The sequence below is a fragment of the Salvia splendens genome, chromosome 2, assembly GCF_004379255.2.
Source record: "Salvia splendens isolate huo1 chromosome 2, SspV2, whole genome shotgun sequence".
In the NCBI taxonomy this organism is placed as follows: domain Eukaryota; kingdom Viridiplantae; phylum Streptophyta; class Magnoliopsida; order Lamiales; family Lamiaceae; genus Salvia; species Salvia splendens.
Window position 1 is genome coordinate 5,957,503 of NC_056033.1, and position 137,365 is coordinate 6,094,867.

The window sequence follows — 137,365 nt, forward strand, 5'->3', positions numbered from 1 at the left end:
AGATCCACAAAATCTACCAATTCTCCATGTATCTTTGTGCGAGAATTGAAGAGTGCGAACAGTGTGTGAGAGAGTTAAGGTGAAAATTAGTCATGCGAGAATTGAAGAGTGCGAACAGTGTGTGAGAGAGTTAAGGTGAAAATTAGTCATGCATGGAGAAAGCTGAAGTGGCTGTGAGATAGGAATTAAATGTGTTTGTGTGATCAGTAAGCAGGCTGCAGTTGTTGGTTTAATGGATTTGTATTCAATGAATTCGTATCCGCCGGCAAATTGATTTTCCGGCGAATGTGTGTAGAGAGAGAATCGGTGAACTGGAGAGTTGATGTGTGTGTTTGTTTCCCACAATACGTGATTTTCCGGCGAGTGTGTTTCCCACACATCATTTCGCCGCCAATCAACGCTCTTGTTAACAACATAGTGATGTGTTTTGTAAACAAGAGTGAAGTAAAATCATGCTAAAAGTGATGTGTTTTGTAAACAAGAGTGAAGTACAATCATGTTAAGAGTGATGTGTTTTGTAGACAACAGTGAAGTAAAATCAGGCTAAGAGTGATGCGTTTTGTAAACAAGAGTGAAGTAAAATCATAATAAGAGTGATGTGTTTTGTAAACAAGAGTGAAGTAAAATCATGCTAAGAGTATGTGTTTTGTAAATAAGAGTGAAGTAAAATCAGAATAAGAGTGATGTGTTTTGTAAACAAGAGTGAAGTAAAATCAGAATAAGAGTGATGTGTTTTGTAAACAAGAGTGAAGTAAAATCATGCTAAGAATGATGTGTTCTGTAACAAGAGTGAAGTAAAATCATGCTAAGAGTGATGTGTTCTGTAAACAAGAGTGAAGTAAAATCATGCTAAGAGTGATGTGTTTTGTAAACAAGAGTGAAGTAAAATCAGAATAAGAGTGATGTGTTTTGTAAACAAGAGTGAAGTAAAATCAGAATAAGAGTGATGTGTTTTGTAAACAAGAGTGAAGTAAAAGTTTTTTAGTTGTTGAAATAAATCATCAGTTACATGGATAAAAATATTGCAGATAAAAAATATGAGCAAGTTTATCAACATTAATTAAATATCCAGGAATAACTATGACAAATAAAAGAGAAAGAAAAAGTGACAGTTCTTCAATTTCCTTCCAAATTTCTTCTAAGCTTATGTTACTCTTCTCGACAGTCCACAACTCCACCTTTCTTTTACAATCTTCCAACAAACACTTGAACAACTTTCATCTCTCATTCAATATCAATGAATGAGTGCGGCGTTGATATGGTGGAGGCGGATGATGAGCTCGGCGGCGGAGCCTACATCGTCGCCGCCTTCATCGGTGAAGAACAGCGAGTCGCCGGAGGTGAAGGCCGAGAAAGGTGGCGTTGTGGTTTCGAGCTATTGGGGAATTTCGAGACCTAAGATTACGAGGGAGATTTGGAAGGAGATTTGAAAATCTGGAAGGAAATCTGGAAGGAAATGAAACGTGATTTTGAATTTCATAATGTATTTTCCAAAAATACCCTTGGCCTATTTTAGATTATTAAAATAAATAATATTTGTTCCATTAAGATGTGTGGCTGAGATTTGTTCTCTAGTTATACACTTAAGATTAGTTATATCTTGATCACTAACCTATATATATATATATATATATATAGAGGTGTGATCAAATACAAACTCTCATTTATCATGCAAACTACAAACTCTAATCACACACCATCATTATAACTAATCTACGGCTGTTAGGAGGTTACAAATTCGATGTCACCGGGCAGTACAATTTATGTCAGCGGGGGGTGTATATGGAAATATTTTTTGCCGGCAGTTACATACATCCTCATTTCACTTCAATTCTGCTTTGATTTTGTTGTTGATCCTCCTGTTATTTTTGTTGTTGACATTGCTGAAGGTGTGTTGCTGACATTATTAATTTGATGTTGACATTTGGTGTTAACATTATTGGAAATGTACATTTTTAGAGTTGGTGTTGTCATTGTTCCCAAACGAATGATTTTAGAGTTGTTGTTTACATTGTTGTTGACATCGTTGATGGTGTGTTGATCACATTCTGCTTTGATTTTGTTGTTGCTCCTCCGGTTATTTTTGTTGTTGACATTGCTGAAGGTGTGTTGCTGACATTATTAGTTTGCTGTTGACATTTGGTGTTAACATTATTGGAAATGTATGATTTTCCATTGTTGTTGACATTGTTGATGAAAATTGGGGTTTTCAATGGAAACCTCACCTCCGGCTGACGCTCCAGCCGCTTGACCCGCTCGCCTCGCAGAACTCATGTCAACGCGATCCTTGAAGAACGGCGATTGCGTGGAGTACAGATTCGAAACGGTGGAATGGAGGAAATTGGAGAGGCTAGACATGTTTAATGGGTGGAGCATTGAACATGCTTAATTGATGGAATGGAAGAGAGAGGGGAAGACGTGATAAATGAGAGGTGCGATGAATACCCGATATTATTGGGATTCCTTAATCTAAACGGATTTTGTGATTTTAGCTTATAATTTTTGTCCCAAAAATAACCCTTGGTGACATCTTTTATAAGCTATGTTGACATGTTGAGAGCCCATAAATTAGAACCGTCGATTAAATATACTTAATGGATGAGATTATAGTTTGCATAGTTTGTATTTTAGGGAGTTTGTATATTATCACGACCCTATATATATATATATATATATATATATATATATATATATAGGGTTGTGATCAATTGAGATTTTTTAGCCTAATTGAGAATTGAGATGCATTATAAGCCACTCATTTTTATTAAATGAGTGGTCCAGAATTTGCCACATGGAAAATATTTTTACATTAATTAATTATGAAAGGGCAGATTTGTAATTTCATCATACATTTTATTTAATAAATATTTTTTTATTTTTTTTAAAAAAATTAATTTTTTTTTCGATTTTTTATTTTTTTTTATTTTTTTATTTTTTTTATTTTTTTTTATTTTTTTTATTTTTTCATTTTTTTATTTTTATTTTTTTTGTCAACTACATATACAATTCATGTCAACTACACACATATAATGTCAACTACATATACAATTCATGTCAACTACACATATATAATGTCAACTACATATACAATTCATGTCAACTACACATATATAATGTCAACTATAAGCTGTTGACATTTGATGTGCAGGCTATTGACATTTGATGTGCAGGGCTATTGACATTTGATGTGCAGGCTACACATCGTAGTTGACATAATGTCTCACTAGTTGACATCGCGCGAAAATTAAAAATAATTAAAAAAATAATTAAAAAAATTTAAAAAAATTTAAAAATTTTATAAAAAAATTTAAAAAATAAAAAAAATTACATTTTTTTTAGTTGTTGACATTTTAATACGAGTTGTTGACATTTGATATTTTGGCTATTGAAATGAAATGACGATAATACCCCTTAGTTGACATAATCTACTTGCAGTTGACATTTCAAAATGAGTGGCTGAATGCATCTCAATTCTCAATTAAGCTAAAAAATCTCAACCTAACAGGACCCTATATATATATATATATATATATATATATATATATATATATATATATATATATATATATATATATATATATATATATCACGTTTTTCTTGTCTCCTGCTCTTTAGGTGGAAGCAAAAGCCACCCAAGTCAATATAGATTTGGAGGTACATATTCGAATAATTACATTATAACGGATAATGGGAAATGCTATTTTTAATTCTTTTAAAAATAATAAACTATGTCTAGCTAAATGAAGTACTAAACAAAGTGAAATATACTTTTACTTTTTCAAATAAAAATAGAGATGGACTCGCAAATTTTAATACTCCGTATTTGACATGATTCGCTTACTAGTTTCTAATGTTAGTACGGTTGTCTTAGTTGGATCATCATGGTTGTGTTCGACAAGGCTATCTTACAACGTTCCGGTGACTGTGACTGTGACGATATTGTGACAACATTTTCTTGGATATAATTATCTTCAATGTGGTAAATTGTTTCTCAAATAAGCAAATTATAAATGTAAATGCAAGTACGTTTCGTATAACATAAAATCAATCCATTTTTGTAATACCCACCAATGCTGCAACGTTAGAGGAGAGAAGATCTCAGATATCTCATTCTTATTATTTTGGTTATACAAACATGGAGTAATATAGTAAATTTTATAATATATCATGAGGTATATAGATATGTATTCCCTATCCTACAAAAAAAATCCTTTGCACAAACATTCTTTACTAATTTAAGCAGGCTTTTTCAAGCCCAGCCCGCAAATTTCAGCATCGCTCGGCCCAACCCAATGGGCCGCTCGCTTCTTGAATTTCTCAAATCCATCAACACACTTATCCATATTCAAAGCCCATATTCTCTTCCTAGCCAAAGCAAGCTTTTTTCCAGCTGAATTATCAAAAACAGTCTCCCACCCTTCTTCCCACTCACCATGTGCATCACATAGCTCAAGTGTGTTATTAGCCCACTCAGTCCAGCTCCATGATCTATAAAGCCCGCTCATCATCGGCCCGACGCAAGTCCCGCTGCACACGGGCTTGCAGGGCCTGCATTTCGCACCGCTAAGTGGGCCTCGGCTTGACAAGGCCGCCACAGGCACTCCGTTGCGGCCAACAGGATAGGGGTACTGGCGATCCGATACCACACAAAACGGGAGGCGTTTAGTGGTGTATCGGACATTCTGGGTTGAGAGTTGGGCCTTGAAGGCAGTCTCCGAGTTGAGTTGGGTCAGACCAGCTGAGTCGAGCTGAGATATCAAGGAGAGTCGTGAAAGTGCTACAACCGAACTGTTGTAGTCACCTACGCCAAAACGGTCATTGAGGCCACCGTAGGATGAACCGGGGGGTACAACATACTTGCCTGGGATGAAGTTCTCCGGCCCTAACGGGTCAGACCAGTACCCATCTACCCGGGTTCGGATAATCCAATCGTAGGTGAAGTTGTTCTTTTCTTGATGAGCTTTGATCATAGGTAAACACCCTTCTACCAGATGGAAATATTGCAACAAGCCCTGCAAGAAGAATATAAGGGGTGGTGAGATCAAATGACCATTTTACCATGATTTACATCACACTATATCATTGTATTTTATAATTAAATATGAAACGTATGGCATATATATTGATTATATTTCAATTAATAATCCACAATTTAGGACATTATTTTAACAATCCAAATATATGCCTTGTTTGGCAGATTATACTTGATGGGGAAAATATTTCTAGAATCATGCAGATTATAGAATATTAGCAACAATTAAGATAAAGGAGTTCACATCACACACCTAAAAACATGAACTTAACAAGCCAACAACCTATCTCACCTACTTTCATTATTCACATTTTCACTCTATAGATAAAGTAGGCAAATTATAGAGTTGTCCCAGCTGCAACCAAATTTGCATCTAATTGAGTTTTATACTTAATGTGGAAGAACAATCACTATCCAAAATTAATTAGAGCCCACTTATTCTAGACTATAGTCTATATTTGGTAGCAAGGGACTACTCCATTAATTGGTGATAACCAGTGATATTAAAGACTTATTCTAACCTAAAATAAGACCAAAACTCGTTGCAACGGCTTACTAGTAGAGTGGGGTGATTTCGGCTAAGCGCTCGGGCCTCAACAGTGAATGTATTATAACAACTCAAACCCAACACATGTCAGTTCCTAAGTTTCTCTAGCCACCCAAAAAATCAGGTTGTAATTCAAATAGAAATAAATAAACACAAGTATTGAAAGTCCAAAGATGGTTTTCAGTTTATCCCAAGACCAGTAATGTATTAGTCAAGAAACAAATATAACCATATGAGGCATAATTTCTTCACTAGCACAAAGCAAAAGATTTTGACTTGAAGTCAGACGACATCCAAATTCACAAGCTTTGCTACACGAAACATCTGCCTGCAACCTGATTAATAAAACAAACCTCATTCATCTTGATGTCGTGTTTCTAGTTCAAGACTATAGAAGCTGACTGTAGGTGAGTCATATAAAAACTGCTTAAAGGTCTGTACTTCAACTGTTCAACATGTGTCACATCCTCATGTTCTGCAATCCCATTTTCTTTCCAACAGAATTTGGGTGCCGGAAGCATGTTTTGTTAGTAGTTAGCTCACAACTTTCATACTTCAAACTCAATAGAGAAACTAAAGCTCATTATATGCCGAGAATATGCACAGCTTCAATATACACAACGACCTAAGACACCAGGTTAACACTCTGCAATTACATTCCAAAATCAAACACCGCAGCCGACTTCCCACCACAAACATCATCTATAATCAGGTGGAATACCAAGTAGACAACGATGAATGCCTTCAAAGAGTGTGTGGTTCCAATTATTTAGGGGAAGACCAGCAAACTAGTCAATTAAAAGACATGATTATTCAGATTTATACTAGTCAAGTTTCAAGAATGAAGTCAAACAAATTTCCATCAAGTAATTGATTCATTCACAATTTCAAATATTGCTGCAGAAATTGAACCAGCAAAGAATTTTCAAGAATGGCACCACAAACATGACCAAATTATCAAGGCCTACTACTTTTCTTAGAGCTAAAAACTGCAAATGGATGAAGACAAAAAAGAGCCAAAATCAAACAAAATATAGACACGAGGAAGTAAAATCATAGCCAACATCATAAGCTTTTCTGCCCTTACTCCCAAATTTCGGCGACAGATACAACAAATAAACCAATCAATTCAAACACCCGTTCTCCCCCAACCAATAACACAATTGAAAGCGCAACCAGAAACTGTGAATCGAGATCGATTATCGAAATTAAACATAAAATCACTTTTTAAGAAACAATTAATAACAGATTAGTCGTGCATCGCAAATTACGCTGTGCGTTAATCAAGCGAGTTAGCATTTTTATACCTGTATACCGTTGGGCGAGTTGCTAGGCGTGAGCACTCGGAGCTGCGATTCGGTCTCGGGAACCGGCTGGGGCTTGAATATCCTCACGCTGGCAATTCTAGGCGCGTCGCTGAGCAACTGCAGCTTGTAGGCGTTCGAATCGAGCGGGCAGTGGAGGAAGAGATCCGAATTCTCGTAAACGCGAAGGATCCTCTCGACGATGGAGGGGCCGGTGAGCTCGAAGCGCCGCGCCCCGCCCACCAAACAAACCGCAATTCTGGAGCCGTTGAGCTGCCGGGTCGGGTTAGGGCGGTGATTGGGGGGGTGGAGTATGGATTTGAAAGAGGCGGCTTTAGGGAGGGAGATGGGGATGGCGGCGGCGGAGGAGGAGGAGATGGAAATGTAGGTGAAAAAGGTGACGGATGAGATGAGGAGGAGCACGAGGCGCCAGTCGAGATCCAAGGCCCGCTTCGGGAGCTGCGTGAGGCTCTTTGCCGGACTTTTCATTTGAACGGAAAAGGAGTGCTTTATCTCTCAACTTTTGTCGCTTTGTTTGTTCTTCCCATGAGAGAGAGAAAGAGAGCTTTGGATGGAGAAACTGCAACTCCGGCAAATAGAGTTAGAAACAAGTTTGAATTTTGGAAGGATTTGGATGTGAAGAGTGCGAGAGGAATTGGTTGGTTGGGAGATTTGAATTGATGATGTTTATTAAGCTTTCAGGTTTGGAATACGGGTTTTATAATGATGAAGAGAGAAACGTGATGGGTCCGGAAAAGCAGAGGGATTGCGTGATTTTATGTAAATCGAGGTTTATTCTTCAATAAATTTCAACTACTATTAAATTATTTATTAAATTATTTATTTATATATGATCAGCAAATTTAATTATTTCAAATGTTTTCAACCTGTTGACTCAATTTTAATCAATTCGAAAAATAATCGATATACTATATTTTAGCATATCATAATTGATTGTTGCTCAGAAAATATATGTATTTCAGGAAATTAAGATTTATAGCTACTTGCTTTATTTCTTTTTTTGGCAAAATACATTGATATTTTATTATAGAATGGCAAACATTTATAATTGTTTACCTAATTGGGGCAAAATAGTGTGAATAAACTCTGTCAAGTCGAACTGCATGGAATAAAGAATTATTATATGCATAATATATTTCATTTTGATGAGAAAATAATAGAGTAATTATTCTGGGAATTAATGGAGAAGAATTTATGTCTTGTGAGTTGTTAAATGAGAAGCACGTGGATCTGATATTAATTTAATTTGATAATTGGCAGATTTGTCTTTGTTATATGTATAATTATTCACTAGGCATTGCAGGCTGTTACAGAACTTTGTTTAATTGCATTTTTTAATTTTCCGACTTTCCTTATCATTGTAAAAGAAATCCTTCACTTCAGCCTGAATCAACTCAGCCTGGCATGACCCAGCTCTCTCTCACCTTTTCGAAATGAAATAGTTTCTCAAATTCAACATCACTATTATTAATAACTAGTATCACGCCCGTGCCTTGCACGGGTCATTTTAATTTCTTCATATTTATTTCGTTATGCGAAATAAAATTTGTGAAATGATAAACAAAAGAATATTCGACATCATCTTCCTTTGGATTATACTGTTTCAATTACATTAACCTCACATGGCCACAAGAGTGCGTTTAAATGCTAACTTTTCTTAAAAATATCAACACGATCACATTAAAATTTCAACACATATTTATGTTGACATTTTAATAAACTGTCTTGACATTTAAATATCAGACTTAAAATTAAAAAGCATTTTAATTCTGTGAAAATATGAATTAACCGTTGAGTTATAACTGAATGAGCAAGTTTACGTTGCAATAATTTACGATTGCACTGGTGAGACACTTCCTAGTCGAGCTTCATTTCATTGCAATATAGTGACCCTATACACTAAAAACTCAAACCTTGAAACCTAAATCATAAACCCTTAACTTTAAAATATACTCATCATGACCAACAAATGAGTCAAATATCAATAAAATTCTCCCTCCGCCCCAGTTCAATTTTACTTTGTTGACCACTTATTCAAAATATACTCATCATGACCAACAAATGAGCCAAATATCAATACAATTCTCCCTCTGTTCCAATTCAATTGTACTTTGTTAATCACTTATTCTATTTGGGGGGGTTTTAGATCTGTATTTGATATCTTACATTGGGTCGGCCTACTTGATAATCCTTACTGATAGTGGAGGTTTTTTACCTGAATCTTGTCTGTAAATCTGCTTATATGATCATATCAAGAAAGTGCTTTACAATAGGGCTATGTGAACGGTAAACAAAAAAAAACTTGCTTGCATTCATCCAAGCATTAAAATGAAAAGGTTTTTAGTGATAGTAAATTTATTTAAAAGATTTCTTCAGTTACATAACTTGTGTAATTATTTATTTTGGAAATTATGAAAGAGAACGGTTGGAATTGAGAAGGTCGAGATGCCGTTAAAATGTAAAAAAAAATCTGTGTGAATTATGTGTACATTTCATATGCTACTAAATTGGGGATTTTCAGCTTTTGGCTTGTCATTTTAATCAAATACTAATAATATTGTAACTGAAGAAATCTTTTAAATAAATTTACTATCACTTCTAAAGAAAATGTATAAGAATTTTAAAAAAACATAAAACTCAATCAATTTGACATTTAAATAATGCAAATACATACACCGATATATTTTGACTATAATACTGTTTGATCTCTATACAACTTTAAACAATTATACTAATATACGCATGTCCTTTGAATTTCCTCATTAAATGTATGTCATTCATGTTTTAGAAAATAATAGTAACTCTCTATTTTGGAAACTGCCGCATTGAATAAAAATAAAAATCGCAACTGCTAAATTTTATTTTACAACTTTCCACCAATTGTACTACAAATAATTACTCTTTTCATTTTTCAGTATTTATGATATGATTAAAACTATAAATTAAATTAAATTACAACATATTATAATACTTTTTGAATCAATTTTAATTAATTAGTTAAAATTAAACAAAATATTTAAAAATTTATTTAATTATTGTGAATCAAGTAATGACAAAAATAAAAAGCATTTTCACATAACATACTCATTAATTTTATTAAGCAATCCATATTATTAATCTCAATTCAATTTTATTACGTACCATACAATCCTATAACTGATCATGTTATTAATTATTTTTGGTAATATTGAAAATTCAAAATAGTTTTCCATAAGTGATTCTATTATTGATTATTATTAATAATGTTGAAAATTAAAAATACAACTCATGAATTACACTTTAATGCCCAACGAAAAAAGGCAATCTCACTTTTCATCAATAATTCGTGATTATAAGTTAGAAAAGTCAATCCCACTTTAATACATTATGCTGATTGAAAAAAAACAATTCGCATAATATATATTTTATTATTCATCCAATATTTGAATAAGGAATGATCTAAATCTTTCAATCAGGACGTAAATTTACCCATTGACATCAATATTATTGAAAGTGGTAATTAATAGTACTATATTAGTATGTGGTTGTAGATTAGACTTTCTAAGCTAAATCCAATTACTACCATTTAAGAATTTCATTAATTGAAAATCAATTAACAATAAAGTACTATTAATAAACTCTTTTAATCAAGAAATTATAGATTAGAAAGAAAATGAAAATTTCAATAAATTCAATTAGGTTAAAATCTGTTTTCCACATATATAATATGAACCACCATAAGTTATAAACCTACTAAAAACATACAATAATTAAATCAATACATTAATATGATACAATACAAATAAACTAAATCAACCATCCATTCTTGCCCCAAAAAAACCCTAAAGAAGAATCCAACGCCTCCGTCATAATTGCCAGAAAATTCACCGACGGCTATGAGAAACACAAACACAAACTCACACCACCAACACTACTCATCTTCCCTTTCAATTTTACATTTGATCTATCTCCAGGTTTGGTCATTTCAAAAACACAAACGCCTCGAAATTTGATGATTGATGAAGTTATGCTAGACCGTACGTAGATCATTGAGGAGGATGAATTTTTCTTCTTCTAGGAAGATCACAATATTAGTAACATAACAATCACACAAAAAATTTGTGTAAAATAGATGAATATAAATATACTACTATTGGGCATTAGTGAAGAGCAAAAACCTATTGAAAACAAATTTTTTTCCTTCAAAGAATTCAATGATCCAACGGAAGAAAGTAATAGAGAAATGAATAATAAGCTAGCAACAAACATATTTATAGACAAAATATGTAATGAAGCTATAGCATGGTGCAGCCAGAAATTGATATTGAATTATTATTAATACTACAATTCATAATAATATAGCAGTTACAAATCTTCTAATTTATTAATTTTATTAGACAACGCATGTCATTATTGTTAAGAAATTTATATTAAATTGTCAAAATTTTAAATGGATGCTAAAAGGAAGGAATCCATTTTCCATTGTCAAAGGAATTGAAACGATTCTTTCTATATATAAATTTTTATGCACCCATCAACATAAATATTATGATTTCCACATTAATATGGTTAAACCGCTTAAACGTATGAGGATGCTATTGCTTGCAACAGTCAAACTTTTAATTGAATTATCATTAATACAATTATGAGTAATTGGCATGTACAATATTAAGAAAATACTTAAATTAGTCCAAAACTTATTAATATTTAAATTCACATCCAAAAGTTCATAAATATTCTAAACCAAGGCCAAAACTCAACTTTTATATATGTATAGATTGATTGCAACAGTCAAACTTTTAATTGAATTATCATTAATACAATTATGAGTAATTGGCAGGTACAATATTAAGAAAATACTCAAATTAGTCCAAAACTTATTAATATTTAAATTCACATCCAAAAGTTCATAAATATTCTATTCTAAACCAAGACCAAAACTCAATCCAAGCCTTCTAGCTCAACTGGTTGGGAAGGGAGGCAAGGATATGGCGCCATCCAGGAGGTCCTGAGTTCGAATCCTGGATGGCCCAACTTGGGATTAATTTCTCTGTGGGCCCAAGGCTTGTTGCCTTGAGACTTTGCAAGCATACGGGCCTGGACCAGCCTGAGGGTGGTCTACTTTCAGGCCTGGACCCGCCTGAGGGTGGTCCGCTTACTCTCACGAGACCCCGTCTGAGGGTGGTGCAGCAGCTAGTTCGTGGGACCACGAGGGAAAGGGAGAGGCCGGTGCTTGGCCTGGACCCGTCTGAGGGTGGTGCAGCAGCTAGTTCGTGGGACCACGAGGGACAGGACGAGGCTAGTTCGAGGGACCACGAGGAGAAGGGAGAGGCTAGTTCGTGGGACCACGAGGGGCTGGAAAAGGCTGGTTCGCTTGCCAATATATCTCGAACTCCGATGTGTGTGTGTGTTGGTGTGTGTGTGTCCGATGTGTGTGTGTGTGTTAAAAAAAAAAAAAAAAAAAAAAAAAAAAAAAAAACCAAGACCAAAACTCAACTTTTATATATGTATAGATAATATCGTCAATGCATATATTATCCCTTATTCAATAAGTCACTATCAGTTGCATGAAATAACACAATTTAAGGTCATATTATCATGATTATATTTTTAATATGGTAATGCTAATGCATATATAATCATCCCATCAATAAGTCACTCTGAATTGCATGCGATAGCTATCTTATAGTTTACTTATTTTCAGTTAATGTTAATTTATTAGTATTATGTTCACCTTGCGTAACAAAGTTGACATGATTCATATCGTCTAGAGTAGACATGCACTTGTCAACACAACATTTATTTTGAGAGGATGCACTTTTCAGCACAATTAGGTAATGAAAGAAAATATAATCCATTTCCATCTTTCCCCTAAAAATAGAGTTTGAAAACATAAATTTTGAATAAAGAATTAATTAAGAACGAGGGTGGAGAAAAATACTAGTAAGTTGAATAAAATAGTTTTAGTAGATAGTAAGACCCGTATTTAGCCCGCAACAACCATAAGACTAGTTCAACTGCAATAAAATCCACCTTCACATAGTATTTGAAAATGTCCAACCAGATGGCTAAATTGTTGTGCTTACATTGAATGCTAAAAGAATGAATGAAATGAAGAATAAATGGAGCAGCTGCTTCCTCTTTTACTCGACCTCTCTGGCAAGTACAGATGAATCATACCATCATTCTGGATCACTGGAGGTGTCGCCATTCTCTGCGGGAGGTGGCAGGGATGAGCCAAAGTCGAGAGTTGGAAAGACTCCAGGAGGCCGTTCTCGAGGCTGTATGGATAGTAGCTGATTGGAATCACCAACAACGTCAGCCCATCCGTAATGTGGGTCGGCCCTTCAATTTCAGACGAGCAATGCAGATGTTTGAGGTCGATTTACAAACACGAACACTGAGCTCAATACATCAAATAAATATAGCTTACTCATAGTATGTTTCTTCATCTACAACAATATCCCAGCTCTCCCCAGTCGTACTCTTGCCGTACTTGTGCACCTTCCTGCCATACAATATAAAACATATCAACCTTCGATAGAGAAAAAAACGTTTTCTAGTGATATTAAGCCATTAATAGTGAAGTCTAGATTTGCAAAACCAGAATGCACAAGTGAAGCATATCAGATCAACGAGAGGTGGTGAGCTATAAAATGTGAAATGTGTGTCACGTACCCATTTCCAAAGTGCTCTTCTCCCCATGTTCTTGACCATCCTATTGTTTGATGAGAAAGAAATTCCAAGTTAACAGAAAAACTGTGCAAGCTAAAAATGTCAAATAAACACAAATTGGATAATATCTACTCATAAATGGAAATTAATTTTCACTGTTTCAATCAACCAAAATGCAGTTGATTCAGACTCAGAACCATGAGTAACTGATTTATTCGATTGATATATCCAATATTTCTAAGTAGAACATAAATATGTTATATAAAGACTTAGGATTTAATGGATTATTGTTTGTTATACAAGTAGACTTATTAACCATAATTCATATAAATGAGGGTAACCATATGTGAGAAAGTGTGACTATTACTTGGCAATGGTTATGAGGAACTCATCATATTGCACAAAAACATATTAACAACTTACTATCACTAGTGGGAGATACATGCCAAGTCTCGCCTAGACGCGATCCAATACCAGCAAAAAACTTTTCTTCCCACTTATCTCCCCATTTTGTTCCAATTTCTGTCTCAGCCCACTTATCAGTCCTAGAAAGAGATGTTTATAAGATAATAAGGATCGAGAATTCGTGAGTGCAATAAATTATTTTAGTATTGATGTTTAGTTTCTGACCTTTTTTATAAAATTTAAACCATACCAACTAATAGTATTGGTGTCAAATGAAAAACTAGAATGAAATTTCTTTCTGTCGAAACAAACTTCAACATGTATAGAGCAAGAAAACCAATACATAGTAATCAGCATCAAGATTGTGATGAACCAATGGAAAATACTAAATCAAGAAGAGAAGAAAGACGAATACCATTTCAAAATTGAACCTCTTCCGTCATAATGTTCTCCCCACTTCTCCCACCAAGATTGTTCATTCAGTCTACCATATTTATGTGCCCCTTTCTCAGTCCACCCTTTGGCATCATATTTTTCCCACCTGCATAACAGTTAATTTATTTATATACCTAAAATTCTAGGTAGTTGTCAAATGTTTCGACAAGTCATACCAATTTTCGTACCACCCGGCCTTTTCTGTACCCGACTTTGCTTGTTTTTGTGCACTTCTTTCTATCCTAGCTAGATTACTGCAATTTAAAGTAAATTTGAGGTCGGGAACAACTACTCCACAGTTTTTAAGCAACATAAGAGTTTGCAAGATAATGATAATGCTAAACATAAACCGATACCTCCATTCATCTTGGTGTAGAACTTCTCTCCATGTTTCCCACCATGAGTCCCCTTCTGCATTCCTTCCAGACTTCTCAACGCCTAACATTCAAAGAAAGCTTACAACTGAGCAATTGGGGAATTAACACCATCATGAAAATTAATGCTAATAAGTATCTATAAGAGGAATGAGATCACATGTTGAAAAGCACAATTGAGCCAGAGTACCTAGTTCTTTGTATCCAGTCCAATCACTTTTCTCCCACCACTGTCAAGGAGATAAACAAATCCAATTAAATGCATCCACCTGGGATGATACTTATTTAAGATTATGAAACATAGTAATTACAACTACTACGCATACAAACCTTAACGATTTAGTTAAAAACTCTCAAGTCTTTAGCTGTGTCGTGTCTATCACCCTATCCAAAGCTTGTATGCAATATAACATTTCTCTAGGAGTCTAGATAGAGGCAACAGTTTGTAATCCCCTTCCCCATCGCATAAAAAGTAACCAGTCAAAGAAGCACCTCACCTCAAACAAGAATGAATAATCTTAAAATAAAAATAAATACAAGAACTAACATTCAAAACCCTAAACACCCATATACTCCCTCCGTCCCACAAAGATTGTCTCATTTTTCCATTTCCGTACGTCCCACAAAATTTGACCCATTTCACTTTTTACCATATTTGGTAGTGGACCCCATATTCCACTAACTCATTCCTACTCACATTTTATTATAAACTAATATATAAAAGTAGGACCCACATTTTTTTCAACTCACTTTTCATTACATTTCTTAAAACCTGTGCCCTGTCAAAGTGAGACAATCTTTGTGGGACGGAGGGAGTACTATACACCCATATCTCATAGCAACACAATTTAAATGCTATTCAGTCAAAAAACGCATCTTGAGATGGTAATGCATATATCTTTATGGCTGATTAATAGAGAATTACACCCTGTAAGGACAGTCTCAGTTTCCGATAGTTGATTCGATCACTTGAAGGACAGTCTCAATTTAAATGCTATTCAGTCAAAAAACGTGTCTTGAGATTGTAATGCATATATCTTTATGGCTGATTAATAGAGAATTACACCCTGTAAGGACAGTCTCAGTTTCCGATAGTTGATTCGATCACTTGAAGGACAGTCTCAATTTAAATGCTATTCAGTCAAAAAACGTGTCTTGAGATTGTAATGCATATATCTTTATGGCTGATTAATAGAGAATTACACCCTGTAAGGACAGTCTCAGTTTCCAATAGTTGATTCGATCACTTGAAGGTTCACATCAAGAAAATTTAAATGAACACTTCCTTCAAATATGATGTCAGACCACTACTAATTTTGTTGTCCAAACATCAATTACACAACTGACTATAATTTTGACCTTCAAATTCTCGAAGGGCTTAGTATGTAAGCATCTTCCAGCTGACCAAAATATTAAAAACACACTAAAATGCCCAAACTTTCCATCCACAAACAAATTATGCTATACCTAATTTGAAATACATACACATCCTTATTAACAAGCATAGTACTCTTAGTGTGGGATTTGAATACAAGAACCATCCCTAGTTTGAAAAATGGAAAAAGAGAACACAAAACAAAATAAAACAAACATCACTCTCACAAATCAATATACAATCTTTTCTCCATGTCATCAGATGAATGGTAAAAGAAAATCCTAGCATAAAGCAACGGTGGACACTTGTTCTTTTGTGGGTTAAATCAAATAGAACTTCTCTACCATCAGATGGTTGTCATAATACAATATGACAAAAAAGGAAGGAAAACGAACATATGTGCATACCGTTTCTTTCCATTCAGAAGTGGTGTCAGCACTCTGTCCACCCATTCTACTCCATCTACATCTGTAACCATTATCTCCAAGATCTTCCCCACTTTCACGGTACCAGGTACTGCCATCTTCATTAGTGCCAGTTTCGTTGGCACTATCATTTAGCAAATTGATGCCCCAATCTTTCTCGTTGGCAATACCAGTATCTAAAGAGAAAAGGGGTTTCAAATTTTTAAGAAATGCCTAAGAACTTGAGCGTTTATATATAATAGCTACAGACTAGCACTTTTTTATAAGCCTGTTCACCTATTGATGAATTTGGACTAAAGAAAAAAAAATAAGACAACAACCTAATCAAAAAGTTCAAGAATGTGATACTATTATCTAAACAATGAGATTAGCTAGAACTGAAACTAATTATGCATCACCTCTTTTAGGTGGAGAATCTCGAAACTGAGGACCTGAATTTCTTGGGGTGCAGCGGGAGAAGAACTTATATTGTTTGGAAACAAATTTGAATCTGCAATAGCAAAGTAGATTCCAATTCGCAGAATAAATTGATACAAATTATATATAATCTAGTGATATGAGTTTCCTCTTTCCTTGTTCGAGAAAGTAGTTGCATTTCAGAAAACCTCAATCCTGCAGAAACTCAGTTGCAACAAGAATACAGGCCTAATGTGATTCAATTTCTCACTCTCCCTAAACAGCCTGCCACATCAGCTAATTGCTGTCATTTTTTTGTATGTAATATATAAACTACTCATACGATCATATCAAGGTGTTACTGTCACACATTCGTTTTCTCCATTTTTACAGCATGATGCAAAACCTTTTTAAAACTCAGCCAGAGTATTCCGGGGCTCATCGCCCCAAGAAAGAAAAGCTTGCAATCTCCATTTACAAAACAAGCTTAAAATTCAAAGATTTTCTAATTAGCTATCACTTTTGTTTGTTGGCTGGACCAGATGAAACAGATTAATCTATTGGCTTCCGATCAAAGTTTCAAACTTCTTTAATCTGATTAATTATAATTTAAAAATACCCAAAAACCACTTGCACATTAACAAGAACTAATATTGGTCTCAAACAGAACAGGGACATCAAATAGTAACTCAAAAAGGCTATCTAGTAAAATATCCTTCCTAGCTTTCTGCCGAAATGAAAGGTACTCACTCGAACCAAAAATCGCCTCACTATTTGAACTGAAAATCAAAGACGTAGCAGCTGCAATCAATTGATTACAAGAAAAGAGAAGAAGAAAAAGGAGACTTACTTAGAAGATGTAAAGGGCATAGCAGGCGCCCGGGCTCGATAATGCGGTCTCGTATTGGGGTCGAGACACTTGTCATTATTCCGACCGGAGCAGCAGCACTTGATGGAGAACAGCCGCCGCTTCTTCCGGCGAACATCCAAAGTCAGTCCATTTTTCCAGCTCAGAGCCTCAACATCGGCTCTCCGCATCACACCGAACGGCGGCGTGGTAAACCCTCTCGCTGCCGCCATTTCCTACTCAATCGTCTCACATCAATGCCATCATTATGAGAGGAAATGCTGGCAGTCGATCGAGTGTAATGAGATTTAAAAACCCTAACCAAAAAAAAACCTCTGGTTTTACTAGTACTTAGCAATTAACAATAATTAACAATAATTTCGAGTGTGAAGGAGTTTAGGAGAGAGAAAAACAGAGGATATTGATTATTGAGTGATCACATTGTATGCATACAGTTTTATAGGTTAGGGGTAAAAAATCGGTGGCGATGATAATTGGTGGTGCTGCAAATCCCGGTGGTGGTGGGGAGGCTTTAAAGTTTAAACCCTCAGAAGAAGAGATGGCCCCATGGTGTGTGAGCGGGCCCCACCCCTTCCTCATTCTCAATCCATATGCCATTTTCATTCTGCCACGTGTACTATTTACAGTCGTTATCTTTTGTAGGATGAATGATGATGCTACCTGGAATTCACACTCCCTCCCCACAACACTTCTCTTTTTGTAAAATTTTATGACATACTACTTGCCCAAAATAAATACTATTATCTCATAAAATACAACATTTTAGGATGACATGGATATACCACACAATTAATAAAGTGAGATAAGAAAAACTAAAAAATAAAGTGAAGTGAGATAAGAAGAAGTGACTGAAAATTTGAAATATTTTACATAAAAAATAGTGTTATGTTGTTAGTAAGAAAACAACTTACCAAAAATAAAAGAGTCTCTGGGAGGAATTAAAATAGTAAAAATAATTTATATTTATGGGACAAGTTGAGTATGAGTTTTGATGTTTCGGAACTTTAAAAATTGGCACTAATAAATAATAACGAATTTTTCATATTTTTTTCAATATTCTCATTAAGTCTAATTTCGGTAAAGTGTACTCCCCCAGTCCTTCAATAAATGTCTCATTTTGTCATTTTCGTATGTCCATAAATAAATGTCTTATTTGTTTTTTTTACTACTTTTGGTGGACATCACATTCCATTAACTTTATTTCATTCGCATTTCATTATAATACACTAGTATATAAAAGTATGATTCACTTTCCACTAACATTTTAATCCAATTTCTACTACATTTTTTAAAAGTCTTGTCCTGTCAAACATGGACTTGTGTTTGTGGACGGAAGGTTTATCGATTGTGGCCTCCAAAAAGATATACGAGGATAGCATTGTTTGTGAATTTTATTTTTTTTCTCATTACAATTAGCAATATGACTCAATTTTGTCATCAATTTGCTCCCTGATCCGTTTCACAAGCACTATACGAATTTCAAGTAATTCAAAGAACATTTTTCGATTCTAATGTTTTATCATAAATAAAAATCTATAAAAATAATATAATAAAATGAATCAATATTATAAAACATTGTAATCAGTATATAGTACAAACTCAATTAATAAAATGATGATTTTGCCCCTTAAACGACATTCGATGGCTAAATTTTATTGTGCAAATTTCAAGTTATTCTTAAATCATTTTCTGATTTCGGCATTTTGGACGTATGTTTTATACAAATTCGATACGTACAGATTGAGCATGTTGACTATACAGATTCTTTATAATAGTTATACTCAATTTCGTTGGTAAGCAATATATAGAAATCTAATGCAAGAAAACACAGACATTAGTTATACTCCATATAGAGAAGTTGCATTTATATCCCTTGGGTATTTCCATCACATTCGCAAATAAGCAACCAGTAAAAGACTCAGTATGCCTTGTATAAGAATTTTCTTTTTTTAAATTATGTTTCACCACCATCCTAATAATTGTGCTATACTTTGTGGGTCAGATGAAACATTAGAATAAGATTTTGCTATGTGGATAGATGATAGATCTCTTGATTTAGGAAGATCCTGAATATAAGCAATAGATATTGCGATCCACGTGTCAGTAGCAGGAAAGGTGAGGAGTCAGCAAAATATACTTGGATAAGGGGAGAGAATCTGTGTGACGAGGCGTTCTTGGCTAAAAAGAGTTCCAGGTGGACCTTCACTACCACAAGATTTTTGTGCCGTTGAACTAGGAAACCAAATAACTGACTGTATACAAGGATAAGCTTAATGTCACTTTACTTACAAATCATAACTTATCCATTTAGAATCTAGTACCAACTATTTTTCATAGATTCTGCCTCTCTCTTTCCATGACCATCAGATTCCAAATAAGCCACAAAAGCACTGAATTTCATGAGCCATCAAAAAACTTTTCTCACATCAAACAAAAACAAATACGTTTAGACCATAAATTGAATGCATAGAACATGAGGTTTAATAACAGCCAATCCAACTTGCATAAGAAAGCAAATAGCCCGTTACTGCACAACATATATGCTGATTAATGATGAATCGGACAAGAAGTGATTTGTGGAATGGAAATCCATCTTACAAGCTGGACGGATATGGTCAAAGTTGTTGAATGGGAGGATCGTAAATTTACCACAGACGAAAATGATCAATTCTAAAATATGCAATATAGTCTTGAACTGAACTGCAGCACAGCTTCATGAAACGCCACATCAGCAACTAAGATCAAGAGAGAAAAATATAACATGTGTATATATGAATAACCATAATAAAGGGCAATAGCAAGGAGAAACGGTAGGGTTTATGATTACCACTTACTACATCGATCAGTTATTCATCTAGTTAGGTGATGTTTTATTGATTCCACAACCACCTGCACAAAGAGAATGAAGTATTAAACCTCAAGCAAAAAAACAAGATCCTGAAGAATGTAAAGGCAATTGACACCTGGTGAATCTAGCTTGTATTTCAATCCTTGATAACATATCAAGCATAATTATTTGGATGAATTTATAATACTAACATATTAATAACCCCTTCAAAAACACAGTTAGCAAAACTTTTGGTATGGTCTTCAATACCATTGTTGGGTTTAAAAGTGTTAAGTCATCAGAAATAGTTGGCTCCGAAGTACCTATGTAAATTCAAAGCTCAAATGCAAGCTTATGATTACAAATTTTTATGTGTCACAACTCACAAGGTTCAAGTCATATCAAGATAGTTCTAGCAACCAGCAACACCCGAATCCAGAATTTCTAATTTAGAGTGGTCAATTAACATGATGGAGAGTGTAAAACCCATGGACTAGCCTTGACATAGAAGATGAGCACTTACCCTTCCATCGTACGATAATGAAGCAAATATCCATGGTTCCCGAGAACTCCAAGCAAGACCTGAATGGTGTAAAGCAGTTATATTAATTTCAGAATCTATCTGAAATAGTGCTGAAGAGCATCAGAGGCCGCATCTATTACCATAAACACTGTCCTCATAGTCGTTGTACGAATTCAGTAACGGCTCAGTCCGATTTTGTGATGTTAATGAACTAGAAAAAGGAGGAACTAATATAATCAATATGCAACACTAATTGCAATCAAAGAATTATAAATAGCAACTACAGTGGACTGCAGACCTATCTTGTACTGAGTCATCATGGATTGAAGGAGAGGCTAGCCATAAATTGACAGCTGAGTCAGTTCCAGCACTCTACAAAAGCTTGTGCATGATCAGAAAAACTTCTATGACTACAAACATTCTGACTTGTACCGAACATTATGCATTGAAAAGCATCATGCAAGACAAATTGAGATGTACTAATAGTAATTTGTCAAGTTTCTTTCCAGTTGTTACTCCAGCCATTCGTTTTTTTTTCTTCTTTTTTTGAGTTAGAATTCTGTTTTTAGGATAAAACAAGTTAAGAGCACAGAGGTCAAGCACAAGGAGAGGAGATGCAGGTAGCGAGAAAAGTACCAGAATCAGGTCCTCATATGTGGGATTACATTTCACAGTCCATGTCCTATCAACATAAACAAACATACTTTCATCAGATAATTAAAACCCAAAATATTAAGATAACCTAACAACTATACTGAAATGCAAGACAAAAGGAACTGCTGGCAAATCGAAAACAAAATAGAGGCAGACAAACAGAATGCACAATAACAGATTTGGTACACATTCAGACAAGGATTAGCCTCAAGTATGCTGTTAGAAGCGTTACCAGTGTGAATGCCCAGGAAGATCAGCAACCGGAGATTTCAGCTTTCTAAGGTCCCATATATGAATTCCTGAGTCATCTTCAGCAGTTACCTGAGAAGTGTCAGCGAGCAATCATAAGCCCATATTATTAAAAGGGTAGGTATATTCGTAGTAGATTAGGTTCCTAAGAGCCACTCCAAACACACATAATAGTATACACTATCCAGGGTTGCAGGAAACTTTTCTGCGTTTGTCACTGCAACTGCTGTTATTGGAAAATTCCACATCAAGTGTAAAATGTGATCTTTAAAATGATGTTTAAAATCCCTATTGGACATCAATGGACTTATGTTCTTAGAGGTTGGTAATAATTCAGTTTGTTATACAACTGACAATGCTACATCAAAGCCTTATTGGATATCCATGGGCTTATGTTCTTGTACCAAGGAACTGGAGCAAAAGAATTATTGAACAACTATATGACATTGACTTTCACCCAACCCAAAATAGAGTACCTAGGTCACTATATTTTTTTACACAGATTTTAATTGCATGGCTTGTCCTGAATCTAGATTAGCACATTCCAACAGACCTCTCTAACCAACTTCTACAAGTAGGCAGTAAGTCCCTGTTGTTTATTGATCATTGATCATATCATCATACCTGTATCTCAAAAGTTTCACAAACCACTATAAGTCTATAAAAATAAGAAGATATAAAAGTCTGTAAGCAGTTCATTTCAAGACATTTTAACTGCTGAATTACGCTCTCACTCTCTACATACACAACTTCATTGCCAGGTGCATGCTTATATTTGTGAGCGTGACAAAAAGTACGCCTGGTTCAGCAGTTGTATACTGGGCAATTCAAACAAAATCATTTGATGGAAGCATCATCGTTCATCAAAGACTAACACTTTGAACCCAATTAAAAGAAGAAAGGACTGGTATAATGTAGAGGATTAAATTTTTAGATAAGAAAATTTGAAAAATCACATTAACAGACAAATAGTGGAACATCAAGAAAGTAAAACAATAAGAAAGTCTGCAGCATACTTACAAGCATGTACCTCTTTTTCATGTCATAGTCAACATTACGTACATGTGCACGGTCAATTGAATCAGTTTTCCTGCAAGCATAGAAAATATTTTCTGTTTGTCATGTCTAGCAATATGCATTCATTTAAAAGACCTGAAGCATCACACCAACATTTGGGTATATTGAAGGGAAAGAACATTTATTAAACTGCGAATATATTAAATATATCAGACCAAATTTTGAAGGATGTGGTAGCCTAAGTCCAACACAAAAATTTAAAAGAATCGATGCTAAGCATTAAGATAAAGCAGATTTTATGTAGTTTTTTTAATTTACAGTACGTAAACACTTGATTTAAACTTACTTCATTGTCCTTAAATCCCAAAGTTGGACAGATGAATCACATGTTAAAGAAACCATCCGAAAGTCATGAGGATCCCATGTTCCGCCTGTTAAGTAGTGACGCATGCCTGCTGATTCTTGTGATTGTACCTAGATTACAAACAAGATCTGAATAAGAATTAGCTAAAGAACTAATTCACGTAACAATAAAAAGAATGGAAAAGACAATGGATATGCTAAAGAAGTTGGAAGCTGTGAAGCCATTACGTGGGTCAAAATCCTTTATTCATAAACTAAATTTCTGCAAATGTTGAACATAAGATACAAAGTGGAATGTAAATTAGTAGAAAGCCAGACAACCTGTTATATAATGCCATTTGAACTCTATATTAACAGTGGAAAAAGAATAACAAAAACTAGATCATGCCATCATGGAGCTCCAATCTAGTGATACATGTTTGGAATAGTATAAAAGACGAGAGAACATTATTTAACACAATAAAACAGAAAAACGTACTGAAAATTAAAACAAGTTGATGAGACAACTATTCTGTAGCATCCAATACTCAATTAGTTTCACATGGAATCTGCACGTGAACCATACCTGAGCAGTCTTCTTTGAGGTATCCAAGCTCCAAAGAAAGAGATTATGCTCATCAATACTGACAAGCTTGTCATGTCTTCCTGTAGGCCACCACAGTACACTACATATGCAGTATAATTAGCATATAAGCATATTACTATTGCTTACAAATCTTTATATAGTTGCACTTTACTTGCATGGTGAAAATTAATTTCATTCGTGCTTAACTCAAACCCATAATTTATAACAAGCTCACCATCTAAGCTTGGAAGTGTGCCCATCCAGAGAAGCAATACTCTCCAGTTGAGGAGAGCTCAGTTGACCATACAACTCAGGAATTTGCCATACTGCTGCCCCATATGTTTCCCCTTAAGAACAACATAACAAAGGACAATATATAACACTTCAGTAGCATAAAACCAAAAATGTTGCATTATATAACCGCAAAAAAAATGTCTCAGACTGAAAAAGAAAATTTTTAAAAACAGATATTCTATAATCCATTTACAACTACTAAAACATAATGACAAAGTCTACTGGAGTATTTGAGTATTAGCCAATAGCTCAAATAAAATGGCTAAAACTTTGTGCGTATCATTTTAGTCAAACTAAAGAACGAGGGCTGCTAGTCGGATAGGATTCTATTCAATCATCAATATGTATTCTTACTTCTTAGATAGCTTATAAAATGAAAGAGATTATTCAACTGAATCGGCACAAATGCACTTAGTGATGTACTACAAGTTGTATCATAAGTCATATCCCATCTTATCAAGCCAAGCTCGAGCAACTTCCAGGACTTAGTGAGTGACAAACGGAGTTCTAAGATTCATATTTCGCCACAAACTAAGTCGGTTTATCTCAAACTATTCTTCTCAGTATAATTCATTTCTCATATAGCAAATTTACCAGAACAGAAGACAGTGGAGAAAATCCGCTGATCGAAAGGACAGGAAGCGAGATCCCAAATTTCATGCGGATGCGAGAACAAACCCTCGCAGATCAGTTCAGTACCGCCGTCGGACAGCCTCAGCAAATGCACCTGAAAAATCAGGATCGCATTAAGATCAAGCGACGACAATAGCAACTACAACAAGAGATCACTACTCCGCTGGAAACGAAAACGACCTCATTTTCTTCTTTGAGGCTGAGCGTGCCGGTGAGGAAGCTGGTATGATCTGTATCCGCTTTCACATCTGAAATGCATCTCGCCTGGTGCAATCAAATTCCATTCAGATTCGATTTTCATCATCACAGAGTTTACGAGTTTGAGAAAATATCAAACAAAATTGACCTGGTATTTGAGACCGTAGCCGATTCCGGTTGATCCACCTTGCATTTTCCGCGATTGATTCGAAATTTACTTCCCAAATAATATCTCAGCTTTTTAATCGGTTCTAAGTGTTCGATTGTAATGAAATTCGACCACGTCATAATGGGCCGAACACCAGGCCCACTATTAGTATAACTGTCATGGGCTCTAATAGGCCGAATATCAGGCCTTCCACATTTTTATTTTCCAAGGTAAACTTCTGGTATAATCATTATTATTCATTAAGTTTGATCAAATTCCAGTTTATTCCACAATTTTAAAACTTAACCAAAAAAATTCATAAAGTTCAAATTTATTTTTACTTATCTCATGGAAAAATACTTTTATGAAATTGTATTTGATATAACAGCAAAGAATTTATAGTTTGATTGAAAATATGAACAATAGTATATTGCACGATTCAACATGGGATAAGTGAGAATTATCTAAAATTCATGAATTTTGGAGCTGATTTTCTAATTTGTATGATCCAGCTTCATGTTTCTTTGACAAGTAAACAGCCCAAACCAATTGTTTACTAACCCAGAAATTGTGTCTAATTAATGGGCAAAAGAAAATAAATTATCATTAACACTTTAACAGAGTGAAGTTTCCAACTTTTTTGAATAGGTTCTTTAGTTTGCCTCCTTTTCTATTTCCTCTGTCAATCCATTTTGATAATAAATTCTAGTATTTCTTTTTAGGAGTTACTCAATTGATCCTTTTTCATATATTTCATCAACACATCAAGTTGAAAACAACAATCAAATTTAAATTGCCCACTAAAGTCTAAAACTTGTATGCAAACTCAAATTGTCACATTTGCCAAATGAAAGTACATATGTAGAGAACCAACTCAGGCATTTCTATATGCAGTCACCAATATTTCATAATAAAAAAAATCATACAAATTTACAATGTCTATCAGGTACATTCATTTCAATCCAAATTTGAGGAACTAGTTTCTCTTGCTAACATACAATCCTTGAGGGTTCCGGAACGGCTTCAGCAAGAGAGAACAGGATTTTTAACTTCCACAAGGCAGGCGCAAATCTATTTAAACATCTCGGTAAATCATAAAAAGGGAAGTAAGCACAGGCCTCGGAACGATGGTGAACTCACTATTTGTCCAAAAATGGTTGTTTCTCGAGTTGTCCTAACTATGTTCTCCACTATCATTCTAGATCTAATATGCCAAACCATGCAACAAGATACTGCACGATTTTCTTCAAATGATAACATTTCTTACAATTCTTGAAGCTGTAGACTATGAAAAGTAGCAGTTACCTGAAGAATTAGTTTTGCAGCGGCATGAACAAAGATCAGATCTTGCCGCCTGAGCTCAGCCATGTGCTCTTTGGCAGTTCATTGCATGAACATGAGTGGTTATAGCAACCATTAAATTCTAACTTCAAAAGCAATTGTATTCAATCTGAAAGCAAATAATCCAACTCAGGCTCCTCGGATAACAAACTGTCATCCTCCAGGCTTGTCTCATTATACACATTGTGTCCCTGCTGACTTTTAATATCCTCTTCGTCTTCAGGTTCAGACACATTGTGTCCCTGCTGCCTTTTAATATCCTCTTCGTCTTCAGGTTCAGACCATTCTAGATCATCGCCCGCATTAGAATAATCGTTTAGTAAACTCACATCTCTTTTGCCTGGAGAAGAAACCTTACCCGGCCTTTTAACTGAAACAACATTTGTTGTATCAGGATTTTCACAGATGCAAGAAGCAGGGTTTTCATGGAATACTCCCCTGCCTGCTCTAATCTCCTTAGGCGCTCCCATAAAACCCCTCTGAAATGTACGAACACGTGTGGAAAATTCTTCCCAAGTCATATTATTTCGCCCGTCAAACAGCCTGTACAATTTTTTAGAATTGGGACGGATAGTAGGCTTGTGCCCAAAATATCTCCTGTGGTCAAGAACAAAGGTTTCATCAGAAAAATCAATGATAACTGGAACAGCAAGTGAACTGGAAACAGAAAATGGCATACCTTCGCCCTGCCAGTATTTTTGCCATGTTCCCGTTGTTATTTGTGACAAATACATTACTCTCATCACAAACTATAAAATCTAGAGCAGCCATTCGAGAAGAAAACCCAGAAAAGGGTTCCAATTCTTCCTTGTTTGCCAGGATATCTTTTGAATAGAAATTTGGGAAAAGAGCCTTTAAGGGGGCCAATGTTGTTTCCCCTCCATATACTTCTCCCGAAGCTACAAAAATATGCGTCTCTCTGTCGTATCCAAGTGCTCTTAGAAGAAGACCGACTTCCTCAGGAGTAAGAGGGCACCTTCCCTGCCTTCTCTCTCTCTCTGGATTAGGACTCTGCAAATTTAAGCAGTAAAAGATCTTAGTCATTCTTCATAATCCCTATTAGAGAGAGATTATTATTAATTTCTTATAATATCTGGCCTCCGCATGACTAAAATAAAAATTTCCTATAATATGCTACCACTATGACAGCTCAATATACAGATAAAACATAGAAAGAAGTGAACTCATACATCTTGACTACCCTTTTATTTATGAACCAAACTAAACATGCATCCACAAATTTCTCAAAAGCAAGAGCATAGCAGTATGGTACAAAACTAAAGTGACACACCATGCATCACCCATCAACATACAATATTAAAATAAGTAAAAAAAAGATTAATGAAAATAGGGAAATTCTATAGTACATGACTACATGTGCATGTAGTGCTCACATGATAATAGTTTGTTTGATACTAATAAAATATTATCATGCGAGTGGCGATTGTACTAAATTAACTCCCCCCCTCCTAGAATTTCCCTGAAAAAGGTATGATCCTTTTTCAAATGTTGTGTGTCTGTCTGTGTGTCTGTCTGCACAATTATTACATCCCTCATTCAGATGTTGAAATATTACGCCTCTCAAAGTAGCTGTGAAACTTACATGCAAAGTTTTCCACCTCCGCCTGATTTTTGCCAAATCCTTCCTCTCTTTGTCTCCTCCACCGTAATAACATCCTGAGAATGCAAGCATGTCAGGTTCAAACCTGTAGAAAACAAACACAGGCACGTCAATAATAATCCTTCATCAGGTATTAAAAAACATATTAACTGCAGCAGAAAAATAGTTCTAGATACTAGTTATGCCAACCAACTTAGATGCAAGTCTTTAAATACCCAAAAGAGGGACAAAAAGATAATTCAACAGCGAAACCACGACTTTACAACATTGAAGAGCTAAAATATTTTCAAAACTGCAGACATTTCAACAGAGATATGCTGGCATTAAAGATGAAACAAGAGGGGATAGAACCATGAGTAGAAACCTTAAATGGAGGGCAATGTAATGCTTGCTCTTCATCCTCATTCTTCGCACCAGTTCTGCGCCCATTTCAAGGATCGGCTTGGTGAACCTCAGGGCATGATAGTTAACTCTGCATCTAAGCCTTTGCAGATCTAGGTCCAGTTTATTAGAAAGTCTATAGTCAAATTTGGTCAACTGAACAGCCTGCAACAAGAATGGTTCCACATTAGTTGAATATTTTAGAAATAATAGGCAAGATAGATTTCAATCTTTGTAGCTGCAAATTTAACTAACAATAATTGGTAGTATGTCCAAGTGTAGCAGAACATCATACGAAGAAATAAAGGGTGAGTATTAATCCACAGTTAAAGTGAAGTTTTTGGCCAATTTTTTTTGGGACAAAAACAATCAGTTAAACATGGACAACAGCAGAGAATCAAAGGAAGAATTTAGTGTTCATGGCCCTTGCAACAAAGATTAAGCTTTGATTCTATAGGGGCAATGAAACAACAGTTAATACTTTTAAAAGTCCAGTAATGTTTAAATGGCGGACAAGTTCAGCATTCTCTCTCTGGCAGGAAAGTAATGGTTAACATAAATCTGAAACTACATCATGCAGAATAAAGGCATAATTGCTTTTGATTCTATAACTCATCATATCATGGTCATGCTATTCCAAATATATGAAATAGACATATAACACTGAAGTGAGTCATAACACAGATTGCATAACATAGGGAAGCCTTTGCCTAATCTGTTAAAAGTTCACATGCAGAACCTCCATATATATGAAGATGTATATCAGAAAACAAAACAGTGCAAAAAGTATATGTTTAGAAACTAATTAACTTACACGCTTCTTTGTCAGTACAGGTAATAACCGACTTATATAGCAATGTTCATTGCATTTTCTGGGAACACGCATCGTATAAGGATTCCACGGCTGACCTCTTCTTTGTGGGAGTTCCTTAATGACTTTTACATCTTTTTCGAGATATGATATAAACCAAGCGACATCGAAGATCTCTGAAAAGTTGCTGTATCAGAGAGCAACATTCAGCCCGCAGAAAGAAGTAATTTTAATAAGAATTTCACAATGGGCCAATATTTCACCTAACATCCTTCCAGAAAGACTTCTGGTCCAACTTTGGGACAACAAGGGTGGCATTCAAGATCCGCGCAGCAACAACTGCATCTGTGATCTGAACACAATAAGCAAAAGCAAATAACATAAGCAGTAAGTACCTGATTTAGCTCAAAATGCATACATAATCTAGGTGCACTTTTTTTTATGAAATTATCATGTAAATGCCCAAAAGCAATTTAAGCAAAATAGAAATGCCAAATAGAAATGACATTAAACAGACATATCATACTGTCCATTAAAGAGATAGCATACAGTCCACAGACATTCAGTATGGCTGAGTTTTAAAAAAAAGTCCAAGTCTCTAGTTGAAGACAATATATGTTAACCTTTGTGGAGTACAAGATATAATTATGGTTATGATACTAAAATTGAGCATTTACAACTACCTTGTGTGCAAAGGAAAAGTACACTAGTACATCAAACTAATATCAAATACAAATGGGGCTATATGACATGCAAGAGAGAGATGCTACAGCCCCATATATTGGGACATTAATCAGACGAATAGTATCTAGAATTACAACTACCCAAGCATATTGGGGAATTATCTAATTCCCACCTATGATGGTTCCAAATGTTTAAAGATAATAAAATAATCCTCAAAAGAGAATTCAAATAAAGCAAATCCCAAAAAGTTCTAACAAAGTTGTACTTCTAACATGACAAATTTACCCCAGATTGATCAACAACTAATGAATCCAAAGGAACAGTTCACAGCTCAAATGTTCAGAATGATTCAGCAGCCACTTGCAAGGGAATGCAGCATCATATTCTTATCAGTAAGTTAGCAGATTATGGCAGAATTTTTTTCTTTCCAACATAACTGCAAGGGGAAGATTAGTACCCCGGTTCTTTGCTGGTTTAGACCTCCACTGGTTGCAATAGCCAAGTAACGATTAGACCGTATTACAGCAGCAGCTTCTGTTATGCCAAATGAAACACAGATGTTCAGCCGAAAGGACTTACATATAGATTGCTGAGAATACAAAATGTTCAAAACATCAAACAAACCAGATTGAACAAACGAACATAGGTGAAGCTTAACAAGCCGTCGACAAGTTTACATACTTGCAAATTTTGCAGTGGCATTGCTGCAGCCGTAGAAAAACTCCGCATTCTTTGTACTCCAAAGATCAACATCATGCGCTCCTCCACTGTCCTAGATCTCATCAACCAATAAATATCTCATTTAGCACAAATCACGGATCCAATCATTCAGCATTTTCAAATAACAGGATTCAAACAGATAAGACAAACACAAAAACCTAACCGGAATGTGAAATGTCTGCGCAGCTCCATTCCCTTCAACGTGGCTAACATCCTACCAAAAGAAGAAAATTAAGATGCTTTTAAACCAATTCAATATCATTTAAACATATTAGCAAGGTAAGATCGTCCCCAGAAAAAACACGAACCTTGTATTGAAGAGGATTAGATATCCTTGTGTGGCGGATGTGATCGTTCTCGACGGGCGAAGGCGCAAGGAAAGAGATGTAAACAAAGAGGAGAAATATGGCGGCGGAAATGGCGGAGACAACAGGGAATAGCCGATTGAGGTGGTGATTACGCCGCCGGGGATAGGCCATGAATCAACGCCGGCGGGCTGCAGAAGGAAATTGTATGGTGAAATTCCTCAATGAAAGGGGGGAAAACTTGAGTCGATGCAAGAGGGGGACATGAGTGAGGTGGGAACAATCATTTTCTTGGTTTTGAGTTGGAGTTTCACGTTTGGAGCATTCTGCTATAAACGACAAGGGATTCGGATGCCCGGAATCAATCGGGAAAAGGGTCAAAAATGGGATTTAAAATATTGGGAATTTTACTGAAGGACAATTGGGCAAGAAGAAGAAATACTGCCACTGTAAATCAGAAGAGGGGTTTTACGACAAGTGGGTGTTGGGAATTGTGAGGGAGAAGATTCCTGCTTTTTCTGGGCAAGCTTTTGATTTGGATTTGGGGATCAAGAAACCATTTTCGTGCTGCTTCTATTCTTCAAATTGCCAAAATGAAGAAAAATTAAATTAATTCGGAATCTTGCAACATAGTAAAATATATTTTGTGCTTTTTGACATTTTAAAAGTAGGGTATGTTTTTCATTCCAAAAAAATTAAGTAATTCGTTTTTATCATTTTAATCCATCCATCCAAATTAATTTACTTCTAATTTAGTAAAAAGTTCACCACATATTACGATTATAAATATGGTTTTCATTATTTACTACTCTTAATTACTAAGTATTTTATTTATTTTAGCTATTTCTCTCTAATTTTACAATTCTGCGTTTAAACATGTGTTGTCTTCAAATCTATATGAATCTTATTCAGATTTCAGCAAATGAAAATTCTGATATTAATTATAACTAATCAATTTTGTAAAGTACTATGTGTTACATTCAAATGTGTATAGGAAATAAGATCCAAATCAAGTACATACTCAATCATCAACTAAAATAGTCTCTTAGTTATATGCTAAGCGGCCATCAAATACATTTTAAAATTATTTCTTAGTTTTAATGAAAAAGTTGTGTGTTTGTTTCCAGAATTATCTTGTCACGCTTCTATAGTAACTAGTGATTTTATTCACACATGTATTTAATTATAGTGATTTTATTCACACAGTAAAAAGTATCCACCGTGATTTTTGTGTCTCCCTATACATAGTATTTTGTTTCAAGTATTTTCAACATATTCCTTATACTAGCTCTTTGTGTCTCCCTATATATTTATTTCAAGTATTTTTAACATATTCCTTATAGCTTTAATTAAATTTACAGTGTGGGCTCCATTAAATACATAAAATATCATCAGCCGACATATTTTCATCATTCTCTTTTGTTTTCACAATAGGCAGAAAAGCAATAGGAATGATTGATTCTAAAATATCTTTATTGTATATTTTAGTAGGGCGTTCACTTGACAAGATTAAATCTCATGATTAAATATGTATCATGTTTGGTTTATAAAATTGAACCATTCAATTTAAGTATAAATGGATAGTCTCATGATAATTAGTCATAGTCTCCCCTCTCCAACTAAAATAATCCTACAACTTAATCCTAGATGGATAGTCTCATGATATTAGTCATGGCAACCGAACGCTACCGTACAATACTAATATCTTCGTAATTTCCCTTCGCTTCTTGTATTTTAAAAACCTTACATATAATAGTTTTGTTAGCATTATTACCAGACTACAATTATTTTGGAATCAACTCCGTGCTTAGATTTTCATAATAAATTAACAGATGGATTCAATTTCCTCGTAATCCCATAGTTGATCTTTAATGATGTGACATTGTATCAAGATACGGAAGCGGTTATTTTAGGGATATTGACACCTAATATTGTGGAACTTTCAAAAGGTTGGATTTTTCCTACGAACTTTGAAATTGACAAATAATATCACGAGCTTTACTCCGAGTTTATTATTTCTCACCAATAAAAAAATTCCGGAAAATAATATCATGATACAAATTTTTTTTCGTAATTTCTCAACAACAACTTCGATAGCTTCAAGTTTTTCAATCTTTAAGAATAATTTTTCTTGAAGCACACCCTTCAAATTTGTTCTTCAATCCATTAATATAGCCATAATTTTTTCATTTGTGGGAAATAACAAACTCAAGGTAAAATTCGTGATATTACTTGTCAATTTTAAAGTTGGTGGGAAAAATCTAACTTTTTAAAAGTTCCATGATATTAGATGTCAATATCCATTTATTTTACTACAAATTTCATATTAAACAATTCACCAATAATAGCTACAAAGTACACAATTCAAGCTAAATTTAAAAATCTGAAGAAATAAGAAAAGTCGAATATTGATTGTCATATATCCAAGCCAAAATCAGAATAAAAGATTGTGCTATGAGATTTTATGTTCCTCATATCTGCCCTCACCTTTTGATGACTAATTGGCTTGTTTACAAAGTTAAGAACATAATCAAGTAAGAAAGTGCCTTATTTAGTTACTACTATGGATGTAATGTGTGACACAGCATACAAGAATATTTGGAGTAACATATTTTTGTGTTAATACTATTACAAGTCATAAAATCTACATTTTTTCAAAAGAATTTTGTGGGCTTTGTTTGCCCGACATTTTGGGCCACTGTTTTTTTAGCTAATCCAATTTAAAATCGAATGGCCCGAGCTAGCCAAATTGGCTGGGAGTAAAAGGCCCAAAGTGGTTCGACAATTCATAGTGTGATTGTGAGTATTTTTTTATAAGCGGAGATCAGTCTTAATTTATAATCTCAAATTGCTACCGCTTCCTTCAACCCATAAAAATAGACATTTTTTTTCACGTGTTTCATAAGAATAGCATATTCTAATTTATGGAAAGCTCTCTTTAATTATTATCCATATACATAAAATTTAATTACTCAATTCGTCCCTTATTAATCGTTCACTATTGTCATTTTTGTCAATCCTCCATTAATTGTCCACTTTCATTTTTTTTACCATAAATGATAAGTAGATCTCATATTCCACTAACTCATTTCACTCATATTTTATTATAAACCTAATAGTATATAAAAGTGGGACACATACTTCACTACATTTTGCAACTCACTTTCTTTTAAATTTCTTAAAACTCGAACCGGAACTAAAGTGGACAATTATTGAGGGACGGAGATAGTACAATTTATACCACTAGGGTCCATCATTAAACATGACTAATAATAATGTGAGTCCTGCTATATATCCACTAACACTATTTTTACTAAATTTTCCTGCCCTTTCTTATTTTACCAATTATGGGACGAATGGAGTATCACGTTAGCAAAACATAAATAAGCATAGCTACACTCTAGTTTTTAAATTCGTCATTCTATTAGTAATCTCAAGTGTCATGTACTAGTATTTATTTAAATTGCAATATATCAGAATTAAAGCAATGTTTATTAAAAAAAAGTTAGATTATATAATTAAAATTTCAAAAATTACACAACTGTTCTCTCTAATTTGCATGTTGCAATAATAAGGTAAACAAATGCTAAGAAATTTTGTGTGGTGTATCTGGTTTTGATAATTTTTCGTTTCTCCCTCGTATATATATAGTCAGTTTTTTTTTCACTTGATAGTACGGAAGATCTCAATTTGTGGGACCTCTATTTGGCTTCTTCATGTTCTTGTTTAGATCCTAGTCACTTTTGGGCTAAGATCATGTTGTTAGAACATTTTATCTTGATATTATTTACGGGTTGGAGGTCTGCCTAAACCTCCCACCCACAAAAGGCATTTTTTATTAAAAAAAACTTAATAATTTACAATAACGTAGCTATTCAATAAGTAATACACACATTTACAGATGTGATTTAATTTATCACTGCATTTTCATATAAATAACTTAATAATTAACATTAAACTAGTTATTCATTAAGTAATATACACATTTATAGATGTGATTTAATTCATCATTAATCGATAAAAAAAATTTATTCATATTTTCTAGGACAGTGAACAGAGTAGCGAAGCTAGAATAGCAATAACCGCTAATGGGAAGGTTCTCTCTATAGCAAAGCAACAGTTACTTCTTCTGCGGTTTCAATCAACTTCTCACCACTCTGAAATGTCGTCTTTCACGTTGAAGCTTTCTTCGTTTCTCTTGTCTTCGTCGGCACAATCTCCTTCTTCTTCTGCTACGACTTCTTATCTGCCGCCGCCCCCTCCCTTCCGATTCCCGAGAACACAATTCAATTCTAGAGGAAGAATTACAGTCACCGGAGCCACCGGAAATGACAAAAACAATTCTCCTATTTCTGGCGATTCCAAACCCCCCAATGGAACACTGGTAATTCCGAGTTTTTTTTGTTTTGAATTTAATTGAATGATTCATAAATTAATACTGTTAATTTTGCAGCCTAAGACTAGGAAGGAGATTCTCCTGGAGTATGTGCAGAATGTGCAGCCTGAATTCATGGAGTTATTCGTCAAGAGAGCCCCACAGCAGGTTTTTCAAACTGAAATTTGTTTCTTTTTTCTCTCCATATTTTGCAAAGGTGTTTGTGAAAATGCCTGAGCGAGTTTGGCTTTCTAGCTAAAATGTAAATTGATGGGTGTCAGATTTTCCATTCATTGCTAAGTTGTTAGTTCGATTTATGCAGTCAATGTCTTTATGCTGTGATGATTCTGCTATAGGTAGTTGAAGCGATGCGTCAGACAGTGACAAATATGATTGGAACTCTACCTCCACAATTTTTTTCCGTTACAGTCACCACAGTAAGTGATTTATCAATCTTAAAAATCCAATTCGGTGGCATTCTGTTAAGTTGAAACAAACAAGGTAGACAATGTTCTTTGTCGCGTGCGAGTGATGTTGGTAACAATCTGCTCTGTTTCAGGTTGCTGAAAACTTGGCACAGCTGATGTACAGTGTCTTGATGACTGGATATATGTTTAGGAATGCTCAATACCGGCTGGAATTGCAACAGAGCTTGGAACAAGTTGCTCTTCCTGAACCACAAGAGAAAAATGTGAGTTATTTCTATTTGCTTTCTCTACAATTGGCATTTCCTTTGTCTTTGTTAGAATGTATGTTTTCAATCGAACTGAAATTCTGGAGAAAAGAGTTCTGCTTACTGTTGATTGAGTTCATGAGAAAGAGCACTGCTTATTGTCTCAGATACCTAATATCCTAATATGGTGAAGAGGAATCCTATTGCTGCACCGTGGTGCAAATCATGCATATTGTAATTCAATAAAGGAGACTTAAAGTTAAAGCTATCTGGATAAAATACATGTTATACATTACTCCATTCCTTATCTGGAAGCAGTTGTATTGTTATAAAGGACTTGACCTGGAAACTATTACGGTTATGTTTGTTTTAAATTATTTCAAGATATAGTAAATATCTAGCTCGGGTTCCATTCTACCATATTTTTTGTTTGTTGCTTAACCCTTATTCGAGAAGAGCCTTTTTTGACCAAGTTATTGTCTCACTTACGGTATGATGATGCAGGATGCTTCAGATTATGCACCAGGAACGCAGAAAAAGGTATCAGGTGAAGTCATAAGATGGAACAATGTCTCAGGTCCCGAAACAATTGATGCAGTGAAATACATAGAGCTTCTTGAAGCAGAAATTGAGGAGCTTAACCGTCAAGTAGGAAGAAAATCTTTAAATGGACAGAATGAACTATTGGAATTTTTAAAAACTCTGGAGCCCCAAAATATCAAGGTAAGAATCAATTTCACTTAAGTTCACTGGAGCAACTAATGCATTCTTGAACTGCATATGACACATAGTGACCATAAGAAATAGTACTATGCTAATATTGAAAATAAGAATTTCAAAGGTCCGGAGGTAATTTATAACCTTGTTTCATGCCAGTTAGTTCTTTAGTACTGAAGCATTGAATGATTTTGTTATGGACTGAGTAGAGTTTCCAGTTACCTCCTATATCAGACTATTCCTAACTGTACAGCTCCCGCTTAAATTTTCTACCACAAAACAGTATTATGTGACATTTAATATTTCCTGGAATGAATTCTTGCAGGAGCTAACAAGTACTGCTGGAGAGGATGTTGTGCTGGCAATGAACACATTCATAAAACGTTTGTTGGCGGTTTCTGATCCTAACCAAATGAAGGTGAGCCTTGTTGTTGCTGAAATTTAAGTCTTTTATTTCTTTTATCTATAATATAGTAGCATCGTGCGACACGTTGACACCTATCATATATTCATAATTTCATGTGGTTCACCTTCTTATTGTTTTGTGGGTCGAGCAAGATGTTTTGTAGACACACATGTCTTTTTCAACAAGGCTAAAGCACATGCAATGAGTTTTCTGATTGTAGTGCTTGACTTTTGCAGACTAGCTTAACAGAAACAAGTGCTCCTGAACTTGCAAAGCTACTATATTGGCTTATGGTAGTTGGTTATAGTGTCCGTAACATTGAAGTTCGTTTTGACATGGATCGGGTACTTGGTACTTCTCCAAAACCTGCAGAGCTTCCCCCAGGTGAAAACATTTAGATGAATTGAAGCTTCAAACCATGCTAGAATCTGCAATCTGGGGTAACAAAATTTTACCAGTCTTTTCATTAAGGTAGTATTCAAACTGTCATTGTTCTCGTTTACATATATAGAACAAACAGCTATCTCTTTGGCCTTAAATATTGACTATTTTATTTACCTTGAAGAAACACAGATGCATTTTGTTAAGGTTTTGTAGCATTATGTGAAACTTTCAATGAAGTTAAGCTTATTAATCAAAGTAGTTTTGATTGGTGAGGCGCTGAACATATTGAATACCTTTAACCTTTTATTAAAATTCTAGTACACCAATGGTTTGCAAGTGTGGCATCTGCTCGTAGTTTAAGGGACTTACAGCTAAATAAGGTCTGCTTATTAATCGTCTGATGAAGTGATGATCAAACTTTTCTTGTATAATATATATGCTCGTATCTCATTTGGGTTTTGATTTTTGAAGTTGTTGCAAAATAAGTACAATGATTCAAAGGTGAAATATGTGTGAATTATACTATTTGTTTTTTTTTCCTAATTGAGCTGTTTCTTGAAGCGGAGTAATTTGGATTGGTGGTCTTCTCTAGTGCTAAAGTTGTATTGGTTCAGCCTTTCCTTTTTTTTATGAATATATAAACAGAAATTTTTAAACGCTGCTTCATGATGGATGCGAACCTAGACCTTATTACACAAGTGGTGGTTATCTGACGCTGAATTCAATTTGAAAACCCAAATAAAAGAGCTTTTAAACAAATGAGATGGACTAATGTTACTCATGCCCTGTAGAGTAGTTATTATTGGCAAAACTATATGAGCACTTTGTAGGAGTTAATTGCTTAGCTGCAATAACTAATACCAAGTTAGTGATGGAATAGGATCATCCCAGCTGTGAAGACTCAGGGACCGTTCGATTGGGAGATTAGTGAAGATTAAATCCTAGCCGTAGGATTTAAAAGTTAGTTAGTTAGATTAGTTTTCAATCAGCACTTTATAAGAAAAGAATGTGAGCTGATTTGAATAGTTTTTCCCCAATCTCGTTTGTAATTTCTCTCCAAGAATTGAATACAATCTCTCAATTTTCTCATTCATCTTCTACAATCAATCGATCAACAGCACCTGCGATTAATCTTCAGCACACTTAATGCATGGTGCATTTGCCTTGACTCAAAGTGGAGTATTGTTTAGATTGGAGTTTATTTACTTTGAATTAGAATTCAATTAGGGTTGAAGCATTGCCTTTGCCTCTTTTTTATAATTATCACTATTTCTGGTTTTATATCTTAGTTTAACTACCCCACCATCAACAACAAGAGAATGATATATAAAGGGTCGGTCCCTTTTATTAGTTGAGACTGTTCGATATCATGATTTCCACAAGAATTAAATAATGCATGAGATTTAAAGTTGTTAATTGTTCATCGAACATAATATTAATGCGTATCACCCACACAAAAAACATATAGATGTCTTCATATGCAGAACAAATAACAATGATTACAACGCATAATCAATTCGTATTCATTTAGAAACAAATTATCGTACTTCATATAATGTAAAGAAACATTACCATCAATAAACAGTTTTGTAGGAGTATAATAGATAAAGGGGTTTGATTTACAAGATTGTGTCATGGGATTAAATATGTAGTGTGTTTATTCATGAGATTCAATTCCACAACTCAATCATAAATGGATAATTATGTGATAATTAGTCATAGCTAACCTTTTATGACTAAAATAATCTCATAACTCAATCATAAATTATAACTTGGTATTATTTTATTTAGGAAACCGAACACCACCATAGATGCATTATAAATTTATAATCCATACACAAGTAAATCTTAATTGGTCATCTATTTTAAAAATAATCAAGAGTTCAAATTAATTATACGAGCAAAAGTATTTACCTAATCTCATCCTTGGATATTCTTCCCTTAAGCAACTAGTAATTATTTGACTTTTTTTATTACTACTAATAAAAGTGGGCATGAAGTGAGAATATTTGTCAATGGAAAATACCTTTAATCATTCAAGGTTTTATAGTGCGGTTTGCCATTAACACTTTTATGCTTACTTATCTATAATGATGTAGTATATGCAAATATTAAATCATTTATCGGTTCCCTTCTCACCAACCCTCTCCATCTATTTTATGGGTACATAATTCGACAGCCATATCAGACATTTTTTCACCATTTTTTTTCTTTGAAATAATTACGAACAAATTGAATCTTCATGATTTTTCTGATTAATTTTTAAAATTGCAATACTAATTAAAATTTGACCAAATTTCATGAATTATTCGATTATTTTTCCTTTGGTCTAATTATATAACAACCTTTAATTAAAATACTAAAACGCACGAAATCCCAATAAAAATGTTGTTGCGTTTTTTATCCATTTTTTATTATTTAACTTGGACTTATTTAGCACTAAGAGGAGACTGTGTCAATACCTTTGTTAATTATATAGTGGGATCAGTAGACACTATCAGTAATGCCACCAACCGCAGAGGATTTATTTTCTTGATTTGTCGCCTTTTTTGTATCAAAGTTCCAATTTTCTACTTGATTTTTAGAATTTCAAAGTCCGCAAAATTTAATATCTCCGTTTCTGGCTAAGCTAAAACTAAAAAATGAGGACGATCATGAATAATTTTAAACTAATATTAGTTCGAGTAAGATTGAAAATTTGGATTATTTTATAGGATAACTTAGTTACTTTGAAGTATAGTTGGTTTATTTTCGGTTGCAATAAAGTTGGATGCTAAACTCTTTATTTTTTTGAAACTTATCTTATTTTGCGTGAATGGTGATATCGTTACTCAGACTAGTGTTAGTTAATGAGTGACGACAACATGAAATCTATTTCGAAATAAGTATTACAAAAATTAATACTAACCAAATCCTTCACTATTTTAAATTTAATTAAGTGTATAATGGGTAAATCAAAATTTATAATAAAATACACGCATTTTATTATAATTGTAACATATATATAAATAAAGAATAAAAAATAATACTTTCTACATCCACAAGCCATTTTATCTTTATGCTTAGATTCCTTAATTAAAATATACGCATTTTATTATAATTAAAAATAATGTCACTACTTAATTTTAATAGTATCTAATAGGAGTACTACATTTCCCATCTCCTTTCTCCAATCCATCCATCAAACCTTGCAACAAAATGAAAATGGAGGCCGAAACAATCTCCAAAGAATCCATCACGCCTTCTTCACCACCTCCCAACGACAAAAACACAACGAAAATAGAGGCTGAAATAATCTCGAAAGAATTCATCAAACCTTCTTCGCCAACACCCATACACAAAAAAACCTACACCCTTTCCTAACTCGACCAAATCGTTCCTCCCATCTATGTTCCTCTCGTTTTATACTTTCCCAACCCTCAAAATCTCTCCCAAATCACACCCCAATTGCAGCAATCTCTCTCCACAACTCTCTCTCTCTTCTATCCCTTAGCAGGGACACTCAAGGACTCCCTCTCCATCGACTGCAACGACGAGGGCATCGCCTTCGTCGTTGACAAATTCGCCTACAGCCTCTCTGATTTCCTCCGAAACCCCGACGCCACCGCCTCCCGCTGCCACATCCCTACCCCACTCATATGGGCCGAGCCGGGCCCTGGCTCGCCTGTTGCCATGGCCCAGCTCAGCCACTTCGCATGTGGCGGCGTCGCCATCGGCGTACTCATCCTTCACAAGGTCGCCGACGGCGTCGCCATCGGCTCATTTATAAAATCATGGGCCAGGGCAACTACAGTTATTGCTGCCCAGGCTCCTGTCCCTATGCCGTCCAGTTGGGTGGCACAGGCACATAGCATGAGGCGGGAGGAGCAAATTGTGCCGCCAGACTACGCGGTGCAATTGCTCTTCCCGCCCAGCGAGAGCATGCAGCGGGAAGAGCATCTCTTCTCCGCCATGAAGCGGTACTTCGGCTTCGGAAAAATCGCGATGCGCCGCTATGTTTTCGGCGCGGAGTCGATATCGCGGCTCCGCGCGCGTCTTTCCGAGCCGGGGATGCCGCGGCCGACGCGCGTCAACACGGTCACAGCGTTCCTGTGGAAATGCTTCATGACCGCCTCCGCCGCCTGTGCAGGCAGCGGAGGCGTGTCACTGGTGACGCATGGTGTCAACATGCGGCGGAAGTCGGAGCCGCCGCTCTCGGAGAACAGCTTCGGCAACCACGTGTGGCTCGTGCCGGCGTCGAGCGAGAACGGGGAAGCCGATAGGGATTTGAAAGCTCTTTTTTCCAAAGTGAGGGAAGCCATAGGTAAAGTGGATGTTGAGTTTGTGCAGAGAATGAAGGGCGATGTGGGGTTTGCAGGCTATTGCACGAATCTCGAGGATTCCTTGAGCGACTTTCCCGAGAAGGCCGATTATCTGGCGATCTCGAGTTGGTGCAATTTTGGGATTTACGACGTGGATTTTGGGTGGGGTCGGCCGGTTTGGATTACGAAGTGCGACGGCGGGAGTGATGTGGAGTGGCCTTTTATCAATGTGCTTTGGTTGATCGATACAAGGGAAGGGGATGGAATAGAAGCGTGGTTGACTCTTGAACAAAGTTGTTTTGAAGAGTTTGATAAAATTAAGGAGGTTGCTGATTTTGCTTTGATTGATCCTAGTCCATCGGAGAAGTTTGATAATATTAAGGAGGTTGGTGATCTTGCTTTAATTGATCCTAGTCCCTTGGAGAAGTTTTGATAAAATTAAGGAGGTTGGTGATCATGCTTTGATTGATCCTAGTCCATTGGAGATCATCCAAACATCGGTTCTAACTAATGGGATGGTGAAATCTTGATACATTTCAATCAATTTCAAATTCCAACAGCTCTACTCTAATGGTGTGGCCAACCTCTCTTTTGTGGGAATGAAACTTCTTAAAATAAAAACTTACTGGAGAATGTGCTGATTGATATTTTATGTACATTAGTTAATTTTAATCTGATTTGTTTACTTTATAATTATACCAATAATACTACTATATCAAACTTGGAGTATAGTATTAACTTATTCACAATTCAATCTCATAAAAATTTGAGGGAAACCAGTTGAAGAACACATTATGAAACTTTATTAAATGAAAACTTATAGACGAACAATATTTCAATAAATATTCTTCTAAGAGTTGATTAATTGAAGTAAATGAAAATAACAATAAAAGACAGGGTGTAACATATATGGAAATATCTTCAATATTATAAATTGTATTCGTCCTTGTAGCACAAAAAAACAGCTCGTCAAAACAACAAACTATAGTCAATTTAGGATACATAAGCGAGTGGTGTTAGGTGGATTTGATGATAATAGAAAACATGAAAAAGCAAGAATATAAATAGGGGGCTCATTCTCACAAACAAATATACAATCCAAAATTGTTGTTTCAGTCGATGGAGACATACTTGAACTCAGCCAAAGCTTATTCTGATCCAGAGTTTAATGGAAACCATTGTTGAGGCCACTTGGGATAACTGCGCTTGAACAAGCTCATGCAAACCGTGTCGTGCTGCTGAATAACACCATTAAGGATGCACTTCATTGCCCCTGAATCAAACAAGAAGACAGGTGATTGTCTGCTAAACTGAACCATCTAGCCAGAGACATAGTTCGGTGGACTTACCATGTGTTCCTACTGGTTCTCTAATGCGACCACGACGGCCACATTTTGACCAAACTTCAACAGGCTGCAATGAATAACAAACACGAGAAATTAATATGTTGAGACCGACATTTCTGTGAATAGAGTCCCAAAAGTTGAACATACAGATATTGATCACATTACCTTGAACCATCTTACATCCTCCGGGTTGTGGAACATGTATCTCACTGTTGCTTTTGATTTAGATACACGTTGTGGATAACTGCACAAGATTCATTCTAATATGTTAGGTGCCATGTTCAAGTTTCTTTTGTTGTACAAGTTGCAATGAACAGAATACAGTTCACATAAACAGAGCAAATTTCAAGAGCATGATTCAGAGGCATGTGTACTTACCCCGTTAAAATGATTTTCTTGAGTATGATCCGATCAGGGTCAACACTTCTCAATGAACCAACAGCAGCTACTGCAGGATAGGTGTCTTCTCCTTGGCTCTTTAAGGCGACTAGAGGAAGAGAATGAAAACATATCGGAGCATATATCGAAGCTACTGAAAATGTTCCTGGATGAAGAAACCTCTCCATTTTGTGTTTACTAGCATTGATACTATCTGAAGAGAATATTGGCCTGTATTGTCAAGGCAGAAGGCAAAAGTGGTTACAAGAGCAATGATCAGTTAGCAAATATTTCTCATTTGTTGCCGACTCCTGAGGCAAATATAGGAAAGAAAAATACCTAGATGTAAACTGGCGGAAGCCCACATGAAATAGGAGTTCTTCTTTTGCTTTGATAGGAGCCTCATATGAATCATGCTTCTTAATACTAGAGACGGGACAAGTTGAATATTGTCAAATAATATAAATATCATTAATGCATATTATAAATATGAAAGAGAACTCAATAAGAGGAAGGTAACCTGAAATGTAGAACAGAGATTTTGGACTCATGCTGTAAGAGACCAGAAGCTACTATTGGCAATCTTTTAGACAGTGTGCATAACTTGGATGCAATACCAGCACTAACATCCTTGATATAAAGCCTTGCATACGAGCCAACAGGAATACACTCCTCAGCCTCTTGCAACATATCAAGAGCTTTTGCCAGAACATGCTTTTGTGTTCTCGTGAAATTATCAAATGCAAAAATCCTAGAATACTCAGGAGGCAAAGATTCCTGCCAAAACATGAATTTGGTCAACATTACGACCGGAGACAAAAATTCAAATCAGTTCACTCAATCGAAAGCAAACACATACTTTAGGATCCCATGTTGAAGTTCTGAATGATTTTACACCTCTGTATTTAGCAAATCTTTTCCGGGCTGGAACATCTATGGGTGTATCTACTTCATCAGGAAATTCTGGAAGCAACAGATGCAAATTGCTTACAAAGTTAGTCTTATAATTTCTTCATTATTGCTGCTACATCTTTTAGAAACTGGACATGCTTAATCACAAAGATAAATTACAAGAAGCCAACATAATAAACATTAAATACTTAGGAATATACCCTCATCTTCTGCATGCTCTTCTTTGATTTTTCGAATCTGCTCAGCAATCTGCTCATTAGTTAAGTTGTCACCATCCTGTATAGGACAAAGAAGATGAATAAATAGAGGCCGAGTATAATAAGTGAACTCTTTGTACCCTGTGCAGAAAATTGGCTCCACGAAAGATTTGGGAAATTACACTAATTCTAATGAGAAGGTAACGTATATGAATCAGTTTTTAGTTATTTTTTTATTTTATAGTATAAGAAGATTTCAGCATACAAAAGTAGATGCTACTGAAATAATCTACCAGTTACTAAATATACCTACCATCATCATTACAGACTCTGTTTCGGATTCGTCATCAGAATCTCGCAGATTTAGTGAAGCCTTATCGTCGTCAAACTCAAAATCGTTCTGAAGCTTCTGGCCAGGAAACCCATTTTCAGCATCATCCACTACCATACCATCATCGTCACCTTCACTATCAGAATAATCAGCATCCGAATCATCCACAATCCATGCGGCCTGAAAAATGTTCCCAATCAATATACATTGCACTAATTTATCTAATTGAATGACTTAACAAATAACTAGATACTACAAACTAAGCGAAATTGACTTTAGATAATGGAGACAATGTTGCAACCTGGTATTCAGAGATGCCCTTAGGAAGCCTCTTCTTTTTCATCTTCTTTTCCTTGTAATTTCTTTCTGCTTCAGCCATTTCTGCCTCTGTAGGCCATGTCTGAATTGAAACAACCAAAAACCTTAAAACAAACTGTAAGAAGATACCATTTTCATGCTAAAGAAGATTCAGAAAATGGAAGAAGCAGGAACAGGAATAACAAAGAGTAGACAATTTCCATGTATCACATAATCATTAACTAGAATAGAGGTGAGAAAACCAGAAAAACTATCCAGAAGCTGAAAATTTATATAGCACCAATAACAGTGTATACCTGTTCTCCTGCCAATATATCAGGAGCATTTTCAACAACTAAAGGCTCTTGTTTCATTGGATCAGCGGTAAGGCATGACACCACCTGCACATTGAAAACAACATATAGTAGAATGAATACAAGAGGCTTCAATATTTAGCCCTATAAAGTTATGGTGTGTGTATTATGAAAAACATGCATCTCCCACCTATAGACATTAAGTAACGGTATTACATAGGCATCCTTCAGACAATCAAAATATCCAAAATACAAATACGAAATTGGACAGTTTAATATAAGAGCGAATCCAAACCATCACTTGCAGAAAAGAATATCTACTTTACTGAAATGGTAACAAACCTGGATATCATTCTCAGAATCCATAAGGTCTGCTCCTTTCCTTAGATTCAAGGGACATGGATCCCTAAGAAGTTCAATCTTAGACAATGGGAAATCCCCTGCTCCAGCAATGTGAACCTGATCATAAAAAATTCAGACATAGAGCAATGCGTTCATGATTTCATGCAAAATAATGAAAGAGACAGAATATATCACCAGTTGATTAACTGAGAGGCTGTGTGCACGTATATAACCAGTAAGGACAAGTGTGCATTTTCCAGAACTACTGGTATCATCAGTTTCCGTTTCAACCTGTTGCATGTTGATAGTTGATGTGTCAGAGAGTCAGTAGCATGATCCCGAAAATTCAAGCCAATTCACTATAATAATGCGGCCTACAGTTGAACATGCAGTATGTGACTCTTAGTTTATAGATGACTACTGGACACATCAGTTAAGTTTTATGTCACCTCTCCAAATAGGGGGAACATTATAAAAGAGGCCTCAAGTAGGTAGTGGGGCCCTTTCATCTTTGTATTTTATCTTCATATTCTTTAAGAGAGAGACTGTAAGGGGATCATATCAGGATTATTTGAATTGCAATATCATATTTCAAAGAAAATCCACACTGGATAAGCAGCAAACTAGATAAGTTCAGAAAAGCTATTTACCAAGATCCAGTTACAAAAATGATGATATAAAGGGCCTTTTCTGTCTTAGTGATAGTAAAAGGATCTTTTCTCTTCGGATTATTCAACAAAAAAGATTATAAGAGGAACGTATTGGGATAAATTTAGTGACTGGACTCTGAAGGTAGATGAAAGTAAATGCTAGTAATATATTTCAGACAATGAAAGTACATTCAGGACAGCAAATTAGATAAGTCCACCATGATTAAGTTACTGCAATGAAGATATGAGTAGCTTTGTGCTGTCTGAATAATAAAAATTATACAATAGCTTCAATAATTGTGATAAAATCTGGCTCACTAAGTAACCTAAAAATTGAACTGTGCAGAATGCTAACAGAAGACATAATATTGATTTTGTTATACCTTCTGAGCCATAAGGTAAGAACGTTGGTTTCGCCAATGAGGTGCTGTGAGCCTTTGCTCCTTGAAAAGCCACATAAACTATAACAAAGAAAGAAAATTGAACTCATAAAAATTGTGGAAGTCAACTAAAAAAAATGGACCAACAGGAAATCATAAACTAATTTCTGATTAATTTTAATTACAGGTTTCGCACCTTATGCAGTTCATCCTTTTTATCAGCGGGGTAAAACTTACAATCTTCTGGAAATTCAGGAGCAAGCACTGACATGCACATCTTCTTTAGTTCATGTCTTCTTTTCAAGTCCTCAGGTAGATCCTGAAGTGAAAATCAGAGGATGCGCTCAAGTTTTTGAAAGTAAAGGTGAGGGAGAAATGAATGCATACAGAAAAAGTATGGGAAATATTACATACACGAATCAGCACTGTGGTGCTTGGTAGACCAAGTGTTCTGAACACAGAAAGACACTGAGAGCCAAATGAATCGATGAAACTAACAGCATCATCCGCTTCATGTAAGGAGTTTTGAGATGCCACAAAAGCAAGCAAATCAGCAACCTGCAAGATAAATATTCCCATGCACATGAGAAGGGAATATGTTAATAGCAAGACACATATTCAACTCAAGAAAAGCCAAAGTATTTGATTATGGAAGAACAAATATAGTACCTTTGCCATTTCCATGCACGCAACAAGATCACCATGAGGAGCTTTTAAAACCTATCATTCGAAACATAAGTTAAATACCATTTTTTTTCAAAGAGACTCAACAGACCCATATACAAAGCACTTCTAGCCACAACAACACAACAGAATAATGAGATAAAATTTAAAACAAAAGAAACGGGAAAAAGATGCATATCAAGAATTAAGTGCCATTACTATAAGCATAGTAACATCCTAATTTTGTTGAGGCAACCACATCACTCCAGAAGCCATGCATAGATTGGACATACAGGCAACAGATGTTATTATGAACGTACTGTGGTTCTTAGTTTGTACTCTGATGATGTAGCAGCTGGGAAAGTAGTGGTACGTCCCTCTTCAGATAGCAGTGATAGAATATCTTCTTCAACGGCATTCAAGTTTACACAAGCCGAAAGCCCAAAGAGCACCTAAAATATTCAAAAATCAGAAAAATTAAAAAAAAACACACACAATAGTAGCTATCTCCAGCTTAACAACAACAGCAATCACACTTACAATAACACGAGGGGGGCTTGAAGGCCCCGATAATGCCCTCTTCTCCTTCAAAACTGTGGCTCTCTTCTGCTCTCTCATCTGCAGTGCACAATAGTTCAAATTAAAAATCAAAAGCTTCAACTATGATTGCACTAGATATAATTTATCACTGGATTCACCAACAAAAAACACGTAAACAAAAAAGAAGATAAAACAGATGTACCATTTTGTTACGTTGCAGCCGTGCGGCCTTTGCTCCTTTAGCAATACCTCCGACAGATTTTGACACCTTGAGCTTATCTGATAAGAAAATAACCAAAGTTCAAATTGCAACACATTTAATCAAATTCATACAATATGCATCAAAATAAAATACAACCTTGAGAAGAAATTTTATGAACATTGCGGGATGATTTCGAAGCAAATCGAGTTTTGTGTGACTTATTCATCTGGTGTCTAGACCCTCCCATATTGACAACGTTGTTCTGAGCTTGCTCGCTTGCGCGATTAGGGGTTCGCAATTGGTAGCGGATTTTGGGTTGAGTTTATGATATAGGTTGTAGGGGCCGCGGTTGATTTGGCGGCTCGACTGACTGAACAGGCTACAGCGGTGGTGCTCCGGTTGTCGGAGTTGGCGGGTGTGGAGTGTGGAGCTGAGAAACGGCGGCTGTGTTGTGGTTTTTTAGCTGTGGCTGATTTGAGGTTTTAGGTTCGCTGAATTATAAAAGGATCGAATTTCTGCAAATTTATCTTCCTATCGCAAATAATTCTCCCCAAATACCTAAATAAGGCGCAGGCCCAAATCTAACAAATTTTTATGGAATGATTTTTTAAAAGCCCACTTCAAAAAATATAAGTACTGTAATAATAATTTCATGCAAAATAAGTATCTAAAAACTAAATAAATTACATAATCGTATGACTGTACTATACAGAAATTCTTAAAAGAGTTTTTTTTTTATAGAGAAAGCGCGGGTATACCCAATTACAATAAAGTCTAACGAATGTAAGAAAAACATAATCTATCATGAAGTAGCCAAAGATTAAGTCCAACTAGGGGCTCCTCTAACACATGAACTCCCCTTTGAAATGTGGAAGCAATGTATGATAGAAAATTCGCTGCAAAATTACTTTCTCTATGCACGTGTTGAATCACCACTGAATCAAAATCAGATAACAAGCCTTGTAATCGTTGAATAATAGAACGAAAATTAATAGATATTGCAGATAGGCCTGCTTATTCGACCGGTTCCGGTTCTAACCGGACTGGTTGACCGGTTAACCGGTTTTAATATTTCATAAATCCTAGAACCGAAACCGGTCGGTTCCAGTTTAGAACCGGTCGGTTAAGAACCGATCGATTCCGGTTCTGACCCGGAACCGATGTGTAATTTTAATCAAAACTAGTATTCACACCCATGCTATGCACGAGACATAAGAGTTTCAAATAATAAATACAAAATAAAATAAACATATAAAATATAAGAATTTTAAAGCAAATTGGATATTTAAAAAATAGAAATATACTTATCTTGTCTCACTCTAAATGAAGAATTTACTACTACTTAAGTGGAATAAAAATAATAAAATCAATGACATGTTACAACACTATCAATATATATTGATAAAAATAAGAAACATTATCATTATGAAGACTTTTAAGAAATTGTGTTAAATGAATTAAATGAAAATAAAATAGATATGATAGATGAATAAATTATGAGAGATAAAAAGAGTAAAGCAAGTGCTAAAATAAAGTAAGGGTATTATCTAAAATTAATTGACTTTGAATATGTAAAGAATAAACTTTTTACTATGAGAATGTGCCGATAAAATTAGACACCCAAACTGCATCTTTTTAAATCCAGTAAAAGGCTTTTACAATATTCTATAGTTTGTCGTAAATTGTCTAGCATGCATCTGTTTATTAACAGTCATTAAAAGGCACAATTTTCGTAACTTTTCCCGTTAAAAATGGTATTTGTGGTATTACACCTAACTGCCACTTTATGTTATTATGTATGCGATAATTTACACTACGACTTATATCATACACCCTCCGTCCTGTAGAAATAGGCCATTTAGGGTTGGCACCGGTTTTAATGTGTAATTTGGTAAAGTAGGAGAGAAGGTGAAAAAGTAGTTGAAATTGTGTAGTGGATGGTGGGACTATAAATGATATAGTAAAAGAGAAGGAGAAAAGTGTTACCATAAATGAATATAGACTATTTGTATGAGACGGACGAAAAGGAAATATGGTTTATTTCTATGGGACATAGGGAGTAAGAAGTTATACAAACTTTATAAGTTAGATTTAACTTTAAATATTTATACTTTCATCTAATTCCAAAATTTATTTTAATAAACTTAGTATTAGTATTTAAGTAATTGGAAGCTAATTAAAATATACTCATTATGTCCCGACCTAAGCGAGACGTTTCTATTTTGACACAAGAATTTAGGTAGTGGTGTTGAGTGAATTAAATTATTAATAGTAAAGTAAGAGAGTGTGGGGGAAAGTAAGAAAGAGAAAGAGAGAAAAAAAGTAAGAGAAATGATAAAGTAAGAAAGAGAAAGAGAGAATAAAGTAAAGAGAATATAAAGTAGGACAGAAAATAGGATAAAGTAGGAGAGAGGAATGAATTGATTGTTGCAAAAAAAAAAAGAAACGTCTCACTTAGATTGGGACGTACCAAAAAGGAATGCGTCTCACTTAGGACGAGACGGATGGAGTATTAAAATAGAGACTAATAAAGATATATTAAATTTTTAATCAAGTAAATAAAGGATAAAAATTATAAAGATTACATCTCTGAGTTGTTGATTAGGTTGTGAATTAATTCTGAGAAAAAGTATTACAATAAATAGTTAAATTTCAATTTTAACCTAAATAGAATGCAAACTAAATTCTCTATCACAATTGCAATTTTAATCCAAATAAAAGGTAAATTAATATATAAATTTAATAGCTTAATTATAAAACTAATTTGAAAAATATATATGGAATATTAAACATTGCAATATTTACTTTCCATCCAACTGGCCCTTTTTGCATTGCAATAATGAATTCTATTTTAATTTTAATTAAAATAGAAGTCAAATTAAACTCTCTAGCACAATTCCAATTCTAACATAAATTGAAGGAAAGTTAATATATAAATTTAATTACTTAATTAGAAAAGAATCTATTTTAAAAATTACATACTACTATTAAATCCCATAAATAATAGTCAAATTAAATCCTAATTTTTAAGACATAATTTTTTAATCCTTTCACCCAATTTAGAACTCTTCTCAAAATATAATAAATTCTTTCCAACTATAGAATCCAACAAATTAAAGGTCCAAATTATATACTCCTACATAGGAAAATAAGTAGTACTACTACTGTAGTGTAAATACTACTTTCAAATTACAGAATCCAATAAATTAAAGGCCCAAATAATATACACATACAATATTCTTAAACTAATATAGTAATACTCCTAAACACCCTACGTGACAAAAAGTCGCCTCCCTCTCCCTCTCCCTCACTCTGCGCCTCACCCTCTCTCTCAATCGGCGGAATTAGCCTTTCCACGCCACTATCGCACGCCCACCACCCTGCCTCGTCGCCGCTACTTCCGCCTTGCTCCGTCGCTCCTCCTTCCTCACCGCTCCACCGCCCTTCCTCGCCGGATTTTCTTACCGTCTACCTGATTTTCATCTCCGGCATCTCTCTCGTTGTTGCCGTCCAACCGCCGTCTCACCCGCTTCCCTTCCTCACCCGTTGTTGTCGTCCAGTCGCCACGCCGGCGTCGCTGGAAAGTTTCTGGAGTGGTGGTCGCCGCATTTCAGGCAGATTCGCCTCCATGAGATAAGCACTGCAATCATAAAATTAGTGTACATTAGTTCAAATGAAATCATAAACATAGGCTCAATTAATTATACACTTATTTATAAGTATTTTAAAGCTTCTTTGAGAAGTCTTGCAGCAATCCATTTGATTTTAAAGCTTATTTGAGAAGTCTTGCAGCAATCCATTTGATTTTAAAGCTTATTTGAGAAGCCACTATTGCTCCATAGGAGGTGCCTTTTTCTATCCAATAGTTGTCATTTCTCAAAATGACCAAAAGGGCAAACAAAATTGCTTCACAATTTCCCGCCAAAAAGGGCAATGTTGACTTTCCATCAAACTGACACTTTATATTAGTATAGATTTATTTATAATTTTAAATAGTTTAATACTGTAAAAATAATAATTCAACATCTAGAAATATAACAAATAATACCTGAAATTCAATAAATACAGAAAAAATACAATTTTCCAGTACCGGTACCGAAACCGAAACCGATTTTTCAGTTCCCGGTTTCGGTTAACCCAGAACCGAAGAACCGTTTAAGCACCCCTAACTGCAAACGCCCCTCTTTAATGTTATACCCAATTTTATCATTGACTATAGCAACATTGGGTCACTCCTGAAAAGTCCCAAACTAATTGAGGTTGAACAACATTTATATATTACTTTTAACTTCCTCCATTATTCGATGTGGGATGGGTTTGCAACCCAACAAACCTCTCCTAAAACCGAGACTACATTGGGATTTTAGTCCATGGAGTCATTCCATGCCCGACTCGAACTTGAGTAATCTCGGGCCCAACTCGAACATGGGTCATTACGACCCTAACCCAGGTCATCATGGGTCTGACTTTAACCCAAGTCCTTCGTTCTCTGCATCACTATTTCTTCAATATCATTTGTTGCGTAACGTCAATGATGTACACCTTCATCATGTTGCTAAGGTTAGGGACAACAAGGATGCTTGAGATGGTTTATTATTTTTATTTGCTAGTATGAATTGTTTTTTTTGCTTTCATTTCTTAGATTTTGGTTGTAACTTGATGTTTCGTTTTAGCGGAAGGTTTTTCCTGTCGTTAAAAAAAAAACTCCTCACAGACCAAGATCACTCCAAGAAATTCTGATGTAGTACAGTCGAGTTCTTGTCATGACGAATTCAACTCGAACCTAAGTCAACTTAGGCCTGACCCGAACCTGGGTTTTTCTAAGTCCGATCCATGATTATCATGGGATCGTTATCTGCACATTAGTTTGATCTTATCCATTTTGGCCCTAGTACACACATTTGTTTTTGAGTCATTTTCAAAATTTCTAAACTAATTAGACTTAAGAAACACGTACATATTGATTCCAACTTTTTCTGATTTTCCATCTCCCTCTGCTACAACGAACGGACTAAATGGCAGACCATTAATAGTGAGTGAACGGCTAGACAAAACCTCTCGTTTGGAGGGTCGAAATGTAGTTGAAAGCTAAAATGAAATGATAGAAGGAGTGAAAAAAATTACCGAAAGTAAAGCCCTTTTATCCATCAGGGATTGCAAACTCGACTCTTCGTACTAAACACACAATGTTAAAGTATGATGTTTTGCACTCAACAAACATCCCATAAAATCAAGATCAAACAATAAACTTCTAATGCAAGTTGACTTTGGGTAATTCCATGCCCAACCTTTGGTCTTGCGGGACCCGGCTCATTCTGAGCCAATCTTTATTTGGGTCATTTCGGGTTGTCTAAACATGAATTCTGATATTACTTGTTGGGATCATCGCCTTCACACAAGTATTCAATCAAAAGGCCAAATGACTAATTCAATTCATTGAAGCCCAACTTATTTTTTTTGTTATCATTGTGAATGGTTGGAGTTCCGATTCCTCAAAGAATGTTCATTTATATCACGCTCAAACCTACATTTCTTAATTTTATTGTTCAGCATATAATCATATTAAAAAACTAACATAATTCACACTTTTAACTCTATAGTATAATTATAGAAAAATTAACAGAGCTCAATCAAACCTCACCGAGGAAAAGTACTAAGTCCAAAATAAAAACATATTGTACTTATTTCCTAATACTAAAAAAAATTCGGATTTTAAATTTCCGTTTATTAGATATATTAGTGCAATTTCATTTCGGGTCTAATTAATTTTCTTAATTTCAATTTCAACTTTTGGAATAATGCGATTTGTCTGGAAACCAAATGAGTTCACCGTTTTTATGTGACATCTCATGAATATAAATGCATTGCACTTTGCATGTAAACTCGGTAATTTCAAAAATATTGTGCAGTTTCTTAAATCAAGTTTTGTAAACCATTATTTGGCGGCATCCGACATTGATGACGTTTATCCCATGTCTGAAAATATCTGTTGTGGAAGATTATTTTTTGGAGAAAAATAATATGGTGAAGAGAAGAAACCGATAAACTGTAACCTCAACAAGATAACCCAATGAACACTCTCCTCCTCCCTCCCCCGCCCTTCCACCTCCGCCTCCCTCCCCTCCACTTCCTCCCCCCTCCCCCCCTCCTCCGCCACCGCCACCCCTTCCACGCCGTCTCCCAGCACCTCACCCCGATCTCCCCCGACGACCACGACCTCTACGACGCCGCTCTCCTCCCAAACCCTCACTACGACTTCGCCCCTCTCCTCACCTTCCTCTCCAACCACCCCGACCCCCCCACCCCCCTCCACCTCGTCGAGTCCTACGCCGCCGTCCCCGCCCCTCTCTGGCACTCCCTCATCAAAAACCTCTCATCCTCCCCCTCCAATTTCCCCACCGCTTACGCTCTGGTGAGCTGGCTCCAGCGCCACAATCTCTGCTTCAGCTACGAGCTTCTGTATTCCATCTTAATCAACGCGCTCGGCCGGAGCGAGAAGCTCTACGAGGCCTTCCTCCTCTCCCAGCGCCGGAGCTTGACGCCCTTGACCTACAACGCCCTGATCGGCGCGTGCGCGAGGAACGGTGACCTCGAGAAAGCCCTAAATTTGATGGAGAAGATGCGGCGGGACGGCTACCAATCTGATTATGTTAATTACAGCCTGGTTATTCAATCTCTGATGAGGAATAACATTGTGGATGTCTCGATTTTGGAGAAGTTGTATGGTGAAATGGATGCTGATAGAATTGAATTGGATGGCCAGTTGTTGAATGATGTAGCTACGGCTTTTGCCAAGGCTGGGGATGTGGATAGGGCGTTGTATTTTTTGGGGGTGATGCAGGGGAGCGGGCTGAGCCCCAAGACGAGCACGGTGGTGGCCGTGGTGAGTGAGTTAGGGGGTTTGGGGCGGGTGGAGGAGGCGGAGGCGGTTTTTGAGGAGTTGAAGGAGGGTGGATTGAGGCCGAGGACGAGGGCTTATAATGCTCTCTTGAGAGGCTATGTGAAGGTGGGGGCTTTGAGGGACGCGGAGTGTGTGGTGTCGGAGATGGAGAGGTGTCAGGTTTCGCCCGATGAGCACACGTATAGCTTGCTCATCGATGCTTATGGGAATGCGGGGAGGTGGGAGAGTGCTAGGATCGTGTTGAAGGAGATGGAGGCGAATGGTGTGATGCCGAATTCTTATGTGTTTAGTAGGATCTTGGCTAGTTATAGGGACCGGGGGGAGTGGCAGAGGTCGTTTCAGGTTCTCAAGGAGATGAGCAATTGTGGGGTGAGTCCGGATAGACAGTTCTATAACGTGATGATCGATACGTTTGGGAAGTATAACTGTCTTGAGCATATGATGGCAGCTTTTGGCAAGATGAAGGAGGAGGGTATTGAGCCGGATACAGTGACGTGGAATACGCTTATAGATTGCCATTGTAAGCAAGGGCATCATGGTAAAGCGGAGGAGCTGTTTGAGGAGATGCAGGAAACTGGGTGTTCGCCTTGTACAACTACGTATAATATCATGATTAATTCGTTTGGGGCGCAAGAGAGGTGGGGTGATGTGAATGGCTTGTTGGGAAGGATGCGGGGTCTAGGACTGTTGCCTAATGCTATCACCTATACCACCCTTGTTGATATATATGGACAATCGGGGCGATTTGATGATGCTATTGAGTGTTTGGAGGCGATGAAATCGGCAGGATTGAAACCTTCCTCCACAATGTACAATGCTCTCATCAATGCCTATGCACAGAAGGTATATCATATCCTAAAGTTCCAAACCTATGTTATCATTGAGTAGAAATTATATGTCAACTTAATGTTTGTATGAGATTAGACATCATATATCATTGAGTAGATATTACTATATGTCAAGGCTAAGAACCATGTGTACTTGCTTTTAGGGATTATCGGAGCAAGCTGTGAATGCATTTAGGGTCATGAGAAGCGACGGTTTGAAACCTAGCATCTTGGCTCTAAACTCGTTGATTAATGCGTTTGGGGAGGACAGGAGAGATGCCGAAGCATTTTCTGTGTTGCAGTACATGAAAGATAATGTGAGTGGAAATTGTATTAGTACTTGATGCAGTGGGCTTCATATTTCTAAGCTAAGTCGCTTGCATTATTTGTGTGTGCAGAACTTGAAACCCGACGTTGTTACTTACACCACACTCATGAAAGCATTAGTTCGTGTGGATAAGTATGAAAAGGTACCTCGCTGTTACTATTTCAATAATTTTAACTGTCACTACACAGCAAATGTTTGATGCATAATCATAATCTATCACAACAAACACGTTTGCAAAGATATAGTACTCCATCTCTTTATCTGCATAAATTTTGGAGAAGAAGATTGATTAATTCTATATTTGACATATGAGCTGGATACTACACAAGTTGTATAATGTTGACTAATGTAATCATTCTCAAAAAAGGAAAATAGAAAGAAGATCGAAGAAGATCATAGATTGTATACCTTACCTATCAAAGTTGTGGTTTCAGGTTCCTGCAGTTTTTGAGGAAATGCTTCTCTCTGGATGCACTCCTGACCGAAAAGCTAGAGCAATGTTAAGATCAGCTCTAAGATACATGAAGTCAGCTCTTAAAGTATAGTCTATTTGTTCGTCACAAACAGAAGTAAGCCTTGGAGTCTATATTCATTCGTCATTTCACCAAATAATTTGAGGTAACTGTCCAGCTTCCATTACAACGTCTGTGAGTTCTCAACTCCCGACAGTTATTCAAGTTGTGAATGGTACGTACGTGCTCGATAGGTTCGCTCCTATTTTGTGCAGGTCGGTTCACTTTTACAACACGGATCCTGTTTTTGTCAAGTCAAAATTGGTTGATGCTTTAGAGTAAATGACTCGCTGTGCTGTGAAGCTGCCATTTGCCTGTTCGTTGTACGATTTTTGGTGGTGAATGTAGATAATTGAAATTTACTTTATGCATAATGCATTTAATTGTGGCACAGTGTAGGAAATGTATATGCTATATCTTTACTCAATATATACGGCTGATGCTTTTCACTGTGACAAGAACTTTAAATGTGGACAAAAAATCACTGCTCCATCCACAGCAAGATTACATATCACTAGGCAATTATAATATACATGTGGACAAAAAATCACTGCTCCATCCACAGCAAAAAATTGGGGAAAATAATAAGGATTTTGAAACTAATTTAATTAGAGTGAGATGGCAGAAACGAGCGGGCGAGTGCTCTTGGAAATTCTAGAGCAGAACATGAAGAGCAGGAGGACAGAAGATAGCAAAAACAATCTGAAATACGTCCTCATCTCCCGCAGTCCTAGCTCAAGAACCTCCATCTTCTTCCCATATCTGCTTTTCCTGTGCATCAGATATCCGTTAAGATAGTCGTCTATCGATACCCAATGGTCGAAACTGGACGCTACTGCCTTAGATTGTAGTCCATCCATCTGCTGCACACCCATGGTGAACATTTGGAAGAATGCAGCTGACCAATCGTTGAGAACTCTCTGTCATTCAAAAGAAACACCCATTGAGTTATGTAAATCGATTCATTTGTGAGCATGGTTTTATGTAAAGAAGATTAGTGAAAACTGTCATCATCTATGGGAGATTTCATTCAGTGGACTAATCTTTGACATACGTTGAAGGAGATGATGTCTATAGGATTGAACATTTTGAAGCAGTCTTTTTGGGAGGCTTTGAGATCTCCAAATATCTGCATATTATGCATGTGAGGATTTTAGGTTCCAAACAAAGCATAAGATCAGCTCCTCTTAATAACAAGGTATGGACGAACCTCAAAAGTAAAAGCCATGGGCACCCTTGCAACATCATACATGTAGTCAGTAGCTGTGCCATGGGCAAGATACCTATGAATAGATTCACATTAAGCATAAGAGTTCTAAATGCTATAAGAGGCCCCAGCTTCAACAACTGACAGCTTATGACTGCAAGAATAAGGAGTAACTATAGAGAAGTTGATACCAGCGAAGAGACGTACAAAACAAAAATGTTTATGACAGAAGGTGACCGGGGAAAATAAGTAGCTTGCTTCCGATTGCTGACATCTTACTTGACATATACATCATTCAGATTCGTAATAGCCATATGAGTTTGATGGTTTGAAGCTTCTATATATAGAGCAAAACTCCCCCCACCCCCCAAAAAAATAAAAATTAAATAAATAAAAAACATCCATCAATCTATTGAAAGAATAGAAGATCAAATAAAGTTGCTCTGTAAAGACATGATTCATCTAAGATAATAAATAACGAAGCTTCAGAACATGTCACGTTGAAATAGAAAAATTGTATTAGTAACTAACCCAACAGATGCTCCACCAGAGCCTATTAAGCAACTATCTTTGAGGTGAATGTGGTTCAACGCTTCAAGCATTGATTTCATTATCTGTGAAGGTACCCCATCTGGCGTCGTATTTTTGTGATCATATGGCATAAACAAAGCCTAAAGTGAAAGCAACAGAAAATACCCATCAAGAAAGATATGGAGTTATCTTTAAAGTTGGAAACATTCATATCAATGCATAAAGATATTAAAACTGCTAAGCAGATAACGGCTTTAATGGAACCTTTTGACAGAAATATACACAAGTCACATACTACATGTAATATTTAGCCAAACATAATCTCACTGACAGTTTTAAAATGCGCTCAGTTGCACATATTCTGAAGCTAGAAATTTAGTGAGTTCATTAAAAGTGGCAGTAGAAGATCAATGCATCAAATTTACCTCCATCCCAGAGTGCACATTTACCCAAATGTGTGGTTCGAATGAAACGGACAATTTTCGCATAAGTTGTGTCTCAGGCTCACTAAAAGGAGCTGTCCCAGGATTCTCTTCATATGGATCATAGTCCTGAGACAAATAGCAAGATGCCTTAGCACATAATGCCACGCACTGCACAATACCTAACCATCACTACAGCAGCATATTATGTACTAGTGTACTTTGGTAAAAACTACTCCATTTCTTTAAACAAATCTATGAAAGAGAGAATGGAAAACATATTTGGACAGTAGGATAAGCATCACAGAGTTGAGCGCCATACTAATCATAATTATCTCATGATAGAGTGCATGAATACCTTCTCCTTTTTACCCCAATCTACACCCCAATTACGGTTAAGATCAACTCCTCTTCCTGCAATCATAACCCAATGCTCAGCATTTTTCACTTAATTAGAACCAATCTTGAAACTTATGAAACCTAGCAACAGATAAAGCGTCACCATTTCTTCTTTCACAAAGCTCTCCATCTTCAACAAGTTTGCGGCCATTCAAATTTTCCATTGGAACAGCCTATCAGAAAGAAACCCAATAGATGTTAGCTCTCTTAAGTTAAAACAACTATCTTGCAAACTGAGCATTTCATATCACTATTATATCATCATACATTTAAACCATTAAGGTATCTATTGAATTGACAGTACATGGTCTTGGGCATGAAAAACATAGTGTCTTACATCCACATTTACTGTATAAACATGCAAAAACACAAAATAACTAAGCATGCCCCAATGCTGAAGGCAATTAAGCATGCCACAATCTGCAAAGAAATTACCTTTATGACAAGCCTACTAAGTATCCTGTTAAAAGTAGAACGGTTGATGTTGGGTAAAAACTCCTCTTCGCTCAGGATGGAGAGAAACCGCAATGCTAGCTCAGTCGTAATAAGCTCCCTACCATGCTGTCCAAAAGTCTGGAAGACAAGGAATCATCTGTCAAAACAGCAGCAATAACAAACCTGAGAACTTTGGTACGCTATCCAAATTGCTAGAATGTCGAAGTACATCATAACCTGACAGGGTTTGGAACCTTCCTCTTGCTCCACAGAACCAAAATAAATAAAGAATAGAAAAACATTGGGAAGGAAGATGATTGATATAAAGGGAAGAATGCTTACAAGCAGAATCCTGAGCTTTGCTTTGTCATCATTGTCTTTCCTATCACGGTCATACGTAACAACAGTGATCTCTGCCTTATATCCCTTATTCTTCCCAGACAGTGTCTCAATCTGTTTCAATAGCAAATTAACAGAAAAACACATACTTTTAGGTCCAGACTACTCATCACAATCGAAATATAGTACTATAAAATAAGGCCCATGATACCCACCGAGAGTTTATCTGGGTGGCGATGAACCAATGATTTGACTTCCTCCAGTAGAGCTCCACTGCAAATGATGAAAAGTGTACCCCTTATCACGATGCACGATTTGTATGGTAATTGATAGAGTTGAACACTACAAAATAGTACTACAACAGTAGATTGGTACGCTCTCGGCCTCTCTATTTATAACTTTGAGTCTCGATATCTATGGAATTCAAGGCAATTCATATTCCCATTAATACACCATAACATCACAGTATAATCATGAACTGGTACAAAAATGAGTAGTAGTTGCAAAAAGTCCAAACAAGGCAAACCGAATCCAGGCCAATCAACGTTCGTTCAACTAAAACATTAATTCCTTTCTATGATTAATCCTAACTCACGCATTGCCGCACAAATCACAATAGTAAGCTAAGAAAAACGCATTACAGCTATAGATCCAATTACACAACTAAATTCCTTTGAAAAATAAACCGCAACAAAATACCTAGTATGGTAAAGATCGTGATTGATGGGGGTGATATCAGCATCATTTGTGGCACTGCCGCTAGATTTTCCATGAGCGGAGGGAAATCGATCGGTCAACACCACCACTAAACACGCCAAAATCAGGATATTGAGGAGGGGATTCAGGCTACGGCGAATTCCCATTTATAACCGGCGATCTAAAACGACAAGAATGCAGAATCCTGCTTAGATTTCATATCATCATTCCGGTAAAAAAAATGTGTACGCAGCCGTGAGTCGTCGCCGGATTAGAGGAGGACGGGTAGCCGTCGATTGGATTTTTAACGGCGGTGATTCAGCGATTGCGCTTTGAGAAATTCCTTTTTAACTTTTGATAGAGTTTAACGGTTTGGGGAATTTGTTCGAATCGGTCGGTTGTAAGTTTGCAGAAGAAAGTGATGATTGGCTCTGGTCGGACTAGCGTACGCGGCTTCAATTTTCTCATTTAATTATTCTTCTGATTAAAAGATTTCTTATAAATTAAAATGACAATTGCACTATAAATTAGGATATTTATCATAGCTCAAATTGTGTGATCCAAGTTATATAAAAAATTGTGATGAATGAAAATATCGTTTGTAAATTATTAACTTCCCATCATCCCATGTCCCGTCATAGATGATAAATTTAAAAATTTGGGATACGAGTGTAAACACCGCAAATATTGGATTGTTTTGCTGTATTAAACCTTATAATTAGCAATGGATGTGTTTTATTAGCTAATATAAAGATTTTAAGAATATCTCGATTTGGAGTATACTGAATTTGGACACTGGATAATGATGTACTTTATGGATTATTTGTTTGTAAATGAATAAAATTTTAGCATTTTCTACTTAATACATATTAATTTTTAATCTAGATTTTGATATTTGAACTTTTCTGATATCCTCCTAACAAATAATTTATAAACTTTAAATTTTCTAAATGGAAAAGATAAACGTGCATAAATTCTACATACATAATGTCGTTACAAATTTAATTAGACTAAACTAGTTTTAAATAAAACCGATTTATTGTTAATTATATTACATACTTACTAAAATATCCCTCATCCATTTTCAATATCCCTTACTAAAATATCCCTCATATATACGTATCTCAAGATTTGATCTGTCGCCTCTCGTGGCATTGACTTCACGATTTTTTATTTATATATATAATTTCAAAGTTGCTTTAAAATTTCATTTTATTTTTTAATATATTAGAATTAAACTAAATATATAAATCAAACAAATAATGTTAAATTTGTCTCGAACGAGAATGTTGCTCACATGAGTTATTGAAATTTGTAGAATTTTCTTTGAACTCTTGAAATTTTATAATTTTTACTTTCGGGGATATATTCTTTCAAATATCATGCTAGAATATCCAAATTCAAAATTTGAAGAGAGTAATATTTTTTAAATAATAATCCATAAATAAGATTTGGCTGCAAATACTTAGTTGGCACCTATAAAACTGGATGCCAGATTTTCAAAAATTATTACATAATCATTTAAACACTAAAATTAAGCATTTTTTAATTAGTAATCAGATACAATTTGAAAGAAAAAAATCATAAATATCTCAATTTACAATATCTCATAAAATTTATTTTTCAAGTGACATGGTTTAATGTAATTCAATTAAAATTTATTGTCTAAAAAAACCAAACAATAAAATTTAGAAAATGAGCTAAACCATCGTAATTCACAAAGTAAATTTAATTTAAATATAATTATTCATCAAGGGAATAATCGGAAAATCTCAAAATTAGTGTACTTAGATTCAATACTTTGTCTTTAATGAAAAGTTTTGGTTTCACTTCATACTTTAGATTTAATTTTTTTTGTTTTTTTTTGTTATTGATTATTGAACGTATTTCATTGGATTTACTATGATTTTTAATTTAATAATTTATGATAGTATTTATTTACAATATAAAATTATTTATTATAAAGTGTGTATCATAATTTGGATAAAAATATATGAGTGTAATTGAAATTTTGGAATAATAGTTTTATATATTGTATTTGATGATGTGAGCCAAGATTTCGATATTGGTCATAAATCAATTTTAACAACTGTAGATTATTTTCTGTCTCTGACACAGTGTCTCTACAAACAATTATGGTATGGGGAGAAGAGATTGTTAGTGATAGAAATGGGTAACGAGAAATAATACTCCGGTCTTTTTAAAATATAAAATTTTGAAATTGTATTAGTTTCAACGCACGATTGATAAAGTAAAATAGAGATAAAAAGAAAAATCGATTCAACTATTGTTAATGGAGAATGAGTTTCACCATATTAAAGAAAAAAATTCATAAAATATAAACTTTATAATTTTGAGAGACATACCAAAATGGAAACAATTCTATATATATGGGGGATATATGATAGAAACTAAACACAAATGCGATGATTGTTATTAGTAACACTAGTGTTGATACGTCATAATGAAAATCGATGTAGAAGATAATGAAATAAATCCAATATGCTATTTAAAAAACATAGAATATAATTTTAAAATTAAATTTACTTCTATTTTATAACTTTTTAACACAATTAACTTTAATAAAGTTCACGCATATTTATTCAATTCATTATCAAGATAATAAAAAATTTAAAATAATTAGTAATAATTAAAATTAAAAATAAATTAATCAATGATGTATGAGTATAACAACTAATTTTTCTGAATATAAAAATAACCATTAATATACTATGTATATAAAACATAAATTTATGTGTAAAGAATTATAAAAATTATTAATAATAATTTCTAAAATACCAAAAAGGTTTTTATAGTACTCCATCCGTCCCCAAAGAATATACACTTTGTATTCGACACGAGTTTTAATGCAAAATTGGAAAAGTAAGAGAGGGGTCGAGAGAAAAAATAATTAAAATATTGTTAGTGGAGAATGAGTCTCACCTTATTAGAATAAAAAGACTTTCTAAAATTGGAAATTGTATATTCTTGTAGGCCGGACTAAAAAGGAAAGAGTGCATATTCTTGTGGGACGGAGGGAGTACTACGTACCACTCATATATATTTGTATATTTTAAAATAATATTCAAAATTTTAGTTATGATTTTGTAATTATATATTTTTGAATGAATAACAAAAATCTAGCTCATTAAATAATACCATCAATATCGTATCTTTAAAAAAGTTAGTACAATGTTAAAAAATTTTAAAATTTGCAGCTAAAAGAGAAGGGGAAGGAAGAAGAATTGGAAAAAAGAATGCGGAGTTATATCTTATAAAATCTTTATACAAATCTATAAACCTTTTTTAATTTTTGAAAGCTCTAATCTTTTTCCAAGTTATTTTACTGCTGCTTTATTGCTTCCACATGGAAAGAGTATTTCTCTCATACTCCTTATCAAGATTTAAGTACTACTACAAATTAAGAAACTACAGAACAATTATTCGCTTAATTTTATGTTTTGAAACAAAGAGAAATAGAGATGAGCAGAAAATAATTTCCCCAAAAATTGCATAATGTGAAACAGAGTGGTGGAGAAATGAGATATAGGTAGCGAGATTGTGGGAGAGAGATGAGATGCAAAACGTCAGAATTTTATTCTCAAAGGATATATGTGTAATATACTAATTTATTTTAAAGTAACTAAAATTTATAAACTGATTTAAATATGAAATACCTAAAATAGATGCTTTTTTATTCTTTCTAAATTACACGTAGAATTTATGTACGTTTATCACTACTCTTTCTAAATTACACATAGTATAATATTCCCTCATTTTTTTCAGTTAATAGATGCTTTTCTTTTTAATACGAATATTGTGAAATAAATGCTTAATATGTCAATTGATAAAATAAAGTAAAAAAAAACAATAAAGTAAAATAAATGAAGAGATTAAAACTATCTTTTTGCCAACAATATAAGTGACTTTATTATGTTGAAACGCCCCAACGAAATATATGACTTTACTAACATGGAACATAAAGAGTACTCTACCATTTACATGGCAAGACTATTAGGTGTATCCTGAAATTATAAAAAACAGTGTGTTAGTGTTCAAAATTAAGTAGACATGCGTAGCTTGCATCTTCAAACGCATATGAAGACGTCTTTGCAGAATCATTACCAGTACTCGAACATTTGGACTTGCAGATCTTTGGACTCGTAGACCTCGCCTAGACTTATGGATCTTCATACCCATAGACTTCACCCCGAACCAAGGATATGCGAATCTTTGAACTTACTAACTTGTGCATGGACATGCGGACCAACACCGTGACCTAAACTCAAACACTGATGCACTTTTGCAAGCATATGCACTCATGATTTTTTGCACCTCTATTACATTATGCTATCAAAGACTTTATTGATCTAAAAAAAATTGTAAATTGTACTATGCCACACACTTTGACCCAAATATGAAATTAAATTAACAATATTCTAATAATATTATAATATATTTAAAACTATAAAATATTTCATGTGTAGTAGTTTCATCATCTATGTAAGGGCATCAATGGCATAAAAGCAATGGTCGCAAATTGGGCATAGGCCGCAGTCCAACGGGATGCTCTAGCTACAACATTGAATAGTTTTTTCAATGATCATGCTTTGAATATGTATAGAGTTATTATTATTATTATTATTATTATTATTATTATAATTATCTCCAAATACATATCAATACCAAAATTTAAAGTTTTATAGTAATATTTACAATTACTACAATTTTAATTGCGTGTTAAGAAGCGTATTTTATTTTTATTTTTATTTTTATTTTTATTTTTATTTTTATTTTTAATCTAGTAATTTTGAAATCATGTAACATTTGATTGGTTTTATTTATAATCTTGCAAATTTTCCAGTTTACATAGTACTATCATGTAAAACTTAAATAATGGAGTAGCAATAAAAACAATGAAATACTTAAAATTGAGTTGTGATTCAGTATAAATTTTTGGGGTAAAAGGCCTAGTCAAAGACGGCCCGTTTCCGCTTATCTCAGACGCCTACTTTGCCAGTTGTATAACATTGACGCGTTCTTACCATCCACGTTGCACAATCCAACCCACACACGGAATTTAATAATATATAATTAAAGTATTTAATTGTTTTCTCTAAACCGACTTTGTTTGATCGGATCAATCTGGACCGTCCATCGACCCAACGTTCCCCTATAAATATCAAACCTACTCTCATTCCCAAAACCATCTCTGGTCTGATTCAATCCTTGTTATGCCGTTCTCCCTCTTCCGTTTTCATGTTTGCTCGAGTTAATTGGTTTGTCGTCTAATTTCCGTTGATGATTGCAACTTTGGTGATCTGGTTGTGTTTTCCATCGGATTTCTGCTAACTTTCCTAACGTGCTCGAGCAATAATAGACGATCTAGCGGATGGTTCATTATACTTTTGATGTTTGTGATTTCTGTAGATTGTTCAGCTAATTTTGAAATATTCGGTTGTTTGCAACGGTTGAAGATCAAAAGCGGTTATCGTTTCAAGTTTTGATCGTCTATTTAGGTTATGACATATTCATCCGTGATAATTCCTGGGCTTACTTTCGTTTGCATCTGTAGGGGGCAATCCTTTGGGTATTAGCTCGAGCTCGTGATCGTGATCTATCGGTTCTGATGGTCATTGGCAGTTTTTGGAAGCGCTTATGGTTTGATGTGTTTACTTATACTCTACTATAGAAAAACGTTTTTAGCTGGTCAGATGTCCATCTTGGGGACTTGTTCATGAATTTTGTCGCCATTTTACTTTTTCGTGATTTTCGCTGTCTATCTTATGCCATAGGTGCTGTTTCCTTGACTTGGTGTCTCCATAACCTTAAATTGCAGATTGAGGGTTGCAGATATTTTCTGTTGAAGTGACTAGATTAGTGACTGGGGACGGCTTAAGCGTGCGATTTCTTTCTGTTTAACTTGAGCGGTATCTCTCCCGTTTTTGTGTGCTGTCCTCATGCCCATTAACTCACGGTGTCTTAGTTTTACGACCAAATATATTCGAACATTTACTATGGTGCCATAGTTCTATGACATTTCTCTTTCTTATTGAGGTCTTTAGGTATGATCTATGATGCACTTTTCTCTCTCTCTGCCTCTTCATTTTTCAGTGTCCTTTGGAATATATTTTCTCACCAATTTGTCATATTTCGTTCATTTTGGTTTGATTCTATAGGTTGACCATCCCTGATTCATCTAGCATTTATATCTATAGGCTTTTTAGAAGCTTCAAACCAGATAAGTATCATCCAATTGGTTAAGTGTTGGCTTACTAATTCCCTTTTTCATTTGGGTTCATTGCTATTTAGCAACTTCACATCTGTCTTATGTAGTGCTGATGTTGGGGTTAAGTATTTTTCTCATGTATTTTTTCCTTGTTTCCCCTCCTGCTTATATTTGTCCCTCTATTTTCAGAGGTTCGACTTTTAGGTGGTTCTAGGTCTTGACAACTGAGAGATCCGGTTTGACAAGCTTATCCCTGTTTACTTGCCCTCATAAATTTCATATCAAATCATTTTTTTGGCATAGCTAACGTTGGGAAATTAACAATTATGTGATTTTTCATTCATCAAATCTAGCTTGCAGAGTCTTATGTGGATCCTAATCATGCTGTTAAATCAGGTATATATTCGTAATAGTTAGTGTTAGTGCTAATATATCCTGTTGTGCTTTGTTGGGCATTTTCCAGTGCTAGTGCATTTGACTCATGACTGATTTTGAGGAGTGAAAACATCTACATGAAGGTTTGACAAGAAATATGGTTGTTTTTCAGTTTTATAATTCCATCATTACTATTGGTTTCATTTCATTTTTCAGTTGATGTCCTGTTATTTGATTAGCAGCTTTGATCGAGTCATATGGTACTTTTTTGGGGTTGTTTATGTAGATATGGAGATTGTTTTCTCGCACCTTGTGTCCGGGAATATTAGGAATAATCAATGGTTCCATCCCAGTTGATGGGTCTTATGGTGCAGCTATGTTGATCCTGTTATTGGAAAAAGAATGAACTCTTAGATGCCGGCATTGATATAGTGTTTATGGAGTAGTAGAGGGAGTATAGTGTTTTGTCTACCTCATTTACCTTATACCTAGATTATCCTCTTGCTTATCCTTGTCCTTGCCAATTTCCAGAGATCGGTGGTTCTTGATCAGTTTCCATCAGAAGGCGGTTCTGGTTTGATGCCTGGCTCCCTTTGCTCCGTTTCATCAACTTCAATTTCTATGTAGATATGGATGTTGTTTTTTTCGACTCACACTGTGACAGGAGAAACTAATAGTAATTTATGATTGTATCCAAGTTTGATGTTGATGCTGTGGATCAGATGTCTTCGTCCTGGCATTGATATATCATGCTTATGGAGGGTAGTAGAGGGAGTAGTATATTACTTTACACCATTTCTCTTCCACGTAGATCTTCAGCTTACCTACTGTTATGCTCTTTTATATCCAGAGATCTTTGGTGGCTCTGTATCAGTTTCCATAAGAAGGCAGTTATGGTCTCATGCTTGGTTCCCTTTGGTCTGTTTCTTCCACTTTACTTATGTGCATACGTCAATGTGGTTGTAGATATGGTTGCTTCTTTTTTCATCCTGTGACAGGTGATGTTGAGTTATGGTGCAATCCAAGTAGGATCTTAAGATATCTGATGCTGGCATCTCTAAAATATTTTGGAGGCTGACAGAGGTGGCATAGAATTTTATCTATTCCATTTATTCTTCTATCTAGACTTTCTTGTTACTAATAGCAGCTTTTCTTCATTCATAAGCATAGTTTTGATTTGCAGCTCTGAGTGAGTGGCATCAATCGCCCCCCTTTGAGGAGTGTGTGGTGAGATTGGTCTCTCTTCATTGCCTTGTCCTGTTTGCTTTAAAAGCTAACGTGATGGTTTTCCTCACCTTGTGATCCCTATGCGGGCAATCTGTGTGAGATCAGTGTGCTACTAGTGAAAGATTGATTGTGTCTGCTAGTGAAATATTTGTTGTGTTCACTTTATTAGGTTTGTCTTTGTTGTTCATTTGGAGGTCATCAGGAATCTTTCATACATCTGTTCAAGGTTATCGTTTCATTATTTCTGTACATTTCCATGGAACGTCCTTACATTTGTTGTTGTTTGCTCTGGCTCCCACCATATCTAACAGTACTTGGCGGTCTTTGTTTGGTGTCTGCAATGAATGCTCAACTGGACTCTGTGACAGAGGGAGTAAAGTAGCTGTTATGCTCCATTTTGTCTTCTACCTTGTGTTATGCTTATCTATGGTTATGCCCCTTATTTTCCAGAGGTTTGGTCGTTGGGCGGATCTCTATCAGGTTCTGGACTTTTTGTGGCTAATAGAAAGTTGTGGCTAGTACATGGACTGCATCATATTTAGGTATTTCTGTGTCCTGGGTACCCAACTTAAATTTTCTCCTATGGGTTCTTCAGTTTTGTCTGCAGTGATCTTTTCTCTTGAGTATGTTGTTATTATTACGTTGGCTGCCGTGGTTTCTCTGGTCCTGCTTTTGCACATACACCAAGTAAAACTTTTGGCTCATGAATCAGACTTGATGCTATGATAGAGAGGCCGGAGTGGTGTAGGACATTGTTTGATCAGAAGCTTCTGGTTCTTTTTGCTGCTCAAATTGATTTGATTAAGAAGGATTTTGTTGGTCCATCAAGCATGACAGGTCGTCATTTTATTTCTTGTCTATTATCCTTGTTTCTGTGGACCTGCTATTCTGGTTTGGAGGTTCTCAACTCAGAATCATGCTTTTAGGCTGACTTCTAGTAGGCCTTACAACATTGTAACACATCTTTTGCTTGCTAACTGCTATTTTGAAGCACTATGTATAGTGGAAATAATGACTTCTAGTAGGTCTTGCAACATTGTAATGCATCTTTTGCTAGCTAATTGCTATCTTGAATCACTATAGTGGGAATAAATTGTTGTTAGTTTTGATAGTTACTGTATATATCTTCAGTTCATTTCTTAACAGTTCCATTGCATGCTTGTTCATGTTACTCGAGTGCAAGCATCTCTTGTATGGATTATATCTAGAAATATGTGACAGAACTTTAAGAAGACTATTAAGGAGTATATTTTTATGGATGATAACATAAAATGTACATATATTCCTTTCCATTTTGTGTCATGTTCTAAATTTACCTTTAAGGTTGATTAGTTGATATTGTTGTGATCCATCTGCATGTTGTAATCTATGAGTAATGAAGAGCGGCGCTGTACCTTGCAATCTTTCTTTCCTTTCTTTTTCTTGATTAGGTGTTTGCTTCTTTTGGCTGGTTGTATGTGCAGCTTGCATGTCTTGACAACTTGTTTCAGATTTTTTACTTTTACTTTTACTTTTTGCTTATTAATAATTGTTCTTAGTGCATGTTTTCCCAAGCCTTTACAAGCCTTAATTTTCATATGTTGGGTAGGCGTTGACTTAATCTTTTCATTATCCTAGTATATTATACATTTGTGGAAATTGGGTTGTTGCTTCTGCATCTGCTTGGAAATTACCTTGTTTTTGAAACCAAGTCCCACTCAGGGTAGATTGATACTGGCTAATCCTTTCAAAAGAATTAAGCTTGTTTGACTTTACAATTTCAAGCTTGTTAGGTTGTGTCATCCTTAAATAAAATCCTAAAATCATTAAATCATCTCTAGTTCCTAATGTTGTACAATTTATTATTGGTCGCATTAAACTGCCAAACTGTAGCATTTGTCAAGTTATTTCTTCAATAAAGTTCCCTTTCTTATGCTAGTTTATATTTGAAGCTCGACTGTTTGTTCTTTGCTCCAGTTGAAATGTTAAGTCTTCTGTTTTTGTGATTTTTTTGATGATTTGTGTACTCTTTTCTGATATTTGTTTTAGGTGTCTGTCAAACTTCAGATGTTAAGCAAGTTTTCTTACATGTAAAAATGATACATGCTTGTTCAAAGTGGCCCAATCTTTGGCTTGCTTGCTTGTCTGGTAGGTAGAGTCGTGTAACTCTGCCTGTGATGGGGTTTACCCCCTGCGCAGCCGGTCCCAAGCCCGGAAAAAAGAGGAGGGGCGGCATGGAAGAGTTTTCCAGTATCTAGTAAATCATTTTTGGCATATGTTCTTTTGGAAAACACTGTCGTACACTTTATCAAGCTTAACAGAACTTGACAGTCAGAGGTGGATGTAGGGGTTGGAGGGGTAGGCCGATCCCTTGGACCACCAGGAGGCCTCTATGCAATCTGCCGGAAAATCCTTAGCCTTATGATCCTGTGGAAAATCCATGGTCGTCCTCCAGACCAGACCTGTAGATTTAGGAGACGTAAAAGATGAAGAAGCTGAAAATAGAAAAGGCATTATTTATAAGTAACAGAATGACGCTCAATATATCGGGTTTTGTTTAGAGAAAAACAGAACGGCCGTCATTGGCTGCTACTAGAGGTATCTACAAAATAATTTTGTTTTTTACGTGGTTTTCGTATTTGTTTGAAATGAATACTCTTTAGATGATTTATCTATTTCACACAATTGTTTATGCGAAAAAAGAATCTATTTCACACAATTCCAAGATCTAACGGTATACTTTCTCCGCCTGTGAAATGTCGTCTACTTTTGCTATTTTGGTCGGTTCGTGAAATGTTGTCGCTTAGTTTTTTTTTTCCTTCATTTTTGATAGATGAAGTTACTTTCTACTAATTTATTACATTCATATAAATGTGGAATCAGTTTCATTAATTTTTCTTTATATTTCTTAAAATTCGTGTTGAGTTAAATATGAATAATATTTCACGGAGGAATGAAGTACCCTTAAATGTGAAATAATAATAATAATTGAGTTCTAAAATTATTACTAGTTCAATGCATGTGTAATAATTTAAATGTATATTTAATTTTTTTACAAATAAATGCGAAGATTCAAGCGTTTCTAATATGGTTTGTTAGATGAGAACTGAAAATATAAAGTTTGGAGAGCATAGAGAGGCGTAGAGAAAAATGTGTTTTGGTAGAGTGAGAGCATAACTATAAGACCCTGGAAAGTTTTCAGGGGTAGACTATATAAGGAAGCGTCAATGTAGAGTCAGAGCAGACTTTGGAACCTTTTCAACGGGCGGCGGACTAAATAAGGAAGACACGACATTTATCATATTAATTCTAAAGCTATTTTCCTCCATTTTCATTTTTGTTCCATCTTGTCTCTATTTGTAGCTATTGATCTGTAACTACTAACTATGTGTGTACATGTATAGTCATAGTGGTAAAGTGGTTAATGAATTAATCTAAAAAATTCATGTTCGAACACTGCTCTTAAAAAAATCTATTTGTTCATCCTTAAGTAAAAAAGACTTAATCAGGAGCAAAATTTTGTCTAAAATTTTGATGGCAAGCATAATCATTAGCAGCATCTTGTTCACTTTATTGAGATAGGAGTCAAATAATTCTTTCTTTCATTCAAAGATACTCCCATTGCCCCGCAAATTAATATATATATTTTTTCTTTGATACATTTGTAAATAAGAGTCGTATACTATTTTTTCATTTATTTTTTCTAACATTTCTTAAAATTCATGCAAGAAAGAAACAAGCTTCTTACTTGCGGACGGTGAAAGTATATTTTATTGGAAGTCAATTTGAAGACAAATTCAATCTATAGCTGAGGATAAAAATAAAACAAGAACTCTTTAATTATTTATAGTTATACGTGTACTAATGAAAAAAAAATCAAATTCTAAAACAAAAAAAAAAAACAAAATCCTAGTACTATTAAGAAGAGAACTGTTTTGCCGTTGCACAACTTGTGTGAGCGTCTATGAGCGCCTTCTGATCCATGTAGGATAGATTCCTAATTTTTAGTTGATTCTGTTTTAATTTCTAATCTCCAGCCTAATTTAATTAATCGTTTTATTTTATATGGTAGGCGTAGATTTATTATCCTTATTTTTTCTGCAGTCCTTTACATGTTTTCTCCATAGATTACAGAAATTTTGAAGTATGTTTTCTCTCTCTCTGGATCTTCTCTTACGTTCTCTGACCTATATATACTTGAGCGAGTTTCATCAGATTTGATGAGGTAACATTTTTAGTCTATTTATTCATGAGAGTATAAGAAATTTCATTCAAGTATCAATGGTATGAACTACTCATATCACCTAATAGTTAAGTAGATTTGGAAGAAAGCATAAAATCAAAACATCAAACACAAAAGCATGAGCAAATGACGTATACCAACTCCCAAATCTTATTCTAATAATCTAATCAACCAAACTATTAGGCCTAAAATCATTGCGGACGAATCACGATAATTGTGCCTAAAATCCAAATTAATTATTTAAAAGTTCAAAAGAGTATCGCAATATTCAAGAGTCACAAAATATTTGAAAGTGCCATGCTCTTTTTTTGCTACACTGGTACAACAAATTTTGGATGGCATTTTGTTGTATAAGTTAGAGAAATTATTTATGATTCACTACATCTTTCTCTTCTAGTATAATCTTCAAGATTATGGAGTAGTCTTGAAGAATTACACAAATACAAGATCCATTCCACTACACATCCCTTTTTGCCTTTTCATTAAATTGTGGAATTTGACCATTTGATGGTGTCGTAGTGCCGTTGAACTCCCCCACCGTCAAGACAAAGAGGAAGTAACGATATTCAAAATTCTGAAATATAAGGAGAGAGAGAGAAAACGAATAGAAAGGGAAATAAAAAAGGATAATTCTATGCCTACCTATAAAATAAAAGGATATATATAATTAAATAGATTAGAAATCAAAACAGAGCAACTAAAAATATGGAATCAATCCTACGTGGATCACAGCCCCTCATAGTCCCTCACACAAGTTGTGCTTGTGCAGCAGAACAGTTCTCCTATTAAGAATACTAATAATTTTGAATTATCTGTCCCTTACCAAAAAAATGGCATAAATTTTTTATTGAAAGTTCTAAGGATATAATCGTTTCACAAAAGGAAAAATATCATGTATTTTCAACGTTACCTTTTCGGCTTTTCCTGCCAATAATTGGAATTTTACTTGTACAGACTATAGTTAACCGACTTATTTTGATCCAATTAATCCCAGCCGTCCATCTGCCTCCAACCCCAACTATATATTGTCATACCTTTGGTAATTCCCCAAACCATCGATCCATACTTCTTCAGTTCTTCTGATTCTATGTTTGTTTATACTCATTTTTGTGGTTTTGTGCTGCGATTTAGATTGGAGATTAGGATTTGTGTAATCGATTGGATTCCTTTCTCCGTGTAGTGCGATTTCTGTTAACCTCTCCCAATCTCGTATGGCGGCGAGGATAGATGTGTTTCTGATCAATCTACTGTCGAAGTTTCTGATTTGTATACCTCGTTTGCTGTGATTCTTCTTCGATTTCATTATTTGGTTATTTCAACGATTGCAGGTCTAAGACTGTAATGTTTCAAGTTTTGACGGTCTTTTTCTATCATGATTGGTTCTCGGGGCTCACTTTCGTTTGTTTATGTAGTGCAATCGATTTGTTAGTTCGTGATCTTTCGAGTTAGAAGGTTAATTTTGTATCTCTGTGATGGGGTACGTACTAAACAAGCCCAATAGCAGTGACGGCCCATCAGCCCAAAGCCCAAGGAAGAGTATCAGTTCGGCATTACCAAAGAGTTCGGCCCCAGCCTACAGCTCGGTAAAAGCCGACCAATCAAGCTCTACTCTCAGATTGGCAAAAGCTGCTCGGCAATAGCTCAGCAGTTCGGTCCCCAAGGAAGAGTATCAGTTCGGCATTACCAAAGAGTTCGGCCCCAGCCTACAGCTCGGTAAAAGCCGACCAATCAAGCTCTACTCTCAGATTGGCAAAAGCTGCTCGGCAATAGTTCAGCAGTTCGGTCTCATTATTCGACCGAACTGGGAGATAGTGGTGTCAACTCATACAGGATCTCATGCAGGATAGCGGACCAAACAAAGAGATAGTGGACCCATGCAGGATCTCACGACATCCACGACCTAATTACTGATGATGTAAGCCACGACCTAGTTAGTGGTGATGTAAGCCACGACCTAGTTAGTGGTGATGTAAGCCACGACCTAGTTAGTGGTGATGTAAGCCACGACCTAGTTAGTGGTGATGCAAGCCACGATCTTAGTTCAATGTATAAATAGAACTTAGATCAGATAGACTAAGGGAGAGCTCTCTAGACATCAAATATCATATAGCAAGTCTGTATTTGTAAGCTGGAAAACCAGATCAAGCAATACAATCTTGCCCTCCTTTCTTCCCGTGGACGTAGATTTACCTCAGTAAATCGAACCACGTAATTCCTTGTGTCGTGATCTATATTCATTACCTGCATTTACTACCATCAAAAATTCGCCCAACCATCACTGGCGCCGTCTGTGGGAAACAGAGAACCAAATTTGTGATAAAGCGAATTTTTGACCCTTTTTCCACCCAAAAAAAAAAAAAATGCATACCAGATCACATAACACCCATAATACCGTTCGTGATAACCCTGAGGAAGCTAGTCCAGCCCGCAGGTCTGGAAAACAGCCTCGGGAGAAATCTACTTCCAGTTCTCACGGAGAAGGAACAAGCCGCTCAAAGACTCATCGCCCCGAGTCTTCCCAGCAGCCCGATTTGAACGAGGCTGTCAAGTTGTTTTTGGCCGAGAAGCAGGAAGAGTTCTTAATTTTCCTGCAAAAGGGCCAAAAGCCGGAGACGAAAACGGTGGATTCTCCCTCCTCATCCAGACATGAAAGTCACTACCGCAGTAGTGCCGTGTCTTCCAGGAAGAAGAATCCTCAACCCCGACATGTTCCTGTTCCTCCTCGGTACCGGAATCACAGGAGAACTCCATCTCCTCCATACCGAAGAGATGTCGGGTTCGCCATGTACGGAGCATTGAAGACTCCGTTCTCGGACGATATCACCCGAACTCCCTTGCCACAGAACTACCGAACTCCGTCGATGACTTATGACGGGTTAGTGAATCCTCATGACTTCCTGGGACGCTATCAGTATAACATGGCGAACCAAGGTCTCAATGAGGTCCATATGTGCAAGCTGTTTCCCGAGCTGCTTATCGGGAACGCAAGAAGGTGGTTCGATAGCCTCCCCCAAGGCAGCATTAGATCTTACCGAGATCTAATGGATGCTTTCCACAGGAGGTTCTTTCAGAAAGCGGAAGCCCGAATCACTTCGGCTCAGCTGCTTTCTATACGTCAAAGTCGCGACGAAAAGATCAGCGACTTTATGACGAGATTCCACAAGGAATGCCTACAAGTAGATGATCTCAATGATCTAGTTGTCATTTCGGCATTCCAAAATGGAATCCTGCCCGGAGCTCTCTACAGAAAGCTCGTGGAATGCAGTCCGCAAACAGCTCAAGAGATGTGGGACATTGCGGACCAGTTCTCCCGTGCCGATGAGGCAGACCGTCGCAAACGGTCTTTAGACAGCTCATCCCGAGGAGACAGGAGGAAGCCCGATCATAGCGATCAGGGACATCCTCGCCGAACTCCTTTTGGCGATCAGGGACATCCTCGCCGAACTCCTTTTGAAAGGATTCAAAGGACTCCGGTGCAAGACCGATTGGGGCCACGTCTCAATCCCGAGAAGCCGCCCGCCCAGTTCGTACCATTGAACAAGTCGAGAGCGGAAATTTTCGAACTGCATTCCGATATGTTCGAAAAACCAAAGCGGATGACGAAATCGGCCGCGCGTCGACCTCAGGATCAATATTGCTCCTTCCATCAAGACCACGGTCACGATACCGAGGAGTGCCGACATTTGGCTGCAGGTATTGACGCTCTTGTGAAAGCAGGAACGTTAAAAAAATACCAAAGCAAGCAGCCGAAAAAGAACAAAAAGCAGAGAGGTGCAAACTGCGCTTCTCAGGATCTGAAAAAGCAACAGGACCCCGAAGACGATGACGAGCTGCAATATGATGGAGTAATCCTGACTATTGATGCTCTCCCTGCCGGGAAGACTAAATCGTCCCTGAAGTCAGAGCGCAGAGGCTTCAATCGAGAGGAGCCAACGCATAAAAGGCTGAAGCAGGACGAAGTGATTACATTTTCAGATGCAGATCCCGTCCCGGCCATCTCTCCTCATCAAGACGCTATTGTCATCCAAGCCGGAGTGGCAAACAAACTGATCCACAGAGTGTTTGTGGATACCGGAGCGTCAGTCAGCATTCTTTTTAAAGAATGTTTCGATAAACTAGAAGTGGATCCAGCTCGGCTCAGTCCGGCTCCACTTCCTCTGAAAAGTTTCGCCCAGGAGGACACCCGCCCTGAAGGTATTATCAGCCTTCCGATCACGGTGGGAAAAGCGCCTACAAGCTCCAGTACGATGATCGAGTTCTTTGTGGTAAAAGCTCGGTCCCCGTACAACATCATCTTGGGAAGAGACTGGCTCAACGCAGTTCGGGCCGTTTGCTCTACTTATCACCTCACCCTCAAGATTCCCACTAAAGGTGGGATAGCGGTCATCCGAGGTGATCAAAAGAGAGCAAAAGAGTGTCTGCAGATTGCGCTTAAAAGTGCCGAGCAATCAGATCGGCATCATCAAGCATAGCAATCACAGCAGCCGGAGTCAGAGGCAAGCGAAATGACCGAAGTCACACCAGAGTCGAACTCAATGACCGTTCAGTTATACGAAGATGATCCATCCAGAACGGTCAAGATCGGTTTCGCGGGAACGCCTCTACTCCGGGAAAAGACCATCCAGCTCCTCAAGGAGTACAAAGATGTCTTTGCATGGTCTCCGTTGGACATGACCGGAGTGCCCCCTGAGGTAATCACTCATCGGTTAAATATTGATCCTTCAGTCCGGCCTATAAAACAGAAGCAAAGACTCTTTGCGGCAGAAAGAAATCAAGTCATCCATGACGAAGTCCGCCAATTATTGAAAGCGGATGTATTATTCGAGGTGAAATATCCTTCTTGGGTGGCCAATCCTGTGATGATCAAGAAAAAAGAAGGATGGCGGATGTGCATAGATTTTACCGATCTAAACAAGCACTGTCCTAAAGATTGCTATCCCCTTCCGAACATAGATAAAAAAGTAGAAGCTTTGATCGGCTTCGAAATTTTCTGTTTTCTTGATTTATACAAAGGCTACCACCAAGTTTTAATGGATGAGAATGATGCTTCAAAAACGGCTTTCATTACTGACTTCGGCATCTTTGCTTATAAAAAGATGCCATTCGGTTTAAAGAATGCCGGAGCCACATATCAAAGGATGGTAGATAAGCTTTTTCGGCATTTGGTAGGAAAAGAGGTTGAAGTGTATGTTGACGACATAGTCGTCAAAAGCAGAAGCACTTCGGAGTACGAAGACAACCTCAAATCCACCCTCGACGTGCTCAAAAAAGCCAACCTCAAACTCAATCCCCAAAAATGTACCTTTTTGGTAGATTCGGGAAAGTTTCTGGGTTGTTGGGTTTCAAAGGACGGACTCAAGGCAAATCCCTCAAAAGTTCAGGTTGTTCAGAACATGGCGATGCCGAAGTCCATACATGATGTGCAAAGGCTGACTGGATGTCTAGCCGCACTGAATAGATTCCTTTCCCAAGCAGCCGAAAAGCAACTGCCGTTCTTCAAAGTGTTGAAAAAGGCACCAAAGTTTGAGTGGGGAGCCGAGCAGAAAAAGGCTTTTGACGAGCTCAAAAGTTATTTAGCCAAGCTTCCAATTCTCTCTGCTACAACCGATGCCGAAGTGATATTCTTATACTTAGCGGCATCAGATCAAACCATTAGCGCGGTGCTTGTACGAGAAGAAGGCCTAAAGCAGCTTCCCATCTACTTTACAAGCCGAGCATTAAGAGGTCCAGAAACAAGGTATCAACCTCTGGAAAAAATTGCTCTGGCGTTAGTAAATGCAGCAAGGAGACTGCGGCCATACTTCTATGCTCACAAGGTATGCGTCTTAACCGATCTGCCACTTCGGCAAGTTTTGACCAAGCCAGAAGCATCAGGCAGAATCGCCAAATGGGCCATAGAGTTGGGAGAACACTCAATCGAATACCTACCTCGGAAAGCCATCAAGGGACAAGCCTTGGCAGATTTTCTTACAGAGGCAAAGTTCGATCAAGTAATCCCTGTCATGGCCGAACAGAAAAATTCTGCCAATACCGAACTAGCACAGCCCCTGGAATCCGAAGTAGAGCCGCCGGATTGCTGGAGCGGATTCGTAGATGGAGCTTCGAATAAAACGGGAAGTGGAGCTGGTATTCTACTTATCGCTCCCGACGGACACGAGGTAACTTATTCACTTCGGTTCTTATTCCCAACTACTAATAACGAAGCCGAATACGAAGCCCTCCTTGCCGGACTTCACTTAGCGCAAAGTCTATTTGTCAAATCTCTCAAAATCCATTGTGATTCACAAGTCATAGTGAATCACATGCTGGGTACAAGTGAAGCCCGAGATGAGAGGATGAAAAAATACTTGGACAAAGCGCAAAGCATTAGCCGAAGTTTCTCTTATTTTCGGATAATCCGCATTCCCAGAGCGGAAAACAGCCGAGCAGATACTTTAAGTAAGTTGGCCTCATATCCGAGCTCAAAGGTGGAGGAATTACTACACCGAAGCATTGATGAAGCTGAGGTACATTCAGTAACCAGCTCGCCGAACTGGATGACGCCGATCTTACAGTATCTAGATCAAGGACAACTGCCCGAGGATAAGAGAGAAGCTCGGAAAATCACATGCCGAGCACTTCGGTATGAACTTCATGAAGGAGTCCTATACAGAAAGTCCTACCTTCAACCGTTATTGCGATGTGTAGGACCAGAAGAGACGGACTACATCCTTAGAGAAGTTCATGAAGGATCTTGCGGTAGCCACATCGGAGCTAGAGCTTTAGCTAAAAAAGTTCTGAGATGGGGATATTATTGGCCAACTTTGGTACAAGAAGCAGTGCAGCTCGTCAAGACATGTACGAAGTGCCAAATCCATGCAAATATCCCAAGGATGCCGCAGACCGATCTATGTGCTATGCAAAGCCCTTGGCCTTTTATGCAATGGGGCATAGACATAGTAGGACCACTACCACAAGCTCCTCGGCAAATGAAATTCCTTATCGTTGCCGTGGATTACTTCACGAAGTGGGTGGAGGCTGAACCATTAGCTACGATAACGAGCTCGAAGGCATTGGATTTCGTCTGGAAGAACATAGTGTGCCGATTTGGCATACCCCACATCCTCATTTCGGATAATGGGACTCAGTTCACCGACAAGACATTCAAGAATTGGTGCCAAGAGCTGAATATTCAACAGCGGTTCACTTCGGTCTCCCACCCACAAGCAAACGGACAAACGGAGGTAACAAACCGTATCTTGGTGAAAGGGTTAAAAGCTCGGTTAGAACAAGCCAAAGGACAATGGGTAGAAAATCTCCCTCAAGTCCTATGGTCCTACCGAACTACACCCAAAAAATCCAACGGTGAAACTCCGTACAGTCTGGTGTACGGCACTGAAGCCGTGATTCCGGTTGAGATCGGCGTACCCAGTCCCCGAACTCTAAATTTCTCCTCAGAAATGAATGATGACGGACTGAGAGCCGAACTAGATCTGGCCGAAGAAAGAAGAGAATTGACCTGCATAAAAGCAGCCAAGTACAAGGAGCAAGTAGCCCGGTATTATAACCAAAGGGTGAAAAAGCTGCAATTTCAAGTGGGAGATCTCGTCTTGAGAAACAACGAAGTAAGCCGAGCAGAAAAGCTGGGCAAACTCGAACCCACATGGGAAGGTCCATATCGGGTGTCAGAAGTCCTCGGCAAAGGGTCTTACAAATTGACTCACGTGTCAGGAGAACAAGTACCCCGAACATGGCACATTTCCAACCTTAAGAAGTTCCATTTGTAAGAGACAGTCCGGTCAGTCAGTCTTGTGTCTAGTTCGGTCCTAGAGGTATGTGCTTTCTTTGTTTTTTACTTGTTCGTTGTGCTTGTTTTATAAAAGTTTAAAATCTTGTTCGTCCTTTTTATTTGTCTATGTGCGTTTTGTCTGTCTATGTGCGTGTCGTCTCTTACAAATGTTACTGAGGTATCTTGTTCTTCGAAGGCTGATCCCCTTTTTAGAACATATATAAGCCAACGATTGTGAGTCCAAGCTTCTAAGGAGGATACAAGACCACAATTCAGCTTAAGAAACAAGCAGTCCGTCTGAAACGAACTGCAACAAAGGGAAAGTCCGATCCACGCGATAAAACTCGCCGAATTAGGACAAGGGAAAGTCCGATCCACGCGATAAAACTCGCCGAATTAGGACAAGGGAAAGTCCGATCCCCAAATTAGGACAAGGGAAAGTCCGATCCGAGCGATAAAACTCGCCAAATTAGGACACAAGCTTAGTCCGGTCAAAGAAATTTACTTCATAAGGCCAAAGACGAGTCCGGTCAAAGAAGTTTATTTCATAAGACCGAGGACCAAGTCCGGTCAAAGAAGTTTACTTCATAAGACCAAAGACGAGTCCGGTCAAAGAAGCTTACTTCATAAGACCGAGGACGAGTCCGGTCAAAGAAGTTTACTTCATAAGACCGAGGACGAGCACGATGAAATTTTTTCGCTGAGCTGTAAATACGCAGTGATAGAAGCGAAATGAAAATTTCATTTATTAAATCTTGTTCGGCATATAATTCTGCTGCCCTACAAGAAGGCGTTACGCCATTACAAAGGACTATTCTACTGTCCCTGGTTGCTAAAGTTGAGCCATCTATTCACAAAATCCTCGTGAAGCCGAGTTCGGTCATTCCGGGCAGCTGAAGAATAAGCAGGTCGACGAGATGCTCTAATCGACCTACCGCCTCTTCCCTGAGCCCGGGAAGCTCTAACACCTCGGCGGCGAAGAGTCTCTTCACGAATCATTTGTTGATCTTGCTCACTCATAATCACAGCTCCTCTACGAACTTCAGTCCGTCCTCGTCTTGACGTTTCCGGTTGCTCCTGAGTCCGTTCTCGTCTTGACGTTTCCGGTTGCTCCTGAGTTCGTTGCTGACTTGGAGTAGGGTTTTGAGCAAGTGAATCAGAGGTTTGAGCTGGAGTGCGAGCATCTGTTGGCGGGAAATGCCTAAGGAATCTCTCGATTGAGGGACGCCGGGAAAGAATGATGTCGTACCGAGAAGCCCAGCGCCGCAATGATTTCACGACTTGTTGGCAAGCCGAGCTCTCCAGCGCATTGTTCCTCCGGAGTACATGATATTCCTCCCACAGTTCGTCAACTCGTTCCTGAACTTCAGAGATGGTCATTCCCCCGCGCCTGCAGATGAAATCCTCATACGCAGTCCTCTCAGCGACGGCAGTATTCAGTTCGGCCTCCAGATCTTTCTTTTCGGACTCTAAGTCCTTATTGTCGGCCTCCAGCTTCACTAAACAAGCCAAGAGTTCGTCATTCTTCATCTGGTCAGCTATGGCTTTTTTCTCAGCTTCGTCTAAAGCGGAAGAGTACAGCTGCTTCCAGTGAAGTACCTCCAGCTCCTTAAGAGTTAAGAATACAAAGCAGCCTATGTCAGTTCGGCATTTCAGTTTACTGAGCAGGTAGTAAACCACAACAGGAGTAAAAGAGAGTACGAAAAGCTATACGAAGACACAAGTGCAGAAAGAAGAATTTTTTCATTCATAAGAAAAAAAATTTTTTACACAAGGAGGGCTTCAAGGCCATTTTACAAGAAGGAAGAAACTAAACTAAGAGAAGGGAAACGAAATCATACTCCGCCAGCTTCGTCTCCGGCTCCTCGGTGAGGTTCAGCTTCCTTCTCCTTGTCTGCCTCAGCTTCAGCCTCGGCCTCCCTGCTCCCCCCAGCCTGCTCGGTGCCCCCATCACCGATCAGCAGCACCTCTTGCTCGGCCTGCCTGTCTCCGGTCTGCTGATCAAGCTGCTCGGTCTCACCCTCTCCGTGGAAAATTGGAGCGGGTGAAACTGGCCCTAAGGAGGCAAAGATAGCCTCCATATTCTCGTCCCGGTCAGCTCGGCAACTACGAACTCGGTCAGCAGAAAGCAGGACCGAGGACGAAGCAAGCTCCTCAAGGAGCGGCAGACTCTGGAGACGAGCTGCTATCTCTCGGCCGTACAGCGGCAGGACGACTTCGGGCCCCTGCTCGGCTTTATCGGTCATCAGTTTCAGCAGATCACCGACAAAGGCCGAAAATTGATTGCTCAGAAAGAGTTTCTCCGCGAAAGCACGGAGAACCTCCCCTTGGGCAACCACGGCGGCAGCATCCCTCCGTTTCGTCTGCTCTCGCTGGATGACGAGCTGGTTTTTGGCAAACTGGGCTTCATCCTGGGCCGAGATCCTAGCAGCTCTGGCCTTCTCAAAGTCTGCCTTAGCCTGTTCGGCCTGGTGACGAGCAGCCGCCAACTTCCTCTGCATCTCAGCATAATCGTTGGACGCTTTGGAGAGTTCAACGGCGACGAGCTTGGAGAGCATATCGTTCCTCTGAAAATGGAAAAAGGAAAAAGTCAACCGAGGGGGTCACAAAAAATACAGGAAAAAAGCAAGGCCAGAAAATCAAGAAGAGAATTCACCTCGGCAAAGTCCGTTGGCCATGCAAAAGGCTCACAGACATGCTCCGAAGGGGGCGCCAAGACGATGTCTCTCTCCGGCGCTCTTGGGGGCTTCTGGGTCTTCCCCTTCCTCTTTGCCGAAGTGGACTCCGGCTCTTTTGGATCCGAAGAAGAGGTCTTCTGCCTCTTCGGATTCTTCTCGGCATCAGGCGCCGAGCTGGTAGCCTTCTGTTTCTCCGGCTCCTTAAGCTCGGAAGATTTGCGGCTAATCTTATTTAGCATGTTCACTGCCAAAAAGCAAGAAAGCAAGGTTAGTTTTCGCCACAAAAGCAGTAAGGCACAAAAAAGAATTCCTCACCCTCGGTCTCTTCGTCCGAAGACGAGGAGTCGAACACGAAGTCGCCCTTGACGAGCTCAGACTCCAGGTACTGCTTCCTAATCATAGGAATCTTATTGAGCTCGCCCTCGAGCTCGTCCAACGGTTCTAACCGAGGATGAGGAATCACGGACTTCGGCCCTCTCCAGGGAAAGCCCGGAGCCGCTGTCCTATTATAAAAAAAGAAGCGATGTTGCCACTTTGGCCACTTGGTTTTGCAGAAGGCCCTAAAAGGCTGTAAAGGGATCAAGTAAAACCAAGATCCTTTTCTCTTAAACTGGAAGAAATTAAGGATTGCCCTCAGAGACAGATCCTTATCTAACCTACGCAGTTCGGCAGCAAAGGCCGATAAGTGCCTCCAAGAGTTCGGAGTCACCTGACCTAAAGGGAGTTGAAAAAAATCAAGCAGCTCTACAAAGGCAGGGGGAAGAGGGAAACGAAGCCCGCATTCCAAGCCGGCTTCATAAACGGTGGCGTAACCCTCCGGCGGCGAGTCAGCCCTATGAAGGTCGTCGGGAATCGCAACCTTCCCCCCAGGAAAAAAATATTTTTCGTGTAGGGATATCACAGTATCCTTACTCAAGATGCTGTGAAAATACTCTACGGTCTTCTCCCCGGATTCTTTCCGGCTAGAAGACCCCTTATCCCCTTTCCTACCGCTACCTGACTCAGAAGAAGAAGAAGAAGACATAGTTCTTACTCTTTGAAAGTCTGAAGAAATTCTGAAGAAATTCTTGAAAGCGGAAGGAAATTTTTACGCGGAAGAGAGAGAATGCAGAAGAAGCAATAGCAAAAGTGTTCAAATGATGAAGAAAGGACGCATTTATCAGATTCGGAGAAGATTTCAAAATCATCGCACCGTTTCGAATCCCACCTTTTCAGGATTCAACGGCCGGATTTTACTGTCGCATTTAATGCAGTCACGCGCAAGGCACGTCCCCTGACGTCAGCCTTCCCCGTACCTTTATCCAGAATGCCGAAGTGACTCGCTTCGCCGAAGTGATTCACTTCGCTTTTCGGGGGGGGTAGTGATGGGGTACGTACTAAACAAGCCCAATAGCAGTGACGGCCCATCAGCCCAAAGCCCAAGGAAGAGTATCAGTTCGGCATTACCAAAGAGTTCGGCCCCAGCCTACAGCTCGGTAAAAGCCGACCAATCAAGCTCTACTCTCAGATTGGCAAAAGCTGCTCGGCAATAGCTCAGCAGTTCGGTCCCCAAGGAAGAGTATCAGTTCGGCATTACCAAAGAGTTCGGCCCCAGCCTACAGCTCGGTAAAAGCCGACCAATCAAGCTCTACTCTCAGATTGGCAAAAGCTGCTCGGCAATAGTTCAGCAGTTCGGTCTCATTATTCGACCGAACTGGGAGATAGTGGTGTCAACTCATACAGGATCTCATGCAGGATAGCGGACCAAACAAAGAGATAGTGGACCCATGCAGGATCTCACGACCTCCACGACATCCACGACCTAATTACTGATGATGTAAGCCACGACCTACTTAGTGGTGATGTAAGCCACGACCTAGTTAGTGGTGATGTAAGCCACGACCTAGTTAGTGGTGATGTAAGCCACGACCTAGTTAGTGGTGATGTAAGCCACGACCTAGTTAGTGGTGATGCAAGCCACGATCTTAGTTCAATGTATAAATAGAACTTAGATCAGATAGACTAAGGGAGAGCTCTCTAGACATCAAATATCATATAGCAAGTCTGTATTTGTAAGCTGGAAAACCAGATCAAGCAATACAATCTTGCCCTCCTTTCTTCCCGTGGACGTAGATTTACCTCAGTAAATCGAACCACGTAATTCCTTGTGTCGTGATCTATATTCATTACCTGCATTTACTACCATTAAAAATTCGCCCAACCATCTCTCTGTCTTTGTGAAATGCTTTCCATTTATTCTCCGAGTTTGATACTTATCGGCAATTATTGGAAGATTGATTTACTCATTGTTCCTCTTCCCTGGCCATGGATGTATATGTGGATGTTCAGGATTCTTGCGCTACGCTGCTGAGCAGCCTCAAGATCACACTTGAATGAATTTATATGCAACTGAGTTTTTTCGTGATTTCCGTCCATCAGCCTTATGCCAAAAGTAGCCGACTCCCTGACTTGGTGTGGGGCGTTTTTTCCCCAGTGTCTCCATAAATAATTTGGAATAGATTGTTTAGTATGTGGAGTCATCTCTGGCTATGCTAGTGTATATGGAGGGTGGCGGAGGGAGTATATTATGGTATATTTTTGGATTTATTTTCTACATAGGCATTCCCGGTGCTTATCGTTATACTCTTCAATTTCCAGTGTCTTACCAGTGGCTGTTTCTTAATCAACCTTCAGCGGAAGCCACTCCTTGTTTGGTGCTTGGTTATTTTTACTCCGTTTCATCAGTTCCTTTTTGTGCTGAGCCTCAACATGTGGCGAGATGCAAAATAAATTGTGGTTCTGTTGATGGTGGAGCTTAAGGTGGGCTATCTTGGTCTGGCTGTTGGACATGGACCAATATTTGGTGCTGGTGTTGATCGAGTTTATGAAGGGTGGCAGAGTAACAATAGTATTTTCGACTGTCGTTTATCTTCTTGCTGGACATCTCCGTTGGTTATTGTTATGCTCTTTAATTTCCTGATTTCAGAAAGCAGTTCTGGGCTTTGACAGTTCGACAGAGGGAGTATAGTATAGTATTGTTTTCACTACCTGTTACCTTCCACCTAGACTTTTCCAGCCTTATTGTTATCCTCTTTGATATCCAGTCTCTGACTTTTGGGTGGGTTCTTCATCAGGCTTCACTGGAAGACAGCTATTGTTTGATGCTTGGTTAACTGTTCTTTTGTAAACTGTTTTTGTTTAATGTTTAGTCAATTTTTCTGGTTTGATGCTTGGTTAACTTTTTTATGTTAAATGGTTGTTTATTTACCTACGTGTGAATGTTGTTTTCAGCCTTTGTTGCGGGTCGTTGACGTGGACCAAACTCTGATACTTGCATTTATGGTGTTTATGAATGCTGGCCTTTCTCCTGCCATTTATCTTCTAGCTGTGCTTTCCCTTATCTTGCTATATGCTCTTTCCTCCTGATCTTTGGATTGCTCTACCTGTTTTCAGGAGAAGGACGTTCTTTGTTTTTACGAGGGAGTATAGTTAGTTTTCTTTTCTAATAACTTTTATCTTCTACCTAGACCTCCCCCTGCCTGAACTTACCTGTGTTTATCGTTATACCCTTCAGTGTCCAGTATCTGAGGGTTGGGTAGCTCTTAATCAACCTTCACCCAAAGGCAGTTTTCATGGGAAGGCAGTTCTTGATGATGCTCTGTTTTGTAAGTTTCTTTTTTTACATAGATGTGTGTAATGTTTCTGGCCTCACAAGACAAACTTTTTTATTCCATGCTGGCAAAGATGGTGCTGGCATTGGGAGTAGTAATTTTCTAGGACGTTTTATCTTCTAGCTTACTTCTCTTCAATTTCCAGATGTATGTTATGTGTATGGTTCTATCAGTAATAAAGGGAAGGTGATTCTCACGTTTTATTATGTGGCAGTGAAGGGAAGTATATTATCTTACTTCTTCTGGTACATTTTATCCTAGATGCACCTGTGCTTATTGTTGTTCTCTTCAGTTTTAGTGTCTATTCGGGTGGTTCTTAATCGACCTTCACTGGAAGGTGGTTCATACTTGGTTATCTTTGCGCTGTTTCAATAGTTCTTTTTTTTATGTAGGTTGTGGATATTTCTTCCTCCTTTGATTGAAGATGCAAAATAAGTTTTGATTCTGTTAGACTTGGAGCTTAAGGTTAGGCTATTGGGCCTGGTTGTTGGACAAGTGCAAAAACTGTTGATGCCATGATGGCGTTGTAGTGTTTTTGAGGCTTTGCAGAGGGAGTATCGTATTTTTTATCGTCATTTATCTTCTAGCTGGACTTTCCCATTGCTTACTGGTATGCTCCTCAATTTCCAGATGTCTGCTCTTTGGGCTGTTCGGTCAGTTTTCAAGAGATGCCATTCTGTGTTTTTATAATGTAGGGAGTATGCTACAGTGTTTTTGTTTACTGTGTTTTATCTTCTACGTAGACCTTTCCAATGCTTACCGCCTGTACTCTTCAATTTCCAGTTTCTGGTCATTGGCAAGTTCTTAATCAACCTTCACAAAGAGAGTTCTGGTTTGATACTGGATTATCTTTTCTGTGTTTCATCATTTTGTGTGTTACACAGATTATATTTTATCTTCTGCGTAGACATTCCCGGTGCTTACCGTTATAATCTTCAACTTCCAGTGTGCTATCATTGGCTGGTTCTCAATCTACCTTCCGTGGTAGCCAGTTCTGGTTTGGTGCATGGTTACTTTTACTCCGTTTCATCCGTTACATTTTGTTACATGGATATAAGGTTTGGCCTCAACATGTGACAGGAGATACATAATAAATTTAGTACTGTCGAAGGTGGAGCCTAAGGAGGGCTATCTTGGTCTGGCTGTTGGACATGGACCAATATTTGATGCTGGCGTTGACCGAGCTTATGAAGGGTGGCAGAAGGATTATATCGTATTTTATACTTTCGTTTATCTTCTCGCTGGACATTTCCTTTGTTTATTGTTATGCTCTTCAGTTTTGATGTTAGATATTTGGGTATTTCAGTTTCCAAGAGAAGGCAGTTTTGGGATTTTACTTTGTGACGGAGTGTAGTATAGTGTTATTTCACTACCTCTTATCTTCTACCTAGACCTTCCCGCCCTTATTGTTGTTCTCTTGATATACAGTGTCCGACCATCGAGTGGCTCCTTCATCCGGCTTTCACTGGAAGGCAGTCTAGTTTGAAATTTGATGCTTGGTTAATTTTCCCTTTAATCTGTTCTAGTTTGAACTTTGATGCTTGGTTAACTGTTCACTTTAATCTGTTTGTTTATTTATCTATGTGTATATCGATTTCAGCCTTCGTCGCGGGTCGTTGATGTGGACCAATCTCTGATGCTGCATTTATGGTGTTTATGAGGGGTGACATTTATCCTGTCATTTATCTTATAGCTGAGCTTTCGCTTTACTTACTATTATGCTCTTCAATTTCCAGATATCTGATCTTTGGGTTGTTCTATCAGTTTCTAGGGGAAGGCCATTCTTTGTTTATACTGTTTGGCAGAGGGGGTATAGTATTATTTTCTACTATTTTTTTTTCTATATGGACTTTCCTCACGTTCATGTTTACTCTTCAATTTCCACTATCTGAGTGTTGGTGGTTCTTAATCAACCTTCAACAGTTAAGTTGGAAGGCAATTCTGGATTGGTAATTGAGTATCTTTACTCTATTTTATAAGTTTTTTGTTTGCTACGTAGATGTGTATAGTATTGTTTTTGTCTTCAGTGACATTTGACCGGGAAAATAATTGCTTCTGTCAAAGTAGGAGCTTAAGTGTGACCGTCATTGTATGGTTGTTGGACACTGGACACTGTTACATCTCTGATGCTGGCAAGGATAGTGCTTATGGAGGGTAGCAGAGAGAGTACAGTATTTTTCTGCTGTCTTTTATCTTGTAGCTGGTCTTTTCCTTTACTTGTGAATCTATCAGAGTAGGAGTTGATTGAAGGGCTATCTTCGTCTGGTTGTTTGACATGGGCCAATATTCAATGTTGGTATTTGAAGTGTTCTCGGAGGGTGGTAGAGGGAGTATAGTAACTTTTGTATTTCATTCATCTTGAGCTGGATTTTCCCGTGACTTATTGCTATGCTGTTCATATCTCCAGATGCCTTATTCTTACTTCATTCAATATGTTCTCAAGGAAAGGCTGATTGGTGTCCTACAATGTGATAGAGGGAGTGCATTATAATATTTTTCTTTGTTCATTGTTTTACATTCGTTTCTAATTTTCTACTGTCATTTATCTTCTAACTGGACTTATTTTGCTTGTTATTATGCTCTTTAATTCCAGAGGTCTCTGCATGGTTCTACAGGAAATTCGGTTCTGGGTTTGATAGAGAGTACAGTATGGTATCTTTAAGATGTGATCTTTTATGTAGACATTCCTGTGCTTATCATTATACTCTTTAATTTCCAGTGTCATATTGTTGGCTGGTTCTTCAACCTTCAGTAGAAGCCATTTCTGGTTTGATGCTTGGTTATTTGTACTCTATTTCATCAATTTCTTTTTTTTGTTAAATTGGATATTGTGGTTGGCCTCAACCTGTGACAGATTTTACAAATAAATTTTGGTTCTGTTAAAGGTGGAGCTTAAGATGGGCTATCTTGGTTTGGCTGTTGCCTATTGGACACGAATCAATATTCAATGCTGGAGTTGTCAGTATTTATGGGGGCAGGGAGAGGGAGTATAGTATTTTTCTAAGTTGTTATCTTCTTGCTGGACATTCCCTTTGCTTATTGTTGTTCACTTCAATTTCCAGATGTCAAATATTTCGAGAAAGTAGTTCTGGGCTTTTACAATGGCAAAGGGAGTATGGTTTGTTATCGTTTAGATTTTATCTTCTTGGTAGACATTCCCAGTTCTCATTGTCATACTTCTCAATTTCTCGTGGCTGAGCAATGGCTGGTTCTGAATCGACCTTCAGTGGAAGCCAATTCCAGATTGATGCTAGGTTATCTCTGATCTGTTTCATCAGTTCCTTCTTGTTACATGGATATTGTGTTTGACCTCACCCTACAAGAGAAGATATGATCACATATAAAATAAATTTGATTCTGCTAAATGCGGAGATTGAGATGGGCTTATCTTTCTCTTGTTGGACATGATTAGGAACCAATAATTGATACTGGCCTTGACTGATTTCACTTGGAGCTTGAGGTGAGCTATTTCACTTATTTATCTCAACTGTTCACCTTCCTTGTTGTACGTGATCATTTTTCTTCGGCTTATGTATTCAAAGCTGAAAGAAACCCATGATTTCACCGTCTAATGTCGTCCAACTAAGTGTTCAATTTTCCTTTTATAGCTAATGAACAAATTGTATGATTCGCCATGTGAACAAATTTTTTTTGAGCTTCAGTTTCCCCTTTTGTATCTTATTAACCAAAGAGATACAATTTTGCACTAGTATTTCTGCAACTATTTCATATAAGAAAATATAGTCTTGCATGAAGGAGGTAGATAGGGGGCTGGGTTGGTCTATGATTCTTGGTTATAGAAGAAATGAACAATTAGTTGGCTCTCTACTTGAATATATATGAACTTTTTAGTACAGTGAATCCATATGTGTGTTTTTACGTATACTTGTGGATAGGTAGAGTCATGTAACTCTGCCTGTGTGCTGGGGTTCCCTGCCACAGCCGGTCCCAAGCCCGGGAAAAGAGGAGGGGCGACCAAATAATGTAGTAAGGTTGCCTTTATGAGTTATTTTACTGATTATGATTTTCTCTTCCAGACATTCACTAAATTCTAGTAATTCTTTATGTTGTATTTTATTATTGCATTACTGAAGCTATTTTGTTTTTCCTTATGGTATTTCTGCCTGCTTGATCCATACATGTGGTTATGTTTAGTAGTTACCATTACATTTTTCATGTATCACCTCCGTTTCAAATTATTTGAGTTGTATTCCATTTTAAGTCGTTCCAAGTTACTCGAGTCTTTTATTTAGCTAAGTTTTGTAGTCAGTATCTTCTACCTTGATTTTCCCCATGCTTATCGTTATTCTCTGCAATTTTCAGTGTGTACTTGGGCGGTTCTTAAATGGTTTGATACTTGGTTACTTTCCTCCGTGTCTATAATTTTTCTGTTATGTGGATTTTTTTTCTTCTACGCCCTTTGATAGGAGAGACGAAATAAGTTTTGATTCTGTTACACAGAGCTTTAGGTGGGGCTATTTTGGTTTGGTTGTTGGACATTGTAGTATTTATGGGGGCTGAAAAAGGGAGTAATGTATTTTGTATCGTCATTTATTTATTGCTGGACTTCCCCTTGCTTACTATTATGCTCTTCATTTTCAAGATGTCTGCTCTTTGGCTCGTTCGATCAATTTTAAAGGGAACACCACCATTCTGTATTTTTACAATGTGGAGGGAGTATAGTGCAGTGTTTTTTCCTACTGCATTATATCTTCTACACTTTCCCCATGCTTACTGGTATACTCTTCAATTTACAGCGTCTTTCCCCATGCTTATTATATACTCTTCAATGTATAGTCTCTCGGCCCTTACCAAGATGAAGATGAGGGGAGTTGTCACCACTGTATTCAACACTAGCATTGAGGTTTGAGAGATCGTTTGAGATGTGATTAGTAGCTCTCGATCAGGATATCAAGAGCCAGTAAGACCTTTGTAGCTGCATTCAAAGGGATATGTACTGGTGATTAGGAGAGATACCTCTTTGCTGCAGCAGGTTAGCAGAAGGTGTGTTGTAGAAAGACGGTTGTTGTGGCTGCGAGGACTGTCCCCGTCTGTGTGGACTCGACTGCGGTTCATACTATTAGAATTGGAAAATAAAATAGTAATTAGGATTTAGATTAGCTTTTATTCTCAGCCTATATATAAGGCAATGTATTGTATTTTTTAATCAATACTTTTCACAATAAAGATATTTTCCTTCTTTTTTCCCCTCTTTTAATCGACAGTTTCCTCTCTTTAGTCAGTGGCAGTTTCTTCTTCTCCTTCAATGGAGGTTTCTCCATCATTTTGATTTTCCAAATCTTCACACATGCCTATGCCAGAGAATCTTTTCCCAGAAAACCTGCCCAAAATGCTGAGGATTTTCCCCTTCGAAAATGCTGTGATAAATGTGAGCATCCCTCGGCTGTGCGCCATCAGTATTGACACCAATCGCCTTGGCTGACTCAAGCCTCAGTTCAAAATACAAAAGCAAGGCCCTAACATCCTGAATATTCCAAGGCTCAAACCTTGAGACGATGGACACCATGACTGAATCGTACTCCGCTCCCAAACCAGTGCAAGATTTGATCTTCTTCTGGAACTCTGCTTCCGGCTGACCCAAGGTAGTCACTGCACGTTTTCATTTAATCGTAGATGTTCATTTTTCCTTATCCAATAGTACTATTACGTTTTAATATTATCTTTATCTAAACTACCAAACCATCATCTTACATCATACAATGGTCTAATATTTTTGACACTCACCCCATAGAGAAGTAAGCTATTCCAATATAATGTTCTAAGAATCCACAGCTAAAGATGAGATTGTCTTATATAGAACAGGGAACTCATAGAAAAAATTAAAAGAAGATGAGAAGATTGTCTCATATGGATTAAATACTGGAAGAAGATTGTGAAACACTAGGAAGTGGAGAAATCCGAGCATTGATCTACTATTATATAATAAACCGTCCATAACAAGGATAATATGAAATATGAAAATTGAAGAAATATAAATAAGATTAATTTTTTTGGACCAAAGAAGTATAAAACAAACTCGTGTCTCAATTTTTAGGAGTGATTGGTATATATGGTGTGGTGGAATAATTTATTAGGAGTGTTGAATGAAATAAGTGATTTTAGCACGTTTGTACAACTATATAGATCTAATTCGAAACAATATAAATATTAAATTTTAATACTTACATGCTGTGATATAGACTATAGATTAATGTATAAAGGATTTACTAATTTATGCTCTTATATTCATGCGTGCTCAATATACTACTCCTATTTCACTTGGAGGCAAAAGCAATAAGAAATCAATATATAATGTTTAAGATAAAAACCTCATATTCTATGCCACGATTTTTAAGAAAGTTCTGTTTATTCATCTATTAAAAAAGAAAATTACATAAGATATACTTCCTCCATTTTATTTTAAAAATAGTGCAACCGGTAGTCAAAGATAAATGAAATAAGAATTTCTAAATTATTTATTGTTTATACTGAGTTCTAATGAAAAGAAAATTTGAATACTAAAACAATGAGAAAAAATAATACTGTCAGGATACTCAATTACCGGTAAGAATCTCCTCATCCACTTTTTTTTCCACCACTCCTGTTCCACCTCTCACACCATCACTTATTAAATTTGGTCGTGGAGCAGAAGTGCAGGAGGAAAAGTGAATGAGGAGATACTTACCGATCAATTACTAACAGAGTTAGATTAATATTGATAGATTGGTAATCTTGAATGATCTCACTTACCAAAAGAGCCTTAGTTATAAAAAGAAAAAAAAAACGCATATGGAAAATCTGTAAACCTATATAATAAAGATGCAATTTAATTCTTTTTTCCACAAAAGGAAAATATAACAGAGTAGATTAATATTGATAGATTGGTAATCTTGAATGATCTCACTTAGCAAAAGAGCCTTAGTTATAAAAAGAAAAAAAATGCATACGGAAAATCTGTAAACCTATATAATAAAGATGCAATTTAATTCTTTTTTCCACAAAAGGAAAATATAACAGAGTAGATTAATATTGATAGATTGGTAATCTTGAATGATCTCACTTACCAAAAGAGCCTTAGTTATAAAAAGAAAAAAAAAGTATATGGAAAATCTGTAAACCTATATAATAAAGATGCAATTTAATTCTTTTTTCCACAAAAGGAAAATATAACAGAGTAGATTAATATTGATAGATTGGTAATCTTGAATGATCTCACTTAGCAAAAGAGCCTTAGTTATAAAAAGAAAAAAAACGCATACGGAAAATCTGTAAACCTATATAATAAAGATGCAATTTAATTCTTTTTTCCACAAAAGGAAAATATAACAGAGTAGATTAATATTGATAGATTGGTAATCTTGAATGATCTCACTTACCAAAAGAGCCTTAGTTATAAAAAGAAAAAAAAAGTATATGGAAAATCTGTAAACCTATATAATAAAGATGCAATTTAATTCTTTTTTCCACAAAAGGAAAATATAACAGAGTAGATTAATATTGATAGATTGGTAATCTTGAATGATCTCACTTAGCAAAAGAGCCTTAGTTATAAAAAGAAAAAAAAACGCATACGGAAAATCTGTAAACCTATATAATAAAGATGCAATTTAATTCTTTTTTCCACAAAAGGAAAATATAACAGAGTAGATTAATATTGATAGATTGATAATCTTGAATGATCTCACTTACCAAAAGAGCCTTAGTTATAAAAAGAAAAAAAAAAGTATATGGAAAATCTGTAAACCTATATAATAAAGATGCAATTTAATTATGTTTTCCCCAAAAGGAAAATATAATCTATTTTTTGGTGTGTTACCTAATCCTACCAACAATTAGATGACAATACTATTATTTTTATCCACCGACTTATTTCGATCCAATTAATCCACGGACTTATTTCAATCCAATTAATCTCAGCCGTCCATCTGCCGCCAACCACACCTATATATATGACACCTTTTGTAAATAACCCTAACCATTACTCTTTTCTTCTTCGGATTCCATGTTTGTTTGTAATTTATTGTGGTTTTGTGCTGCGATTTAGATTGGCGATTAGGTTTTGCGTTCCCTCTTAACCTACATTTTGTGTTTACGATCGGATTACTATCTCTGTGTGGTGCGATTTCGCTTAACCTTCCCAATTAAGTATGGCGGCGAGGATTGATGATCCAGCGGAGGGTTTCCGTTTCAACCTACTCTTGAAGTTTCTGATTTGTGTCTATCGTTTGTGGTGATTCTTCTACGATTTGGATTATTTAGTTATTTTCAATTTGAAGATCTAAGGCTGTTATGGTTACTTGACGGTCTGTTTATATTATGACCCCTTCTCGGGGCTCACTTTCGTTTGTTAATGTAGTGCAATCGATCTGGTAGCTCGTGATCATTCGGGCGAGAATGTTAATTTTGCCTCTTTGTCTATGTGAAATTCTTTCAAGTTCATTCTCCAAGTTTGATAGTTATCGACAGTTGATGGAAGTGCTCATGGTTTGATTAATTTCCTCATTGTTTTTCTCTTCTCTGATGTTCGCTGGTGAGCAGCCTCAAGATCACACATTAATGACGATGAATTTCTTATGCACAAATCTCTGACTTGGTGTAGGACGTTTTTTCCCAGTGTCTCCATAAATAAATCGGAATAGATTGTTTGGTATATGGACACGGAATCATCTCTGGCAATGACAGTGTCTATGGAGGGTTACCGATATACTCTCCAACTCCATTGTTTTAGCATTGGCTGGCTCTTAATCAACCTTCCATGGAAGCCAGTTCTGGTTTGGTGCTTGATTATTTTTTCTCCGTGTCACGACTCATCAGTTTCTTTTTTTACATGGGATGATGGGATACTGTGTTTGGCCTCGATATATTACAGGAGATGCAAAATAATTTTTGTTCTGCGCTAAAGGTGGGCTATCTTGGTCTGGCTGTTGGACATGGACCAATATTTGGTGCTGGTGTTGATCGAGTTTATGAAGGGTGGCAGATGGATTATAATATTTTTCTATGTACCGTCGTTTATCTTCTACCTTGATGATTCCTTTGCTTATTGCTATGCTCTTCAATTTCCTGATGTCACATATTTAGGTTATTCAGTTTTCAAGAGAAGGCAGCTCTGGGCTTTCACAGTGTGACAAAGGGAGTATAGTATTTTTTTTACTACCTCATATCTTCTACCTAGACTTTCCCGTCCTTATTGTATTCTCTTTGATTATCAGTCTCTGACAATTGGGTGGGTTCTTCTGGCTTCACTGGAAGGCAGTTCTATTTGATGTTTGGTTAACTGTTCTCTTTTAGCTGTTTATTGTTTGATGCTTGGTCAATTTTTCTGGTTTGATGCTTGGTTAACTTTTTTATGTTTGATATGTTTGTTTATTTCCCTATATGTGAATATTGATTTCAGCCTTTGTTTCTGGTTGTTGGACGTGGACCAATCTCTGGCTGTGATCTCCCTTATCTTACTATTATGCTCTTCAGTTTCCAGATGCCTCATATTTGGGTTGCTCTACCAGTTTCCAGAGGAAGGCAGTTTTTTGTTTTTACTGAGGGAGTACAGATAGTATTCCTTTCTAATAAATTTTATCTTCTACCTCGACTTCCTGCTGCCTAGACTTACCCCGTGTTTATCGTTGTACTATTCACTTTCCAGTGTCCAAGTGTTCGGTAGTCTTAATCAACCTTCATCAAAACGCAGTTTTCAACAGAAGGCAGTTCTTGCTGGTGCTTGAGTATCTTTAGTTTTTTCTCTGCTTTCTATGTTTTTTTGTTTTTCACATAGATGTGTATAGTGTTCTTGGCCTCACCCATTGACATGTGTCAGGAAAAAAAATGATTCCACACACATCACTGATGCTGGCATTAGGAGCAACATTATTTTTCTATGATGTTTATCTTCTAGCTGACTTCTCCACTGCGAACCGTTATGCTCTTCAATTTCCAGATGCATGTTACTTGTGTGGTTCTATCAGTAATCAGGGGATGTTGATTCTCAGGTTTCGTTGTGTGGCAGTGGAAATAGGTATAGTATTGTACTTCTACTGCATTTTATCCTCTTCCTACATATACCTGTGCTTATGGTTGTTCTCTTCAGTTTTCGTAAGTATGATATCGTACTTCTTCTGCTGCATTTTATCCTCTTCCCACATATACCTGTGCTTATGGTTGTTCTCTTCAGTTTTCATTGTCTATTTGGGTGGGTGGTTCTTTATCAAACCTTCAGTGGAAGCTGGTCTGTATTTGGTTATCTTCGCTCTACTTCAATTGTTCTTCTGTTATGTGAATTGTGGATATTTTCCTCTTTGATAGGAGATACGGAATAAGTTTTGATTCTGTTAGACTTGGAGCTTAAGGTGGGGCTACCCACTATCTTGGCCTGCTATGGACCAAAATGAGATGATGGCATTGTAGTATTTATGGGGCTTGGCGGAGGGAGTATCTTATATTTTTTGGGTTGTTCGGTCGGTTTTCAAGGGATGACGTACTGTGTTTTTACAATGAAGGGAGTATGTCTGCTACATTTATCTTCTACATAGACCTTTCCAATGCTTATTGTTATAATATTGACTTTGCAGTTTCTGTTTGTTGGCTAGTTCTTAATCAACGTTCACCGAGCGAGTTCCGGTTTGATGCTGGATAATCTTTTCTCTGTTTCATCAGTATTTTGTTTGTTACATGGATATTGATTTTAACTTCTATGTAGACATTCCTGGTGCTTACCATTGTACTCTTCCATTCCTAGTGTCTTACCATTGGCTGGTTCTCAATCAACATTCTTTGGAAGCCAGTTCTGGTTTGGTGCTTGGTTACTTTTACTCCTCTTCATCAGTTTTATATTGTTACATGGATATTGGGTTTGGCCTCAACATGTGACAGGAGATGCAGAATAAATTTTGGTTTTGTTGGAGGTGAAGCTGAAGGTGGGCTATCTTGGTCTGGCTGATGGACATGAGCAATATTATATGCTGGCATTTACCGATCTTATGAAGGATGGTAGGAGTATATAGTATTTTTATGCTGTCGTTTATCTTCGTACTGGGTATTTCCTTTGCTTCGTGTTATGCTCTTCAGTTTCCTGATGTCAGATATTTGGGTTGTTCAGTTTCCAAGAGAAGGCAGTCTTGGCTTTTACATTGTGACAGGGAGTATAGTATAGTATTTTTTCACTACCTGTTATCTTCCACCTAGACCTTCCTGTTCTTATTGTTGTTCTCTTTGGTATCCAGTCTCTGACCATTAGGTGGTGGATTCTTCATCAGGCTTCACTGGAAGACAGTTCTAGTTTGAACTTTGATGCTTGGTCAACTGTTCTCCTTAATCTGTTATTTTGTTTGGTGCTTTGTCAGTTTTTCTGGTTTGACGCATGGTTAACTTTTCTGTGTTTAACCGGTTTGTTTACTTTATGTGTATATCGATTTCAGCCTTTGTCGTGATTCGTTTACGTGGACCTATCTCTGATGTTTGCATTTATGGTGTTTATGAGGGTGGCATGTATCCTGTCATTTATCTTCTTGCTGAGCCTTCTCATTTCTTACTTATGCTCTTCAATTTCCAGATGTCTCATCTTTGGGTTGTTCTATCAGTTTTCAGGGGAAGGCCATTCTTTGTTCAAACTGTGTGGCAGAGGGAGTATAGTATAGGGAGTATTATTTTCTACTACTTTTGTTTCGTCTATATAGACTTTCCTCATGTTTATTGTTACTCTTTAATTTCCAATATCTGAGTGTTGGGTGGTTTGTTATTATCCATCAACAGAAGGCAGTTTTTGTCAGAAGGCAGTTCTTGCTTGATGCTTTACTCTGTTTTGTAAGTTTTTTGTTTGCTACATAGATTTGTATAATAAATTAATAATGTTTTTGTCCTCACCCAGTGACGTGATAGGACCAAATAATTGCTTCCATCATAGTAGGAGCTTAATCGGGACTGTATTTTTCTGCTGGCTAGGATAGTGCTTATGGAGAGGGTAGCAGAGAGAGTACAGTATTTTTCTGTCATTTATCTTCTAGCTGGAATTTTCCTTTACCTACTGTAATGCTCTTTAAGGGAAGGCAGCTCAGGGCTTTTACAGTGCGACAGAGGGAGTTTAATGCACCATTTGCTTATTACTACATTTTATCTTCTACCTAGACGTTCCGATGCTTATTGTTACACACTTCAATTTTCAGTGTCTTGTGAGGGCGATTTCCAACCAGACTTCCACGGAAGGATGTTCTGCTTGGAACTCTTCCGTTAGTTTTTGTTTCTTATTGATCTGGATATTGTTTTTGCCCTCACCCATGTGACAGGAGTTCTATCTAAGTTGGAGCGTAAGATGAGGCTACTTGGGCTGGTTGTTGGACTTGGACCAATCTCTGATGGAGTATAGTATTTTACACCAATCTCTGATGGAGTATAGTATTTTACACCAATCTCTGATTAAGTATAGTATTTTTCTATGGTCAATTATCTTCTAGCAGGACTTACCCCTTGCTTATTGCAATTCTCTTCAGTATGCAGTTCTATGATCTATTGGTGGTTCTTTCAGTTTAGGGTTTCACAACGTGGTTTTATTATGTTAGAATTTCATTTATCTTAAACTTTTCTCAGTGCTTATCATTATAACCTTCAATTCCCAGTGTCTGATCTCCATTGTGTGGTTCATTATCAACCTTCACTGAAAGGCTGTTCTTGTTTAATGCTCAGTTATGTTTGTTATGATTATTTTTTTAATTTTGTGTGTGGATGGGGGATATTGTTTTCAGCTTGGAGATGCAAGATAAGCTTTGATTCTTTTCAAGTATTGTATAGGTTTGTTCTCTACTATATTTCATCTCCTATGTAGACTTTCCCCATGCTTACCGTTATACTCTTCAATTCCCAGTCTCTGGTCATCGGGTAATTTTTAATCAGCCTTCACCAAAAGTCAGTTTGGTCAGTATTGTGCTCTGTTTCATCAGAATTTTGTTTGTGACAGATGTGGATGTTGTTTTCAGCCTCACCCTGTGACAGGAGATACCAAATAAGTTATGTATCTATCAGAGTAGGAGCTGAATGAAGGGCTATCTTCGTCTGCTTGTTGGGCACGGGCCAATATTCAGTTCACGGAGGGTGGTAGAGGGAGTATAGTGCTTTTGTATTATCATTCATCTTCTAGCTCGATTTTCCCCTTTCTAATTGCTGTGCTGTTCATATCTCCAGATGCCTTATTCTTACTTCGTTCAATATGTTCTCAAGGAAAGGCGGATTGGTGTTCTACAATGTGATAGAGGGAGTGCATTACAATATTTTTCTGTGCTTATGGTTTTACAGTCATTTCTACAGTCATTTATCTTCTACCTGGACTCATCTTTTGCTTGTTAATATGTTGTTTGATTTCCAGATGTCTGATCTCCGCATGGTTCTATAGGAAAGTCGGTTCTGGTTTGTTCTGTTTGATAGAGAGAGTATGGTATCTTTTACGTAGATGTTCATGTGCTTATCATTATACTCTTCAAATTCGAGTGTCTTATTGTTCGCTGGTTCTTGATCATCCTTCAGTGGAAGCCAGTTCTGGTTTGATGCTTGGTTATTTATACTCAATTTCATCAGTTGTTTTTTAGGTTTAATTGGATATTGTGTTAGGCCTCAACCTGTGACAGGATTTACAAAACAAATTTTGGTTCTGTTAAAGGTGAGAGCTTAAGATGGGGCTCTCTTGGTCTGGCTGTTGGGCACGAATCAATCTTTGATGCTGGAGTTGACAGTGTGGGGGCAGAGGGAGTATAGTACTTTTCTACGTTGTCATCTTCTTACTTGACATTCTCTTTGCTTTGTTTTGCACTTCCAATTTCCAGATGCCAAATATTTGGGTTCTTCAGTTTTCACGAGAAGGTAGTTCTGGGCTTTTACCGTGGCAGGAGTATAGTATTATATCTTACATTCCATGTGCTTATCATTAAACTCTTCAATTTTTGGGTCTGAGCAATGGCTGGTTCTTAATCAACCTTCAGTAGGTAGCCAATTCTGGTCTGATATTGGTTATCTTTATTCTGTTTCATCAGTTCCTTTTGTTACATGGATATGTTTGCCCCAGCCCTACAACAGTAGATACGATCACACAAAATAAATTTGATTATGTTAAACATGGAGAGATTGAGGCGGTTCCATCTTTGTCTGGTTGTTGGACAGGGACCAATCTTTGAGACCGGCTCACTTATTTCACTTGGGAGCTTGGGGTGAGATATCTCACTTATTTACATCAACAATTCAAGCTTCCTTGTTGTAACATGATCCTTTTTCTTTGGCTTATGTGTTCAAAGCTCTCACAAGAAACTATTTCACTAACTAGCATGGTCACATTAATTGTTAATTTTCCTTATATAGGCCAAGGGACATATTGTATTCGAACAAATTTTCGTTTCCTATTTGATATGGTAGATGACTGCAGTTATTTCATATAAGAAAAGTGCAGTCTTGCATGAAGGATGTAGATATGGAGTTGGAATTGTATATGAATCATGGTTATAGATGAAATGCACTAGTTGGTCTTCTGAGTCTATATGAACTTCTTAGTCCATTAAATCTATACGTGTAATGATCTATACGTGTGCATTACGTAATATTTATGGATAGGTAGCGTCGTGTAACTCTGCCTGTGTTCTGGGTTCCCTGCCACAGCCGGTCCCAAGCCCGGGAAAAGAGGAGGGTCGACAAAATAATGTAGTGAGGTGGTCTTTATGAGTTCTTTTTACTGATTATGATTTTCTCTTCCGGAAGCTATTTTGTGTAGTATTATTGCATCATGGAAGCTATTTTCTTTATTTCTTATGTGTGTGCGGTGTATTTCTGTCTTCTTGATCTCTACATTTGGTTATGTTTTGTAGTTAACATTACATTCTTCAATGTACTACCTCCGTTTCAAGTTATGTTGAGGTAGTATATTATTTATCTTTGTTATTTGTTTCCTTGCTTGAGGATATTACGGTTATTAAGTTAAATTTTAAGAGGATAATTTAGACTGTTATATTTAGTTTTTTACTTTCTATTGTACAAATATTTACATAGAATAGCTCACAATTGTCATCAGCTATCAAACACAAAATTAAGATAATTAATTAGTTGAAATTATGATAGCTATTAGTAGTTTTATCATATCTAATTGAAACATAATATAGACACCAAACCATGTCTTAATCTTAGAGTTCTTAGCACTCCTCGAATATCTAGTCTTGTATTTCTATATTCTTAGAATTCTAATTTTTTGTATTGTTGTTCAGGTTCATTCACATTCTGTCTATTTTAAGTAGGAGTTGCTCCTTATATGTGCCTATGTATCAATATTCACTTCATTATTATGTCATTACATTCATCATTATATTTTTGTATGTCTAAAATTATTTATATACTGTAATTTATGTTTACGGAATATTCATAATATGGCATGCATATCTAGAGTGTAGTCTAGGTAATTGGTATACTAATTGACATATTTGGAGAAGTACCAATTTACTATGTTGAGGTGATTAAAGTACCAATACACTATGCTGTGTTGCTTAAATTCACTAATTTAGTAAATTTAGTTGTACTGTAGTCATTAATAGTAGAGTGTAGGCATATGTAATTATAATAGACATTTTTGGAAAAGCACCAATTTACTATGTTGAGGAACCAAATTCACTAATTTAGTAAATTAAATTGTAGTAATTGGTTGCTCTAACTAAACAAAGTATGGCAGATACGAATAATGTGAATGATAATTTCTAGGGATTGATCACCGAAAGCAAAGCTGTAATCAACCATTGCATGGCTAAGATAAATTTACTTTAGTTGTACTATAGTGTGGTTATACTTTTCTGTACTATTCAAATTCACAAAGTAATCATGTCTCTCGATGATTTGTTTTTTTTTTCTATTGAATTTAAGTGATGACTTAGTGTCATATTTATCTATTTTATTTTCATACTAATTACAACTCCTTATTAATTAAGACATTCATAGAAAGACGATCGCCGTAATTTTCGTGTGTAAAAAATCAAAACTCTATTATCATAGGCCAAAAAACACATTGGCCCAAGTTGTTAGGGTTAGATACTTCTTTCTCCGCCGAAAACGGCCTCCTCCCTTCTTTCTTTGTATCTCTAATAATCCTCTGAAATTTTAATTTCTATTTATAATCCGTGTGTATCTTACATTTGTACAGTACACATGTGGACCGCCAGCTGATGATTCTGATTCTATTTCTGCAACAATGGTAGGCCAATCGCTTTCTCATTTTGATTTTTTAAGAGTGATAGAGACTTTTATTGCATGTTTTGTCTTTAAATTTTAATATTCTTATTTTTCAATTATAATTATAATTATTATATACTGATCACATTTTTAATTTTAATTTTAATTTTAAATTTTTTATTCATATTATAATAAAAAGCAGTACATGATTTTAAAAAAAGCAAATAAAAAAGACTACTACATAATTTAAAAAATCAAAAAGACTTCGCAGCAGCTCTTCTCTTCATGTGATCCTTTTATTTTTTTCCCTAAATGAATCAAAATTATTTTTTTTGTAAAATATGTTAAAATTTAAATTCAGAATCAAATTTATTAAATCAAATAAAACCTCTTGTTTTTGTTTTTTTGTCTCTGGGTCAGACTCCTCATCTGACTCCTCTTCCTGGTCAAGCTAAATGAATTAAATTAAGGAATTAATTTTAAATGAACTAAAGAATAAGTTTAAAATTAAAAATTTAGAATTAGATTAAAAAAATAATACCTCCTCTTGCTGTCGCCTGGCTATAGCATCCTCCATCTCCTTCAACTCTTTATCCCGCTCTTCCTTCCTTAACATGGCCATAGCCCTTTCAGCTCCTTTATCTTTCGCTAATTTTTTTTTCAATGCATCCTCCACTGCATCATCGTCATAATCCATGCCGCGCTTGAGAAGATAATTCCTAATGCGATATCTCATTTTATCAAGATAAGATAAATCTCCCAACATAAAATCATCATCCTCTGTCAAGTCAACATCGAAGTTCTTCTCTCCTTCGGAATCATTATCCGACATATTGAGTATACTTTTTGTTTTTTATCAGTATTTTTTTTCAAAATACATTATGTTTATATATCATGCCGATTAGAATGTTTATAAATTTTCTAATATTTTTTTCTCCAAATCTTCTACTAATATTTTTGTCTAGTTCTATAAAATTGTAGTCTTATTATATTTTTCTAGTACATTTTCATAATTAGTTATCTAGAAATTGGTTCTAGTATTATTCCATTGTCATAATTATTATTATTAATAAATCCCATATTAATAGTATTATTTATATTTATTTATGCTAACTGTCCTTACTCCTTAACGTAATTGTTTACTGATGATATATATGACAACATTTTCCATAAGTAGGTCTTCCTTTTTTTCAACAGCTACAAAATCTGTGTATATATAGATGCAGATTTAGCCATTTATGGCCCGTTTGGTAGCTATGTCATGTTTCGACTAGGCATGATACAATTCATGATACTTATCATAGTTTCAATTAGTTAAGAAATATATATTGAGTGTTTGATAGATTAAGATAATTGTGAGTTATCTTATTTAAGTGTTTGGTTCAACAAGTCACAAATAAGGATTAAAATTGTAATTGTCAAAATTATCCTCATTAATTTATGTAATTACTTAATAATCCTTATGTTGCCCTAATAATTCCTATAAGTATGGGTTATGTTACCCTAATTTTTAGTTTTGATTGATTCTAATATATCGTTATTAAATTAATATTTTATAGAAGATGTGAGACAGTGAGAGGATCTGTTCAATAAAGAACTTTAATTATGTGTGTTTAATTCTATAGGTAGTGTAGTGTATAAAAAAAATTCAAAATTTATGTGTGATTCCTCTCTTGTTCAATTCTTTAATATAATATGTCTTTATCTTTAATTTAACAATAAAATATTATAATATGTGATTAATTATCTCATATTTATTATTAATCTATATTTATTATATATTATAATCTAATCAATATTTCAAAATAATTAGATCTAAGCCAACGTTAATTATGTCTCCAGCATAAAATTGATAATACAAATTACCTTTATTACGTGATTGCATAGTTTACCCTGATTAGATGAGCAATAATTAATTATATTAAATTTGTCTTAGTTATTGCTCTTATTGATAATATCTTCAATTCCTAGCTAATTAGTAATTATAAATAATAATATACTAAACGTGCCTCATGTATAATATATTGATTATGACTGTTGTAATATTAAAATACAATATTATCACACTTACGTGAGTTTAATAATATGAACTTTTTTTTCCTTTTCTTTTGGAGCTTATTTTTATTACCAAAGTTATATCTAAAATTTTAAATTATGGGTAAAAATGTATTTTGCAAAATTAACTAGGTATCCTTGATATGTAACATGCCAAAATGAGTGGTTACATATGTGACTGAAACATAGATTTTTTAATGGGCTTTGTGCGGGCCGGATACAGAACACGGACTATTAAATTTATTAACATAGCTACCAAATGCACAAATAAACCCGGATTAATCCTCTTATCTAATCGTAACATAGCTACCAAACGGGGCCTTAGGGTTTAGCTTCTTAATATGTGAGTTTATCCGCCGTTTAGATTTTATTTACAATCTCTCTCTCTTTTCAAAGCCCCATATCACATAGCTAGCGATTTGACTTGTTGATGGATGGAAAAGACTCAAACCGGCACCCTGTATGGAGAAGCAAAAGAAAGCGGTTAGCTTTTTTTAACTCAAAAATATGTACTACATAAAAATATTCACGATTAGTGTTGTTAATTAAGGTGTTTGATTGCATTGATATATATATATATATATATACTTGTTGCTGTTTAGGGATTAGGTTTTAGGGTTGCTGACAAAATAAGTGAGTTACCTGATGACATCATCTGCATCGTTCTCTCATTCCTATCCTCCAGAGATGCTACGTCCACTAGTGTTCTTTCACCCCGATGGTTGGATTTGTGGAAGCACGTTACTAATCTCAATTTTTTCGACCCTAGTAATAATCACATCCTAGTAAAGAGTGAAAGAGAGAACGATTCATGGAATTCAGAGACGTGCAAACATGTCAAAATGGTGAATTCGGCTCTGGAATCTCATCAAGCCCTTTCCTTGAAACAGTTCAGGATCAGTTTCTATGTAAACAAGTCAGCACAAAGCGCAATCATCAAATGGCTAAAATTTGTGTGGTCGAGACAAGTTAAGAGATTGGATTTAAACTTCTGGTGTGACAGTAGAGAGCATGCAGTGGTGTTAGGAGATTCATTGGGAGAGATGAGACCAATGAAATATCTCGAGAATTTGTCTGTAAAAATGATGAAAATAAGTGGTGAAGACATCTCCTTGTTCCTAAGAAATTGCCCTTTCTTGAGGAAATTGAATATCACAACATCATTTTTGACATCTGAAGTTCATATCTCCGGGGCAACCCTCGCGCTGGAGGATCTTCAAATAATTGGATGCAGCTTACGGGAATCCATTAACATTTGTGCTCCAAATCTTACTATAGTTTGTGTCGATGCAAGACCGGGGAAACTATGGTTCAAGAATGTTCCAAGACTTGCTGTGGCAACTTTTGAAATAAGAAGTCCAAGATATACTATGCACGATTTTGCTTCTGCCCTGTCTTGCTTTACTTCTCAACTCCACAAACTTACCTTGACTTTGATTAGCCACCCAAATGATGATGATGATGATGTCTTAATATGGCAAAAGTTTTTGGGGAAAGGGTTTCCTCAACTACCTAACCTAAAAGAATTGATCGTTAATCACTCCTGTCTTTTGCCCGTAACTCATGTGATATCGGCATGCCCTCGTCTTCAATACTTCGTTTTTAAGGTTGGTATATATTTTTAGACTTTTAGTACTTGTCTTCAGAATTTCATTTCAATATATGTTAACATGTATAATATACTTTATTCAGATTTTTTTACATATGCAGTTTCCTTACATAGACAAAGAAGGAACAACAGATAGTAGAAGATTCAAAAGGTTAGAGTTTAAAGGATCTTGTTCGGGAAACATCATCCAATCAATAAGGTATATTTCAGAAAACGGTGCATTTCAACAAATAAAAACCCACAGTATGAGTGTGGACAACAGGAAAGGAATATGTCGACAAGTTGAACTCGAATTTCAAGTTGAACTTAGGTATAAAGGTATAACCTGTGGACTTGTGTGCTGAAAATAATTTTTTATTTTTCAGATTTTTGTTATTGAAAGTAATTTTATATTAGATTTAATAGTTAATTAACTAATGAAATTTTGTCAAATTTAGTCATTCTTATAGTCTTTAAAATTGTAATATTTAATGATGAAGGTATTCATTCTTTTATTTATTAAAAACAAGGTTGATTTTAACATCGCTAAAAGAACACATATACAAATGAGACAATTAAAAAAAATGAAATTTCATGATACGAAGTATAATATTCCAATTTCGAAAGATATGAGTAGGGATGTCAATTCAATCCGAACGTATTTTGACCCTAATAACCTGATAAAATTAGCGGGTTAAGGCTGTAATTTTGCAACTTGAGTACAAAATTGGGTTATACGGGCCAACCCATTCGGGTTGACGGGTTGGACTTTTTAATTAACATGCCTAATAGTATTTTCTTGGAATACATAATTAGAGATTCAGGGCAAATTTCCCTAAAAGGTCATAAACTTTTTCCCATTTCTGGTTTATCCCACGAACTAAAAAATTGCAGTTTCAGGACAAAGCCAAAGATGCGATAACAAATTGACTGAGTTAAGATAACTTGGATTGAGAAATAATTACATACAAGAGATCCCAAACTCGTCGGGGGATTGAAAAAGCTTGAGGCTCTTGACATAGCTCATAACTTTATGGTGGAGGTCCCGGATAATATTCGAAAAACATCATCCAATCAGTGACGTATTGATAAGGCTCGTTTCATGCATTGGTTTTTAGTGATATTACATGCTTTTTTGGGGAGATAATGCACAAATTTGAGATTAAGTGTGCAGAAATTTGCTGGGTCAAGTAGATGCTGCAAATTGACCGAGCAGATGCAAAATGAGCAGAAAATGAGTAAAAAGTATCAAAAATCCGCTAGGTCAAAGAGAATTATCAGGAGAGCAGGTGCGTAAAAAATCTACCGGACCCAAGAACGCACACAATTTACCCGGGACTGGGAAAATGGAGCAGAAAAAAAGTGAAGAAATGAGCAGATTTAAAAGATCCTATTTTAAGGGTACAAACGTCAAATCATGATGAGCACACCCTAGGGATTCGAGCTTGAAGCCTCCCTATATAAAGGGACCAACATGAATGAAGAAGGGGGCGCTTAACGCTATGGTAGTTAGGTAGGAAGTTCTCGGTAGCGCTTAACGCTACCATTCTCGTAGTTTAAGTAGGAAACTCTCATAGGCGCTTAACGCCACTGCTCTCTTAGCTTAGTTTAGTTGAGTTGTTTTCTTAGCTTAGTTTAGATAGTTAAATGCTTTCTTAGCTTAGTTCAATGGTTTCGACGGTGGAATTGACGACTCCGCCTTTGGATCTCGACCTATTTCTGGTTTTATGAAGCTTCAGTGTTTATTTTCATGTTGATGATGCTATTTACTCATGTTTCTTGGATGCTTTTTGCAATTGAATGTTCGTTTGAAGCTGACATCAGAGAGATCTAGTTGATTTGTTGGTTGTTGGTTTGATTCGGAGTTGAATCGAGGATTGGAAGTTATGGATCTGAATCTGTGTTGGTGGATCTGAAGTTCTCTGTTTCTATTCTGCATGATTATGGTTGTTTACTGTTCGATCTCGCATCTGCTCGACCCAGTAGCTTAGATTTGTTAGTTTAGGCTTTAATTTCATGTTTAAATTTAGATCTGAGATTGCTCTGTTTTCATGGTGTTTTATGCTCTGTTTTGTTCTGTATTTCCCGCTGGATTCATGAAGAAGATGAAGTTTGCTGGTAGTTAGAATCAGATCTGCTTTAGTTTGTTAGTGGCAGCTTTCTTGTCAGTAGCCATTTAGGGAAACATGTTCTGCTGCTTTTCTTACGATCTGTTGTCTGGCTGTTTTAGGAAACTTATTTGCTTGACCCAGGAAATTCGGTGAATGTTCCAAAGTTAAATTCAGTTTCGAATCATGCATGCATTTATATTTCAAGCAATTTCCATTCTCTGGACCCAGTAGATATAACAGATTAGGTTTAATTTCCCAGGTCTAGTAGTTAAAACTCAACCCTCTCGTTGCGTGGCAACAACCGATCACTTTTCCGATTGTGTCGTAGAAACAATCTCGAGTAGGTCCCTAGTCTCTGTGGTTCGACCCCGCTCTTGCCGCTTATACTTTGTAATATTTGTTGCATTAGTGGGAAAATTATAAATCTTGTTGAAAGGAGGAACTCGTGCACACGACACACGTGCAAAAACCCTCTCTTCACGTATATTTCAGAAAGGATTTCAACTTTATGGTGCATTTCAAAAAATAAAAACCCTCACTATGAGTGAGGACGAAATGAAATGATTATGTCGATAAGTTCAACTCCAATTTCAGGTTCAACTTAGGGTTCAAGTTATGCAAGGCTTCATTAGGTATTTATAATAATACTAATGCATTTTATCTAATACTAGTAAAAATAATCTTTAGACTTGTAGATTGAAAATTGATTTTTTATTTTCGGATTTTTTGTTCTTGTGAAGGATGTGATATTTATTTTGATTTTGAAAGTTATCTTATGATATTTATTGGTCCTTTAAATCATGAAAATTTGTTAAATTCTAGTTATTCTCGTTATATTAAATACTCCTATTGTACTGTCCTATAATTTCTTAAATTATTTAAAACAAGGTTGATTTTAATGTCATCAAAAGAAGTTGATTTGTAAACGAATAAGACAATTTTAAAAAATTAAAATTTTATGATACTAATATTCCAATTTCGAAGGTTATGAGACTGATCAGATTTTGACCAAATTTAACCATTTAAACATGGCCAAACTATTTAATTGATAATTTAGTTTTTATTGAATTTCAATTTTCTGAGTTAATTTTTGAGATGATTCAGTTTAATTTTTTTTATTTTTTTTGTTGATTCGATATGATCGAAGGAAAAAAAATACAAATTGAAAACCGAATGTTCACCAATTATTGATATCTCGTCAATTTAAATGCTTTGCACTTTGCATGTAAACGCGGTGATTTTAAAAATTTTGTGCAATTTCTTCAAATTGAGTTTGTAAACCATTTACCGAATTAATATTTTATTCATCAAAATTTCAAATGTCTTGATATCTTTTTTATTCAATTAGAAAAAAATGAAGTTAAAGTTTTGTAAACAAATTGTGGACCCATACATATAAGAAATTGAATAAAACTCATATCACCTAGATTTAACTTTGATGAGAAGAAATACGTTATCTATACACATACTCCTGTTATACCAAAAAACGAGACACAGCAATACTCTATAGAGTATTGCTATTTCACAAGATCGATCCCATAAACATAATAATCGTGTACTATGGCTCTTTCTTTGAAAATTTTAAAAAGTAAAAAACAATAGATTATGCAATAATCTTGATTTATTTCTTATTTATTTATTTATTTATTTATTTATTTATTTGTTTATTAATTAATTTAATTTAATCTTATTTGAGAATGCGATAAATCTTATTCAAACGACACATTTTATTTTACCTTTATTAAATGAATTATAAAGTAACTATTAATTGAGTTAAGTCCACGTATATTCTCTCACTTAAATACTGCAAGTATGATTAAATTTAACACAAGTAAATGTAGTATGTTGACTGGTTTGATCAGTATACCTATTACTAACTTACTAAACTATGATTAGAAAAATAAATTGCTTGGTACTCGTATAAGGGAAAATTCTATAAATGGGCAGCTCTGGAAAACTGCTTCCATGAAGGGACGGTTTTTTTTTTCTATCATTGGGTGCTACGCATTCTAAGAATGCGTGTTTAAATACGCATTTTAAGAATGCGCGTTTAAATACGTATTCTTGGATTAAAATGCGTATTTAAACACACATTCTTAGAATGCGTATCTCATTTAAATTTTAAAATTGCAAAACAGAACTCCGAATGTTCAGTATGTACTCCTCATTTTCGCGAACCCCTTCCAAAAATGCCACATTTTCGTCCAATTCTTGCATAAATCGCCCAAATTCATCTAATTGTTCATCCCTAAAGGCAAGTTACGTGCTTTCTTCATAATTTAGCATTATATTCACAGTTTATGGTGAAAACTGTGATTTTAGGGTTTGTAGCTAAAAATTAAAATTTTATGTTGTTGGTATAAATTGTATGTTCAATGTGTGTTATTAACTACTAGGATTTGGTATGTAGTGTTCTTTTGAATTGTTAATTTCTAAGATTTGGTATATAGTTTATTTTAATTATTTAAATATTGAGATTAAGTTGTGTATATATTGCAGGATTATGGATACAGAATCTGTTTGTGTCCTTTTATATTGGGATGGAAGAATAGTACAAATTGGAGGAATTGGTTTGTCTTATGAGCCACCCGTGGCAAATGCATACCTTGTGTTAGATAAGTTTGTTCCATACAATGAGTTGGTTAACAGAATTTGTGATTGTATTGGAATCAATGTTAATGAGTATATGATTACTTTGACATGGAAGCGTGCAATTCAAGTGGGTAATGGATATAACTTTGTGGGCATTCGACTTTGCGATGCATATATGAGGGATATGTTTGCAACAGCTATTCAATCAGGCCAAATTGAGTTATTTGTTGGCTATCAAGCTAAGTTAGCACAACAACGCACTCCACAAACGGTTGTTGTCTATCAATCTAGAAGGGCACAGCGGCAAGTTCAAGATAGAATACAATATAATGATGGGCCATCTGGACATAATGAAGTTAGTCACGAGCTAGGCGATTTTGGGGATGTTGGGCCTGGTTTTGGGGATGGTGGGCCTGAGTTTGAGGATGGTGGACTATCTCCACAGAATGAACTTAGTGACGATTCTGAATCTGATGAATCTGTGTAAGAAAAATCAACAACTCCACCTGAATTAAGTGAGGATTCAGAAGCAACCCAAGATGCATCTGATGGTGAGACATTGAATATGCCTCGTGGGTATGTCCCAGTAATCCCTGAAGAGCGAAGTGAGCAGGAGTATGAGCATCCAGGGTTACCTTATTTTCGTACTCTACCGACGACAAAAGGTAATTACTATGAACGTAACCATGATGATTCTGAATCTAGCAATTGGTTTTGGGATGAGAAGTCCTACATGGATTGGGTTAGGAACCAAATTTGATACCAAGCTACAGTTGAAGACTGCTGTTACTTTGTGGCATTTGGAGTCATCCACAAAAGAATACAGAGTGGTGGAAAGTAAACCAACAAGGTGGAATGTGGCATGCAAAAATTCGAAAGGGAAGCGGAGACGACGAAATAAAAAAGTTTGTATTCGGAAGCTCCGAGCAACATTGAGGAAGCACGACCACAAATGAGAAATCAGACATTAGGTTGATAGACACACTTGTGTAGGTAATCCCAATTCCAGGGACCACGCCAACGTTTCATCAGCAATGGTGGCTTTTTGCATTAAGCATCACATTCTAAAGGACCCTGAGTATACGCCTAACTCCATTATTGATGATGTGAAGCAAAAGTATCATGTTGAAATATCCTACAAGAAAGCATGGTATGCTCGGAGGAAGGCTATAGAGCTAGTTTTTGGTGGATGGGAGTCATCATTCGAAGATTTGCCTAGTTATATGATTGAGTTGCAGAAGCGCACTCGTGGAACAATTGTTGAGTGGCATCATGATGAAAGACATAGTACCGAGACACAAAAGTTGTTCAAGTATGTATTTTGGGCATTCGGGCCGTGTGTGGAGGCTTTTCAGCTTTGCAAGCCAGTGCTAACAGTTGACGGAACTCATTTGCGTGGAAGGCTCAAAGGTAAACTTCTTTGCGCTGTTGGGTTTGATGCAAACAAGAAGTTTTTACCTGTTGCTTACGCAATTGTTGATAATGAAACAAGTGATAGTTGGAATTGGTTTATGAAGTTAATCAAACTTCATGTTATGAAAGGCGATAGAGATGTTTGCATCATATCTGATAGACACCCAGGGATGCTGAATGCAATGGAGTCTGATATATGGGAACAACCGCCACGAGGTATTCACCGATTTTGCTTAGTACATGTACGAAAAAATGTGTTACAGCATCACAAGGGTGTGAGGGTGAAGAGTCTAGTGTGGAAAATGGGGATAACCACACATGAGAGAAAATATTTTAGGAGAAGACGTTCCCTATGGTATGTTAGTCCAGAGGCAGTTGAGTACCTTCGGCGTATTGATGCGGAGCAATGGACAATAGCATACGACAAAGGTCGTAGATGGGGTGAAGCAACGACGAACATAGTAGAGGCATATAACAACGTCTTGAAAGGAGCCAGAGATCTACCTGTTAGGGCTTGTATCGATTTAACATTCTGGAGAATAATTAAATGGTTCCAGACAAGATCAACAGAAGTAGCACAATGCCAAACTGTTTTGACCCCATGGGCGCATGACAAATTCAATGATAATGATGCAAGGGGCCGAAAACATGTGGTTAGACGAGTCAACATCCATGAGGGCAGGTATGATGTCTTATCCGAGGTATGATCAAAGGGAACGATGGAAACTCTTCTGAGGTCAAGTATTGGAAAAGAATGTGTAGTTGTGGAAATGACAGATGTGAAGGTTGCCTTGTTCTCACGCTGCGGCAGTTGCCGGAGATCGAGGAGATAATATTCTACGCCTTGTGAGTAAGAACTATTTTAAGTCAACTTGGGTTAAACAATATTCTTTTGGTTTCCGTTCACTTAGGCACCAGGACTATTGGGAGATACCACCATGGACATTGGAGTGCTCAGTAGGGCAATTTGTTCCACATTCTCGCGGTCGATTTAGAAAAGCAAGGATACAGAACCAGATGGACGAAAATGAACCTGATTAGCCTAGGCGACAAATGAGTTGCAAGAACTTTAGATAAGTAGGGCATGGCAGGCGTAACTGCACAACGGAGCGCACTGTGTGATTGTTTGTGGTTTGATTGTGGTTTGTAGTTGAACATTACTACTATTTTGGTGTTGGTTTGTAGTTGAACATTATTTACTACTATTTGATAATGTTGGTTTGTAGTTGAACATTACTATTTTGATGTTGGTTTGTAGTTGAAACATTATATACTACTCCTCCCGTCCCATAAAAATATGTACACTTTCCATTTTCGTCCGTCCCATAAAAATATGTGCATTCCATTATTTGAGAAATATTTATGTTTCATTTGTAGTAATACTACTAATTGATTGTTTCATTTAATGCTTTTAAGAAATAACAAAAAGCACAGAAAATGAAGAACAAATTGAAATTTTTGTCCCCTTGAAATTTTTGTCCCCTCGATTTAGAAAAGCAAGGATACAGAACCAGATGGACGAAAATGAACCTGATTAGCCTAGGCGACAAATGAGTTGCAAGAACTTTAGATAAGTAGGGCATGACAGGCGTAACTGCACAACGGAGCGCACTGTGTGATTGTTTGTGGTTTGATTGTGGTTTGTAGTTGAACATTACTACTTTTTTATGTTGGTTTGTAGTTGAACATTATTTACTACTATTTTGGTGTTGGTTTGTAGTTGAACATTATTTACTACTATTTGATAATGTTGGTTTGTAGTTGAACATTACTATTTTGATATTGGTTTGTAGTTGAAACATTATATACTACTCCTCCCGTCCCATAAAAATATGTACACTTTCCATTTTCGTCCGTCCCATAAAAATATGTGCATTCCATTATTTGAGAAATATTTTATGTTTCATTTGTAGTAATACTACTAATTGATTGTTTCATTTAATGCTTTTAAGAAATAACAAAAAGCACAGAAAATGAAGAACAAATTGAAATTTTTGTCCCTTTTAAAAACACAAATCAGTTTTTTATTAACTTATAAAAATGAATTTCGTTTGGCAAATTGTGGAAGATTAAATTATTTTGAAATTTTAAAGCATATATCTAATTATAATTATATTTTGAAGTTAAATATCACAAATGTCTACGTCTAACAAACAACCACAAACTAATTGTAACTACTTGGTGTAAACTTGTTTGCAGCTATCCCTTTGGATGTACGCGAGGATGTTCTCCTAGCAAAGAATTTTGTTATAGTCCGCGCCAATCCTTTAGTGGAGAAAGAAATATTAGAAACTGTCCCAAACTCCTTACGAGCCGCCTCCCTAGAAGCAAAACGTTCAGAAGCCACCCCAGACTCATGACGAGTCTTTGTGCGTGACTCGCGCCAAGCTGCCTCTTATGCCTCATCCTCCTCAGCATCATCCTCCACTTCAGTCTCATCCTCCTTTGGCGTTTGTAATCTTACTCCAAAATATTCATCAAGGTTAACATCAACATAACAATAGACACCCATCATCTGTGAACTTGATCTAGCATGCCAAGAAGCACGCGGTGGGTCACTGTATCCTCCGCCCATCTGCGATAAACCTGCATCCCGTCTATACCCCGGTCCGCCAATATGGACACATTTCCTTACTTCGCGCCTACCTTTGTGAATGATTGCTCTTGTAGTGTCAATCGGTGATCGCTGGATAGGCACAAAATCAAGACGTTCAGCCTCCCCACATATTGTCATACAAGACGACACCATGTTCAGAGCACGTTGGATGCCCTGATGATATGCCATCGCAGATCCGCTAAGGCAGTGGTAGACATTTACCAACGTCTCCATCTGCACAGAACAAAGTCATTATTCTAATGATAATGCACTATAAAAACAACGATAAAAAAATAATAAAAATAAACTTATTACCATCATCATATGTGTAGAGGAAGTCTCATGGATGCCTGGCTGGCCATGGATGCCCGGTCTAGTAATGTAAGTGACAGTGATTGTCCGAAACCAATTCATGTAGTCAGTATTTGAGGCTTTTGGATACACCTGTTGTTCTATTTCTCCCCGGGTCCTCCAATACTGAATGTAGTTAGCATGATGAGCTACCCAGTTTGTGGCTGACTTACCTCGCCTTGAACTTTCCCATCTCTCAAAATTGTGGAATTGAATCTCATTAGAAAAAATATGTTGGGGGTATCCAAACTGTCGTGCAACTCGATGACCCCAATGTGACTCCACAATATGATAGCAAATGAGGTAGTTAGTGCACCCCCTAACATTCATCCCACGCTTGCACTCCTCTGGTAGAGGACGACGATCCAAATACGACTCCCAAATAAACTGAAAAATGGTTAATAAAAGAACAATATTCAACAAAAAAAATTATGAAATATTTTTAAAGTGGCACCTGATTGTCATGCAAATTAGCCAACTGTTCCCTATAATAACTTTGGACATGTAGCGAGCCCCCTCTAACTAATAATTCCAAAACAATACGAAAAAATTATAAACACATGATATAGATAAGTTAATGACAAAGAATAAAGATTTAACTTACATTATTGCACAGGGTGTCGTACCGTCATACTCAACCCTATCAACAATCTCGGGTCAAATATTGGGTATCCTCTTCCAAGCCCACATTTGTAGAAGGGCCAATGGGCCACCGATATCTTTCCTCTTTTGACACGAAACTTCACAAAGGTAGTGATATAAAGTGGCAAGCGCTACTGCACCCCAACTAAGTTGTGAACACTGATTCTCGTCAACTAGTAATAGAATGTGGTGGAAGGGAATTTTTCTCCCCGAAGTGTTTGGGATGATCAAACAACCTAGTAGGAGTAGCACAAATATACGTTCATGTTGCATGTAATGATGCTCGGGTAGATCGTCGTCAAGACGGTGGCTAACGACATCCTTCAGTGTAGTGGCATAAAATCCTCCCAACTTCAATTCACCTTGACTAGGTTCTATACCCAAAAACGACAAACACGTATCCACCCAATACAGCCTCGGGTGGTTCACTTTTGGAAGGATAACTGGTTCACCATCGACCCTTAAACCCCAAAGCATCTCGATATCTTGAAGGGTCACTGTAGCTTCACCAACTGGAAGGTGAAACGTGTGGGTCTCGGGATGCCACCTCTCAATCAATGTGCCAATAAGTGAAGCGTCCAACATTTTCGACTTTCCACAGTGGTACACGCCACCGAAACCCAGACGTTCTATATGCCCCAACACTCGGTCATGCATTGGAGCTTGAAAAATATTTTTATCCAATTTGCGTGGTTGGAAGGTGTCGGTATCATTCTCAGAGATTATGCTTTCAGTTATGTGATGCGGTTGCAAGTAAAGCACGCTCGGGTCTTCGGGACCACAATACAAAGGACCCTCCCCAGTTGATGATGACGCCATTGCAGTTCCTAACAAATATCAATACAAAGGTCACTCTCTACCGATTTTTCTCCTCCAATATCAAGTATCTACTTCCCACAAATTTTTCTCCTCCAATATCAAGTATCTACTTCCCATAAATTCAAAATATCCCAAATTAAATACTAGTATATACAAGTGGGCAACACAATAAAGACATTTATAAACTTAATCTCGCAATGAACACATTCTTGTCTCAATTCTTCCAAAAAAAATACAATTACAAAAGAGTGCACAAACCCTAGGCAAAGGGGCAACAGAGATAGAGAGAGAGGTATACATACCGTGAGGGAGTGAACGATGGCAGCGGCAGGTCGGCGGGAACGGTGGCGGCGGCGAAGAGGCGTCAGAGTCCAGAACAACAGTGGAGGGTTCAGAATGGCGATTCTGAGCTCTGTTCTGTTTGCTGCAATTTTAAAATTTAAATAAGATACGCATTCTAAGAATGTGTATTTAAGCGCGCATTCTAAGAATGCGTATTTAAACGCGCATTCTTAGAATGCGTAACACCCAATTATAGAAACAAAAAAAACGCTTGTTCATGAAAGCAGTTTTCCAGAACTGCCCATTTATAGAACTTTTCCACTCGTATAATTAATGCGATTGCTGAATTGGATAATGGACCTTCGCTTTTAAAAATACTAGTACTACTATCATTTTTATACTTTTGGTGAATTGTTCATGAATTATACTATTAAAGTGAAATTCACTCAACATTGATATGTTTAAATTTGTCAGATAACATGGTATGACCTGGGTTCACGGTTGAAGGTGATGAGCCGTGAGGTATTATCACCATAGGGTCGTTATTAGGTGCCTATTGGACAACAACCCAAGTCCCCAATAAATAGCGCGTTCAGCGCGTGCTTCAAAAAGGATTCTAGTTAAAATTCCTTAACTAGACGCGGCGATTAACGATGAGAATCTAGAGAAGTTAATAACAATCTCAAGAGGAGTTAAATTCCACTCTGAAAACGACTCCATTAAAAAAACTTTTATTAGTCAAATGATTCAATACAAAAATTATAAAACATAGTAGTAATTATATAATTCAAAGATTCGAAAAAAACAGAGAATAATTTACAAGATACTATTGAAGTTGTTTGTATATCAAAGAATATATATTTCCCAGCCCATAATTACCTCAAATCATAGTATTATAAACAGACCAAAGGATGTATTTTCCAGCAAATTAACAACCGAAAGAATTTATCGCTATCTAATCAATATCTATCCTCTGTCTTTAATTTATTTTATTTTTCATTAGTTTCAATCACTGTAATTTGTCACATTTATTAATCTCAATATCTCATTCTATTCTCTCCCTATAAATAAGCAAATAAATAACATAAATAATTAAAAAAAAAAGATCCCATTTAAATTCCTGGTTTAAATAATCTTCACCCTCTAGATTTCTTCATAATTCTCCTGCTCTTATTTATCCGCCGGAAAATCTGTTCACAATTGTAGATGCAGATTTTTGCCCGCTGATTTCATCGCTCGAGATCGACTCAGATCTGTATGTATGTAATTTCCGCCTTCAAATCTGTATCTATTTTCCGTGCGTATGTGTATATAGCGGCTGCGACTGTGACTGTGTAGATGAAGTAAACGCGTAGGCTTTTGTTGATTGGCGTTGATTTCTCCATATTTGACCTTTCAGTTCACTGATTTGTGGATAAATGTTATTGACTTTTAGGTGACAGTGTGCTCTCTCTTCAATTTATTCGTTGTTTATTCGGTTGTTATGTTTTCATGAGGTAATCCAACTGTAGTGTGAAAGGAAAACTGAATCCCCTTTTTTTTGTGTTGAGCCTTTTTCTCTTTGTCGTTTTGTGTTAGGGTTATGTTTCATTTAGTTGATCTTGGTAGTTGCTGCTTTGTTAGCTGAGAAATAATCTACTTCTGAATTATTTTGGGGGAATGCATATTGTTTTATATGTGAGATTGCAACTCTGTTTTCATCACTTGGATTGTTTTGTAGTGTTTCTGTTGTGTTAAGAATTTAGTGGGAAATTTGAATGATTTTGACAGCAGGTGAATTATGGTGCAGAAATAGATGAGAAGAACTGATGTTATTGGCAGTAGAGGGAGGGGGTTTTTTCTCTTCGTCGGCTTCGGGATATAGTAAGGGATTGACGCTTCTTCTATTTGGACAGAAAAACGAGAAGGAACCCATGAGAGTAACACCTTGGAGCCAGTACCAGTTGGTAGACCAAGAGACTGATCTCCAGCTGGCTCCTGGGAAGAACTGGCTTGTCCGTGGGTGCGCCTCCTTTGTGTGCTTTGGTCGCCCTGCCGCTGGACATGAAAACTCTTCTCCCCTGAAAGTTGGACCAACTCAAAACCAAGAAGTTTTGTCAGAGCCTGTAGATATTGTTGAGAGTAAAGATCAAGTACATTCTACCGATCCAGTTGATTTCAATGAAAATATTAGAACAGTGGTTAGTCTTAAGAGTAGCTTGAAGAAATCAGCAAATGTTGGTCCGGTTGCTCGTGCTGTTGATGGTGGAAACTCCAACAAGCATGAAGTGGACAAAGGTGTTGCTGGTGAATTGGAAAGGAGGAAAGTGCAGTGGACAGATACAACTGGGGGAGAGCTTTTTGAGATACGGGAATTTGAGATGAGGTAACAAGAGCTTCAAATGCATAATATTAATAAAAAACACAATGGATTCATACTAGTATGCGGCTATGCACCTATTCAAAATCTAACAAGAGCGTCCGGTGCTTGCTTATTTCTTCTATAAGGAGCACCGTGATGTAAAATTCTAAATCTTTCTTGCTGGCTATCATCTTTTTGAGAGAATTCTTCTTGAATTTGCTCCAAGCATGTTATTATAGAATGCGAAAATTATTTATGCCAAAAGGTGTTTTCTTCTCTGCACCCGCCACCCTGTCTCTGTTTTAATTTTATTATTGTGAAAACTAACTCTTTGTTGTCAATTGGCTAATTTAGTTGCAAAGAATGATGTTTAATGAGTGTGTATTAATGTGCTGGCTGCAAGCATGCTACTACAACATTAAAATTTGCCTCTATTCGGTTGTTCTTGTTTGATATTCTTGGTGTCTATATGAGGTCTAAGGCAGGGACAGTATCATCTGTCATTTTATTTGGTACCTTTATGCAAACTCGGTTTATTTATGATTTGTTAGGTGTAGTTCTAGAAAGCAAGGTTGTATGCTTAGGTTGATCTGGTATCTGCTTTCGTGAAAGGTATTGTTTTTTAAGCTCATCTTTTAAATAAGTCAAAGCTCATATCATGTGGTATGCTTTATACAAAAGTACTAAAGTATATATTTTGATACAGAACATTTGGGGTCAATACTAGTGCATTGATTGATGAAGTGGGTTTTAGTAGGATTCCTTTAAAAATCATGTTTGAATAAAGAATTTAGCGAACTACTTTGTCATACGCTACAATTAATTCTAAAATACATACTTGCACATGGCCATGAGCACTTATAATGAGGACAGAGCGAGTTCGGTTTCCTGGAACTTTGGTCTATACATGGTAAATTGGTTTCTTGAATAGGGAATGAATCCTTTCACTTTCCTCTTTCTAATTCATTGCTTCATGTGTTTTCAGTGAAGATGGATCAGATGATGAATTTGATCACGCGACTGCAAAGAGTTGTTCATGCATAATAATGTAGTCCGTCATCTTTCTTAGGTGCTTATGAGCTCGATTTATACTATGACAAGCCTTTCGTGCGTCATGTCACCTGAAGTCCGAGCAAAAAAGTACTTGTTTGATCATCCCGAAGTCCGAGCAAAAAAGTACTGGTTTGATCATCCCCCAGCTCTGTCATCGGATGACGGGTAAAATGGAAGGTTTGAGGTAATGCAAGATGCCATGGCTATTCACTGGCCTGTTCTGATCATATTCTTGCTTGCATTCCCTTCCAGCGCAATGGGCATTTTTTGTTTCCCTTCTTGTTTTCGAGGCTGCAAATATTGTATTTTGGTGTTCATATATTGTTGTTTTGATTTGGAGCGGATGGATAAGGAATATAGTCGTCTCATTATTTTTAGTATTTTGTAGTTGTCAATATGAAGTAGAGTTCCATTTGAAAAGATGTGTAAATTTTGCTTTGATTGATGCTACGAAGGATTTCTATATACATTTCCTTGGAGTGATGCTAAATGGCCATAACGTGGTCAGTCATAAACATAAAATATTAATAAAAATTTATGCATTTAATGATATTTTACTTGAAATTAGTTCATCTTAAAAGTATCAAATTTTCAAGACTAATTTACTTTGTGCATAAATAAGGACTAGAGTACAACTAATAATAAATAATCTTGGAAATATTATATTGTGTATGTGTACGTTTCTTTTATGTCATATTTCTTTTTTTCTTTTAATTATATTATATTATTATTTAATTTGTATTATATAACTACTTTTAAATCAGAATATAAATATATTCATGATATTAAAATTATATAATTGGTATTTAGCTTCACTTACAAATGAAATAATTTAAACTATATTATATTTAGCATTAATATTTAAATAACTTATAAATAATAGTATAAATAAAATAAATGTAAACATTACTATAAAATTATTTTATATAAAATTAATTCAAATATTATGGAGAGAGAATGTTGTAAATTTAAATTTGAAGTAAAAAATTTGAGATAAGGGTAATTAAGTAAAATTATCTTAGCACTAACTATTACTACTAATTTATTGCATTGACTTTTATAATTATTTACAAAAATGTCATTGTGTGGTCACATTATGGCTGCATAGCATTACTTCCCACTTTTTTTTGAGATAAGCTTCTCTTCCTTTTCAAAATATTCTATTCCCTCATTTTCATGTTAATAGACATTTCTTTTTGGCACGGAGTTTAAAAATATTGTGTTAAATGGTTGGTGAATAAAGTAAGAGAAAATAAAGTAAGAGGGATGAAGAGAGAATATAGTAAAAGAGAGAATTATTTTTTTGTTAAAAATAAAAATGACTTAATTAATTTGAAACTTCCTAAAATAGAAAAATGATTCAATTAACATGGAATAGAGAGCTAACATGTCACACTCATGCATATGACAAGTAGTATGATATTTTTGAATTGGATATACAACATTCTCATCAAATTCTAAAATTACGGATCAAATTAAAATTCGACTAAACTTCATAAAAAAATTTCTTATATTTGATTTTACAGTGACCAATAGATTAATCATAAGCTACTTAAAATTAATTTCGTTTTATTTTACAACTTCGATGTTGTTGAAACTCACATATGAATATCCGAATATACAAAAATATGGAAAAATCATTTTCACTTTTTTTTATCGTCTTCCAAGTGGATCCCACAAAGTAGACTAACTAATCTTAGAGTTAAACCAAAACCATGAGAATGTTCACAAACTTGGCAACTTGTTATCCACACAACTTTCCTCTTTGAAACCATCACTGAATCACAATCTTCTCTCCCTCCACACAAAACCCTCGTCTCAATCCCAACAATCACACAAAAAAATGTCAGTCGCTTCATCACCTTCATTTCCATGCATCAAACTCCGCACCCCATCATCATCACCACCGTCTTCCTCTTCCCTCAGATTCACCATTAGGAGCTCTCAAGCCGACGGCCCTTTCCGGAGACCCACCGCTCCCACCCCTGTAAAGCCAGTGCCGCCTTCTCCGTCTCCGTCTCCATCTCCGCCGCAGCCGGCAGCGGTGGTGCAGGACAAGAATGTGATAACGTTGGAATTTCAGAGGCAGAAGGCGAAGGAGCTGCAGGAATACTTCAAGCAGAAGAAGCTGCAGACAGTCGATCAAGGTCCATTTTTTGGCTTCATTGCCAAGAATGAGATCTCCAATGGCAGGTCATTTCTTGATCAATTTGTGTTACTGCAAAATTGCAATTTGATTGTGTGAATAAACCTATTTGTTGCTGTCGTTTTTCTGTTCTAGCTTTGTTTAGTAGGTAAAGATAGGATTTTTACACACTTGAGGGCAAAATGGGATATACTCAAGCAAAGGCTAATTATATCTTTGAGACTTCTGATCAATTGTCATTTGAGACTAATTTTTCGACAATTATACGACGTTTATCTAATGAGATGACACTTAAGTGTTCTGATGTGAGTCCCAATTTGGTTTCCACATTGTGGTGAGTTGTAAATCAGATAATCCGGCTTACTGTTTAATTGGCATGACCGGAAAGTTACGAGATTGATTATGATTTAAAGTATAATTTTCCAAAAAAGTAGTACACTACTTCATTTGTCCATGAAAAATAATCATGTTTTTATTTTTATTTTGTGATGATGTAATGTGTGAATGAATTCGTTGGTGATGCAGATGGGCAATGTTTGGTTTTGCTGTGGGAATGCTAACAGAGTATGCAACTGGTTCAGATTTTGTGGATCAACTCAAAATCCTCCTCTCCAATTTTGGGATTCTTGATCTTGATTGATACCTCCTTCTTTTCCCCATCTTCTAATCTGCTTTGTAACGCCACTTTCTTTTCTATGTTTGCTCAACATTTTTCACATACATGTATAATTACACTACACTCATCCATCTGTATAATTTCGAATATGTCTGCTACATTACAAATTTCATTTGATTCGATTCATGTCATTGCGTTGGTTTTGCGGAGCGAATAAAGTAGAGAGAAGTGTGCTTACATTTGTAGAAATGCGTATCCCAAAAATTAATACTACTATAAGTTACTGAGTGGGACGGAGAGTGAAAGTAAATGTGAAAACCGCCAACAGCTGAACTCATAGATTCTGATGGAAGAAGGCTTCAAAAATCAGCGGGAAAATCTAAGTCTATGTGAATTCTTTTCTTGTTCGATGCTCTTCTTGTTTGACCAAAAGTAAACAATGTCTGATGTGATATGATTCAAGAATCAACAAAAACAACCCTCTTCCCTGCATAAGGACTAAAATCGGCTTTGCCATGAACGGAGTTAGAGGCCGGAGAAAGAGTGTTGGAGATGCGGGAGGAGGGATAAGAAATGAACTAGTTGATGTATGGCCCAAGTGGCTAACAGACAACATTCCAGCACAGGTTTTGAAGGACATAGTGCCCAAGTCTTCCGATTCTTACATCAAAATAGACAAGGTAAACTAATTTCAATCAAGTGTTTTCAGGCACGGATATTGATGTTATTGATGTTTCAGATAGGCGCGGGAACGTACAGCAACGTGTACAAGGCAAGGGACAGGGCGACAGGGGAGACGGTGGCCTTGAAGAAGGTGCGGTTTGACACTTCAGAAGCCGAGAGCATCAAGTTCATGGCACGAGAGATCAGGTTCTTGCAGAGGCTGGATCACCCCAACATCATAAAGCTCAAGGGATTAGCCACTTCAAGAATGCAGTTCAGTATTTACTTGGTTTTCGAATACATGCACTCCGATCTCTCGAGAATCCTGTCTAGGCCGGACGAGAGGCTAACGGAATCACAGGTTGATCCTTCTTGTCTGATCATGAAATGAATGTGTTTTTCCCTTTTTATGCAATGCAATGGTGTTGTGCAGATCAAATGCTACATGCAGCAGCTGCTTTCCGGCCTAAACCACTGCCACGAGCGCGGTGTGCTGCACAGAGACATTAAGCCGTCAAATCTACTAATAGACAAGAACGGCACACTCAAGCTTGCAGATTTTGGGCTGGCGAATTTGATCGACCCGAAGAGAAGAAAACGGCCTCTGACCAGCTGCGTCGTGACGCTTTGGTACAGAGCTCCAGAGCTGCTTCTCGGCTCCACGGATTATGGAGTTGGCATTGATCTCTGGAGCGTTGGTTGCCTCATGGCGGAGATGTTTGCCGGTAGACCAATTCTGCCTGGTAGAACTGAGGTAATAGTTCATTCTTCTTTTGTAAAAAACACACACATTTTTGGGGGAAAATTCAGAAAATGTTGAAAGCTCGTGTATTTACATGAAAATAAAGTTTTTATTTTATTTTATTATGTATGCATGTTTTTTAAGGCTGAGCAAGTCCACATAATCTTCAAGCTGTGTGGCACTCCACCAGATGAATATTTCAAAGGACTGAAGCTCTCCACATCTCTAATAAACCCTGCAAAGACCTACAAATCCAGCCTTGCTGAGAAGTGCAGGAACTTCCCTTCTTCTGCTATCTCACTTTTAACCATTCTGCTAGCTCTCCATCCGTCCCTTCGTGGCTCTGCAGCTTCTGCTCTTGACAACAAGGTTTTCAGCAGATTTGGTTTTTCTATATCTCTAAATCTTTGAACTGATGCATCCATAGTTTGTTTTTGTGGTAGCAGTTCTTTCAGAGTAGTCCTTCGGCATGCGGACCCTCTGGCTTGCCGGATATCCGAGCTGAGGACAAGGATCAAGTCCCAATAAATGAGAGGCGAACGTGAGTATGATTGGGCTTGATGAATGGATTTGAATCTTGATTAATTTGTGATAGTTCGACAGGCATAGGAGTAGTAGAGTAAGGCGATCACAGAAAGAAGAAGAAAAAGGGAGATGATGATAAGGAGAAGTAGTTGCCTCTTGTCGTCGCTATTTCAAGATCGAACGAATGCTGCTAGCTAGAAACATCAGGAATCCGCCTCCGTTGCCCACTGCTAAGATACGTACGAATACGATCAGCTGAAGCCTCGTGTCACTAATCATCCATGTATTGGAGATTGGATCATTTAGAATTCTTGAACGATAAAATATATGTGTCAAATCTATCACAACTTATCTCATATTACTATGTATCAAATGAGCCTTAAGTAATTGATACCCAACTTGCATATATACAACAAGCTTATTTATTTATCATAACATGCGCATAATTTACATATAAGCCCTTAAAAACCGGACCGCGCCTCCTTCGCTTCTCCAACGGAAGTGACCAAGACAGTATATGCATTTCTAGCCGAACAATTGGCGCGGACCTCGCCCTGGCTCCCCGTGAGCACGCCAAGCATGGACATCTTGATCATGGCGGCGACAAACTTATCAAAGAACATCGTTTGGTTGATGGCGAAGGCGGTGACAGTGGGGCGGGTCCTGGGATCAGTGTAGAGGTCTTGGTCGGAGGTGAAGAGGCCTTGGCGGTTCATGAGGTCGACGTAGTATTTGTTGTCGAATGTGTTGGGCGAGCGGAGGTCGAGGACGGTGGTGTTGGTGGAGTTGGTGGTGGGGCAAGTGGCTTTCAGGTTGTTGGCGAATGTCTTGTCCATGGTGTTAGAATAAAGAAGAGATTTGGTTAGAATAGGAAACAATAAATCAAGGATCAATTCCCTGCTTCAAGGGATTGATCGAATTATGTATAGAATAGTGATCTCCTTACCATATTGGAAATCTTCCTTGTACATGTTTTATATCCCTGTTTAAAGGGAACGGTTGTAATGAGAATTATCATCAACACATTACACCAAAACCTCTTTTCTTGGCCATTTAACATGGCATCAGAGCAGGCGAATCTGAGAGCTCAGAACAGAATCATCATAGCTCGTAAAACCCTTTCCCGAACCCTTTGACCAGAAACCTGCTAAGAAAAGCTATGTCAGAAAACGACAAAATCATCAGCGGCCAGAACACATCCGAAACGGATGAGTTTGCACACCTCTTTTCAAACTTCATGCGTAAAAACCTTATGCAAAACCAACCACCAGAAATTCACGAAACCAAACCATAAAAAGCCACATACAAAACCGATTCTCAGCCCTTGACAGTAGGGTTTAAAATCAACGGAGAGAGTTATCCGGTGTGGTCCATCCTGATGCACAACGCAATTAGCGGAAGGGAGATGGTATCTCACGTCACCGGAGTCTCACCCCCACCGCCGAGAACAGATCCAACGTTTACATAGTGGCAGGAAGCCGATCACTGTGTATTCACGTGGCTAGTCCAAAACATCGAGACCAAGCTGGTCAGCCGAGTTGCCCAACAACCAAAGGCGAAACACATATGAGACAGCCTAGCTGTAACATATAAAAGCGGCGGAGATATGTTGCAAACATACGATCTCCACCGTAGGGCGAGCACTCTAAAACAGGGGAACAACACGCTGGAGGAAGTGTGGAATGATCTCAATGAGATTTGGACGGCATTGACCAGAAACGGCCTAACCGGATGAAGTACCCAGAGGATATCCAGATCTACAATAAAGAAACAGAACAAGATCGACTCTATCAATTCCTTACTGCACTGGATGATAGTATGAACTTGTAAAGAGAGAAGTGTTAAAGATGGAGCCACTTCTCTCAGCTGAGCAGGCATACAACATAGTGAAGCGAGAGGATATTCGATAGGAAATCCTCCGCACTATAGACGGAAAATCCCCAGGAGATGGTATCGGAGCAGGGTTGTTCACAGCGAGAGACAAGGGGAGGCCGAACCACTCTAATCCTCCGCGCGGCGGTGGCGGTGGCGGCGGCAGCAACGAAGGGTGGAACCAGCTATGCTCCGATGAACGGAGAACGGATGAAGATCGGTTCAAATTGGGGTGCACGAACTGTGGAAAACGGAAGCACACAAGAGAGCAGTGCTTTGAATTGGTGGGGTATTCAGACTGGTGGGAGTCTAAGCACAAACCAGCGTCTAACCGACCACCGTGGAGCAAAGGCCACGCCGCCGCAGCTGTTGGAACGATTGGAGGAGCAGCGAACCTCATCGCCACCGAGGGCAACCGTGAAGTAGCCGCTCACGCTTGAGGCAACGAGCAGCTGGTCGGCGCACCACCAAAAGTAGCCGGAGCTGCGCAATTTGTCGCCGGAGGAATCCGATCAGAGGAGGAAGAAATGAGTGAGGCGGCGGGAGGTAACATTGTCTTAGGGTTAGGATTACAGCCTAACCCTCAGACATTTATGAATTTAGAAAAATTACCCCATGCTAAAAATTCTATCAATTTTGCCCAGATAATTCCCCGATTCTTAAAAGGACCCTAGGTTTTTAGAAAAACATGAATCAGCCCCAATTGAATGTAAAAATCGTTTTCAAGTCTTAGAAAATTTTGGGACAGCATGCGTTGTGTCTGCAGGATCTGGAAAAATTAATAGGTGGAATTTTGATTGCGGGGCTACTGATACGATGACTTATGATGAGTCAGATATTACTAAACCTCATAAACCTCATTTATCTCATATTCAGACTACTAGTGGGGAGTTTACAGTTGTAAAAGAGGCGGGGACTGTGAAGATTTCCCCGACTTTAGAATTATATTATTGTTTGCATGTCCCTTCACTTTCCCATAAATTGTTGTCAATCAGTCATGTGACTCAGGAATTAAATTGTACATTGCTGATGCAACCGAATTTCTGTCTATTACAGGATATCAGGACCGGAGAGATTATTGGGTGTGGCACTGAAAGTAACGGGGTGTACTACGTGGATGAGATAGCCCAAAAAGGAGCTGCCATGCTGACTCACGGGTTTGCTAATAGGGAAGCTTGACTTTGGCACCGACGCTTAGCACATCCTTCTCCGGGTTATTTGCAAATGTTAATATTATTCCAAAATCTAGCATGTATTGTGAGACTTGTGTTTTGGCTAAAAGCCATAGAAACTCCTATCATTTGAGTAATTCTCGTACTGAAACCATTTTTGATTTAGTACATTCTGATGTTTGGGGGCCCGCACTAGTAGTTGGGGGACAAGGCTTTAGATACTTTCTTATCTTTGTTGATGATTGTACCCGTATGACCTAGGTATACTTTATGAAACATAAATATGAGGTTTTTGAACATTTTTTCCACTTTTATAACCTTGTCCAAACACAATACCAAAAACCAATCAAAATCCTTCGCTCTGATAATGGGGGGAGTTTGTCAATTCCAAAATGAAACAGTTTATCCTAGAAAATGGAATGATACACCAAACCACCGGTGCCCACACTCCAGAATAAAATGGGGTAGCCGAAAGAAAAAATCGAATCCTACTAGAAATGACCCCGTGCCATGCTCATAGAATCACAAGTTCCAAAAACCTTCTGGCCTGAAGCCCTTGCCACTTCCGCTTACCTTCTAAATCGGCTACCTACCCATATACAAAAATTCCAAACACCAACCGATATCCTAGCCTTACACACGACTATCCCTCAACATCTTTCCCTAGAACCTCGTGTCTTTGGCTGCTCAGTCTTTGTCCATATACAAAAACATGAACGGACAAAGTTATCCCCTTGCGCCATTAAATGTGTCTTTGTGGGCTACGGGGTGAACCAAAAGGGTTATAGATGCTTCGATCCTAAGTCTAATCGTATATACGCGACCATGAATTGTGATTTTCTTGAATCTAAGTACTTCTATACGCATCTTAGCAGTCAGGGGGAGAGTAATACTAGGAATAATGTTAGTGACCCACTAAGCTGAGTGTCAATGTCAAGTGCACCAGAAGCAGACCTATAAGAGGAAGCAGTACGCAGCTCCGCTGAGCAAGTCTCTGATGTTGTACAGACTGAAGCAGCAAGTGACACAAGTCCTAATACCGTCTCTCCGCTCCTGATATCGGATGTAGGTGCTCGTGTTCCTGTAAATGAGATTAATGGATCTAATGTTGTGGATGAAAGTCAGGGGGAAAATAATGATTACTCTGAAGAAGTTGAAATAGATGACATTGAGGGGATCGATCCAGACACTGGAAGATACATACTACCTCTAAGGGTGAACAGAAGAGTAACACCAAAGAGGTATACCAGAGAAAATCAACAGAAATGTGAGATACTCTATTGCGAATATGGCAAAAGGTCACCGAACTGAGATGGCTCAGGCATTTGAGGAAGCACTCTATGATGAGGAGGAGATCCCACAGTCAGCAGATGAGGCTATGAGGCACAAACATTGGAGAGAAGCCATGAAAAAGGAAATAGATGCTTTACTGTGCAACCACACTTGGGAAAAGTGTGTGCTACTCGAAGGAAAGAGGCCAGTTGGATGTAGATGGGTTTTCACCATCAAGTGGAGACCGGATGGAAGTGTTGAGCGGTATAAAACTCAGCTGGTGGCTAAAGTATATACTCAGACTTATGGAATAGACTACTCAGAAACTTTTTCTCCAGTAGCTAAGATGGACACGGTCTGAGTACTCCTCTCCATTGCCGCCAATCGAGACTGGCCACTGTACCAGTTCGACGTCACAAATGATTTTCGTCATGGCGAGTTGAAGAAAGAAATATACATGGAGGCACCACCAGGCTTCTCAGATGAGTTCAAGGCAGGCGAAGGATACAGATTGAGAAAAACTCTGTATGGGCTGAAGCAGTCACCGAGAGTCTGGTTTGGTAGATTTACAGACGCAATGAAGAGCTATGGATACATGCAAAGCAATTCAGATCATACACTATTCCTGAAGAGACACGAGGGAAAGACTACCTGTTTAATTGTGTACGTTGATGACATGATTATATTACATGTGATGATGCAGAAGAGATTAAGAGTTTGAAGGAGAATCTTTTCAAGGAATTTGAGATGAAGGATTTAGGTGATCTTAAGTACTTCATGGGGATTGAAGTCCTTCGCTCACCATGAAGAATATTTTTTAGGCAGAAAAAATATATCCTGGACATCCTAGCAGAGACGGGTCTACTAGAGTGTAAGCCAGCTGAGACCTCGATTGTGCAAAATCATGACTTGAAGATACGAGATGGAGCTGAGGTAGCAGATCGAGGGCGATATCAGCGATTGGTTGGGAGACTCATCTATCTATCTCACACTAGGCCTGATATTGCTTACGCTGTGGGGGTGGTAATCCAATTTATGCATCAACCTCAGGCCGAACATTTAGAAATTGTACTAAGGATAGTTCGATATTTGAAGGGAACTGTTGGACATGGAATAGTGTTCAAGAAAAATGGGGACTTAGAAATCAACGGATATACTGATTCGGATTGGGTAGGTAATCCAGTGGATAGAAGGTCGACCTCGGGCTACTTTACATTTGTTGGAGGAAACTTGGTAACGTGAAAAAGTAAGAAGCAGAAGGTGGTAGCTCTGTCCAGTGCAGAGGCAGAATTCAGAGGAATCAAGAGTGGGTCTTACTGAGATCATGTGGCTAAGGAAGTTGATGACAGAGATTGATTCTACTCCAAGGAAAAGCCAGTTATACTGCGATAATAAAGCTATCATAAGCATTTCAGAAAATCCAGTTCAGCATGACCGGACAAAGCACGTTGAGGTGGATAGACACTTCATCAAGGAAAAGATTGAAGACGGAGTGGTCGAATTCCCATTTGTGCGTTCTGAAGATCAATTGGCGGATATATTGACCAAGGCAGTTAGCTCAAGGAGCTTTGAAGAGGTTCTCGGCAAATTGAGTATCAGGGATCCCACTACTCAATTTGAGGGGGAGTGTTAGAATAAAGAAAAGATTTGGTTAGAATAGGAAAGAATAAATCAAGGATCAATTCCCTACTTCAAGGGATTGAACGAATTATGTATAGAATAGTGATCCCCTTACCATATTGGAAATCTTCCTTGTACATGTTTTATATCCCTATTTAAAGGGAACGACTGTAATGAGAATTATCATCAACACATTACATCAAAACCTCTTTTCTTGGCCATTTAACACATGGAAGGGTCTTGAGGGTAGAGGCGGTCAGCAAAAGAGGAGCAATGGGTAATGCCTATGGTGTGGCCACCCGATAGTGCCACCACGTCCGTGGCAGTGAAGTTCTTGCGAGCCAGGGATGTCAGGAGGGCCGAGGTGTTGCTGGTGGGCGGCGGAAGGTTGGCTATGGTTTCATTCATGGTGGCAAAGTTGAGGGAGTCGCGTCGCCCCAAGGGAATGTAGTAGTCAAATCCTTCAGACTGATACATATCTAGAAATTTATAATATGCATTATACACAAAAAAAATTGGGAAAATTATACTCCATTTGTCCACGAAAAAAAGTAAGAGAGATGTAGTGTTAGCGGAATGTGAGGTCCATATTATTAGTAGTGTTTAATTGTGTTAGGTAGCAAATGTGAGGTTCTTCTTCAAACTTGGTCTATTTTTCATGGACAATAAAAAATGACAAATGTGGTCTATTTTTTGTGAGCGGTTGAAATGTAATATTTTGTTATTTCAAATAAATACAGATTATGGTAAATGAAATGAATTTATATACTAGTACCACTCTGATTTTGTATTTAAAAAAATATTATTCATGTATTTGTGATATAAAAGGTCAAAAAAGGTCAAATTGTGGATGAGAGGCTATATTGGTAGATGATTAGCAACGAGGGCCCCCAGCTAGTAATATTTAGGACAAGGGGTCCAAGTAACATAAATGCGTATAAAAAGTTAACTATGCAAATAGATTGGACCAGCGCCATCAATTTATATTTTTAAATTGAAAATTCTCATTTTATATTTAATATATAGCTGAAAATTAACATTTTTTGCACAGTAATTCTAGAACAGATCTAAAACTAAACCTCAAGTCAAAATAGTTGAAATTTTAACAATTAACCGTGCACATAATCAGGTGTAAGGTTATAAGGATATCAACAGTCCACAACGTCAAGCATAACACAAAAGAGTATTAAAATTGCATTAAAATAACGAAAAATTACATAACTGAAATAAACAAAAAAATTATAATTAAAAAATTACGAATTTCAATAAGGCATCGATCTGAATTATATGAAGCCAAATGGTATGGGACATCGATACTTCAATGATTTCCTATGTAAGTTGATTGCGAAAGTCCGCCGACACAATGAAGAAATTGCCAAAAAATAGAAAATTGAAATTAAGGATTAAAATTAAAAATTATGGAGAGAAAAATATGTGAAGAATCAGGTAGGGTAATATAGGTTTACAAATCAGAATTTTCAAGTTTTAACAAAAACATTAGTACTACGTAAATCACTTCCTATGGCGCACTGTGATTATCCCAGCGTGCTCAAGCACGTCTGCGCGTGCAATATCCGCGTGCTCATTTTGTTGTAACACTAGAATACGAGATGGAAGAAATCTAGAATGAAGCAATAACGAGGAAAACAGCATCACACGCAGCAACGGCCAAAATATCCGCACAAGACACAACCCTACCACACTTGTCATGAACCCGTCGTCGGAGATCGTTGATAATCTTGAACGCCTCCGCCCTCAGGCTCAGATTTGGCGGCGCCGACTGTTCGCCCGGCCCACTCGCCGACCCATCACACCCCTGCACATATACTTAAGTTTTTACTAGCAAAATAGATTTTTTTTAACAAGGATCAACAATGGTTCTTCGTTTAAATTTACTTACTTGGACAAAACAATCGTGGAAATGGAGCTGAAGCAATCCGGCAGCTTGGCCGATATCATTCTTGAACACCTTCTTGAGCTGTGTTCTGACAATAGATGCCAAATCAGGACATGAAACATCATAGTAATTCCTTGAAAGTCCCTGAGCTTTTGCACCACCAAAACACAAACTCAAAATAAGATAACTACACACCAACAAAAAATTTTAGAAGCCATGGCAATTTGAGTTTGACAGTTGCATGGAATGATGCATACACATTTATAGACGTGCAATAAATGAAGCCAACTATATATCATCAAACTTAAGCTGACCGAAAGGTTAATTGTATTAAACACACAATTATATATATTCTGAATATATCCCATCGATAATGTGGCTTCAAAAATGCCCTTAAGCCAAAAATGGGAAAATTGATCATAAGCTCTATAGCACAATTCCAGAATTAATTACTGTATAACTCATTTACAATCTTTTGGTTATGAAAATTCATCACGTTATTGAATGAATTCATGGTCTTGTGTTACTCTTACATGGAGTAGTTTATTAGTATGTCACATCTTGTCTCACTATTAATTTCACTGTAATATAGTACTAGTATATTACTCCCAAAAATAATTGTGAGATAGTAGAAAGAAGGGCACTGCATCTATGGACTTGTGGCTCACCTATACACCTACTAAGTATCCTTGATTTCAAATAGACACATTTTATTAGGAAGGGGTTATTCTACAAAACAGTTTTAGATTATAAATTACTCTACATTTTATTAGGAAGGGGTTATAAATATTGTAAAGAAAATTTTGTTATGGAGATCTTGTCTTCTAGTACAATGTTGGTTAGAGAGTTTTGTGATACTTAAAAGAGACTAGTGCATAGATGAGTGTTAAGTCAACAGAAGCATAGACAATTGCAATGTATTTGATGCTGAGGTTTGGTGGAACTATGAGGGACTTTTAGTTGCCAAAATTCAAGGGTTTGATCATCATCTTAATATTGAAACGGATAGCCTAATTATTGCTTGCTACATTATTACGATCATAGCAGCAGAACTGAAGCAGGGAACCCCTGCCTCACCATAATATCTTTCTTCAAATTTTACCTTTTGTAGCATTAAAAAGTAGTCCTATAAAATACTCCATAACATCCCTTAAGGAGTATTGGATATTGAAGAATCAGGTGGGAGAATTACAACATCCAAAATAAACACAACAGAAGAGAAATGATAAAACGTAAAACGTTGGGCATGTTTGAATGCAATCCTGCATTTACTTAATATTGTAACATCAAATGATTTGAAAAATGAACCTTCTTGATTCATTCAAGACACCATAACAACATACCCTATTTACATCTCACAAACAATAATAGTTGTATGTCTACTCAAGATTTACCAGCTGAGTTGTGCTTCATCCTTATCAAGATGTAGCAACACCCAAAACCACATTCAACTTCTCTACCACTTGATTCATGGCAGGCCTTTTGTTCTTATGATCCGCACAATCAAGCCCAATCTTGAACAACTCCTCCACCGTGGTCGTCTCGACATCCTCCCTACTGACGGAGGCATCTACCATCTCCACAAACCTCCCCTTCTCCGCCATCTGCTTCACCCACTCCATCAACCTCACCTCCTTCCCGTAATCCCCGGGGAAGGGGAAGCTCGGCCTCCGCCCCGTCAGCACCTCCATCATCAGCACCCCGAAGCTGTACACGTCCCCCGCCGTCGTCGCCGTCGCCCCGTCCAGATACTCCGGCGGCATGTACCCCATCGTCCCCGCCCCCTGCGTCGACACGTGCGAGTGCGCCTTCTCCACCCACCGCGCCAGCCCGAAATCCGCGAGGTGGACCTCGAATTCGCCGTCGAGCAATATATTGCTGGCTTTGATGTCGCGGTGGATGATCGGAGCTTCCAATTGGTGGTGCATGAATGCTAGGCCGGCGGCGACGCCTCTGATGATTTTGAGGCGGGTGGGCCAGGGGAGAGGGGGCCGGGGTAGGGCGTCATCGTCCGACGTGTCGTAGAGCCATTGGTCGAGGCTGCCTTTTTCTATGAATTCGTAAATCAGGACCCGATCCTGACCCGTGGAGCAGAACCCGAGGATCTGGACGATGTTCGGGTGGCGGATCCGGCCTAGGGTTTCCATTTCGGCCCGGAATTCGCGGAGGCCCTGGAAGGCGTCGGGGGAGAGGCGCTTGACGGCGACGACGGCGTCGGAGCTGAGGCGGGCCTTGTAGACCAGCCCGAAGCTGCCGTCGCCGATGATCAGGTCGCTGGAGAAGTTCTGCGTCGCGGCGACAAGCTCCTGCATCGACACGTGGGGGAGGCTCGTCGGGTCGAAGGTCGCGCTGTCGCAGGTGGAATAGTTCGGGTCGGGCCTAGCGTTGGGCTTCGGCGCGACCAGATTGCGGGATCGGGTTTGAGGGGCGGAGGAGCGGCGGCGGCGGGGCTGGTGCTGCTTGGATTCGGTCTTGCAGATGATGAGGATTGAGACGAGGATTACGGTGACCACGAAGAAGCTGGCGATGGCCGCCAGAATTGCTTGGAAGGTTTTATCCATAGAAATTGATTGGATTGGAGATGATGTCAGATGAAATTGAGGAGCGTGGGGGGTTTCCGGGAGATGGATGTTTCGGCTGGGGAGAGGGGAGATGGGTGAGCCGCCATTAACGGTGAGAAGATGAAGACTTGGATTCTTTTCTGCAGTGTAGACTAGACCAACGTGGCTCCAGTCAACGGTTCCATTTTGCTTTTCTCTTTTTTTTTGGCTCAATTTTTTAGCAAAATTACTCCTAGAATAATTGAATTGGTCATGTAGAGTACAAAAGAACTATACATCACAACATGCACTAAACTATAAATAGGGATAAAAGTTGGCTAGTTGGATCAATAATATAAAATCAATACTTGAATTTCTGAACAACTCTTTGCCTGGGAAGATGAACTCCTAATGAATCTTTACTATGAAGTGAATCGAATCGAGTTGAGGAAAAACACGATGGATGAATTAGTGTGGTCGTATCACAAATCTTTGGTTTTCTCAGTGTCTAAGTTTATCCCCCGGGTCACTTAGAATTTGAAGGATGAGAGGATCCTCGCTTGGAGAAATCTCGTACCACCAAGAGTGTATAAATGCATGTATTGTTCATATTGTAAGGAAAACTCAATGCCAAACATATATTGATCAAATGTTGCATAGCATGAATTGAGGATGATCGATGCTTCTTTTGCAATGAGGAGCCGAAGTTGTTGGAGCATATTATTTCTAGCTACAGAATCTCAAGTCAATTGCGGTACTAGGTACTATTGTGATTGATGGAACATATCAATGTACCTCCTTATGGACCTGATTGATAAAAAGACCTGAATCTCTATGTTTTGTATCATATTTTGGTTGTTTTGAAACATACATAATAAAATTTTCAAAGTTTAGAGCCAAACTAGAAGACCAAATAGAGAAGACTTTTTGGGTGCTTACGTTGTGAAATAGAAGTGG

General features: G+C 37.1%; 15 protein-coding genes, 3 long non-coding RNA genes and 1 pseudogene across 33 annotated transcripts; 10 read left to right on the forward strand and 9 right to left on the reverse strand.

Moving 5' to 3' along the window:
- Nucleotides 1–4,081: 4,081 nt before the first annotated feature.
- Nucleotides 4,082–7,600, reverse strand: LOC121785464. The gene is made up of 2 exons (XM_042183911.1): nt 6,887–7,600; nt 4,082–5,012 (listed from the first exon to the last, which is right to left on the reverse strand). Exons 1-2 carry the CDS (start codon nt 7,370–7,372, stop codon nt 4,236–4,238), a joined length of 1,263 nt encoding a protein of 420 aa, XP_042039845.1. The 5' UTR covers nt 7,373–7,600; the 3' UTR covers nt 4,082–4,235.
- Nucleotides 7,601–12,811: 5,211 nt separating this feature from the next.
- LOC121785474 lies at nt 12,812–18,335 on the reverse strand. Its single transcript, XM_042183922.1, has 11 exons — nt 17,819–18,335; nt 16,971–17,062; nt 16,555–16,748; nt 14,963–15,002; nt 14,755–14,836; nt 14,575–14,652; nt 14,379–14,504; nt 13,982–14,103; nt 13,562–13,601; nt 13,317–13,391; nt 12,812–13,228 (listed from the first exon to the last, which is right to left on the reverse strand). Exons 1-11 carry the CDS (start codon nt 18,046–18,048, stop codon nt 13,066–13,068), a joined length of 1,242 nt encoding a protein of 413 aa, XP_042039856.1. The 5' UTR covers nt 18,049–18,335; the 3' UTR covers nt 12,812–13,065.
- Nucleotides 18,336–20,281: 1,946 nt separating this feature from the next.
- On the reverse strand, nt 20,282–25,396 carry LOC121760143 (WD repeat-containing protein DWA2-like). Of its 2 annotated transcripts, none has more exons than XM_042155771.1 (14): nt 25,308–25,396; nt 25,142–25,225; nt 24,923–25,055; nt 24,270–24,381; nt 24,035–24,134; nt 23,453–23,580; nt 23,110–23,179; nt 22,073–22,161; nt 21,823–21,868; nt 21,485–21,558; nt 21,327–21,397; nt 21,187–21,245; nt 20,671–20,725; nt 20,282–20,571 (listed from the first exon to the last, which is right to left on the reverse strand). In XM_042155771.1, exons 1-13 carry the CDS (start codon nt 25,350–25,352, stop codon nt 20,687–20,689), a joined length of 1,050 nt encoding a protein of 349 aa, XP_042011705.1. In that variant the 5' UTR covers nt 25,353–25,396; the 3' UTR covers nt 20,282–20,571; nt 20,671–20,686. The 2 variants fall into 2 exon arrangements, with proteins under 2 accessions (XP_042011705.1, XP_042011699.1); XM_042155765.1 differs by having other exon boundaries at nt 20,664–20,725.
- A 792-nt stretch (nt 25,397–26,188) lies between these two features.
- Nucleotides 26,189–31,740, reverse strand: LOC121785484 (O-fucosyltransferase 16-like). 3 transcript variants are annotated; one of them, XM_042183940.1, is made up of 11 exons: nt 31,174–31,740; nt 31,029–31,079; nt 30,827–30,917; nt 30,603–30,679; nt 29,725–29,813; nt 29,465–29,648; nt 28,634–28,815; nt 28,252–28,354; nt 27,328–27,659; nt 27,007–27,245; nt 26,189–26,934 (listed from the first exon to the last, which is right to left on the reverse strand). In XM_042183940.1, the coding sequence occupies exons 1-11, from the start codon at nt 31,342–31,344 to the stop codon at nt 26,753–26,755; spliced, it is 1,701 nt and encodes a 566-aa protein (XP_042039874.1). In that variant the 5' UTR covers nt 31,345–31,740; the 3' UTR covers nt 26,189–26,752. The 3 variants fall into 3 exon arrangements, with proteins under 3 accessions (XP_042039874.1, XP_042039866.1, XP_042039882.1); XM_042183932.1 differs by having other exon boundaries at nt 26,189–27,245; nt 31,174–31,739; XM_042183948.1 differs by having other exon boundaries at nt 26,189–27,245; nt 30,827–30,912; nt 31,174–31,309.
- A 3,475-nt stretch (nt 31,741–35,215) lies between these two features.
- On the forward strand, nt 35,216–37,980 carry LOC121760157. The gene is made up of 7 exons (XM_042155783.1): nt 35,216–35,554; nt 35,624–35,713; nt 35,902–35,982; nt 36,105–36,236; nt 36,723–36,941; nt 37,261–37,353; nt 37,578–37,980. The coding sequence occupies exons 1-7, from the start codon at nt 35,333–35,335 to the stop codon at nt 37,737–37,739; spliced, it is 999 nt and encodes a 332-aa protein (XP_042011717.1). The 5' UTR covers nt 35,216–35,332; the 3' UTR covers nt 37,740–37,980.
- Nucleotides 37,981–40,891: 2,911 nt separating this feature from the next.
- On the forward strand, nt 40,892–42,757 carry LOC121785513 (annotated as a pseudogene).
- Nucleotides 42,758–42,934: 177 nt separating this feature from the next.
- LOC121785505 (pre-rRNA-processing protein TSR1 homolog) lies at nt 42,935–49,088 on the reverse strand. The gene is made up of 21 exons (XM_042183960.1): nt 48,735–49,088; nt 48,579–48,655; nt 48,377–48,454; nt 48,157–48,288; nt 47,843–47,893; nt 47,588–47,731; nt 47,370–47,492; nt 47,177–47,254; nt 46,339–46,434; nt 46,144–46,260; nt 45,805–45,888; nt 45,492–45,590; nt 45,173–45,370; nt 44,863–44,938; nt 44,610–44,713; nt 44,271–44,527; nt 44,090–44,176; nt 43,751–43,981; nt 43,538–43,616; nt 43,376–43,439; nt 42,935–43,299 (listed from the first exon to the last, which is right to left on the reverse strand). Exons 1-21 carry the CDS (start codon nt 48,823–48,825, stop codon nt 43,175–43,177), a joined length of 2,391 nt encoding a protein of 796 aa, XP_042039894.1. The 5' UTR covers nt 48,826–49,088; the 3' UTR covers nt 42,935–43,174.
- A 5,545-nt stretch (nt 49,089–54,633) lies between these two features.
- Nucleotides 54,634–57,607, forward strand: LOC121785524 (pentatricopeptide repeat-containing protein At5g42310, chloroplastic-like). 3 transcript variants are annotated; one of them, XR_006046967.1, is made up of 5 exons: nt 54,634–56,322; nt 56,471–56,623; nt 56,705–56,776; nt 57,069–57,252; nt 57,341–57,607. XR_006046967.1 is itself a non-coding variant. In XM_042183983.1 (4 exons), the coding sequence occupies exons 1-4, from the start codon at nt 54,649–54,651 to the stop codon at nt 57,177–57,179; spliced, it is 2,010 nt and encodes a 669-aa protein (XP_042039917.1). In that variant the 5' UTR covers nt 54,634–54,648; the 3' UTR covers nt 57,180–57,607. The 3 variants fall into 3 exon arrangements, 1 of the variants encoding a protein (XP_042039917.1); XR_006046964.1 differs by having other exon boundaries at nt 57,362–57,607; XM_042183983.1 differs by having other exon boundaries at nt 57,069–57,607.
- LOC121785541 (carboxypeptidase T-like) lies at nt 57,550–61,634 on the reverse strand. Its single transcript, XM_042183998.1, has 11 exons — nt 61,179–61,634; nt 60,695–60,752; nt 60,483–60,593; nt 60,141–60,278; nt 59,809–59,878; nt 59,665–59,720; nt 59,310–59,435; nt 58,885–59,024; nt 58,357–58,429; nt 58,201–58,275; nt 57,550–58,066 (listed from the first exon to the last, which is right to left on the reverse strand). The coding sequence occupies exons 1-11, from the start codon at nt 61,340–61,342 to the stop codon at nt 57,755–57,757; spliced, it is 1,323 nt and encodes a 440-aa protein (XP_042039932.1). The 5' UTR covers nt 61,343–61,634; the 3' UTR covers nt 57,550–57,754.
- Nucleotides 61,635–66,338: 4,704 nt separating this feature from the next.
- Nucleotides 66,339–70,117, forward strand: LOC121785550. The gene is made up of 2 exons (XR_006046969.1): nt 66,339–68,862; nt 68,963–70,117. It is a non-coding gene; the product is annotated as an uncharacterized LOC121785550 (long non-coding RNA).
- A 15,767-nt stretch (nt 70,118–85,884) lies between these two features.
- On the forward strand, nt 85,885–92,542 carry LOC121785556. Its single transcript, XR_006046972.1, has 2 exons — nt 85,885–87,318; nt 87,717–92,542. It is a non-coding gene; the product is annotated as an uncharacterized LOC121785556 (long non-coding RNA).
- Nucleotides 92,543–95,315: 2,773 nt separating this feature from the next.
- LOC121785562 lies at nt 95,316–101,830 on the forward strand. The gene is made up of 2 exons (XR_006046973.1): nt 95,316–100,188; nt 100,268–101,830. It is a non-coding gene; the product is annotated as an uncharacterized LOC121785562 (long non-coding RNA).
- Nucleotides 101,831–103,705: 1,875 nt separating this feature from the next.
- On the reverse strand, nt 103,706–104,342 carry LOC121780551 (UPF0329 protein ECU05_1680/ECU11_0050-like). Of its 2 annotated transcripts, none has more exons than XM_042178153.1 (3): nt 104,042–104,342; nt 103,889–103,942; nt 103,706–103,808 (listed from the first exon to the last, which is right to left on the reverse strand). In XM_042178153.1, the coding sequence occupies exons 1-3, from the start codon at nt 104,330–104,332 to the stop codon at nt 103,797–103,799; spliced, it is 357 nt and encodes a 118-aa protein (XP_042034087.1). In that variant the 5' UTR covers nt 104,333–104,342; the 3' UTR covers nt 103,706–103,796. The 2 variants fall into 2 exon arrangements, with proteins under 2 accessions (XP_042034087.1, XP_042034077.1); XM_042178143.1 differs by having other exon boundaries at nt 103,889–103,951.
- An 8,190-nt stretch (nt 104,343–112,532) lies between these two features.
- Nucleotides 112,533–114,300, forward strand: LOC121762988. Its single transcript, XM_042159021.1, has 4 exons — nt 112,533–112,683; nt 112,840–113,941; nt 114,037–114,105; nt 114,171–114,300. Exons 1-4 carry the CDS (start codon nt 112,533–112,535, stop codon nt 114,298–114,300), a joined length of 1,452 nt encoding a protein of 483 aa, XP_042014955.1.
- A 4,696-nt stretch (nt 114,301–118,996) lies between these two features.
- On the forward strand, nt 118,997–121,812 carry LOC121760167. 8 transcript variants are annotated; one of them, XM_042155840.1, is made up of 3 exons: nt 118,997–119,208; nt 119,845–120,314; nt 121,276–121,812. In XM_042155840.1, exons 2-3 carry the CDS (start codon nt 119,863–119,865, stop codon nt 121,340–121,342), a joined length of 519 nt encoding a protein of 172 aa, XP_042011774.1. In that variant the 5' UTR covers nt 118,997–119,208; nt 119,845–119,862; the 3' UTR covers nt 121,343–121,812. The 8 variants fall into 8 exon arrangements, with proteins under 8 accessions (XP_042011774.1, XP_042011782.1, XP_042011742.1 ...); XM_042155848.1 differs by having other exon boundaries at nt 118,997–119,204; XM_042155808.1 differs by having other exon boundaries at nt 119,001–119,208; nt 119,720–120,314.
- A 1,266-nt stretch (nt 121,813–123,078) lies between these two features.
- LOC121785582 (light-harvesting complex-like protein OHP2, chloroplastic) lies at nt 123,079–124,296 on the forward strand. Its single transcript, XM_042184059.1, has 2 exons — nt 123,079–123,536; nt 124,015–124,296. The coding sequence occupies exons 1-2, from the start codon at nt 123,187–123,189 to the stop codon at nt 124,127–124,129; spliced, it is 465 nt and encodes a 154-aa protein (XP_042039993.1). The 5' UTR covers nt 123,079–123,186; the 3' UTR covers nt 124,130–124,296.
- A 125-nt stretch (nt 124,297–124,421) lies between these two features.
- LOC121785568 (probable serine/threonine-protein kinase At1g54610) lies at nt 124,422–126,464 on the forward strand. 3 transcript variants are annotated; one of them, XM_042184037.1, is made up of 6 exons: nt 124,422–124,785; nt 124,845–125,129; nt 125,202–125,522; nt 125,655–125,879; nt 125,957–126,051; nt 126,106–126,464. In XM_042184037.1, the coding sequence occupies exons 1-6, from the start codon at nt 124,621–124,623 to the stop codon at nt 126,131–126,133; spliced, it is 1,119 nt and encodes a 372-aa protein (XP_042039971.1). In that variant the 5' UTR covers nt 124,422–124,620; the 3' UTR covers nt 126,134–126,464. The 3 variants fall into 3 exon arrangements, with proteins under 3 accessions (XP_042039971.1, XP_042039962.1, XP_042039981.1); XM_042184028.1 differs by having other exon boundaries at nt 126,114–126,464; XM_042184047.1 differs by having other exon boundaries at nt 124,849–125,129; nt 126,114–126,464.
- Nucleotides 126,465–126,496: 32 nt separating this feature from the next.
- On the reverse strand, nt 126,497–134,577 carry LOC121763024 (peroxidase 12-like). Its single transcript, XM_042159078.1, has 6 exons — nt 134,549–134,577; nt 133,872–134,055; nt 133,611–133,787; nt 132,201–132,439; nt 130,970–130,976; nt 126,497–126,862 (listed from the first exon to the last, which is right to left on the reverse strand). The coding sequence occupies exons 1-6, from the start codon at nt 134,575–134,577 to the stop codon at nt 126,497–126,499; spliced, it is 1,002 nt and encodes a 333-aa protein (XP_042015012.1).
- Nucleotides 134,578–135,096: 519 nt separating this feature from the next.
- LOC121760208 (phytosulfokine receptor 2-like) lies at nt 135,097–136,769 on the reverse strand. The gene has a single exon (XM_042155857.1). It carries the CDS (start codon nt 136,427–136,429, stop codon nt 135,287–135,289), a length of 1,143 nt encoding a protein of 380 aa, XP_042011791.1. The 5' UTR covers nt 136,430–136,769; the 3' UTR covers nt 135,097–135,286.
- Between the last annotated feature and the right edge of the window lie 596 nt (nt 136,770–137,365).

Excerpts from the sequence above, each read along its gene's own strand:
- LOC121785464 (XM_042183911.1), bottom strand. The coding sequence starts at position 7,372 with ATGAAAAGTCCGGCAAAGAGCCTCACGCAGCTCCCGAAGCGGGCCTTG. Across the intron at positions 5,013-6,886 it reads ACTCGCCCAACGGTATACAG|GGCTTGTTGCAATATTTCCA; the intron begins GTATAAAAATGC and ends TTCTTCTTGCAG.
- LOC121785474 (XM_042183922.1), bottom strand. The coding sequence starts at position 18,048 with ATGGCGGCAGCGAGAGGGTTTACCACGCCGCCGTTCGGTGTGATGCGG. Across the intron at positions 17,063-17,818 it reads ATGCCCTTTACATCTTCTAA|ATTCAAATTTGTTTCCAAAC; the intron begins GTAAGTCTCCTT and ends TTGCTATTGCAG. Across the intron at positions 13,392-13,561 it reads GAAGAGCACTTTGGAAATGG|GAAGGTGCACAAGTACGGCA; the intron begins GTACGTGACACA and ends ATTGTATGGCAG.
- LOC121760143 (XM_042155771.1), bottom strand. The coding sequence starts at position 25,352 with ATGCAAGGTGGATCAACCGGAATCGGCTACGGTCTCAAATACCAG. Across the intron at positions 22,162-23,109 it reads TGAAAAAGAGGTACATGCTT|GTAACTGCTGAAGATGACTC; the intron begins GTAAGTATGCTG and ends GACACTTCTCAG. Across the intron at positions 21,398-21,484 it reads GATGACTCAGTACAAGATAG|TTCATTAACATCACAAAATC; the intron begins GTCTGCAGTCCA and ends TCCTTTTTCTAG.
- LOC121785484 (XM_042183932.1), bottom strand. The coding sequence starts at position 31,344 with ATGGCCTATCCCCGGCGGCGTAATCACCACCTCAATCGGCTATTCCCT. Across the intron at positions 27,660-28,251 it reads GGAGGTGGAAAACTTTGCAT|AGTCCTAATCCAGAGAGAGA; the intron begins GTAAGTTTCACA and ends TTAAATTTGCAG. Across the intron at positions 27,246-27,327 it reads AAAATACTGGCAGGGCGAAG|GAGATATTTTGGGCACAAGC; the intron begins GTATGCCATTTT and ends TCTTGACCACAG.
- LOC121760157 (XM_042155783.1), top strand. The coding sequence starts at position 35,333 with ATGTCGTCTTTCACGTTGAAGCTTTCTTCGTTTCTCTTGTCTTCGTCG. Across the intron at positions 35,983-36,104 it reads TTTCCGTTACAGTCACCACA|GTTGCTGAAAACTTGGCACA; the intron begins GTAAGTGATTTA and ends GCTCTGTTTCAG. Across the intron at positions 36,942-37,260 it reads TGGAGCCCCAAAATATCAAG|GAGCTAACAAGTACTGCTGG; the intron begins GTAAGAATCAAT and ends GAATTCTTGCAG.
- LOC121785505 (XM_042183960.1), bottom strand. The coding sequence starts at position 48,825 with ATGGGAGGGTCTAGACACCAGATGAATAAGTCACACAAAACTCGATTT. Across the intron at positions 47,732-47,842 it reads CGTGCATGGAAATGGCAAAG|GTTGCTGATTTGCTTGCTTT; the intron begins GTACTATATTTG and ends TTTATCTTGCAG. Across the intron at positions 44,714-44,862 it reads AGAGCATGCAGAAGATGAGG|AATTTCCTGATGAAGTAGAT; the intron begins GTATATTCCTAA and ends TGTTGCTTCCAG.
- LOC121785524 (XM_042183983.1), top strand. The coding sequence starts at position 54,649 with ATGAACACTCTCCTCCTCCCTCCCCCGCCCTTCCACCTCCGCCTCCCT. Across the intron at positions 56,624-56,704 it reads TGCAGTACATGAAAGATAAT|AACTTGAAACCCGACGTTGT; the intron begins GTGAGTGGAAAT and ends TTGTGTGTGCAG. Across the intron at positions 56,777-57,068 it reads GTGTGGATAAGTATGAAAAG|GTTCCTGCAGTTTTTGAGGA; the intron begins GTACCTCGCTGT and ends TTGTGGTTTCAG.
- LOC121785541 (XM_042183998.1), bottom strand. The coding sequence starts at position 61,342 with ATGGGAATTCGCCGTAGCCTGAATCCCCTCCTCAATATCCTGATTTTG. Across the intron at positions 60,279-60,482 it reads CAAAGCTCAGGATTCTGCTT|ACTTTTGGACAGCATGGTAG; the intron begins GTAAGCATTCTT and ends CTTGTCTTCCAG. Across the intron at positions 59,879-60,140 it reads TTAGTAGGCTTGTCATAAAG|GCTGTTCCAATGGAAAATTT; the intron begins GTAATTTCTTTG and ends TCTTTCTGATAG.
- LOC121780551 (XM_042178143.1), bottom strand. The coding sequence starts at position 104,332 with ATGTCGGATAATGATTCCGAAGGAGAGAAGAACTTCGATGTTGACTTG. Across the intron at positions 103,952-104,041 it reads CCAGGCGACAGCAAGAGGAG|CTTGACCAGGAAGAGGAGTC; the intron begins GTATTATTTTTT and ends TAATTCATTTAG.
- LOC121762988 (XM_042159021.1), top strand. The coding sequence starts at position 112,533 with ATGATGATTCTGAATCTAGCAATTGGTTTTGGGATGAGAAGTCCTACA. Across the intron at positions 113,942-114,036 it reads GTCAACATCCATGAGGGCAG|ATGTGAAGGTTGCCTTGTTC; the intron begins GTATGATGTCTT and ends TGGAAATGACAG. Across the intron at positions 114,106-114,170 it reads GAGATAATATTCTACGCCTT|GCACCAGGACTATTGGGAGA; the intron begins GTGAGTAAGAAC and ends CCGTTCACTTAG.
- LOC121760167 (XM_042155808.1), top strand. The coding sequence starts at position 119,758 with ATGTTATTGGCAGTAGAGGGAGGGGGTTTTTTCTCTTCGTCGGCTTCG. Across the intron at positions 120,315-121,275 it reads ATACGGGAATTTGAGATGAG|TGAAGATGGATCAGATGATG; the intron begins GTAACAAGAGCT and ends ATGTGTTTTCAG.
- LOC121785582 (XM_042184059.1), top strand. The coding sequence starts at position 123,187 with ATGTCAGTCGCTTCATCACCTTCATTTCCATGCATCAAACTCCGCACC. Across the intron at positions 123,537-124,014 it reads AATGAGATCTCCAATGGCAG|ATGGGCAATGTTTGGTTTTG; the intron begins GTCATTTCTTGA and ends TTGGTGATGCAG.
- LOC121785568 (XM_042184028.1), top strand. The coding sequence starts at position 124,621 with ATGAACGGAGTTAGAGGCCGGAGAAAGAGTGTTGGAGATGCGGGAGGA. Across the intron at positions 124,786-124,844 it reads CTTACATCAAAATAGACAAG|ATAGGCGCGGGAACGTACAG; the intron begins GTAAACTAATTT and ends TTGATGTTTCAG. Across the intron at positions 125,130-125,201 it reads AGAGGCTAACGGAATCACAG|ATCAAATGCTACATGCAGCA; the intron begins GTTGATCCTTCT and ends GGTGTTGTGCAG.
- LOC121763024 (XM_042159078.1), bottom strand. The coding sequence starts at position 134,577 with ATGTGTCTATTTGAAATCAAGGATACTTA. Across the intron at positions 134,056-134,548 it reads TTTGAAATCAAGGATACTTA|TTATCTTATTTTGAGTTTGT; the intron begins GTAGGTGTATAG and ends GTTGGTGTGTAG. Across the intron at positions 132,440-133,610 it reads CGTGTGATGCTGTTTTCCTC|TCTGAAGGATTTGACTACTA; the intron begins GTTATTGCTTCA and ends GATATGTATCAG.
- LOC121760208 (XM_042155857.1), bottom strand. The coding sequence starts at position 136,429 with ATGGATAAAACCTTCCAAGCAATTCTGGCGGCCATCGCCAGCTTCTTC.